Source organism: Dipteris shenzhenensis, chromosome 5, assembly GCF_047967505.1.
Source record: "Dipteris shenzhenensis isolate YYH24624 ecotype China chromosome 5, Dip_SZ_1.0, whole genome shotgun sequence".
Taxonomy (NCBI): domain Eukaryota; kingdom Viridiplantae; phylum Streptophyta; class Polypodiopsida; order Gleicheniales; family Dipteridaceae; genus Dipteris; species Dipteris shenzhenensis.
Window position 1 is genome coordinate 2,243,923 of NC_141600.1, and position 121,332 is coordinate 2,365,254.

General features: G+C 45.6%; 1 protein-coding gene across 1 annotated transcript; it reads right to left on the reverse strand.

The window, feature by feature from the left end:
* Positions 1-2,684: 2,684 nt before the first annotated feature.
* Positions 2,685-105,713, reverse strand: LOC147901486 (flavin-containing monooxygenase FMO GS-OX-like 4). Its single transcript, XM_087374340.1, has 7 exons — positions 104,930-105,713; positions 65,741-65,811; positions 52,977-53,135; positions 43,421-43,503; positions 43,182-43,317; positions 16,467-16,640; positions 2,685-3,102 (listed from the first exon to the last, which is right to left on the reverse strand). Exons 1-7 carry the CDS (start codon positions 105,630-105,632, stop codon positions 2,914-2,916), a joined length of 1,515 nt encoding a protein of 504 aa, XP_087230466.1. The 5' UTR covers positions 105,633-105,713; the 3' UTR covers positions 2,685-2,913.
* Positions 105,714-121,332: the final 15,619 nt, after the last annotated feature.

Sequence of the window (121,332 nt, forward strand, 5' to 3'; positions counted from 1 at the left end):
TCTCCTTGGAAGAGGATGCATTCTCCAACCAATTTCTATCAGCTATCTTTCTTGGCTTGAAACTTTTTTAGGAGATTGCCAATCCGATGAAGAGGCTTTTTCTCCAACTGGCATTTTGTCCCCTACTTTGGATTACATTTTACCCTTGCCTTTATAAGCCACTGAGGGGGGAGTTGCATTCCCCAAACTATGAGTGAGTGGCACTGCTGCAAGTTTTGCCATAGAAGCATCATTTGGGCAGGCAACAGCAAGAGGAGGCTTCAGTATATCCTGTGGACATTCAGATTACATATGTCCGAATTTACCACATTCAAAACAAGAACCTGCAAATTTACCCCATTTCACTTTGATGAAATCCTGCTAGGATGGCATTCCCGCCATATCAACCTGAAAAGCCACATGTGGGGGAGTGGGTCTATCAGTGTCCCACAACACACAAAAGCGATTCACATTTCCAGGAGAATGACGAGTACAAACCACCTTCTCTAATGCTTTAGCCAAATAAGGTAATCCTAATATAAAAGAAGGTCTACCACCCCTCACCCATATAGGGCATCTGTGCTGAATAAGACTTGAATAGTCCTTATTAGGCATCCATGGATAGACATGAACCAACAGATTTACAAAAAGAGAGGAAATTTTTGCAAGAGTTGTTGCTGATACTCTGCATCCGTGAAAATAACCTAGCTCTCAACAAATCATCCTTTAAGCAAAGATTTCAACCATTGTGCTACGTCTTTTGCATCAGGCGCTGAGCCCAAGCTCATAACCGATGCATACAAAACGTATCCTGGGACATAAACCCAAAATTCTGGGGCTGGTTCATCACCCCAAGCATGATTTATCTCGAAAAACCTTCCTGCAAAGTATTAGCAAATGGTTGCAGCTTGGGATTGGCACATGGCTATCGATTTTCTGCAACCAACACCCATTGATGCTTGAGGTTGCTCCTCTTTTATTGGCCTGATTCCATTTGAAGGAAAACAACAAGACCAAACCAAGCTGAGAATGGGCTGGAGAAAAGACAGTATGTAAGCAAAGAATAGGCAAAAGAAAAGCATGGCTGGAACGAGAGAGAGAAAAGACTTATAGACAGCACCCAATTGTAAGAAGATAGCGAGATCAAAAAACTGTATGGACAGAATAGGAGGTTGAAAGCAAGATAAAAGGAGAGGCTATAAACAGAGCAAACAAGAGGGAGGGTAGCTAGGAGGAAATGCAAATAAGGACAACACATAATCCAAGCAAAAAAAAGGAGAAATGCCCACAGACAACACACACAAATGACGACTCACTCACAGTCTCCACCACACACACACTTTTTTTTTGGGTGAAATCCATGTATGATTATATTACAAAAAACAGTCTCCAAAGAGGAGACATGCAATTACAATATCAGAAGATTTCATTGTAAGACAAAGTAAAGAGAGTAATCTATCTGATAAACAGCGAGGCAATCATAAAAGGATTGCCTAAGCGACATTCAAAAATAGTGAAACATGGAAAAGGTGGAATCTCCAAAGACTTTGTGACTGTCTTTCCACAGAGTCCAGAGTGCGTAATAAAGGTCTAACTCAAACCTCCACGGGTAAACGCTAAAGAGCCAAAAAAGCTTGCCAAAGTAGGGAACCGGGCTTGGAGACGCTGCAAAAAAAAAGTAGAAAGTCACGAGTCATAGGGCAAAGCCAGAAAAGATGAGGCAAAGATTCCCTTGGCGCCATATATATGTGACAGGAGCAATATGTCAATGTGCCAGGAGCTGGCCGAAGGAAATAACATGAAGCATCACTCTCCATATATAACTTGTGGACGAAGAGTAAGTTTGTAGGATCAAAGTTGCCGCAAACTTTGATGCCACTTGCGATGCATAGACCAAAATTTCATCGTTGTGAACTCCCAGGAGCAGGCTACAAAACCATGTACAAACTGGCTACGGAGACATTAGCCAGACGTAAGGGTGAGTGGAAAAACCAGGGTGGTGTAAAGTCCAATCAGTAAGACCATAATTAAGCTCCAGCTTTGGTACTGGTAAGAAACAATGAAGCATCTAAAAAAGATAGTGCCAAAGGGATCGATAGTGCATCCCCAAACCATACTGCCTGGCTGCCAAGGGAAAGGTAAATAAAGTACCATCAGCATGGAGCACATCACCTACCAACCGAATCCCCTTGGATGAAATCAAATTAGAGCGCTTGGGTTCTTGCAAGGCCAGAGGACGATCAAACACCCTGGACGAATGCAGACTCTTAGCACACAAGGAATTACACACACGCGTGCACACACACACAGGCTTGCCCAAGCATGAAGCAACCACATTTTCTAATGCTTTCATATTCTCTCACTAGACGCTAATAATTTATTTATTTATCCATGTCCTCTTCTTACTTGATTAAAAGACTTCTCTCTTCCCTCACACTTGCAAGAAGATAATCTTTTTAGAAAATCTTTTCTCTTGGGCAATATGATTTGTATAGGGAGAAATCACTCTGTATTGCACTATGCAAGGCTATGTAAAATACACTAAAAGAAGGAGCTCATGACTCCTTCATACCAATTGCTTTACTAAGGAGGACACTTCACAGTTAGAAGGTGAAGCTATTATAGCAAGATCAAGATGAAGGAGAGAAGTAGACAACACAATTAATAAAACAACATTGGATATGGTTAGATGATGCTTTCTCTGGACATTAGCTAGTAGATTCAAATTTTTTTAAAGGTTCAAATCCTTGACTAGACTTTTGGGGCTATGCTTATGCGCCTCAATTACGCACCTCAATAAGACTGGGTTTTTTTTTTTCCAAAAAATAAGACTGGTATTTTGACATCATGTATTTATTTTAATCTCACTGGATATGCTAACAGGCCAAGTAGATAGACCAGACGAGTAGTAGAACAAGAGCTGAAATCGATGTATCAGAAATTTTCCCCGAGTTGTAGCAAGTCTTTCATAGCCATCTCATGCAAATCTTGGTCTGGCCATCTATCTCTATAATTGTCCGGATCTGTACCCTTGCTCTTACTAGAGATAAAGTAGATCTCCTTCCTCCAATGCTCAAGTGGTTTACATCCACACTGGTCAGCCAACCAATTATCGTAGTCAAACTGATCTCGATAATGAAACAAAAGAAAAGAAGAATTAGCAAGTTCCTTGCTGTCATATAATAAAATCAAGTTTTATAAACTCTAACACAAGCATCACTCACCATTATATTTAAGGTAAAATGAAACCCATCCAAACAAAATCAAGGCAATCGTTGCAGCTTGTAAGTTTGTTGTTTACTCTACATAATCACCTATAACTTAAAGACAACTACCCCAAGCTCTATGTCCTTGTATAAGATCATTGCAAAGTGTAGTTGAAAGGTCCCCCAACAACATTGACACTAGCAATAGTTATTGCCGTCTCAAAACCACACCAGCACACTGCACCTCCTTGCATGTAGCATCTCAACATGGAGTCAGCAAATGGTCACCTCATTAGCATATCATTAGGTGGCACCATTTGATTTCCGATAAAACCATATCATTAGGCTCACACAACATTTGGTCCAAAATCTATCATTTGTTGTGCGGGCCAAACTTTTACCACAATAGAAAGAATTTAGGCTTCACAGTGTTGCCTAGAATCACATTTTAGTCAGTCTGAAACGTGTTTGAACTACAGCCCTAAAACCGTTTCAGTTTCAACAACTGAAACCTCTGTTTCAAACCCATAAAGTTAACTTTTGGTGGAAAAAGACTCTGAAAGTTAGAAACCTCATTTTATTACCATGCAATGAGGATTTTTTTTTAAAAGTTATGTCTAGCTATTAATGTATGGTTTTGTAGCTTGTTCTAGGTGTTAAAACGTGGATATACATGGTATAAATTTTATAAAGACTTGAATTTGACTATACTTTCAATTTATCTTCCAATGGAATTTAGTTTTTGGGCTTTTCACTGGATTCTAATTTTGTAGTCAAAGGTTATACTTTCCTGCTTTGATAAAGTTTCATATCAATGCTTCAAATGAAGTTTGTTATATAGCCACACAGTACATTACTTGAATCTTCATTACTTCTTGATAGGGTGTCTCACGTCCCCGTTTTGGTTGGCAAATCTTGAGTTTTTCCATTTCGATTCGGAACTGAAACTATTTCAGCTTAACAATACACTACGATTAGTCTCATGGTTACATTAGTGATGACTATCCCAAGTCAGCTTTTCTTTGGAAAGGTTCCACGATTCACTATTTTCAGTTCAGAACCTTGCATTTCTAAGGGCAGAATTCATGGAAAACTAAATGGCATGCTTGGGAATCCATCAAAATCCACATTAAATGCAAGAAAAAGGGGAATTCATGGCTATTGACTCTCTTTGGTTTTCCACCCTTCATAGAAAAGACCACCTAACTGAGGAAGAGCTTGCCCATGCTCATAGATTGTTTAGGTAGTCGGACTTGGGGGGGACTTGTGGGATAGAGACAAGTTTCAGTGGCAGGAATGGAGAGAGATCAAGAGAAAGTACTGGAATGCTTGCTTGTGGATTCAAGGGAAATATTACAAAGGGAGTGGGCTGCTCAGGCTCTTTGGCTAATATGGACTGCTAGAAACAAGTATATGTTTGAATCCATCAGAAAATAGTTGGAATGGCTCTGCAAGCTTTAGAAAAACTCTCAAAAGCAATCAACAGCACACAGAAGCATCTCCACGAGTTGTATGCAGGCTAGCAGAATATGTCCCATGAGTACCTTTATGCTGCACAGGATGTGTCTATGGTCTTCAAGGATTCGAGGAACAAACTGGATCATAGAGAAGGTCTCTAGATGTTCTTCCTTCTGGTATTTTTCAGCTACTTGGTTTGTGAGCTGGGCTCATTTTTCTGTAAATCCAGAGATTTTTCCACCTATATTTTTTCTGGTCCACTCCCCCTTTTGTATGTTTCCTGGGCTGGTATAAGATTCATATAAGCTTTATATAAGATGTAAGCTGTAAAAGTTATACTACATACAAATCAAGTCATTTGCTTTGGCTAAAAAAGTGAGATAAATGTGCTTAATGATAGGAGTAAGTCAAGATTCTGGGATGTCACATGTGATGGCAATAGAATCATAGATCAAGAAGTGGGTCGAAGCACTCTACCAACACAAGCATATTCTATACGGGATCCTAATACTACTTGAACCATGGTTCAATGATGAGTGTTGAGAGATGAGATCCCACCTCACACGTGAGTAGGGTTTGGGGCACCTTACGAGGATTGAGGTGCAGTGGATATCACCTTGGTTGACACGCCAGAAGAGACGAGCTTTCCTCTCACATAGGATGGATGAGGTGATCATATCTTTTCAAGGAGGGGATCCACTTTTGCTTGGGGGCTTCCCTCTGAGGGTAAGTGGCCCATTTCCATCACTGATCTAGGTGTCTAGCACACGTACATGACCTCGCTCTACAACATCCCAATACAAGCACTAGCGGATATGTCTTCCTTGCCCAAGCCCACCACATACATCTTGTTCTTTGCAAAGAATATGCGGGCTACACTACATCAGCTCCACAACCGGCACAAATGTTTAATCATGCAGTTGCCACGGCTTCCCCCCTGTTTGGAGTACCACCGCCATTGTGTGCACGATATACGTCCAGCCTATCACTGCTCTACTCAGAGGAGACCGTCCGAGTCAAGGTGTCACTCTTGATATGGCCCACCAGATACAGAGATCACGGAGACCACATCCCCCACCACAGCAAGAGACGGCTCGACAGATGCAAATACTTTGTGTCTCATCAGAGGGCCACCACGGCACCCGGATAGAGCACTAGCTTTACATGTCTGAGTTTTTGAGATTTTGAGATTATTATCTTAGTACTTAGCAAGTGCCTTAGCAAGCCCTTTGCTTCAGCCCACAATGGCTTATATGAGTTACTTTATTGATTGTACTTTGTCTCAGATGCTCGTAAGGCCTCTCGAAGAAGTTTCTCTTCTATTGGGACCCTGGGTCTTGCCCACCGGCCCCTGTCCACCTCTAGATTGTGTGTTCTGGTTCTCATTTTGGAGATTATATGCCTTTTATACATTGATGTCTTCTCCGAGGCATTTTTGCATTTTATGTCTATCCATTGGATTGATTTCCTACTTGTAAAACTGCATTACGACATAGCAAGTTTGCAATGTTTTTCTTCCACTAGATGTAAACAGTCCCATAGATCCTGAAGGGCATCAAGCGGACTTTAATACAATCATGACAGCCTACACAGCAGGACAACTCCAAATACTACATCCAATGTTCTCAACAGCCTCCAAAAGATATGTCTTGTATTGATAATAAAAATTGACATCTTGGAATCTACAAACGTGGCCCTCCTTGAGAAAGAACATCTAGACATGACACTTACTGAAGTGAAAAAATACGGAGGTAAAATGCAAGAGGAATAGAGAAAAGAAAAAGCCAAAAAGGAGGAATGGGACAAAGAAAAGGCTGACTGGATATGTGAAAAAAACAAGCTCCAGGATAGGATGCGTGCTTTGGAAATTGAAGTGCAGCAAATGAAGGACATTAAAGTGTCTCTGGAAGGGAATTGCAAAGCAATGGAAGAGCTGAAAACAGAAAATTTACTCTCAAGAAGGAGATTGCAGCCATGCAGGATACAATGCAAGGCACACACGCTGAGCTTAAACAACATATCAGCAACGGGGAAGCCAAGATGATGGAATGGAAAGATGTGGTCAAAAAGGGCACAACAGCCCCAAAGAAAGGATTCATCTCAGAAGCACTTGAGGAGGAAAAGAGAAGGACCACCAAAGGGCTAAATGTCTTGGTAAGGGGCCTACCAATGGGAGATACCAAGATATTATTCTCCAAAATGGGGGTCAATCTCACTTGCGAGACAGCCCGGAGGGTAGGCAAACCTGAGGCACTTACTAAGCCAATAGTGCCAATGTTCCGGACAGCCATGGATAGGAAGACCCTCATGAGCGTGAGAGTGACTTGATACACATGGGAGTCAGCTCACACAAGGGAGTTGAGGAGAGAGAGCAGAGTACGAGGATCCGGGGGGGTAGCCGTCCTTTTCAAGTCACACTCGAGACCACTCATATTTGTGGTTCGGAGAAAGGAACATATGTGGATACGAGTTCAGCTTCCAGATGCTCGACCTAACTTCATTGTGGTGTGCTACTTCCCTCCAGACACGTCATTGTATGCACGAGAGGTCACTACAGAAGGACACAACCCATGAGACGATCCAGAATGACATCACGGAGTTCTCCAGACAGGGAGACACCATCCTACTGGGGGATTTCAATGCACGAATAGGAAATAGGCAGGTAGGCTTGCTTGACTTCACCGGTGACAGAGATCCATATATAGCCCCAGAGCTAGCTGTAGCTGAGCTCGGGATATTGAGGCACTCTGCAGATGCCCCACATGTGACAGGATGTGGATGACATTTGCTTGAGCTAGGGGCAGTCCCACGACCTAATCATTTATAATGGTCTTCAGAGATGGCCATCATCTGGAGGACTTGCTTGCTTGGTGGGTCTAGTGCAATGGACTATCTACCCGCTAGACTTTGTCTCACGGATACACGATTTTGTCATAACCCCCCCCCCCCCCTTACTCGAAGCTGACCACTCATACTTGGCCTTCCATATCTCTGCCACTATGCTAGCCACTTGGTTCGACGACAAGTGCAGAGAGGCGAGAGCCCACCTGACATAGGAGCGGACTTTGGGTCATCAGGCGGCACCTGAGACACAGAGGATCTTTCGACGATTAACACGGCATAAGAGACGGGGCCTTCCTCACCCATACGACGGATGAGATTGTCAGATCTTTTTGAGGAGGAGACCCGACCATTGGATGGGGGTTTCTATCGAAGGGGAGCCACCTATTCCCATCACCGATCCAGATGTGTGGCACATGTATGCTTGTTCCATCTATGATGCCCAGATACAGACACCACCGGATATGTCCTCTATGCCCACGCCCACCACTTGCCACTTGTTCACCACACAGGATGTACGGGCTGCACTTCGAAGATTACACAATCGGAGAGCGCAGGACCATGAGGGCCTACGGATTGAGCACTTTACACATGGACATGAGATCCTAGTTCCGGTCCTAGCACAGATGTTCAACCGGGCTGACACGGTTTCCCACCTGCTTGGAGCACTACCACTATTGTACCGATACACAAAGCAGGAGACCCTATGGAGACTGGGAACTACCGTACCCTCATGATTGGCCATACTCTAGCCAAGATTTATGGATTAGTTTTAGAGAGGGAGCTCAGCAGTCATACAGAGGCTCCGGGGCAGCAAGCACTAGGGCAAGCAGGATTCTGGAGACAGCATTCTACCCTAGATCATATTTTCAATCTGAGGGCTATCATTGAGGAGGCGAGGTCAAGACACCAAAAGGTCTACACATGCTTTGTAGACTTTCGGAAGGCTTTTGACACTGTCCCACGGTCCCGCATCAGGAGACTACAAGAGCTACAAATTCCAGAGACATTGATATGGGGGGTGATGAGCCTATATGAGTCAGTTAGAGGCAGAGTCCGCACCCCAGGTGATCTATCGGATTGGGTCGAGAGTACAATCGAAGTGAAGCAAGGATGCCTCCTCTCATTGACCCTCTTTGGACTTTACATTGATGAGATCAGTTCCTTCATAGACCGCCTAGGAGGGGAAGGATCAGTACTGGCTGATCTCATGATATAGATATTGCTATACGCTGATGACATAGTCCTTATCTCATCCTCAGTGGAGGGACTGCAGAGAGATTTGGAGGCCCTAGAGGTATTCTGCAGAGAGAGAGACCTGACAGTCAACCTTGACAAGACCAAGGTTATGATCTTTAACACCTCACATGCAGTGCTCCATGGACTCAGCTTCACTTATCGAGATGAGCCAGTGGAGATAGTGCAGTCCTACACCTAGTTAGGAGCAGCCTTCACAGAGCGGTGCTCTAGCCCGATTGGAGAGACTGTGCTTCTACTTCTGGGAATGTGACCTACCAATAGCAGAGTGGAGGATATTTGAGCAGCTATAAGTGACTATGGGGTCTAGGATGATTCGAAGCAAGCCCTCGGCCATACGCATACGTCATACGAGTATGGAAGTATGATTGGATTATGGTTCAGCCCCTAGGGCCGAAACATACGCGTGACCCTAATTTTACTCAAAAACATTTAGAACGATATACATTGTACACATTACATTGAGATAGAGCTACAAACTTTCAAATTGAAACTTCAGACTTCAAACTTGTATTAATATTAAAGTCATGATTCATGAAATTTCAAAGAGTCTAGCCTCGGCCCTCCAAAGACCAGAGTCATCTGGAAGCTGGATTCTAATACATAGTGTCAATGATAGATCAATACACCAAACATCATGATCAAAGGTAGTAGGTAGTTAGAAACTTGGAAGTAGGTACTACACCAAAACATCAAAGGCAAAACATCATAGATGAAAAGGCTGCCATAGCCCGGAAATAAAGCTGAAAATTGAAATGCATCACGATTCACAACCGATGAGGCTCAAGCCTCAAGCTGCAGCCTGCATCCTCATCCTCATTCTCTTGCTCATCCTCATCCTCATCCTCATCATCATCTACATCAGTGCCATCCTCCTCCTCCTTGAGACCATCCTTGAGGCCAACCACAACCAAAGTCGGCCAACAGTGTACGGAGTACGGATTAGCAACGTACGGATTAGAATAGTGCTAAAAATGTATTTTCCAAGGTTTTGGCCAGGCACAAAATCGATCCCCCCTCCCAAACAAAACAACCCCCCCCACACACACACACAACAAAAAAACCAAACCACACCCAAAAAACACACCTCACAAAACAAAACCCCGCAAAACCACACCACAAAAAAAAAAAAAAAACTCTCGGAAGGCTGTACGTAAGGAAAAACCACCTGTATGCGTACGGATGCAACTATGCCCTCAGCCCCACATGAGATAGTACAAGCAGAGTTCACCATGACACCACTACACATTGATGCCATCTTCCAGACAGTGACATTCATTCACAGAGTCTGGGACTTACCCTAGTGGAGACTACCGAGGCTGGCTCTGGAGTCATCGAATCGACTAGCTGAGAGCGGGACAGACACATTGTATGCATGCATATCCACATGGTTTGCCAGACACGGGATTCAAATGGACAGCCTCCCTCCCTTTCAGTACAGTATGGATGCACCCCCTGAGTCGATCCTGCGAGATGAGATTAACCATATCATACGGTTAGACCTCCTCCAGCTCCACACATCTCGGACTTGGGGGGGGGGGAGATTAGGAGCTCCCCACCAAGACCCAATTCTACCGCGACCATTTCCTGAGATTCTCAAAGGAGGGATTCATCATCAAACCCAAGTATCTCCACGACAAAGAAGGCTCACACGCACTGAGGATCGCCATTAGGCAGATGCGGGTTTCATCCCATCAGCTGAGGATTGAGACAGGGAGACCAGCACGTATACCCAGAGAGCAACGGATCTGCATGCTATGCATACTAGAGAGATTGAACACTTAACTAGCCTATTATGAGATCCGAGGGTGATACCACTGTCTCTATCAAGATGGGAGTGGGTTTGCCCACTATCACGATTGATTCACTTCCATGACTAGGTCTGCATTCAGATCTATCTACTTGAGATGCGTCGACATAGGGAGACCCTGCTACACCAGATCACGGAGCAGCAGGAGGTGACTGGACAACAAGATATAAACTGACCAGACACAACGGCATGTCACACATTTCTATGCATTTGAGTCATCTCCAGGACAGTGGGGTGGAGGAAGCCTGATATGCGGGCAGTATGGATTGTCGAGAGAGGATTGCAGAGGCTACCTATGACACGGAGAGCGACCAGAGCACACTCGATTGAGGTCCAACCCCCTTTGGCACCACAACGTGAGACAGCCAGACAGACGCAGATCCCAGACATTTTCTCCGCTCATAGACGAGCCACCATAGTGCCGGGTTCTAGATTCTCAGTTCCAATTCCAAGTCTCAACCTACTTCAGATAGTACATGATATTATACGACATGTTTTGTACTTGATTTTGCTTGAGCTATTGAGCTCTTTATTTCAGCATAGTACTCAGTAAGGCCCTTAGCACGCCCTTTGCTCCAACCCTTTGTGGCTTGTATGAGTTTTTTCCAATTTGGTGTATTCCACACTTTGTCCCATAGGCCCGCAAGGCCTCCCACGGACCTCTCTCTCTCTCTCTCTCTCTCTCTCTCTCTCTCTCTCTCTCATCATCATCCAGACGACTAGCAGAGAGTGGAGCACACACATGGTATGCACGGATATCCACATGGTTTACCAAGCATGGTATCCAGATGGACAGGCTCCCCCCTTTTCAGTACAGCATGGACGCACCCCCTGAGTCGATCCTGCGAGATGTAGATGAACCGTATCATACGGTTAGATCTCCTTCACCTCCATATGTCTCGGACTTCGGGGTGGGGGGGAACCAAGAGCTCCCCACCAAGTCCCAGTTCCACCGCGACCACTTCCTAAGAGTATCGAAGGAGGGATTCATCATCACACCCCAGTATCTCGAGGACAGAGGAGTCTCGCATGCACTGAGGATTGCCATTGGCCACATGCATGTTTCATCTCATCAGTTGAGGATCGAGATGGGAAGAGCATCAGGCATAACCAGGGATATGTATGCTTTGCACACTAGGAGTGACGCGGAGAGCATCGCACATAACCAAGGAGCAACGGATATGTATGCTTTGCACACTAGGAGTGACTGAGACAGAGGAGCATTCCTATGTGCCTGCGTAGCCTATTATGAGATCAGGGGACGATACCAATGCCTCTACCAGAAGGGGAGCGGCTTCAGTCCACTCTCACGATTGATCCACTTCCATTGGCCTATATCTACTTGAGATGCCCCGACACAGGGAGACCCTACTACAACAGATTAGAGAGCAACAAGAGGCGATCAGACCCCAAGGAAGAGAGGCTGATAGAGCACAACGACACGTCACACACTTCTATACATTTTAGTCAGCTCGAGGACACAGCGGGATGGTGGTGGAAAAGATAGCTGACATGCCGGCAACCTGGATTACTAAGAGAGGGACGCAGAGACCACCTACAATGCGGAGAGTGACCAGAGCACACTCTATTGAGGTCCGTCCTATCACATCTTTCCTCAGGGGAGACCGCTCGAGGCGAGGGGTCACTCTGACATAGCTCAGCAGGTTCTGAGATCGAGGAGACCACGTCGCCCTCCGCCACAACAACAAACCCGACAGACACAAATCCGAGACATTTTCACCCCTCACAGACAAGCCACCAGGGTATCGGGCTTTGGCTTTTGAGCCCGAGTCTCAGCTCTCAGCATGCTACAGCTCTCAGATAGTTGCTAGTCTCTGGGTTATATCTCATTTTGATTTTGCACGAGCTATTGAGCTCTGCATAGTAATCAGTTTTTCAGTTAGCAATTTAGCAGTCTTAGCACTCAGCAACAAGGGCCTTAGCACATCCTTTGCTCCAGCCCACTTGGGTTTGTATGAGATCATCCTTTTTGGTGTACTTTGTACCTTGTCCCATAGGCCCGCGAGGCCTTCCACGGACGTTAATACATCTTTCTTTCTTTCTTTCTCTCTCTCTCTCTCTCTCTCTCTCTTTGCTTCCTCTCCAAGGCTAGAGAGGAGGGAGGGAGGGACCCAGGCAGTGTGCTCAAGTAAAGTACCAACAACAATCCATCACTGATTTTCCCTCTTGACGACGCCAAACCTCACCAAATCCAGAGCCACTGTCAGACTTGTCTATTGTCAGCCGACCGGTGGAGCTGGTGCGAAACAACATAAACATGTCTAGTCAGTCGAATGGATAGCTGATTTGTTGGCCGTCCACAGCCAACAGCTCCCCATTGTTGCCATTTACATGAGTTCTCTCTCTCACAAAGCATGATGTATGTATTTCGTGTCTCATACACCAGCATTGGGTATGGTGCTCATTTTCAGCGCCCCCACCCCTTAGCTTTCATTGTATCAGGTTTTTTGCAGTCTCATAGACTCCTCGATTGTTAAATAAGCTCTCTCTCTCTCTCTCTCTCTCTCTCTCTCTCTCTCTCTCCCGCCGCTAACCACACCCAGTTTGGGGCACTTTTTGCTTCAGGATGTCATGCGCATCACAAGCTTGGTTCAGTTCCAAGACTTAGTTAAGGCTTTCTGTACAAAGCTAGGTTGTGGGTTGGTTGATTGTTAGCAACCACTATAAGCAGCAGCCCTCATTAGAGGTCAAGTTCTAGGTCAAGTTCACAATAGTTCTCATGTCTCCAACAATTTGGCTTCAGCTCGGGTTCACAAGCACAGTAACAACAACAACTCTTGTTTCCCTGACCCCGAGCTGGGCTGAACCCCAGCTCAGCCCATGGGTTAGCCTCAGTCAAGGGGTAATGTGAGATATGGCCAATACGAAACAGCCTGGTTCCTCTTCTTAAGACTTTTAATAGACTTTCTTTCTTTCTTTCTTTCTTCAAAATCCCCCTCCTCAGCCTCTCCAATCATCAGAGTTCTCTATTCTATAGTTGCAGCTCTAACACCTTCTCCATATGCAAAGACATATCAATGGGGGGGGCTTAATCAACCATCATTGGACCTTAAGAACAGACTTTTTATGAAGGTTCTTGTCGCGACCTTCCCGCCTCCCTGCTGCTGCAGCCCCGTCGCCCACGGCCCCTCGCTGCCTGCGCGCCGCTTCACCCCCCTCCCCCCCCGTCTTCCTCCACTTCCCCTCCATCGCCCTCCTCCACCTCGCCTCGCACCCCTCTTCGATCTGATGGCAGCAACGGCTGGAGTTCAGCGGAACCTCCCTCGCCAGGGCCTCCGTAGACCTCGCTTGAGCAGCCTCGATCGTGTGAGGGTGGGTTCACCTCTAGCGGCAGAGCTGGCCAGTGGCGGGTTGGGTGGTCTGCACCCTTTGCCCTCTTGGGGCATGCTTCGTTCGCGCAGGGCTTGTAGGTGCAAGTTGCTTGCTCGTGCCACCCGTGGCTTGGGGCATTGCATCTCCTCGGAGGGGAGCATTGTTGGCTGTAGCCTGCTCCTCCGCCCCAGCGGCTTGCATCACCTGCACCCTCATCGCAGCAACAGGAACATCTTTCAGGAAGCGACGTGTGTGCTCGGGACCTTTTGTCGAGGAAAGGTTTGGTACTACCTCGAGCTCAAGGAGATAGAGATGCGAGATGCCTTCTCCCATGGTGGTCAAGAGCTCTTCTTGATGGTCAAGCTCGACAACAGAGATCCTGGCGCTTCCGATCTCGGAGCTACACCGGCTCTTGGAACCGTGCTACCTCGACGTGGCTTCACTGCTTTCCTCCCAGCAGGGGTTCTTGATCGTGGTTGGCACCTTGGTCACGGTCGGCCTCGATTGCTGGATATTGACTCAGAGGAGTCATATCAGTTGATGGTTCACTGTCTCGAAGACCTTCTTCCCACAGGGCGGCGGCTCTTGGTTCTATCCGCAGGGCTGCTGGACTTGATCCCTTCTCTTGGGGCTCTACTCTTTCTTGTTGTACCAGGAGGCTCCCCAACTGGGTTGAGGCCTGCAGATGCGTGGAGCGGGCTACTGAAGTGCGAACTCGCCCCCCGCCAGGCGGTGGTTGCTCATGCAGGCGGGTCTTTTCTTGTTGGTGCCCTCGGGCGGGCTCGATGGAGGGGAGCTCAGCGGAGGAGGGACCCTGTTTTGCTAGGGTCTCCAAGCTTCTCAAGACTCAGAGCTTTTCTCGAAGATTCTTTTTCCACAGGGCGGCGGCCCTCGACTCCTTCCTCAGGGATCCCTTCTCCTTTGGCTCTACTTCTTCTTGTCGTACCAGGAGGCTCCCCATGTGGGTTGAGACCTGCAGGTGCGTGGAGCGGGCTACTGGAGTGCGGACTCGCCCCCCGCCAGGTGGTGGTTGCTCATGCTGGCAGGTCTCTTCCTATTGGCACCCTCGGGCGGGCAAGATGGACGGGAGCTCAACGGAGGAGGGATCCATACATGCTTGGATTACGAGTATCTCCAGGATTCACTTCATCAGGGATTATTGGTCGGCCTCGATTGTTGGATGTTGACTCAGAGGAGTCATATCAGTTGATGATTCACTGCCTCGAAGACTCTCTAGTACTTCCAGGATTCACTTCATCAGGGATCCGTAGCTTTTTTGGTTTCGCGGTTTACTGGTTTTCAGAAGACCCAGACTAGGTTTTTTGTTTTGACAGCATTTTGCAACAGTTTTTGCTTGGCCCTGTGTGGCTTGTAGTTTCGCAGATGGGAGTTATCCCTGTGCTCCAGCATTTTATGCTGTTGAGTCTCTTGTATGCCTTTTCTCGAAGTAATATAATTAGCCCTTCTTTTTTCAAAAAAAAAAAGAACAGACTTTTTATTTACAGCAACAGGTGCATGAGTTAAAGTTGCAGTTGACAGCAGTGACAGCTAGACTTCAGGTTCTTGAAGGACCTGGCAGGCAAGCAGGCAGTATAGATGAGGTAATGAACACCTGCAAGGATTCACCCCAAACCCCTCAACTAGTCTCTATAGCTAAAGATCCTGTTCACACTAAATTACAAACAGTTAAGAAAGAACTGGTTGTGGGGGTTGATACAAAGGCAAGTAAATCTGATATTCAGGAAGAGATCGAGAAACATGAAGCCAGATGTGACAATGCATTGAAGATTAAAATAGGGGGGCTCCCTAAAGGCTGGTACAAAGAGGAGGACTTTTTCAGTGAGACTTTGGCACATGTCAAAGCAGCCATGCCTAGCATTGAATGGACGCTTGACCATGATGAAGATGCCAGAGCAACAAGTATCTTGCATTCTAGAGGAAATGCCATCATTACGCTTAGCTCACGAGACTTACGGATCAAGCTTCTCCAACAATCTTACAAGGCTGAGGAACTCACACAAGCTCAATTGAAAAACAAGGCAATGGAATTAGCCAAGGTCAAGGCTGCTAGGAACGATGGAAAAATGGGCAGTATACCATGAGGGAATAGCACTCATCAAGGAGAATGAAAAGACTCTCAGTCTTTAATTGGTGCATGGCTGATTATGTTTTTAATTTTCAGACTATAACGTAGGTTCTCTAAATAACCTGGAGTTTCTTTTTTTTCACTCCTTGGGAGCTGCCATGTGCCCTCCCTAAGCGGAAGTACTAGCTGGTTTTTTTGCTGTCCAATAGACCTATTGGTCTCCCATGGACATTAATAGAGTGTCTCTCTCTCTCTCTCTCCTCTCTCTCTCTCTCTCTCTCTCTCTCTCTCTCTCTCTCTCCTCTGTGTGTGTGTGTGTGTGTGTGTGTGAGAGAGAGAGAGAGAGAGAGAGAGAGAATGTGTGCGCACGTGTGTGCATGTGTTATTTGGGGGGGGGGGCTAATTGGTATGACTGCAAAGCCACATTTTCAATCTCAAATCCACTTTCTCTATCTTTAGATTCACTCAATACATGTTCTCAAGGAACAAATAGAACCTGATAAGAGCCAAGATTGTGAATATGCTCTTCGCCCAATCCTTTGGCTGTGAGACTTGCATAAAACTCCTTTATGGCTTCCATCATCTCTTTTCTTGATGGCATTTGAGCCTTTCCCGACAACATTAAAGATATCCATTTTGCCTGTAACTCCATAAGTGGGAAGGGTATAACCTGAAGAAGATGACTTCGTCAAGAAAAAGCAACAAGCTTTCGGAATTCATACTTGATGCTACTAATTTTCTTAAAATCCTCTCTTATGCTCTATCTCATGTATTCACCTTTGATATTCATGGCAAACATGCAACATTAGCTAGATAACAGACACTATGAATGGTACTTCTAAGGAAACAATTACTATTTTTATTAGACTAGCTCATGCAATGGATTGATGGCACCCTTTTTGAATACACATCACAAAAGCCAAATGATTAGTGAATAGATCTTACAAAATCCACAATATTCTACAGCTTAGATCCATCTGGATGAAGTGTGATGTGCTCTTTTGCTTCTCTCACCCCTTCTACATGTTGCACATGTATTGCATACTAGGAGTAAAAACATGTCAATACTTTGTGTGGGAAGATGCATTGAAACATGCTTGAATCACTACATCTTGACAACTAGTTCTCATAAAGCTCGACTTCAATAAAGGCATGTGCCTTGGTTAAATGTGCCTATGTTGCACTCCAATGCAAAAGTTGGTCCATCTCAGTTTCTCGCTATAACATGCAATGGTAATCTGATCGTATAATCACAGCAAGAACTTCTTTAAAGCTTTAGTGAGGAATTAGCGTTATGCACCGTAGAGAGAGAAAGAGACGCGGGTAGAGAGAGAATCGAGTCGACAACCGATTGGGTCCCTATACCCTCTGAGGGCCCCTCCTCCAATTAAGGGAAAATTTGCTTTCTACTTGGAGAACTGAAAGATACAAATAACACTCTTCGAGAGAGCACGGAAATGCACTTTTGAAGAGTACACTGTGCACACGTATTGCAGACCCAAACACCTGAGAGGCAATGCCAACCAAAACCAAGACCTTGACGCTGTCCACACTGACAATGAAGGGCACTTCTGCAAGGCAAGGAAGAGGCTTGCATGGCCTTTATCCTACAATCATTCTGAAAGGCATCTTGATGACATAATGGCTCTTCATTGCATGTTGTAGCAACCAAAGCATAAGCAACAAAACTAGCATGCTCTTTCCGGACAGCTGCTCTCGTACGGGCTGGCAGAGGAGTGTCTTGTTTGCTGTCTTTCAATGTGTCAAGGAGCCAACGAGGTACCTTTTTAGGCTCCTAAATTTTTTCTTTCTTGGTTAAGAGCCCGGTGCAAATGATCCTGATCAATGATAGCATATCAGGTTGAGTTTCTGCATGCACATGTGGCTGTAATTGACCAACACATGGAGGAGGGACAACCTCGGATGGAACATCATCCCGAGCATCGGATGGAAACAAAGGCATCAAGCTGTCAAATATGTCTGGGGCATCAACAACAGGCTGTTTTTGACAGTCCAGCAAAGGCATAGTGGAAGATTCATCAAACACAACATCCCGACTTACCAAACACTTGCCCGTGTGGGGTCGATATAGCTTATAGCCCCTACTCTTTGAACTATACCCAAGAGAAATGCAGCTTTATCATCCAACTTAGTGCGTCTCTGTGAACGCACATGAGCATAAGCTAAGCATCCAAAAGTCCTCATGTGGGAAATGCGAGGCTTACAACCCGTTCAAGCCTCATAAGGTGTGATAGTCTGCAATGCCTTCGTAGGACATCTTTTCAAGATGTAATTTGTACACATGACTACATCCAACCACAACTTATTAGGCAAATGTTTGCCTTTCAACATGCATATGGCCATTTCCATCGTTGATCTATTCTTCCACTCTGCCACGGAATTCTGTTGAGGAGTATAAGGCACCGTGCATCGATTATTAATGCCACGGGAAGCCAAAAAAACAGTTAACTCCTTCAACATGTATTCACCCCCCTTGTCTATATTAATGTGAGCAATGTTGCAGCCCACTCTCATTCTCAGCCAAGGCAATAAAGTGTTTGAAGCATGAAGAAACATTAGACTTGGATTTCAATGTGAAAATCCAAGTGTACCTGGTGAAATCATCAATAGAAGTAACAAAATAGTAGAATCCCCCAAGAGCTACACCCCTCATGGGTCCACAAACATCACTATGAACCAGATAAAGCTCACGTGAAGCACCAACTCTCCCATCCTTGGGAAAATACAGCACGGTGCTTGATGCTTATGACAGATGTTCAGATGATGATGCTGCACTTGCCGATGCACATGCCTTTGCTATTGATTCTACCATGGCAGATACTTATTTTGCTGTCCCAAAATTACAGCAAATAGAAAAGGGTATCACAATAGGCATAAACAGCCCATAATCCACAGTATACATCACATGAAGTACAAAAATACAATGCACATACGGCAGGACTGCAGATCCATCCATATGGTAGTGTATCAATTGTCTGGAGTGTCATGACCACTCATCATAGAAGTCCCACTTGCGCCACCCTCTCCCTTCCTGCGCCCCCCTTGCCCGCTACCTCGTGCTAACCCCCTGCTCCCTCTCGCTACCCCCTCCCTACACCCTACTCCCTCTCTCCCCGCCACTGCTCGGAGGCATCTTGCACCTCGCACAGCTCCTAGGAGCTGGCGCAACTGAGGCACCTGCCCCCCTAATGAGCTGTTGCTGCCTGGCGACCCCCTCCTGCTACCTCTGCTACCCCCCCCACTACCTCTGCTAACCCCCCCCGCTACCCCCTCTGCTATATATACAGCCTCCCTTGTATCATGTGTGACAACTAGAGGAAATAACATAAAACTTCATTGCTAAGCCCCCGCTACCCCCTCGCTACCTACCCCCTCTGCTACCTACCCCCCCGCTACCTACCCCTCCGCTAAACCCCCCCGCTACCTCGTTACCCCCTGCTACCCCTCTCGCTAACCCCCCCGCTACCTCGCTACCCCCCCCCCCCTCCCCGCTACCTCTCTTGCTACCCCCTCCGCTACCCCTCTCTAACCCCCGCTACCTCCTCCGCTAACCCCCCCGCTACCCCCTCGCTACCCCCCCCCCTCTCCAAAAAATAAAAAATAAAAACAGCAGCTTTGACCTCCTGCAGTCCCTTCTTTGCCCCCATAATGAAGGGAACAGGGGGATGAGGACAGGAGACTAGGCGGGAGACCCCTCAATCCAAATCTGCATACGCGTGGAGATGGGGAAGGGGAACGGTGACAAGGCGAAAACACAAAAGCAACTCAATTTGGAGGACTTCAACAAACGCAGCAACCGGAGTAGTTTGACAGTGGATAGCACCGCGGCCCAGAAGAAAGGGGCCCACCCAAAGCCCATGCCGCTCACCACATCCTCGACCTCTATGGTTACCACCACTATTTCACCACCATCATCCGCCTCATCATCTACGCCACCTCTCTCCTCCCCCTCTCCTACATCATCATCACAGGTCTCCTCTCTAGTAGCCTCACCACTGGCCCCACCAGCCACGGCTCCACAGTACTTTCCCCTCGTATCACCTCTACCTCTCAGTCAGCCACCCTTCATCACCTCGTTCGGCCTCGCTACTCCTACATATCACTCCCCCGCCCAGATCATGCTGTCCCCACCCTCAATACAACCTCAGCAGCCCACCTTCATTCCAACCCCTCTTGAGATCCAGTTCCCACCTGGACCAGGACATCTTAGGCCCCCGCCAGATGCTTGGGACTCCCTATTGGCTGAGATACATAGCATTCGAGCCCGTCAGGCAGAGCTGACACATTACACCCAGGAGCATGCCCGATACACCCAGGAGTAGGCCCGCATTATACACGAGCAGGGCACCCTTATCCAGGGACTCAAACACGATATCACACAGCTTCGAGAGGAGCTCGGGACCCTCAGAGCAACGCCTGGAGGGACCCCAGTCACAGAGATGGAGGCACAGATAGCCACGATACAGTCGGCTATAGCAGAGACGACTAGATGGGTGGACGTGGCGAAACGGGAGCCCGCAAAGGCAACCGTTTCAGCCGCCATACAGGAGCAGCAGCAGAGGGCTTCGAGGGCCCTCAACATCCGGATACAAGGGATCACACGAGACAGTACCAGCCCCACTACGATGCCCATGGAGGAGGCGATCCCCTTTGTGACCACCACCATGGGGGTCCCTGACCATGGCATAGAGGGAGCATGGCATGTTGGGAGAGATCCCAACTGAGAGCAGCCCCTAGTCATTCGCTTCAGAGATTCACATGCTCGACTAGCGACACTCCGACGCCGAGCCTCTACAAGAGCATTCCACCCTATCCATGGACGAGGATTTGACACCACTACAGATTGAGGAGCGACGAGTTCTTCTGTAACAGCGGGATGTTGCCCGTAAGAAGGGAAAATGAGCCGTGGTCCGAGATGGTAGGTTGTTGACTGGCACCCGTCGGGCTCCCACCCGTACCCCCTAGGGGGACGGGGCCTATGAGACTCAGGTTTTTGAGACCCTAGACTGCACCATTTGAAACTGTAATGGTACCTTATGGTCAGACCTAGGGAACTTCTCGGAGTCTTATACAGGACGAGACATAGTCTTTTACACAAGACACACCAAAGCCCAGAGCATCCACTACTGATAGTCAGTGGCTACACATGGGAGTCAGCCTTTAGGGATGAGACGAGGGATACACGAGGAGTCTGAGGATCAGGCGGAGTCGCAGTATTGTACAGGTCTTCCCTTGCTGGAGCCATCTCCATTGAGAGGAAGGACGCACACTCCCGATTCATGTGGATCCGGATCCGACGCACAAATACCCATGACCTTTTCATAGCAATATGCTACTTCCCGCCAAACACATCCCACTTCGCCATAGTGGCACGAGAAGAGGGTGAGACATTGCCATATGCACCCTTACATCAGGATATCCCAGACCTTTCAGCCCGCGGGGAAGTTCTCCTTGTTGGGGACTTCAACGCCAGGACGAGTACGCGACAGGCACCACTCTTGGACTTCCGAGACGACTCTATCATGCTACCAGACATGGACCTAGACGGAATAGGTATGACCAGAACCTCATCGGACCGACACGGGCATGTTACACCATATGGACACGCACTCCTTGATTTGGGCAAGATGCATGATCTCATCATCTACAACGGGCTCGACCTATGGCCCTCCTCAGGTGGTTTTACTTGCGTCCCACACGGGGGGGGCACTAGTGTAGTAGATTACATCATGGGATCCCCTATCTTCACTTCATGTATCACTGACTTCACCGTAGCACCACTCCCTCCAGGAGCTGATCACACATACCTATTCTTCACTATCGCCACCCCACGCTTAGCCACACCACACACACCACATAGGAAGCACGACACCTACCACGACATACACTTTGATCACAGTCTCTCACTGGCCTACTCTGGACGCCTAAACAGACTCCTAACCTACATCGATCACATACCACTCATAAAGGACCGTGCTACCCTGATTAGTCACACACATCACGAGGCTGCCCTCCAAATCTTTCCTCACACCACACGGTCCACTAGACCACCACCTCTTGGTTCTGTACCCTGCAACTATTGGTACGATGCGGAGTGCAAGGCTTATCGCCGACAGCTCTGACTTGAAACCAGATGTCACCTCCCGAATACACCAGACACGGTACGCAAGTACCGACGTCTCGTACGTCAAAAGAAGCAGACATTTCTTCGTCAAAATGAGGAGGAGCTGCTGCACATCTTGTACAGCAACAACTCTAGGGATTTTTGGCGGAGATTCCTTGAGCGTAGGTCCCCATCACCCCTCACCGACACGAGAGTCTGGCACACGTATGCACACCATCTATATGATGTCCCACACCAGCCCATTCCAGACCTCATACACACAACTCGTCCCACCACTTGCACGTTGTTCACCAGAGGGGGAGTCAAGGACGCGACATTGAAACTGCACAATGGCCGAGCTAAGGATCACGAGGGGCTATGCACTGAGTTTATCGCATATGGGATCGACACGTTAGCCCCGATCCTAGCAAAGCTATTCAATGACGCTCTTTGCCTTGGCTTCCCCTGCACTCGGACACTCAACACCATCACCCCCATCCACAAGGTAGGGGATCCCATGGACCCGAGTAACTACAGGACTATCATGATTGAACATGTGATGTCCAAGATCTATGCAGCTGTATTGGATGCATCGGTCAGCCTGTTTGCAGAGATGAGAGGGCTCAAAGCAGAGGGTTAGGCCGGTTTCAGGCGAGACCATGGGACTATGGATCACATACTCACACTCAAGAGTGTCATTGAGGAGGCCAGATCACGGAAGGAGAGGGTATATTGCTGCTTTGTGGATTTCCGCAAAACCTTTGACACAGTACCTCAAGCTCGTCTTATCACACACCTACAGACATTGGGATTTGATCAGGAGATCATCTGGGCAATCATGGCACTGTATGAGAGAGTCTCAAGCCGAGTTCGTACAGGCGTAGGTTGGACAGATGAGATCCTGAGTACCATAGGGGTCAAACAGGGTTGTCCCTTATCACCGACCCTGTTTGGCCTCTACATCGATGAGCTTGAGACTTTCATGGGGACGTTCAGAGGGACCGGTTGCTCACTTATCGGGATCATCATCAGGATTCTTCTTTATGCAGATGACATGGCACTCTTGTCGTCCACACCCGAGGGGCTCTAGCGACACCTGGATGCACTGCAGGCTTTTTGTTTATCCCATGATTTGGAGGTCAACCTTGGCAAGACCAAGGTCATGATTTTTAACACCTCTTGAGCAAACATGCAACGGAAGCAATTTACTTTTACTTTGGGTGGGTCACCAGTTGAGATCGTATCCTCATACACTTACTTGGGGGTCATCTTCTCCGGCGCGATCTTCACGATGAGACCAGCGATGCAGGCCAGACTGAGCAGGGGATACGCCTCACTAGCTCGGCTAGAGAGACAGTGCTTTCACTCCCACTTCCAGGACCCTCGGACCAAGGCTCTTCTCTTCGACTCCTTGGTCCGACTAGCCGGTATGTATGGCAGCCCTTGTTGGGGGCCTGACATGTCAAAGATAGAGTGGACACAGGTGGAGCACTTGCAAATTCTCATGCTCTCACGGATGATCCAGGGGCACATCACATTCAAGCCGAGTTCGGTGCTTCTTCACTCCAGCTAGATGCAGCCTTTCAGACCATCACATATCTAAACCGGGTTAGATCATATGGGGACTGCACATCAGGGAGACAGAGGTTGCCATGGTTGGCTCTCGATTCCTCCATGAGGTTGGCAGCAGAGGGAGAGGAGCGATGCTGGTATGCACGGACTCACAGATGGTTTGTGAGACTAGGGTTCCGCATCGATAGGATACCTCCTTTTCAATACAGTTTAGATGCCCCTCTGGTACTCCCACCCACCATCCCGATTAGGCCACATACCAACCCTCATTCGAGAGGATCTCCTGTAGTTACACACCTTTAGGACCTGGTTGGAGCTACACACCTTTAGGACCTGGTTGGAGCCGAGGGAGCTTCCAATGAAGCTGAGTTTCTACAGATATTACTGTCTTTGCATTTCAGAGGAGGGATTCATCACACCACCGGGGTACACTGAGCTTCATATGCCTCACTCACTACGGATCTCCATCGGACAGTTTCGGGTATCATCACACTGCCTCCGCATAGAGAGCGGCAAAGCAGAGGGGATTCCTAGGGAGCATCGCTTATGCATATTGTGCGACTATCAGGAGGTTGAGTCGGAGGAGCATTTTATTTTCAAGTGCCCAGTGTACTACAAGATCCGAGGTCGCTACCACTGCCTCTTCAGAGACGGCTCTGGGCTCCTTTCCAGATTCCTCGACTACCCAGATCAGAGATGCCTCACGGCCTTCATTCACAAGGGAGTCCGACATAGAGAGTACTTACTCAGGCAACGAGGCTTGGCCACATCATCAGACACCTCTCAGAGCAGGATCACAGAGTTCTTTCCATCGAGTGACATTGATCGTCCAGTCTCTAGCCGCAGACATGACAGAGACCCCGACCCGACGATCGCAGCACAACACACGAGACATCGAGGGGACACACAGATCACTCTGGGGGACCTCCCGTCATTGTTTAGACTATTGTTTAGACCCGGGATACGTCCCACAGGAGTCACGGTGGCTCTTGTCTTGCGTCGAGCCTCGTCCAGGAGACCGAGACACACGGCACCCCTTGACGGGCACTAGCGTCCCATCACCGGCTATGCACCAGCCAAGGCGACATGACATACAGAGGATTCCGCTCCGCTCCAATCCTTTTCTTTTCATTGTTACATCCAAATGTATTTGATTATGTATGATCAGACTTAGGATTCAACACGGGTGATGATGCTCGTTTCAATAGCTCCACCCTTACTGTGATTTGTATCAGGTTTTCTTTCAGTCTCATAGACCCATCGGTCTTCCAATACTCTAATAAAATTTCTTTGTTTCTTTTTCACGGTACAAACACTATCAGCATCAATGCCTTGGGTGGAACCACAGTGTCACCAAGCGACCTCTAGATATCCTGTGAGCCTGTCTGCACTGTGAAGCAAAGTTGCTACCTTCCCCATGAGCATCCGGTAATGCTCCAGACCTATGCTCTGCTGAACCTGAATGAGCCACTACCGAAGTAGGCTCGAGAACAAATGCCTCATGGTAGAGCTGCAAAACCTGTGGTGAATCTGCCAATTCATTCTCCTCCATCCAGATCGCATCGTTTGCAGGATAATTCTTGCACTTCACTCGATAGCGTCTAGAAACTCTACCATTAACCTTTTGATCCTTATGTGCCACAATCTGCTCAAGAATCAAGACCTCATCTTGCTCGTCAACTGGCATTCCTGTGGCACTTCTCCATGAAAAGGCTTCAACAAGCTAACATGGAAAGCATTGTGGATGGTCCACTTCTCAAGTAACTTCAGCCTGTAAGCTACCTCATTGATCTTCTCAAGAACTTGAAAGGGCCCTTAGTACCCATAAGAAAACGCAGTAATACCCAATCACCTTCCTTGAAGACCAGGTTCCTGCGATGCTTATCTGCAGCTCTTTTCTGTTTGTCCTGGCTGCGTTGAAGGGCATACTTAACCTTTTCATAAGCTGTCCGCTTCCACATACTGATCAGCCACAAATATCTTCTCTTTTGTATGCAAAATAGGAGGAACCTTTCTCCCACCTTCCACTATTTCAAATGGTTCCTTACCAATGGAAGAATGCAGTGTGTTGTTGTATGCATACTCAATCAGCGGCAAATACTATTCCCATTTTGCTTTGTGCTCAGACACATAACAATGCAGCAAATCCAATGATGTATAATTTGCCTCTTCTGACTGACCATCAAACTATGGATGAAATGAAGATGACAACAGCAGTGAGGTACCCACGTTATCTAACAAACCTCTCCAAAACATGCTGGTTATTCGTGGATCTCTATCGCTCACGATAGACTCGGGCATCCCATGGTACTTGAAAATAAACTTCAAGAAGACCTTTGCTATTTGCTCGGCTGTACTCTTCTTCCTCACTGGAATGAAGTGAGCCATCTTGCTAAATCTGCAAATTATAGTCCATATACCATCATGACTAGAAGGAGTGCGAGGGAGATTAAAAGCAAAACCCATAGTGATGGTCTGCCATGGTCTATCTGGTATAGGCAAAGGCTGAAGTAAACCGGGCTGCTTCTGCCTGTCATACTTCACCTTCTAGCAAATGATACATGTCCTGACATAAGCCTCAACATCCTTCCATAGAGAAGGCCAATAGAAGTAGTTCTCCACTGCTTTGATTGTAGCCTCAATACCCCTATGTCCTGCATACGGTGGGGCATGACTTTCAGTGATCACCTTATGCCTCAGTGGCTGCGTCACACACAGCTTTCCATGCATCATCATGAATCCCTCCTTGAGTGTATAATGATCATGCCGATTGCCCTCCATAAGCTGATCACAAATACGTGCAAAAGCATCATCTGTAGCATACTGCTCCTTCGTGGCATCTAGCTCATTGTGATAAGTAATAGTAACTGCAAATACCTGTGGTTTCTTGGACATAGCTTCCGTACGTGGCCTTCTGGAAAGTGCATCAGCCACTACATTCTTCTTTCCAACCACATGAACAATCTGAAAATGAAAAATGGAAAGGAAATTTGCCCATCTCATGTGCTTCTCTGACAACTTTCTCTAAGTGAGAAAGTACCGCAACGATTGGTGATCAATTTGCACATAAAAATCAGCACCTTAAAGATAGTGCTTCCACACAATAAGAGCATGTATTACACCTACCAATTCTTGCTCATATACACATTCATGTTGTGTTCAACATCTCAGAGCAGCCTGCTCTCGTATGCAACCACTCTACCTTCCTACATAAGTAGTCCACCAACACTGTTGCCGCTTGCATCACATTGAAGAACAAAAGGCTTTCGCAAGTTTGGCAAAATGATAACAGAATCAGAGCATAACTTTTCCTTCAGCTCATTGAATGCTGCAATTTCTTTCTTCCCCCAACGCAAAGGCACTACCTTCTTCTGTAAAGCATGCAAAGGTGAAGCTATCTCAGCAAAATGGCGTACGAAGCGCCTGTAATATGAACACAAGCCAAGAAAACTAAGGACTTCATGTAAGTTCTTCAATGGAGGCCAATTCTTGATTGCCTCTATCTTGGCAGGGTCCATCCTTACTCCATCCCGTGAGATGATATGTCCCAGGAAATGGATCTCTGGCATGAAGAACTCACTCTTTTTAGTGTTGACCAACAGCTTGTATCTCTTGAGCTCTGCAAATACAACTGTCAAGTGTTGCCTATGCTCCTCTTCATCTTTCGAGTGCATAATAATGTCATCAAAGAATGTTCCCACAAACTTTCTGTGCTCTCTGAAAATCTGGTCCATCATGTGATTGAAGGTAGCAGGAGCATGAGTCAAACCAAATGGCATAACAAGAAACTCATAAATCCCAAAAGTAGTCCTGAAGGCGTCTTGTGTACATCTTCGGGCCTGATTTGTATCTGATGGTAACCACTTTTCAAGTCAATCCGACTAAAGATGGTTGATCCATCTAATCGATCCAAAATATCATCAATGCGTGGGATGGGGAATCAATTCTTGATAGAGATCTTATTCAAAGCCATGTAGTCAATACACATTCTCCAAGATCCATCCTTCTTCTGCACTAGTAGGACGGGAGAACAATATGGAAAAGAGCTTGGCTGAATCAGCCCCTTCTTTAGCAATTCATTCACCTGGCAAATGATCTCCTCCTGTTGTGCCGCATGAACTCTATATGGTGGTCGGTTCGGTGGAGAGCTGCCAGGAATGATGTCAATGGTATGATCTTCTGGCCTTTCAAGGGGTAACTTCTCTAGAAGTTCATCTGAGAAACAATCTTGAAACTGAAATTAAAACTCAGTTTGCTGTTTTTCCAGCTTGGAGAAATTAGATTCATCCTCTACTGGTTCCTTTTCTTTTTTTTTTTAAAGAAAAAGTGATATATTCCATTCAAAACGAATCATACAACAGGTGGGAGAGAAAGTACTCTATCCCTAGCCTCAACAATGTGGCAAAAAAGCCATGGTGGTGGTCTAAAATGCCACGACATCCCAAAAGGGGTCAAATGAAAAAATAATGAGCAGTCCCATGTCCTCATGAAGAATAATAGTCTCCCACGAGCTGCCAAAGAGGTGCCTGTACACCGCTCCCACTGACTCCTGAGAGTGAAGATAATCTCCACCCAAATGGAAGCGAGAGTGTCAGCCTCCGTGCATAAATGGCCCCCAAGGACAAAAGAACATCGCGAACACCATATCCGCCATAGGGTAATGCTGGAAATCACCTCCCAGGCTGACCTTGCAGGTGAAGTAGGCATGGAATCCTGAGCTGGTACAGGTACCAAAAGTAAATCATGCGGCTCCATGATGCTGACCTCTGTGGGACCCCATCTCTGGCGACGCTACATGAAGAAACCGTGATCTCCTGGCTCTAACTCAAAGAGAGAAAAGGCTCCAGATCCTCTCCCCCAAAGGGCAGCGCCCCATGTCATTAGAAAGGACTCGGATGTAACAACCTGAAGATACCTGTCCATACCACACTAGAGCTAGGGCAGCTCCATAAACAATGCTTACTAGATTCCTCTGCAAGCTAACAACGCATACACAAGGAGGATCTACCCATCTGCTGAAGCCAAGTACCCACAGGTATACCCCTATGTATAGTGAGCCAAAGAAAGCTCTACTAATGCCCCAAAAGTGAGTCCAGTAGCTCAGCAAGAGCTCTGCAATAAGTCCCTATGCGTGCCAATGCTGTGAGGCAGATGGTAGGTGATGAGAGTCTCTCTGCTGAAGCCTGTAACCTGCCCTCGTCAAGTACTGGAAAAAGGAAAGAGGACGAATGCCTGCCACCGGAGCAGGCCATGCCCACTCACCTGGGTCCCAGTCGAGGTCCGCAAGAGGTCGACCATGAAAAATCCAAAGTCTCCATCTAGGATCCTCTGCAATGGTCAACCTGGAAGGATCTGTGGCCCATTCCTTACCCAGGCAACCAATGACCTTGACTCTCTGCCAAAGGAGCTTCTGTCGATCCAAGGGCTGAGTGGGATACAATCTGTGAGAGGAGTCCATCTCAAAATAAGTAAACGGTGCCGGTCCTAAACGAACTCCAATGCATAGCCCTGCCTCACTAAAACAACCTGACCAAGTAGAGATGGGATGACCATAGGCTGGATCTGTAAGCATATCCCTCCACTCCTGAGGAATAGCTCTCATGATCAGTAATCTAGTGGCAGCAATCTGTCCAAGTGGCCCGTGTCTATCTCTGATCTCCTCCTCTGACATCTCCACACCTCCCCTGAACCAATCTTTGACTGTCACAACCCCCTGAGCATGCCATCTGGTCAAGGGAGTACTAAGTTCTGTACCAGGGGAAGATCCCTGATACCGAACCAGGGGGTTATGATAAAGTGGTTGTCGGGAAATTTCCTCTCTAGAGGAGGGAATTGCTCTGATGAGGTGCTGTCGAAAATGATCCCAAATCTGAATAAGCCTTTTCACAAGTGGTGAGGAAGGCTGAGAATGCTGGTCTGTCAGGAAGATCCAACTGACTCTACCTGCCCACTGGCCTGCTGCTCTGGGGGTGCATTGGTGAATCCCATGCAGTAGGAACTGCTTCCACGGCTGATCTCCTGGAGTCAAACCTCTAACAAGAAGTTTGACTAAAAGGGCTTTACTCTGCATCTCAGGATAAGAACCCCAAGTCCTCCCTGCGAGGAGGGTAAAGTGATAGTATCCCATGAAACCCTGGCCCTAGTGTCCTCAGAACCGTCGCTACCACTCCATAGAAAGTTCCGAAGCAATCTCCTCACCTGACGGATCGAGTCAGCATGAAAGTACCAACATGACGCAACGTACCACATAGTCGCTAGTAGAACCTGGTTGAGTACCAACGCTCTTCCGGCCAAAGAAAGTCTAGCCGTACTCCAGTAGGCTAGCTTTCTCTAGACGCTCTCAAGAACTGGGGCAAACTGCTACGTCGGGGACACCTCAATGCCAACCTGGAAGCCTAGATATCTCGTGGAGGTGCCTCTGGGAATCCATACAAAGCCTCTGTCTCCTCCCCATGCTGGGGTATCCTGCTGAGCTCCAGTCCAAATCCTTTTGATTTGTTCCAATTGACAAGTCCCCCTGAGGCTAGGCAGAACTTGTCAATTGAATCCGCAGCAGTAGCAAGACTATATGCATCTCCTCTGACTATCAGTGCCGTGTCGTCAGCAAACTCAGTGTCCAGAAGCTCCTGCTCCTGCCGGATAGGCAAATGGAGGCCCAAAGTGCCATGATTGGTAGCCTGCATAAAGTATCCCATAGCCTCCGCTACGAAAAGGAAAAGGTAAGGTGCAAGCGGGCATCCCTGTCGTACCGATCTAGATAGCTGAAAAGCCGGTCCTTTGCCTCCACAGACCACCATCCTACTAGAAGAGTGGGAGTAAAGTGAGGAGACCCAAGAAATCCATCTATCACTGAAGCCTAGCCTCCTCATAGTGCCCTCCAAGAAACCCTAGTCCACCCTATCATAAGCCTTCTCAAAATCGAGAAGAAGAACTGCAATCTCTCGCTGACTCTCCTTCGCCCAGTGAGTGGCCTCCCAAAAAGTGAAGATGTTATCCAAGATACTCCGATCTTGGACAAATCTTGTCTGAGTAGCTCTGATGATATCTGGCAGCATAGGCTTTGGGCGAAGAGCCAAGGTCTTCGCTAGGATCTTGTAGGCTGTCCCTAGAAGTGTAATGGGTCTCCAATTATGTAGGATTGTCTTGTCTCCCCCTTTCGGGATGAGACAAATCATACCTGTGCATAATGTCTTGCCCAAAGATCCTGTATCGAGAGCCTCTGAAAAGGCAGAGAGTAGATGAGGCCCAATCGTATCCCAAAGAGCTCTAAAAAGAAGTCGCGACAAACCGTCCTCCCCCGGGCATCTGTCTCTAGGCAGCTCATGTAACGCGTCCATGATCTCCAGGAGTGATAGTGGGCTATCCAAAACATGACTCATCCTGTATGAGACCATCAGAGGGACATGGCTCCAAATCTCCTCTCTGGTTCTAATCATCTCCTCGGTGACTCGATTGGTGGTGTAAAGAGTGGAATAAGCATGGCCTGCCAGTTGAGGGCAAAAGAGGAGAAGGAAAAACTCAGAATCAGAGATCGGAACGCAAGAGCGGAGGTATCCAGACTTCAGAGATTGATTCAGAGTTTTCCTCATTCTCTTTTCATCAGAGGGCAGGCAGCTTTCGGAGGCTCAGGAGAGACTAGAGGAGATTCGGGGCAGGAGGGCCCAGTTCAGGTTTGACTCCCAGCAGGCTTTTTGGATTCAGAAGGGGGATAGATGCTCTGGAGAGTTCTTCAGGGCAGTGGGTCAGAGATACTCTTCGGACAGTCTTCGTAGACTTGTGGATGAGGCTGGGTCTCTTCAGACGGACCCTCACCGTCTTGTTGAGATCACTTCTGATTTCTAGCCAAAGCCCCCTCTACCCACATCAACCAGCCCTGATCCATAGGAGTGTCCTCTGACAAATCCGGAACTCTCACAGAGCCTGTGCTCTCCAATCGAGAGGTAGGAAGAATCTGTAATAGGTCTCGAGCATGGGCAGATAAAACATAACCCAGGTCCTCCTCTGGCCTGGCCCCATTGGCCAATGTAAAACCTGTCAAGTCTGACCAAAGAAAGAGAGCCATGGAAAACCCCGGACCAAGAGAACTGAAGACTGTCAGCCAAGTGACGAAAGTCGTCCAATTGAGCTGCATCATGAAGTCCAGCATGCCAAACAAAACTATCCCACTCCACTCTCTCCCTATCAGAAAGGCCACCCTCTGTCTGACCCGACTTGTCTTCACAGAATTCAACCATGTTGAAATCTCCTCCAACAATCCAGGTGTCTGCCTGAGGAAGGGACTCTCTGAGCTGTCTCCAAAAAGCACGTCTGTGGGCTGGATCCGTGGGAGCATACACATTGAGAACACCAACTGATGTGCTCTCAATCTGAAGAATAACATAGCATGCTCTGCTCTCCACTAGTGTACCCTCTTGGGTGATCTCTGAGGCCCACCTAGCTGAAACTGAAATGCAAACTCCTCCCCTCGTGCCATCCGCTGGGCTCCAATATGTCCGGCTCTGTCCTCTAAGTAAGGATCTGCATCTGTCAATCCTGTCCTGGGAGAGCTTATGCTCCTGGATAAGCACAATGTTTGGAGGGGACCCTGAGGAAATAAACCGAAGGGAGTCCCTAAGCAACTGCAATCTAGGAACTCCCAATCTATGACCATCTACATCTGAGGTAAATCTGCGGCCATTCAGTCCTCTCACATTCCAAGAAATGATGGACAACCTAGACATCGGATGGAAGTGAGGGGGTGCCAGTGGCAACTGCACAAAACTCTCTCTCTGACAGCACAATCCAAAGTCGGTCTCTGATCAAACTCCAAATCTGCCCCAACTCATGTAAAATGGCTCCATCCAAGGGAATAATACTCTGGTGCGAACTGAGGTGCTGAAAGTCAAACCAACCAGCACTCCTAGGCAAATCAAAGTCTCCCTGAATCTCAAAGAATAGAAACAGAAAGGCCCTGCCACCGAAGCCAGGTCGAAGAGTCCTAGGGCAAGAATGAATCTGCGAGCCGACAATACGGTGAACCGATGAAAACTGAGTCATGCTCATGAGCTGTCTAGCAATCTCGTTGTCAAGTAACTCAGCTGACCAGCTTTCGCTCCCCCGAGATCGAAAGCTACCTGCGGAGAAACGAAGAACGTGCCCCTCTCTGGAGAGAGTAACAGATCCCAAGTACTCCTCTACCTCCTCTGACCGTCGGCAAAACACCGGTAGAAGTTCCAATCGAGTGAGGGAGTCTGTGATAACCCCTCGAGCCAAAAAGGGCCAAACTCAACGGGCAGATCTCTGTCAACCATCTTGGGGTCAGGTCTAGGAGTCAGAAGAGCTAAAAAGGGCTGAGCCGTCCTGACTCTGCTCCTGGAATAGGTGAGAGGGAGAGGAAGAATCTGCGACGAGATGCATGTCCACGTGGGTGACTGATAATCTCGCTCGATCTCGTCTGCTAGGATCTCCCAATCCTCACGCCTATCTGGGTACTGAGCAAAATCTGTGACCGCACTCGCAAAAGATCTGGATAAACCAGGAGTGAAAAGCTGCGAGGACGAGGCTGTACTAGGAGGGGTGTCTAAAAGGAAGCTCCGCATAGCAACAAAGGAAGGTACTGTGCAACGAGGCTATGAAAGGGGTCTCGAGGGAACCTCGTACAGGCGCATGAGATCCTGGGACGGGCTCTGACTTTGACCTGTGTCATAAAAAACCACTCTCTCAATGGACTGCTGGGGAGAGGCATCCATCACAGTAACTGCAGCTTGAGCAGTCTCCTGCTGAATAACTGTCTCCGTAACCAATATCTAAACCTCCAGGGTAGTAGTGTCTAGAGTCATCAAATCCTGAGCTATTGTCTCCTGCACAGTGTGAAGACCTACCTGTGGATGGTCCTCCGCATCTCCCCTTTCCGAGGTCTCCTGCACATGTGTCTCGACTCCCTGAGCTACTGTCTCCTGCACAGTGTCAAGACCTCTGCCTGCGGATGGTCCTCTGCATCTCCCCTTTCCAGGGTCTCCTGCACATGTGTCTCGACTCCCTGAGCTACCGTCTCCTGCACACTGTCAAGACCTGCCTATGGATGGTCCTCTGCATCTCCCCTTTCCGGGGTCTCCTGCACATGTGTCTCAACTCTCTGCCATCTGTGAGCTCGTACCTGGGGCTGCTCGTACTGCTGGCTCTCCCTCTGTCTCCGTCTCCTCCGAGCTCTCCGTGAAAGTTGTTCCACTGAGCACCTCCAGGTCCTCTGAGTCCACTGGAGGCTCCCCCAGAGGAGTCTCCTCTCGTTCTGCTGAATGAGTCGAAGCAGGCTCAGAGCTAGATGCACCAATAACAAGGGATAGCGGGGTTCCGAAGCTAGCAGTCTAGAGCAAGGTCATGCGACAAAGAGCCCAACGGCTTTGGTCTTCGCACGCCCCCCTTTTGTTTGACGGAGAGTCCACAATGCATATTGATCGTGTCAAATCGTGTCAAATCCGTCATGTGAGCTCATAACAGAGAAGTGGAAATCCGTTGGGGCATAGAGTATTCTCTAATCGACACACAAGCGTTGTGTAGGCAGCAAGAGCATTTGGTTGTGATGCAAAAGCTCCTACAGTTGGGACTCTTCCAGGTGTGAACTAATGGAGATTAGCTGGGCCGGAAACGCTGAGCGCTGATGGAAGGATTTTCCCGTCGGACGTGAAGGCGTGACGCGTGACACCGTAAGAAAATCCGTCGCCCGTCTTCAACCCAAGGATTAACCTTAGGGTGACATGGCTTTTGTGACATGGCATACAACCACGTAGGTCCAGCTGATGTGGTAGTGGGAGCTAATGTTGGCCTGGCAATAGTGATAACATGGCAGGACACGTGGCAGCCAGGTGGCAAACCTGGGTCAGTGTAACCCCTGTCAGGATTAACCGCAATTAATCAACCATGGTTTGGTTGACCTTAGTTAAGGGTCCAATCAGCTTGACCTAACCAGACCAATCTGGTTCAGGGAACTCAATCTCACTCAGTTAGACTCTGGTTAGGGTCTAGTCTAGTGACTAGACTGGTCCAGCTAACCAGAATCTCAGTCTGGTTCAGTTAACCAAATTCCAGTCTGGTTCAGCTACTTCAGAATCTAGTTAACCTGGTCAGAGGTCCAATTACAGACTAACCAGACCAGAGCCAGTTAGTCTGGTTAGTGTAACCAGCCAGTTACTATCCCCACAAAAAAAAACCCCCAAAAAAAAAAGACAGTTGCAGAGACTGTTTCTACCATCAATTTCCACCTACCTGTCAGACTTTTTTTCCCTGTTAGAAAAAGCAGAAAAAGCAGAAAAATCAGAGATTTGCACAAGTAAAGAACATGCATGCCTTTGAGCAGTGAAAAAAGGGGAAAATAGATGCATTGTGAATGTCATTTGCAGTAGCCAGAAAAGGGGCACACAATTTTGAGTTCATGCCTTGAGTTGATAGCTTGTATTGGCACAAGTGTGAATGCAATACATCTCTTGTTGAGGTTTTTTTCTCTTTGTAAAGCAAAGGCTGAGTGCATTAGTTGGATACACAGTGTGTGTGAGAGTTTGCAGATCTCAAACAAGTTGTAGAGATGGCTTCACAGCAGCATGCCCAATCATCCCATGAGGGAATGGCAGAGTCTGACTAGGTACAACAGGCAGAGGCTATACAGATAAATAAAGAGAATGCCTACAGAGAGTTGATTACTCAGTTGGGAGAGGCAACAAGCGATCCCTTGTTTCGCAGGATGGTACAACCTCTTTTTGAGGAAAAGCTAGAGAAGCCTCCCTCTGGAGCAGATCAGGAAGAAGTGATGGTGGGCAAAAAGAGGAAAAGAGCAGGTCCTCTTCCCAAGAAGAAAAAGGCGAAGCATCATCACAGTCCATCCAATTCGTCTTCTTCTTCTAGCTCTTCCTCTTCATCCTCAGCATCAACTCCTTCTTCTGGATCTTTAGAGCCAAAGAAGAAGAAGAAGAAGAAGAAGAAGAAGTCCAGCAGGAAGGCAGAGACTAAAGAATTCAAAGACGATGGGAAGTCAGTAATATTTGCCACTTACAATGGCCAGTATGGCCAAGCTGAAAAGGCAATGCAGTTCATAAGGCAGTTTGATGCTGCCTTCAGTCTAGAAAATTTCAGTGAGTCCTCAAAGCTTCATATGGTTGGTTTGCACTTGATTGGTACAGCCAGTGCATGGTGGATAGCTAAAACAGCCAACTATGTAGCCCCTAGGAAATGGAAGGACTTCAAGAAAGCTTTCTAGAAGGACTTCAAGAAAGCTTTCTATAAACAGTTTATTCCCAAACAGTTTCGGGATCATGTCCTTCTTGGTTGGGAGAGCATTCATATGGAAGCACAAGATAAAGTTGAATCTTACAACCAGAAATTTTGGGACGCATACTTGCAGGTTTTCGCCTTTCAAGAAAATTTTTGACAAGACTCAACTTAGGAAGTACCGGGCCAGACTCACTCCAAAGATACAGGCCCAAGTGAACACTAAAGATATTAAAGAAATATCAGATCTTATGCATTTAGCAAATGTGGCTAGTCTTGTGTACATGCAGGATCCTACTAGTGTGCCTTCACTACAGGCAGGGATACCGGGGGATAAAAAGCCACCGACCCCCAAGTTTGAAACAAGAGAGTTTCCCAAGACTCAGAAGAGGGGATTCCTGCCTCAGAAGCCAAGGGGAAACCAGGTACAAAATCCCTATAAGGGAAGACCACGGTTTACCCTTGAAGAGATTGAAACTTTCAGGAAAGAGGGTAAATGCTTCAGATGCGGCAAAGAGGGACATGTGGCTGCCGAGTGCCCAGAAAAGCCTTCAACTCCAAAGGGAAAAGAGGCAAAGAAGCCACGCGGACCACACAATCTAATGGCAAGAGGAATTCCTGACATACTCGGTCATGTTTCAAACCCAGAGGAACGAGAATTGCTGCTATCATGGGGCAAAGTCAGAGACTAGCAAGCGCTGATTCTATTTGATCCAGGGGCTACCGATAACTTTATATCAGAGGATCTACCCCTGAGGCTGGGAATAAAGACGGAGTTGGGCATGGCTTTGGATGCCGACCAGATGTTCTGTGGGAACCCTGTGCCAGTTACTCCCTTGATAGGGAAGCTCCGTCTTCATGTACAGAGTTATGTGGATTAAGTTGACTTCTTCATTTCTGCATTGAAACATCATGATGTAGTCTTAGGTATGCCTTGGTTTCATCGCAAGGCAGTGAAGTTGACTCTTCCTAAAGTGTGCTGGAGTTCGTACATAGGGGCAAAGTACATCGCGTGGTTGCTAGGTATAGAGGGGAAACTATTCCCATTGTATCAAATAGTTCAGTTGGAAAAGAAATAAAGTTTACAATTTCAGCTCACATGGTTTTTGTAAAAGAGAGAGATATGGAAATGCATGCTGAAATAAGTGAGGCAGTTGCTGGCCCCGAACATGTTTGATGAGGGAGTTTATTGGAGGGCATGTGATCTAGATCGACCTATGGATGGGAGACTCCATGATCGAAATCCTGAACATTTACACCCCTGCTTGTCGACAGCAGTACCCTGCTTTCTAGAGGCAGCCTATGAAGACCCCTTTCTTGGATTGTTGCATGAGATTTATAGTTTGAGGAGGAAGGTAACTCAAATGTGTAGAAATTTGGACGTGCAACTGTGTCCAGTCCATCTCTATCTCCTATGGCAAAATCATCTCCTGCAGTCTCATCTGTCTCAGTGGGGTCTCTTTATATTGTCGTGCCTCAATCACATAGAGACCAATGCAGACCTGATCATGTAAGTGCATCAGCCAAGAGAGTGGTACAAAACCATGCCCCTCTTGAAAAAGTCAATGGTATCGTGAATATTATAATAGATTGGGCGAGTACATGAAAAATGCCCTCTATCTCCACCTCCTCCGCCTACAAATCCACTGCTCTCTAGGTGTGCCTATGGCTTTCTCTGCCTCGATCATTGGCTGGTGGGACGAGACCCGCATCTATCCAATGGCAATCCTCGATGTATGTGAAACTTGCCTATCCTCTAAGTACTAGGACCTAATGATCACTCCATCCTCTGATACTCTAAAGAAGTGATCATGATAGAATTGGATCTTGGTGGGAAACTCTTGGTTCTCTCCCCCAATCTGTGACATATAGAGTTGAGTAGCTCCAACTATATGATATGGTTGATCTCATCTCGAAGAACGGAGGAGGGTGGGGGATCCAAACTATATTGAAAGGGGGGCAGCTGATCCATCTACAAACCATCTAGATATACTTGCATACCACGCCGTCCTTACCTCTCTATCTACTAGTGATCTAACTGACTCTACTGCCAATTCTCGGTAATCTCTAGCTAGGCAAGGCCCAAACCCTATAGAGCTATGTCATTGTTTGAAAGATAGAATCAATAGGTGGTAAGATTTTATGGACGCAATTTCCCTTCTTGGCAGTTGTTTGTTTGTCTTTTGTTCATGGAGAAAGGGAACGGAGAAGAAACCTACTAACAGTGAGGAGAAAAAGCATGCATGGGAGATTAAGAATGAAAAAGCTTTAGGGCTTCTTGGACATGCCTTAGGAGTAGACTTTTTCCATCATGTCGATATTTCCAAGACGGCTTCCCAAAACTGGAATATTCTTGAAACATTGTTTGGGTAGAAGAATTCTAAAATAATATTAAAGCAAGAGTTTTTTTTTTTGCAAATGACAGAAGGAAATTGCATGCATCCTATTGAGGTGATTAGCTAAGGAATATCAATCTCAAATGGTGTCATGGCAAACTCTGCCTGTACTATCTGATGAGGGCTGAGGGCTTACTCCAAATCATTCGAGATCCCATATCCACTTGTAGCCTCTAAAATCTCCTCCAATCAGCAATTGAGTGATCATCTCTCTAAAGGGTGCTGCATACATGGCTATCAGCCTCAATGGTGTATCGAATAGCCACCTCTGCATCGATCAATCCTAGAATTGTGCCTGGAAAGATTGTCACTCTAGTTGGAGCCAAAGCCCCTTGAGCTCGTGTAAGCCATGCTCTACTGCATGAAGCTGGCCGTAGGTAAGTGTACGACTGCACGATCTCCAAATGGCTCTGATGAGATGGAATATGTTAAGCCAGGCTCTACTGCATGAAGCTGGCCGTAGGTAAGTGTACGACTGCACGATCTCCAATGGCTCTTATGAGATGGAATATGTAATTTTTGGAGATTAAGAGGAGGCTTGTGGCTTTTACTGACAAAGACAATATATATTACAATATGGAAGGGAAAAAACAGCTTCTATTGAGGATTTGAAAGGTTTCAAAAGTGATGCCTTATCCGGAGTGGATGAAGAAGGAAAAGGTTCCAATAGCGAGTTTTTATCAAGCGTGGATGCGTTCATGTATATTGACAAACTTGGTGAAAGAAGTTGTGGATGTTTTTCACCTCTTTCTGAGGAGTACCTTCTCTCATGCATTGCATGATGTATTTCTGCGTTGAGTGTGCTCTTGTGGGTTTTGTTCATACTTAATGGAAGTCTTTATTTTGAAAAAAAAAGTGTTGGTGAGACGGGGCATCCTTGCTTCACTTTGATTGCGCTCTCACTCCCATTCGGTAGACCTTCTGGGACCTTTCTCTAACTGTCTCATACAGAATTATCACACCCCATATCATGACTCTTGGGATCTACATCTCCTAAAGTCTCCTAATCATATGAGATTGCAGGCTCTACCAAAGGCCTTCCGAAGTCTACAAAGCAAGCGTAGCCTTTTCTAGGATCTCGAGCTTGCCTCGTCGATGATGGCCCATAGAGTGAAGATGTGGTCTAGAGTAGAGTGTTGTCTCCAAATTCCATCCTGTCGATGCCCCTGAGCCTCGGTGTAGGTACTGATATCTCTCTCTTAAATCTTGGGCAGTGTGTGACCAATCATAAGAGTGAGGTACTTCCTAGTGTCCATGGGGTCCCCTGCTTGTGTATCAGCACTATAGTGGTGGCACCCCAAGCAGGAGGGAAGCCATAGCATACAACATGGTTGAACATCTACCATATATCGAGGCCAAGAGCTCATGTCCATGTGCAAAGTGCTTAGTCCGCAATCCCTTGTAGTCCTCCTCCAGTAATGGAGTTGATGCAATGCAGACCGCATATTCAATGCAGTGAACAAGGTGGATGTGGTGGGCCTAGGCAGGGAGGACATATCAAGGGTGCATGGATTGGGGCATCATAGAGTGATAGTGAGTATGTGCGCTTGATAACCAGATTCATGATGGAGATAGGTGGCTTCCCCTCAGAGAGAGCCCCCCATGAAATAATAAAGTCCCCTCGGAACAAGCAGATCGCATTATCCACCCTACACAAGAGGAAAGCCCACCTATTACAGCATGTAAGATCGCATGAGATCCGTTGTGCCTCGGACATCGTCAAGTGTCCGAAAGCCTATGAGGTGAGATCTCATCTTCCCTAGGAAGTGAGTTGGGTTCTCTGAAAATAGGCTGGTTGACCACCAATTCTTTTTTCTAGCATTTTTGTCTGTGATCAACAATACACGTTTGACTGATTTGTACAGTTGGTTTTTTCAACAATCGATAGAAAGTTCTTTTCTCCGGGAAAATAAGAAGAAGAAGAAAGCTTACGACAAAGTAGATTGGGGTTTCCTAGAAAGTACGCTTATGCTTTTTGGTTCTATCATCCATGGATCAAAGGTGTGCCCTCTCTTTGCAGATCAGCCAGCCCACAGGTAGATTTTGTCAAGGGTGCCAGAGGAGAGAGATTTCAGATTATCAAATCAGTCCAACAACGATGGCTTCCTCCTCAATTATATGTAGTTTGTGGCAGAGGTTATGACTCCCTACCTTATCCACATAATCATGAAGATGAATACGAAGCAATTGGCCAAACCTCCATCGTTGGTTGTCCCAGAAAAGCATTGCTAGCATCGGTACTTTTGATTTGCTCAAATGATTACTAAATTCCATCTCTTGAAAATTAAAGTTATGTGAAGCACCCCCACCAAAGAGAAATGGGGCTGGTTTATTCCAGCCAATTCAACCCCAACACTTCATCAACATATGCTTGGGGTCTTCTTGTATCTTCTGATCATCCACCTTGCATTTCTTGTCTTTCTTCTTAGGTGAGGCTGAATCATACTTTTTCCCTTGCAGGATGGACAAGCAAAAAGCCTTCAAAATAAGTTCCTATCAGCACCCCGGGGGTGAAGGGAAGACTCAGCCTTGACAAAAGGGCACTCCTCATTCCATAAGCATATTCCTTCTAAAGTTGCAATGAAGAAGTTTTGGGATCTGAGTCTTGCATTCTTCCCAAGTGGTGGCTCCTTCATGACAATCCTACATGGAATAATAAAGATGCTCTGAAAAAGCACCTAACACCCTCAAATGGCACTAATTTTCGATGAAACAAGAAGAATCTGCAACAATGTAACATCCAAGAGTTCAATCTCAGCTAGAATCTCTGCCTCTTTGTACTCCAAAGTAGATATCAGCTTCCACTATCCTGTAGATACAAGAGTTGGGAAAACCCTCCTAGAAACCAATCCATGATCAATTTCTCAAAAATTTTAATCAGATGAGATTGGGAATAAAGTAGATCTGATAACCTAGAAAGGAAGGGATGCAAAGGAGCTAGTAAGGGTGAGAAAGTTTGGGCAAACTCTTTTCGTAGCAAGTGGTCTCCCATGATCATTGGGCTGAGGTAAACAATCCCCATCCATAGAAGGAGAATGAGACTGTATGCATCAAATGACAACGTCTTTCCAAGGTTCTTGTCCTAGCAAAAGCCCCCCAAACACTGCCTTGCAGAGCAAGCCTTGCATTGCAAGTCTAGATCCATGATATTGAGGCCTCCTTTCTGCATGGGGAGGATCAAGGTCTTCCATGCCACCCTGGCTCTGGTGTTTGACAAACCATCAAGCCCATTCAATAGAAAATTCCTTATAGGCCTTTTAAGCTGCATGATGAAATCCCTAGAATGGCACCAACAAGGGTGAACAAACCAAGCCGTGGCCAGTAGTAACTGGACCACAACCATCTTGGAAGGAATGTCGAGCTTGGATGAACTCCAAACAAGGGTTTCCTCCTAATACTCTCCAACAAAGGAGCAAAATGCTGCGAAGGAGAGATGCCCACTCTGACTTAGCAACCCAAGTATCTCACAAAAACACCCCTCTAAATCCAAGTGAAACCAAAATCAGCTCCTCAATATGGAGTGTCCTCGTCAATAATCCAAAAACCATTGGATTTATTCCAATTAATATGTGCACCTGCTACCAAAATAAATCCAAGGTTGCCATGAAAGAAGTGAGATTCCGTGAAGTGGCATTAAAAAAAACCACCGTGTCATCAACAAGCTAACTGACCAAAATCTCCTCATCCCAATAATGTATGCTTGAGAACACCAACAAGGGTGAACAAACCAAGCCGTGGCCAGTAGTAACTGGACCACAACCATCTTGGAAGGAATGTCGAGCTTGGATGAACTCCAAACAAGGGTTTCCTCCTGATGCTCTCCAACAAAGGAGCAAAATGCTGCGAAGGAGAGATGCCCACTCCGACTTAGCCACCCAAGTATCTGACAAAAAAACCCCTCTAAATCCAAGTGAAACCAAAATCAGCTCCTCAATATGGAGTGTCCTCGTCAATAATCCAAAAACCATTGGATTTATTCCAATTAATATGTGCACCTGCTACCAAAATAAATCCAAGGTTGCCATGAAAGAAGTGAAATTCCATGAAGTGGCATTAAAAAAAACCATCGTGTCATCAACAAGCTAACTGACCAAAATCTCCTCATCCCAATAATGTATGCTTGAGAACTCAAGAAGATGCTCGTCGCTTAAGCCACAAATAAATACGAGAAAGGAGCAAGAGGGCATCCCTGTCAGACTGATCTAGAGATATGAAACCCTCCCGTGTCCCCTCTAATGAACACCTACCTATGGACTGATTTGTACAAAGAAGAAACCCGTGTGATCCAAGTAGCTAAAAATACAAAGCATAGAAGGGTACCCTCCAAAAAGATCAATCTACTCTATGGTAAGATTTCCCAAAATCAAAAGATTAGAATGGCAAGCCTCTGGCCACTCTGTATAGCCCAATGTGAAGCCTCCCAAAAATGAGAAGAGCTTAAGCCCGCGTCTGAATTCTACGTAGATTTCATAGATGAAAACCAAGAAAAAGGATTTTCTCCAATAGCAATGTACAAAACATCAAAGAGCAATGATACAACAACACCAACCAAAACAGAACCTGTACTCTTGAAGGTGGAAGCACACCATACAAGAAAAATGTACATAAATATCTTTCAAGTCAATTGCCTTAAAGGCCAAGTATATACCAACACAACATGCTCTTAAATGGGCGAAAAGATGGAAAATCTTAATAAGCATTTTGATTGAATGTAAGAGGATTTCACCAAATAAAGAATAAGGCAGCATGAGGGTTTTTTCCTACATGGATGCACAAAAGAACATGCACATCAACATCAAAAAAGTTCACTAACTGGTTTAGGCCACCTAAGCATCATTGATCATTCAATGACAAAACATCAAAATGCAAAGTTCCACCATACCTTGAAAGGGAGGCCAATGAAAGAGAGGGATGGTGCCAATAATGGTGGAAATACATGCTGGTAGAGAGGTCCAACACAATTATTATTAACTTTTACTATGTCGTGTGTGTCCAAAAATGGGAAAGAGAAAGCATACCTATACAATAGACACACCATGAATGCTATTAATATGGTCTTCTTATGAGTGGTTGACATAAGTGACAAATTCTCCCAAATAAAAAAGAAAAAGAACAACTCACCCTGTGCAGTACAAAATAACATCAGCAACAACTGAAGCCCCATCTTGGAATTTGAGAGTGCCATCTTCGTGAGCCGATTCAACCTGTCATATTTTCATCAGCTTTGCATGCATTAGAAGATGCATCGTGGAGACTCTTTTAAGTTACTGAAAAGGAAGATGGAAACCATGTTTAAATACAGATGAATAAGAAAAGGACATGATGCTTAGTAAGAGAATATGAGCCTACTTTCAATTCGTATAAAGACCAACATTTAGGTATGAGCTGACAAACTTGTACCTTCCTTCACTTTTTCAAAGCCAGCCCCCTTTACAGAGACAAGCAAAAGAATTAATTAATTCATAGGACCAAAATAGAAATCGTTAAAATCTAGGGTGCCACCCAAATTTACCTAAAATAGATTGTCAATTAAGAGGATCTAATATTGAAGCATCTTTTCAAGCAAGTTTCTAGGCACCTCCCTCTAACAATCCATTTTGGTGGTCAAAAGTAGGTGCCTAAAGAGGTGTTGTTTTGTCTAGTCTTTGACTCGAGCTCTAAAGGCTCCTCCACAATCCAATATTACCTTAAAAATGCTTGTCAGCTAAGAGGATCTAATTTTGGAGCATCTTTTCAAGCATTTTCTAGCCCTCCCTCTAAGCATCCATTTTGGCAGTCAAAACTAGGTACCGAAAGAAGTGTTGTTTTGTCTATTCTTTGACTTGTACTCTAAAAACTCCTTTATGGTCCATCTTTGTTAAGAGCACCAAAACATAGAGGGTCGGTATATACCGATGCTTTATCAGTGTCGGTATATACCGATAATTTTCTTGTTGGTATATACCAAAGCACATTTTCCAACACTTATTCTAACTATTTTCTAACCTTTGCGCTTGCCAAAAAAAAAGAGTGTAATTTCCGTCGGCATTAGTGTCAGAAACGGACCAATACCTTGTAGTGATAGCTCCAGTTTGTAGAACCTTGTTTTGTTGTTTAGAGGGACTATTTGAGGATAACACTCAACAATTATAAGATAATATCACAAAGCACAGTATTGTCCTAAGGAAGTAAAAAAAGGTAGAAATTTTGATAGATATAGAAGATGCCATAAAGAAGATGAAAGCAGACCAGGTTCTCAACGGAGCAGCTGCAGCATATTTTAATATACTTGTTGGAGGTAACAAGAAGGCCTGACTTTGGTCAAGGAGACTTGGTTTAGGCCAAGAGGATTGACTAGAGTCAACCAGAGTATTTGTGCTGACTACGGTCAAAGAGATCTGATTAGGGTTAAGTATTTTGACCTCAGTCAAAATTCTTAACCACGGTCAAAGTGGGTTGACCTCGATCAACCATAGTACTTTCATTTTGGTGTGCACCGGTTTGCTTGGTGGGGACACCCACAGAGACTAGGACTAGTCTAGAATTATATTTTGCATGCAAGAGCTAACAATTAATGGGTGCCATGGTGGTGTGCTTCAGTAAATTGTTACAGGTGTCAAGAGGGGTAAAAATGCCCTATTCTCATGGAGCTAAGGAAGGGGTAAAAATGCCCTATTCTCATGGAGCTAAGGGATTGATCATGGGTGTTGGAAGGCCCCAGAGAGACCCTACCCATGGCATGAGCTTACATAGCAACTAGACAGTTGACACTTGGTACTTGCTAAGCATGGAGAGTAAAGGAACAGGAAGAAGGTGGAAAGGAGGCAAGGGAGCTAGAATGAAGGAAACATAACTTAAAATAGAAATGAAAGGAGATGGAAATGGAAAGAAACGCAAGAACCAAAGGAAATCACTTACATGACCAAAAGTTCCACTTGAGTTGATTGATGTGACAAGTGAAAGTACAACACTCATATGGAGTGGACACACACACTTAAGTACCATATGTATATGGGATAACTCCCAAGATGCCACATGGCACTCTTTCACACAAAGACTCATGAACTAGTTCCTAGTACACACTAAAACATAGTCTTTGACTATGCTCTCTCCAACATCCCCCCTTAGAGCAAAGAGTGTGAGACCCAACACGCAAGGAGTAGACTTATCCCCCCTCCACCGTAATACTGCAAAAAGGAAGTCCAACTATCCAACACCTCCCGTATGATAGTGACTTCTCAATCAGCTTGCGACCGACAGTGAGAACCATCCCTCGTCACCCCCCTTACTCTGAACTAGGTAGGAGTCTTGCATAGCCATAAGAGTAAACACCCGCTACAATCATTTTTGGGGGACTAACCAGGTCAGAGTAACCTTATTGACACCAAAGCCACAAAAGCATACATCATTTTAGAGGGACTACTCAAGGCAGAGGACCTTTATTGACTCACATAAGAGAAATCAGAATACATATGGGTTGTCATCCTCAATGAGGGTGACATGGGCAAATAGTGCTTGGTCGATGACTAGAATCTCCTCTGGGGTCTCCTCTCCTTCAACCAAGTTGGCATGAGGCTGGTCTTGTTCTTTTGCTTTCTTTGTAGAGCAATGTGCTTCAATATGGCCCTTGCGCTTACAATAACTGCACGTGATGTTCTTATGGGCTTTCCATTTGCTAGTGGAGGCAAGAGCCTCTTCAATGCCTGACGTAAAGAGCGGAGATTCTTTGTTTCGGCGATCTTTTTTGAGAAGAAGAGTCACCATATCATCAAAGGTTGTCCAAAGAGAAGGCAATGCCAAGAGGAGGCAGTGGGCAGAAGCTAACAGAAGAGGAGGCAGCAGGTAGGGAAAAGATGCAGCGCCAAGAGAGGCAACGCGGGGAGCGGGCAGGGAGATGATGCAGTGTGGGCACCAGGCAGGAAGAAGAGGCAGTGTTTTGTATAAGCAACCTCTAGCTGCTCTGTACTCAGATTTTCACTATGAAATGAAAATCCAACCAGGGGTCCAAGCCATGTTGGTTTTGCACCCTTGTACTGCGCACAGAGAGAGAGAGAGAGAGAGAGAGAGAGAGAGAGAGGGAGAGAGAGAGAAGGAGGGGGGGGGGGGGGGGGGGGGGTATATTAGCGTCCACAAGAGGCCAAAGTGGCCTATGAGACCAAAACCAATATATATGTAACTGATGGAGTCTCATCAGTGAAAGAGAACAAGACAATATTGGAATCAACTCTATTCTAATTCGGGGTAGAAATGAAATTATGAGAAAAAATCTTTAAATATAAACTATCTGAGATATTGCTCTCTCCCGCTCATCCCAATATATCCACCATGATGCTATGTAGGCCAGAGAAATCAGCACGTCTTGGCAGACGTCTCGGAAGAGAGAGAGAGACAGAGAGACAGAGATTAGCGTCCATGGGAGGCCTCATGGGCCTATGGGACAAAAAGCAAAATGTCAAAATGACTTACAACATCTGGATAGACCAGAGATTCAAGGAGTGCACATGGCATCTCATCTCCAAGTTATTATAGCAGACATCTAAAATCAGGTTCTATCATAAAATGGCCTTCATTACATCAGTTTAAGATTGAGGGCCTTGGGGTTTAGATGTGAAGGCTCTAATTAATGCCAATCCACCTCGGTAGACTGCCCATTTTCCAGCTTTGCGTGCATCCTTCACTTTAGTGAGTTCAATATTCCTTTGTTTGAGCTGAGTTGGAGTTAGCTCTTCAAATATCCATACCCTTGTATCCTTCAGCTTATTTGTATGTCAGAGAATCTTGACTCTTCCTACCCTCCTCTTGAAATAAACTTGTGCATGTGTACCTATCTGAGTGATACAACTAATATCATTTTCATCCCAATCAACTTGTGGTATCTCCTTCTTGAGACATGTGAATTTTTCCACATGTGTGTACCCCTCTTCATCTTTGAGCACTTAATGCAATCCTCTTATAGCCCTCCAATGCGTAGTATTTTCATGTTATGTGTTATGCTTCCTGTTCTTTGACTTCTACGTAAAGGTCTACTTTATTGATTTTGTTGTTGCTGACCATGATGGCCATCTCCTTCTTGCCTGAAATGACTTGGGTGGAGATCATCTCTGTGACCATACAAGTGCTGGTGCTGGTGGAGCTGTGCTACACTCTTGTAATGCTTCTGCAATGATTTCCTTTTTGCCATTATTCTCCGTGTCCTTCACCTTTCTTCCGAAGGCTGCAAGCTGGAGCCTCAGCTAACTTCCTGCTGTAGAAAATATGTTCCTGTGGGTCTGAGCCGATCCTTCGCCTATAATGCAATGTATAAGGGTTGGGTGTTGCTGCGATATCAGTGTAGGAGGGTTTACTGATAGGGTTTGAGACAAAGGTCTTCACCTTCGGAAACTCCTTCGAGGACTCCATGACGGCCTGTGCATGCATTGGAGGCCCCTTTGCTGAAGCTAACACCCCAGACTGAGCCAGGGGCTCTGAGGTTGGGTTTGACGATGTCTGTGACTCCTGTGGCCATGCTGCTCTTGGTACTGGTGCTACTGGCTAATGTGGCAGTGCTGCTGACAACAGTCAGGCTACAAGGGGCTACGAAGTGCTGAGCGATGGGCTATGTGAGGCTACGTGACGGGGAGAGAGAGGCATGGGTGGCGGATAGAGAAAAGCAGAGATGGGCGATGAGAGGCTATGCGGCGGGAGAAAGAAAGAAAGAACAAAAGATATATTAACGTCCACGGGAGGCCTCGAGGGCCTATGGCACAAAGTGCAATGTACACCACAAGGAAAAACTCATACAAGGCTCAATGGACTGAAGCCATGGGTGCACTAAGACCCTTGCTAAGTATATGCTGAAATAAAGAGCTCAATAACTCGAGCAAGTACAAAACGTATGCAATCTGAAAAAAGTTAAGAATTGGGACGCAGAAACCGAAACCTGGCACTGTGGTGGGTTGTCTGTGAGCGGTGAAATGTCTCGGATCTGCGTCTGTTGTCTCATGCTGTGGTGGCAGAGCGAAACGTGGTCTCCTCGATCTCTGAACCCGCTAAGCTATGTTGTAAGTGGCCCCTTGTCTCGGACGGTCTCCTTTGAGGAAAGTTGTGATATGCCGGACCTCAATAGAATGTGCTCTAGTCGCTCTCCATATCATGAGGCGCCTCTATGTCCCTCTCTCGGTAATCCAAACTGCCCGCATATCAAGTAACTTCTCCTCCTCCACCCCGCTGTGTCCTGGAGCTGACTCAATTGCGTAAAAATCTGTGCCACGTCACTATGTCTAGTCAACCTATGTATCCTGTGATCTGGTCACCTCTTGCTGCTCTCTGATCTGTCATAGCAGAGTCTCCCTATGTCAGCGCATCTCAAGCAAATAGAGCCCAATGCAGACCTAGTCATGGAAGTAGATTAATCATGATAGTGGGCCGAAGCTACTCCCATTCTGATAGAGACAGTGGTATTGTCCGCTGATCTCATAGTAGGCTAGGCAGGCATAGAGAAAATACTCCTCTGTCTCAATCACTCCCAGGGTGCATAACATGCAGATCTGTTGCTCTCTGGATATGCATGTTGCTCCCCCTATCTCAATCCTCAGCTGATGGGATGAAGCCCACATCTATTCAATGGCGGTCCTCAATGCATTAGAGAGAGAGAGAGAGAAAGAAAGAAAGAAAGATGTATTAACATCCGCAAAAGGCCTCGTGGGCCTCTAGGACAAGGTACAAAGTACACCAAAAAGGATGATCTCATACAAGACTCAGTGGGTTGGAGCAAAGGGCGCGCTAAGGCCCTTGTTGAGTGCTAAGATTGCTAAACTAATAAACTAATAACTCTACAGAGCTCAATAGCTCGAGCAAAATTAGATATAACCCAGAGACTAGCAACCAACTGAGAGATGAAGTATGCTGAGAGATGAGACTCGGGCTTAGAAGCCAAAGCTCGGCACCGTGGTGTCTCGTCTGTGAGTGGCAAAAATGTCTCAGATCTGCGTCTGTCGGGCTATCTCATGCTGTGATGGCGGAAGGGAGACATGGTCTCCTCAATCTTTGAACTTGCTGGGCTATGTTCAAGGGGACCCCTCATCTCGGGTGGTCTCCCCTGAGGAAAGCTGTGATAGGACGGACCTCAATAGAGTGTGCTCTGGTCACTCTTCGTGCTGCATGTGGTCTCTGCGTCCCCTCCATCCCGGTGTGTCTTGGGGCTGACTCAAATGCATAGAAGTTTGTGACGTGTCGCAATGCTCTATCAGCTCTCTGTCATGTGGTTTGATTACCTCCTACTACTCCCTGTGTCGGCGCATCTCAAGTAGGTATAGGCCAATCCTGGAAGTGGATCAATCGTGAGAGTGGGCCGAAGCCGCTACCCTAATGGTAGAGGCAATCGTATCATCCCCTGATCTGATAATAGGCTAGGCAAGCACATAGGAAATGCTACTCTGTCTTAATCACTCCTACTGTGCAAAGCATACATATCCAATGCTCTTTGGGTATGACTACTACTCTCCCCATCTCGATCTTCAACTGATGGGATGAAACGCACATCTGTCCAATGGCAATCCTCAGTGCATGCGAGACTCCTATGTCCTTGAGATACTAGGGTATGATGATGAAACCCTCCTCTGATACTCACAGGAAGTGGTCGCGGTGGTCCCCCCAAGTCCGGGACGTATGAAGCTAAAGGAGATCTAACCGTATGATACGGTTGATCACATCTTGCGTGATCGACTCGGAGGGTGCGTCCATGCTGTACTGAAAAGGGGGGAGCCTGTCCGTCTAGATATCGTGCCTGGTAAACCATGTGGATATCTGTGCATACCATGTGTCTGCTCCACTCTCTGCTAGTCGTCTGGATGACTCCAAGGCCAGTCCCGGTAATCTCCATCACGGTAAGTCTAAAAGATGACATCAATCTATAGGGGGGTCATGGCAAACTGTCTCGGTAATCTCCATCAAGGAAAGCCACTGTCTGAAAGATGACATCAATCTGTAAGGGGGTCATGGCAAACTCTGCCCATACTATCTCATGTGGAACTGAGGGCTTACTTTGAATCACCCTAGACCCCATAGTCAATTGTAGCCGCTCAAATTTACTCCACTGGGTCTTCGGTAGATCACACCCCCACAAGGGTGTTGCATACATGGCCGTCGGTTGTACCAGTGTGTTGAAGAGCCAGCTCTTTGTTGGTGGATCCTGAAAGTTTCCCTAGAAGCATTGTCTCTCTAGTCGGGCCAAGCACCCCCCCCTTGTGTGAGTCGTGCTTGGGCTGCATGGGTCATCGTGAAAAGGGGTCCTATGAAGACTACTCCCAAACATGTGTTGGACTACACTATCTCCACCACTGGCTCACCACGATAGGTGAAGCTGAGTCGACGAGTCACTGCATGTGAGGTGTTGAAGACCACAACCTTGGTTTTCCTAAGGTTGACTATCAAGTGTCTCTCTCTCTCTCCCAAACACCCTAGAGGCCTCAAGGTGTCTCTGCAGCCCTTCCGCTGAGGACGATATCAAGACTATGTCATCAGTGTATAGCAATATATGTATCATGAGGTCAGCCAATAGTGATCGCTCGCCTCCTAGGCGATCTATGAAAGATGTGATCTCATCGATGTAGAGTCCAATGAGAGTCGTTGAAAGTGGACAGCCCTGCTTCACTCCAATCGTGCTCTCGACCGAGTCTGATAGACCGCCTGGAGCACGTACTCTACCTCTGACTGACTCAAATAAGCTCACTACACCCCAAATCAGTGCCTTTGGGATCTGCATCTCCTGTAGTCTCCTGATTATGTTGGATCGCGGGATAGTGTCAAGGCCTTCCGAAAGTCTATCATACATGTGTAGACTTTCTGTTGTCTGGATCTTGCCTCATCAATGATAGCTCTCAAAGTGAATATGTGATCTAAGGTAGAATGTTGCCTCTGAAATCTTGCTTGTCCTAGTGCCCGCTGCCCCCGAGCCTCTATGTGACTACTGAGCTCCCTCTCTAGAACTGATCCATAGATCTTGGCCAGAGTATGACCACTCATGAGGGTGCGGTAGTTCCCAGTCTCCATAGGGTCACCGGCTTTGTGTATCGGTACAATAGTGGTAGTGTTCCAAGCGGGTGGGAAACCATGACAAACAGCATGGTTGAACACATGTGCTAGGACCAGAACTAAGACCTACCCATGCCCAAAGTGCTCAGACCGTAGACCCTCATGATCCTTTGCTTTCCAGTTGTGTAGTTGACGGAGTGCAGCGCACATTCTGTGTGGTAAACAAGTAACAAGTGGTGGGCTTGGGCATAGAGGACATGTCCCGTGGTGTTTGCCTTTGGACATCATAAAGGGGGAACATGCATACATGTGCCAGACATCTGGGTCAGTGATGGGGATAGGTGGCTTCCCCTCCGATAGGAACCCCCATACAGTGGTCGGGTCTCCTCCTTGGAGATGTGACAATCTCATCCATCCTCAAATGTTTGAATCCTTCCCTCCTCATGAGCATTTTCGTGCTATTGCTATTAGCTGAGATAAAAAAACACGGAGGGAATATGCAAGAGGAATGGAGAAAAGAAAATAGCAACAAAGAGGAATGGGAAAAGAAAAGGCTGAATGGATATCTGGAAAAAACAAGCTCCAGGACAAAGTACATGCCTTACCCTAATCTCCAAAATCTAGCGCACCCTAGTCTCAAATATCTCCAAATTTTTGCAAATTTCAGCACTAGGTAAAGTGTGCATCGCACGTGGAGTGTGTCTCTCTCGTCAAGCAGCATCGTGGTGGACACTCCCACAGCTAATCCATGATGCTCTCATCTCATCAAGCTCCTCTCCCTCAGCCTCACCAGAAGCTAACTCAGATGCATAGAAGTCTGTAACAAGTGTTTGTGCTCTTTTGATCTTGGTGACCTGTGGCATCAGTCCATGCTGCTCTCATAAGAGAGAGAGACAGAGACAGAGAGACAGAGAGACAAAGAATAAGGAGAGCCCAAGAAAGCTTAAAAAATACTATTACAAACATCAAATGGTTTTGATGTACAACTCGTTATATACCTCTAACATAAAGACACAACTCTAAGGTGAAAGAGGACTTTGCTGCCGTGCCCCTTTAGCTAAGCGCACCGTTGTTTGGCAGGCTGTTCTAGGAGGGTTTTGAGACTGGCAGCATTGGTGCCATATTTTTCTCTGATGTGCTTGTACACTCGGCAATGGAGAAGAGTGTGTTCTTGATTTTCTACCTCCCTTGTGGGCGGATTTTGCAAGTTCTCGCGTCCCTTGGAATTCTGGCTCATGTCCATCTACCCCTTTCCACCTCCTGAGAGATGGCCCTTATTCTCTAGATTAAACAGATGAGAGAGCATGGGGAGCCAAGGGAAGGAGGCGGCGCAGGACAAAGGGGACAAGGAAGTTTACAAGACATGTGAAATGAACCTAAAAGTAGAAAGTAAAACTAATTTGGTTGCTTACTAAGCTTATACAATCCAACTCAACAACAAAAAGGAAGAACAAGAACCTGAAGAAGAAAAAAAATCAAGAACATGTCTATATAATCGATTGCATGAGAAACCATGCAACACATCAGCGCAGCAATATGCATCCAAAGCACGTACAATTGAGGTTTTTAAAAGTATCAAGTCAGAACGAATATAGTGTGACAAACTGAACGGCACTCTAAAAGACCTCAACTATCCAAGATATAAAGTGCAATGACATATTTTCATTCTCAATAGGTTGTAAAATACCATGAGATGCAACCTTATATTATTTGAAGGACCAACATGCTTCTTCATATCAGTAGATGTATCCCACTTTCTCCCTGCCCAATGTACTTCACTTGCCACTGTTGCTATTTCTCTAGCAATGTCAACCCCACTTGACGAATTTCCAATAACCACCACCACCTGAAACCAATTAACCATACATAAGTGGACATGGGAAATAAAAATAGTGCCATATCAATTCACAACCAGTTGGACATGCTATCATTAAGTTCCACATATTCCACAGAAAAAAAAAGTTGTAGACACGGGACTTGTTTCATGCCCAAAAAATTCGCACTGAAGTTTCTACAATTGCAGAAAACTACCTTCATTTTCCAAATTTGTTTCTCTGTGACAAAAAAGGTAAGAATGCTCACCTCACAAATATAGATGGAATGTGGTTGCCATTGAGAATTCCCTGGCCCAAATTGTCTTGGTTTTGCTTTCAAAACATAGGAGAAGAGGTGACTAGATACCAATGAGCTTCAACAAAAAATTTCTTGGAAAAGGAAGCACAAACTAGAAGATGCTCTGAAGGACTAGGGGTTTGAAACATGCTCAAAGTGCTTAAAGACTATGAAAACACATGAAGCTGGAGATATTGATGTGCGTAAAGAAACTATATGGTTGGCACCATTTAAATATACTCTGAAATATGCATAGTTGCACGCTATTTTCCATATCCTCAGTCCCCAAACTATTAAAAATGGCAATGCTACTAAGGACTGGCTAGGGAGATCTAAACCAGAAACATTACACTTGTGGATATTTCGAAGCCATATAAGGCACTCATCAAGCCATCACACTAGCATGGAAAGACCCCAGAGGGATGGAGGATGACGACATGATTAGTGTCTCAAGACAAAGGAAAAATTCTAGCTAGAGATGAACATAAACACACCATTGGTGCTTTTTGTCTTCAAGAATGTGACAGTACATGACGGTAACTTCTTTCAAAAGCACAATGAATTCAAATGCCAGAGCAAAGGGACATGTGTGGTGGACACACTGACTAAAACATGCACACGAAGATACTCTCAAGAACCCAAATCAATTGATTGATTACAGGAATAAACCAGATATACAAGAAAAGGAATGGAGGGAGGAAACCCTCAATACAAGCTAGAAGTCCACTGTGAGCAGCAAACTAGTTGAATGAAGATGAGTGTATACACCAAAATAACTCATCTACTACAATAGAATCTCACTTTCTTTTTTGAACCCTTTTGCTGACGTGAGGGATCACTAATATGGGCTCATCAAGGTGGGTAGGAACCATATCTTTCTTAAAGACAAATTTTAGAAAAATAGGTGCTCATGGGACAAAAAGCTGGGGAGCCATCGCATTCTTGTTTTTTTTGTTGATCACCAAAACCAGCCAAACTTTGATAGCATATATCTTTTGATTGACAAATCCAAATGGGGTCATCTAGCATATCAAATCAAATGGCAAGACATGATTTAGATATGTATCATGTTTTTTGCACCATTTAGTAAAGTGTACGGATAATTTTCTCCAACAAGTTTAGAGCACCGTTACCAATTTAGGGTATCATTTCTCAAGTTAAATCTTGGTAGGATAGGCCGCTTAGCTGCTCCTTCTTTGCGGGGGATTTTGTTTGTTTGTTTTTGTTTTTTTTTTGTGTTTTTGTTCTTTTTTTTTTGGGGGGGGGGCTTCTGCAGGACCAAAAAAAAAAAAACACTAGTAGGAACGTCCTCACAGGTTGCCACCATCTGTCTCACCAACCCCTAAAATCTAGCAGTCAAGGTTATATGAGTAGCTAGAGATCCACCACACATTTGTGAGATCCCTCCAGTGAGGATGTAGAAAGAAAGAAAGTTTATTCAAGTCTTTGAAAGATCGAAGGGTCTATGAGATTGGAAAAACCCAATACGATGAGATGATGGGTGGAGCCACTAAACGGGAGACAAATACAAGTACAAAAACTCTTTGAAACCCATGTGTAATGTGGTATCATTGTGCTGGTCCTTTGTATGATGTTTGCAGAACCAAGCCCATAGGGTGACTAAGAATGGATAAGAGGGTCTTGGCAGAGAGAGGCTCCAACGGTGGCTGGGGTGGCGGGTGACATGAAACTCATGATAGAGTGCTCACGGTGGTCAATCTGTGTGGTCCGCTATGGCCTCCTAGCTGTGGTCTACATCAAACAAGTGCCACAGTCACACCTGCTGACTGTGCCTCTGGTCTAGCAAACATGGAGGGAAGATCCCCAAGCTTGATCTATGTAGCAACAAGTTTGTCATATCTCTTGCTCCAAGACTCGGCTATCCCATCTCCCTCAGGACTATTGGTCTATGCCATCCCTTTGGGTGGAATATGGCTGAGCATCCTCATCTTGTATATGTGCCTTGAGCAACTAGTCTTTGCATTGTATGGCCTCGTTAATGAAGGCCACCAAACGTCTCTGATCCGGGTGAACCAAGAGGTTGGAGAGGGATTCGATTCCATCTCTAAAGGGATAGTGGTGACGACCTTGGATCTCATAGTACACAAGGCATCTGAAAGCCAAGTGCTCCTCTAACTCAAACTCATGAAGATCGCATAGGGTGCATATGCAGCCCTCTCTAGGAATGCCCTCAACCGATGCATAGTCGATGTGAGGAAACACAGAACTGGGCCAATCGAATCCTCAAAAAGTGGGGGAGGTGGATCCAGGCATAGCCTAGCGGATCAATGAAGCCCTCCTATGACATCCATAAGCAATGATCTCTGTAGAAGTTGAGCTTGCTAGGGCCTAACCAAGTTCTGTATGTGAGTAGTTGTATGAGATCCTCCCGATAACCTAATTAGCCTCGTGACAAAGCGAGCAGAATAGAGGGGGCAAAAAGGGGAGCAATCTGTCCATGTGGAGTCCCATGCTCTCAAACCATCTGCATGTATGGGCATACCATCACCTTTGTGGCCAAGTAACTTGCAACAATCTGAGGTCAAGGGGCCATAATTCCTAACTCAATGAAGGGATGTGATTACCTAGAATGTTGCTGGAGTGGGGAAACACCATACTTAGCCAAATGATCTTGTGTGGAACTGACGCTTGACTGGGATCATTTATGACAATAAGAGAACTTGGAGCCTCTCCACTCGAGCCCAGTCTACCTTTGATAGACCAAGCCCTCGGCAAGGACTGCCATACATGCTCGTTGGGCAGATCAAGCAGTCAAAGAGAAGAGACTTGGTCTAGGAATCCTGGAAATGAGAGTGAAAAAACTGGCACTCAAGCCTAGCAAGTGCACCGCATCCCCTACTCAATTGGCCCTGCATCACTCGTCTCATCGTGAAAATTGGGCCACACAAAAAAACTCCCAGAGTTTGTTGCTGGCTGAATCCGAGATATTGTCCTGTCCATATCCCACACCCCCTTATTGCATCGCGCATGGATGAAACCATCACCCATGTCTTGATAGTGTGGTGATTGCACAAGATCATGTAGCGTGGACAGCTCAGGAAGAAGGTGAACCATAGTCAAAGGTGATCTGAGGGTATGGTTAGTCTGGGACGCAGGCAACTGCTGGAGAAGGCTATTGCAAGCAGGGACAACAAGAAATTCGGAATTTTGTGAAGGAGTCATTGTAGCAGCCTCTTCTCTCTTCCTACATTCCCATCTAACCTCCCTTCTCTTCTTTCCCTGCCCACCCTCCCTATCCCTTCTTCTTTTCCACTCCACCCTCCCTTGCAGAAGAGCCGTTCATACAACTTCAGCACAAGTGTGTCACTGCTGGAGTAGATCCATGGCACCCTCATGTATAAACAAAGAGAACAAACTCGACAGATCAAATTATGCTCATTGGAAGCTATACATGCAGATTTGGTTCATCCACAACGGTCTGTGGGAAATCATTCAGGGCCATGAGAAGAAGCTCGAACATCCTATGAGCACGCAGCGGTGGACCAATGATCATGAGGAAGCTTTCCTTGAGGAATAGCAGGATTAGGAGGACCGTGATTCTAGTGCAAACCATTATGAAAGGGTCTCCCCAATGGTGCAAACATTAAACAATGCTTTCACGTGACCTGAGGGCAGATCTTGCTCAGGAAAACCAGCTCATACAATCTTTCTAGCACTAAGGTATAAGTCTGGCCGTGTGCTACAGCTAGAGAGGGCTTGTGGGCTGGTATAAAACTGAAATCTAGCAGGTAAGGTAAGCTTTGGAGAAAAATCTATGAGCTAGATGTGTTCCAAGTTCATTGCTTGGTGTCGCAGAGACTATGCACAGGATGTGTTCTTTGTTCATTGTTCGGGGTTCCTGGACGTGATGTGTTCACAGATCATCACTCTTTACTTGGAATTCACTGCACACTAGTATGGGAAATGAAATCCAAGCAAATCTCTTTATTGTTCATGGTGGCATTGTGTTTTGAAAAACCAAGTTGTCAGGTGATCTCTTCCAAGTGATTCTCTGTGCTGGAGGGTCCATGGTTGCATCTTCATCAGCTTTCTTCTTCACACTTTCACACTCTGAGTTGCAGAGAGGGTGATAGAATTTAGATCATCTCATCTGTGGAGAGTGAGGGCTTCTATGTTAGAATTTAGAGCATCTCACGTCCATCCCTCTCACACCATAACCAGTATTTGTACTGATAGCATACATACTCTAATGGCCAGTTGAGAAACCCTGAAGGGTTCCTCCCAGGTAGCCTCTACCAAGAGGGATGTTTTCCTTGGTGAATGGAGGGGCTCTCCCTTCTTCTTGGAGCCTATAGCAGAATTGAGGTGGCATTTTCAGCCTCTTGGTTTCTTTCCAGTTTGTATTGAGATTTTTATGTTGATCCGTTTTGGGTGGTCTTTTTGTTCATGCCATGCATGCTGTACTTCCGCTTCGAGCTTCCTCTTGCAGGTTTTTTACATACTTAATAAAAGTCTTTTTCTTGGAAAAAGAGAGAGAGAGAGAGAGAGGGCTTCTGTGTAGGTGTGCCCACCTTGGAAAGGAGTTTACTCAGTTAGTTTGGGGGCTGTTGACCAGGGAATTTAGCCAGTGTTGGGGGCACATTAGAGGGCTGCTTAAGGGCCTGTTTCAAGCTGGTCTTGTGGCAGCTGGCTGGGCCTAACCAAGTAAGCCATTGTGGCTGACCAAGGTTGGGTCAATCGACCGGGTCAGCCAACCTGACCCGGGGTCACCGACTTGGGTTGGGTCAAGTAGACCCACCACCCAACTGGATCGGCTGTCTGCAGTCCCTGTTCCATTTCATTCTCACACACACCTTTGGTTGGCACTGCATTTCCATAATATTAAGAAGGTCTCTCTCTCTCTCTCTCTCTCTCTCTCTCTTTTCGATACGCTGGTGAGACCTGCAGTCATGTATGCTAGCCCCTTTTGGGCAGGAGATCTCAGGGTTGCAGATTGGAGACGAGTAGAGAGGTTACAGATCATCATGTTCTCCAGATTGATCAGAGCGAAGCCCACGGTACCGCATCAGATTACGTTCGCAGAGTTCGGAGCTACACCCCTAGCGCTAGATGCAGCATTTCAGTCAGTTACGTACTTGCATAGGATCAGGGCGCTCGGAGACTCAGCAGCAGGCAGAGCACGATTACCGTGGCTAGCACTGACATCCTCGCAGATGTTAGCGGAGAGAGGTCATACTTTTTGTTGGTACCACACACTCTCCACATGGCTCACCTCGCTGGGCTTGGATATGGATAGGCTGCCACCATTTCGATACAGCATAGATGCCCCTCGCCTCCCTCTCACTCGACATGAGCTCAGCCAGGTTATCAGGGCAGATTTGTTGCAGCTACACACGTTTCGCACTTGGGTTCATCCCACGGAGCTTCCTACGAAGATGGCCACATATCGTGACCATTTTCTCAGGATTTCAGAGGATGGCTTCATCATATCCCCAGGATATATCGGCGTTCATATGTCGCACTCACTCAGGATTGCCTTGGGCCAGCTCAGGGTATCTTCCCACAGATTAGACGTTGAGGCCGGCAGGATGCGTCGTACAGCTACCGGACATAGACCCAGGCGAGAGACTAGGATATGCCCTTGTTGCACTATGGGGGAGGTGGAGACTGAGGAGCACTTTGTTTGCAGATGCCCTTTATATTATGAGATCCGTGGCAGATTTCACTGTTTATTTGGGCACGGATTTGGACCTCTCTCTCGGATTATGGAGTATGAGGATCAGTATTGCTTAGCGTTGTTCATCAGGGAGATCACCAGATATAGAGAGAGATTCCTCAGAGAGCACCGTCGCATCCCTGCCAGAGACCTGGTTATTCATGAGGAGCAGGACGAGGCGCAGGACCATGAGCACAGAGATAGCCCATCTTGCCAGAGAGCACCGATGGTTCCACCCCGAGGATGTACATATGACATGATCCGGCAGCACCGCAGGATGATCTTACACAGAGGCCGTACCCGTCGCTTTATTTCTAGACGACGGAGGATGATGGCAGATTTTCGGAGGAGATTGCTCCATGGAGACTTGGCACCGCCAGCAGCCCATTTGACACTTGCCCAGATCTTCACACTCATGGCAGGAGGCATGGTCGATGGCCATGACTTCCATCATTTCTTTGGATCACAGACCCCTTAGGGAAGACGATGTTCCTCATATTTCATATTTTACATTTTGTATCTAGGCAATTTTGGTACTCTATTTCATTTCATTTTGTATCTAGGATTTTTGTAGCCATTTTTGGCATCTTAGCGGTATTACGATGAGGCCACCTAGTTGGCGCATCGTTGATGATGTATTTTCCTTTCGGATGATTTTGTGTCCCATAGGCCATGTATGGCCTTCCGTGGACCTTTAATAAAATTTCTTTCTTTCTTTCTTTCTCTCTCTCTCTCTCTCTCTCTCTCTCTCTCTCTCTCTCTCTCGTCCACTATGCCCAGGCCGACTACTTGTCATCTATTCACTACGCAGATTGTGCGGGCTGCACTTCACCGGCTCCACAACCGGAAAGCAAAGGATCACGAAGGCCTTCGGACAGAGCACTTCGCACATGGGCAGGAGGTCCTAGCACCGATCCTTGCACATATGTTTAATCTTGCAGTTTGTCACGGCTTCCCACCAGCATGGAGCACCACTACTATCGTACTGATACACAAAGCAGGAGACCTCATGGACACCGGGAACTATCGCACCCTCATGATTGGCCACACATTGGCCAAAATCTATGGATCGGTACTAGAGAGAGAGATCAGCAGTCATACAGAGGCACGGGGGCAACGAGCACTAGGGCAAGCAGGATTCAAGAGGCAGCACTCTACTCTAGACCACATTTTCACTTTGAGGGCTATCATTGAGGAGGCGAGGTCCAGACATCAGAGAGTCTACACATGCTTCGTAGACTTTCGAAAGGCCTTCGACACTGTTCCACGATCCCGCATGATCAAGAGACTACAAGAGATGCAAATCCCAGAGATGCTGATTTTGGGTGTGATGAGCTTATATGAGTCAGTCAGAGGCAGGGTCCCCGTGCCCCAGGCGGTCTATCGGATTGGGTCGAGAGCACCATTGGGGTGAAGCGGGGCTGCCCTCTCTCACCGACTCTTTTTGGACTCTACATTGATGAGATCACATCTTTCATAGATCGCCTAGGTAGCGAGGGCTCATTACTAGGGGATCTCCTCACACAGGTACTGTTATATGCTGATGATATAGTTCTTATATCCTCTTCAACGGAGGGGCTGCAGAGAGATCTGGAGGCTTTAGAGGCGTTTTGCAGAGAGAGAGATTTGACGGTCAACCTTGGGAAAACTAAGGTTATGATCTTCAACACCTCACAAGGAGTGACTAACCGACTCACTTTCACCTATCGTGGTGAACCAATGGAGATAGTGCAGTCATACACATATTTGGGAGCAGTCTTCACAGGACCCATCTTCACGATGAAACATGCAGCCTAGGCACGACTCACACAAGGGTGTAGTGCTTTGGCTAGACTAGAGTGCCACTGTTTCCAAGCGCACTTCTAGGATCCACCGATGAAGGGTTGGCTTTTCGACACACTATTGCGGCCGACTGTCATGTATGCAGCACCTTTCTGAGGGTGCGATCTTCCGAGGACAGACTGGAGGAGCTTCGAGCGGCTACAGGTGACGATGGGATCCAGGATGGTCTGATGTAAGCCCTCAGTTCCACATGAGATAGTACAAGCAAGAGTTCACCATCCATGACACCTCTCCAGGTTGATGCCATCTTTCAGACAATGACTTTCATCCACAGAGTCTAGGACTTTCCCCATTGGAGACTTCCGAGGTTGGCCCTAGAGTCATCCAGACGACTCCCAGAGAGCGGGACAGACACATGGTATGCACGCATATCTACATGGCTTGCCAGGCACGGTATCCAGATGGATAGGCTTCCCCCCTTTCAGTACAGCATGGATGCACCTCATGAGTCGATCCCGCGAGATGAGATCAACCGTATCATACGGTTAGACCTCCTCCAGCTTCACACATCCCGGACTTGGGGGAGGACTGGGAGCTCCCCACCAAGACCCACTTTTATCGCGACCACTTCTTGAGAGTATCAGAGGAGGGATTCATTATCAGACCCCAGTATCTCGAGGATAGAGGAGTATCTCATGCACTGAGGAATGCCATTGGTCAGATGCGGGTTTCATCCCATCAACTAAGGATTGAGGCAAGGAGAGCAGCGGGTATACCAGGAGAGCAGCGGGTCTGTACGCTATGTATGCTAGGGGCAGTTGAGACAGAGGAGCATTTTTTTTGTGTTTGCCCAGCCTACTACGAGATTCGGGGATGCTATCACTGTCTCAACCTAGAGGGGAGTGGCTTCGGTCCTTTGTCATGACAGATCCATTTCCATGACCAGGTCTGTATCGGGCTTTATCTGATGGAGATGCGGCAACAAAGGGAGGCGCTTCTACGACAGATCAGAGAGCAACAGGGGATGGTCAGACCACTACAGACATAGAGGGTGACCGGGCACAGCGGCACGTCACAAACTTCTATACATTTGAGTCAGCCCCCGGACACAGTGGAGTGGAGGAAGAGGAGCTAGCCGATATGAGAGCAGTCTAGATGAGCAGCCGGCACCGTACCACTAAGAGGGGCACAGAGGCCACATGTGCGACAGAGAGCCGCCAGAGTACACTCCATTGAGGTCCGACCTATCATAGCTTTCCTCAAGGGACACCAACAGAGACGAGGGGTCACTCTAGACATAGCCCAGAGAGTCCAGAGAGCGAGGAGACCGCGCCCCCCACCGCAACGCGAGACAGCTTCATAGACGCAGATATGAGACATTTTCGCAGCCCACCAGAGAGCCATCACTATACCAGGCTTCGGTTTCATCCCAACGCCTAGATAGATTGATTGACTTGATTATGATTATGATTATGACTCTGTTAGCATAGACTATTACTCAGCAAGGGTCCTAGCGTACCCTTTGCTTCAGCCCACTAAGGCTTGTATGAGTTCGCTTTTCTGTGCACTTTGTCCCATAGGCCCGCAAGGTAACCTGTGAACGTTAATCTCTCTCTCTCTCTCTCTCTCTCTCTCTCTCTCTCTCTCTCTCTCTCTCTCTCTCTCTCCATCCTCTCAGATCCGAAGGAAGTGGTCACGATATGTGGCCATCTTCGTCGGAAGCTGCGTGGGATAAATCCAAGTGCGATACGTATGAAGCTGCAGCAAGTCTGCTCTCGTGACCTGGCTAAGCTCGTGGCGAGTCAACTCGAGATGAGGGGCATCTATGCTGTATCGGAAGGGAGGCAGTCTATCCATGTCTAGTCCAAGAGATGTGAGCCACCTAGTAAGTCTGAAGTACCAGCAGTATCGGGCCCCAGATCGTGCCAACTCCATAGAAGATGCAAGTGCTAACCATGGCAACCGAGCTCTGCCTGCTGCTGAGTGAGTGGGACATGTGGATACCTGTATAGCCTGGTGGAATGACAAATCCATCCTCTGAGATCCGAAGGAAGTGGTCACGATATGTGGCCATCTTCGTCGGAAGCTGCGTGGGATAAATCCAAGTGCGATACGTATGAAGCTGCAGCAAGTTTGCTCTCGTGACCTGGCTAAGCTCGTGGCGAGTCAACTCGAGATGAGGGGCATCTATGCTGTATCGGAAGGGAGGCAGTCTATCCATGTCTAGTCCAAGAGATGTGAGCCACCTAGTGAGTCTGAAGTACCAGCAGTATCGGGCCCCAGATCGTGCCAACTCCATAGAAGATGCAAGTGCTAACCATGGCAACCGAGCTCTGCCTGCTGCTGAGTCTCCAAACTCCCTAACCCTGTGCAAATACATGACCGACTGAAACGCTGCATCCAATGCAAGGGGAGTAGCTCCAAACTCTGCTAGTATGATCTCATGCGGAACTGTAGCCTTGGCCCTAATGAGCCGAGAGAACATGATGATCTGTAACCTCTCTACTCGTCTCCGATCTGCAGCGCCGAGGTCTCCTGCCCAGAAAGGAGCTGCATACATCGCAGCTGGTCTCACCAATGTATCAAAAAGCAAGGATTTCGTATCGGGATGCTGAAAGTGGGACTGAAAACACTGACGCTCAAGATGAGCCAACGAAGCATACCCTTTACTAATCCTATCTCGTGCTGCATATGTCATGGTGAAGACCGGTCCCCTGAAAACTGCCCCCAAATAAGTGTACTCTCTAACAAGCTCAATGGGCTGTCCGTCATAAGTGAAGCAAAACTCATCCGTGCTGTAAATACGATCAGAGGTGTTGAAAACCATAACCTTGGTCTTGCCAAGGTTTACGGTCAACCCCCTGTCCTGGCAAAACCTATGGAGTGCCTCAATATGTGCCTGGAGGCCCTGAGCAGTAGAGGAAATGAGAACCACATCGTCCGCATACAGGAGGATAGGAATGGAGGATCCTGAGAGAGTAGAGCCCACACCACCTGTCATTTGTATAAACATCTCTAGCTCATCAATATATAATCCAAAGAGAGTAGGAGAGAGCGGGCAACCTTGCTTCACCCCAATCGTGCTGCATACCTCCTCTGAGAGCCCCTCACGTGTCCGAACCCGACCAGTGACCCTCTCATACAAAGCCATGATAGCCCACTGTATCTCTCCACTGAAGCCCATCTGACCAATCCTCTGAAACAATCTGAATCGCGGAACTGTGTCAAATGCCTTCCTGAAGTCCACGAAGCAACAATAAAGCCGTTGCCTTCGTGACTTCGCCTCCTCTACCAGTGCCCTGAGTGTGAGGATGTGGTCAAGTGTCGAATGATCCCTGCGAAATCCAACCTGCCCTCTGGCTCTGAGTCCTGTCGTCTCGGCATGGTCATTTATACGGCTTTCCAAAACTGATGCATAGATCTTGGCCATGTATACAGGTATCCACATGTCGAATTACAGGACCATCATGATTGGCCACGTTATGGCCAAGATCTATGCATCAGTTTTGGAAAGCCGTATAAATGACCATGCCGAGACGACAGGACTCAGAGCCAGAGGGCAGGCTGGATTTCGCAGGGATCATTCGACACTTGACCACATCCTCACACTCAGGGCACTGGTAGAGGAGGCGAAGTCACGAAGGCAACGGCTTTATTGTTGCTTCGTGGACTTCAGGAAGGCATTTGACACAGTTCAGCGATTCAGATTGTTTCAGAGGATTCGTCAGATGGGCTTCAGTGGAGAGATACAGTGGGCTATCATGGCTTTGTATGAGAGGGTCACTGGTCGGGTTCGGACACGTGAGGGGCTCTCAGAGGAGGTATGCAGCACGATTGGGGTGAAGCAGGGTTGCCCGCTCTCTCCTACTCTCTTTGGATTATATATTGATGAGCTAGAGATGTTTGTACAGATGACAGGCGGTGTGGGCTCTACTCTCTCAGGATCCTCCATTCCTATCCTCCTGTATGCGGACGATGTGGTTCTCATTTCCTCTACTGCTCAGGGCCTCCAGGCACATATTGAGGCACTCCATAGGTTTTGCCAGGACAGGGGGTTGACCGTAAACCTTGGCAAGACCAAGGTTATGGTTTTCAACACCTCTGATCGTATTTACAGCACGGATGAGTTTTGCTTCACTTATGACGGACAGCCCATTGAGCTTGTTAGAGAGTACACTTATTTGGGGGTAGTTTTCAGGGGACCGGTCTTCACCATGACATATGCAGCACGAGATAGGATTAGTAAAGGGTATGCTTCGTTGGCTCATCTTGAGCGTCAGTGTTTTCAGTCCCACTTTCAGCATCCCGATACGAAATCCTTGCTTTTTGATACATTGGTGAGACCAGCTGCGATGTATGCAGCTCCTTTCTGGGCAGGAGACCTCGGCGTTGCAGATCGGAGACGAGTAGAGAGGTTACAGATCATCATGTTCTCTCGGCTCATTAGGGCCAAGGCTACAGTTCCGCATGAGATCATACTAGCAGAGTTTGGAGCTACTCCCCTTGCATTGGATGCAGCGTTTCAGTCGGTCATGTATTTGCACAGGGTTAGGGAGTTTGGAGACTCAGCAGCAGGCAGAGCTCGGTTGCCATGGTTAGCACTTGCATCTTCTATGGAGTTGGCACGATCTGGGGCCCGATACTGCTGGTACTTCAGACTCACTAGGTGGCTCACATCTCTTGGACTAGACATGGAGCAATCTGAGTCAAACCAGAGATCCCAACCTTTTGCAATGGCATCCTTCATTAGTTATAAATATTATAAGAAATTATATGAATTGGTGTTCCTCATATGTAGATGCTTTTGCTTCTTTGTAGCTTTCAGCATAAGATATTTTTTCATCCATTTTTGAGACAGACAATAGTTAGATTTGAAAAACCTTATCTGTAAAAGGGTGTGGTGCACGGTAGTTGTGACTATGTGATTGCGTTCCCGGCCATTTATCAATACCTACAGCATGAAGATATCAAATTTCAATTGTTATAACCAAACGCAATAGGCACCTACCTTGTAGAGCCTCATTAGAACTCAAAGGAGAAAAAGGATCCTAATTTACTTCAATGCAAAAAATACACTTTACCTTGAACATTTGAAAGTTAAAAGTATCCAGATAAATAGCTTTATGACAAAGGCATAGGAATTTTTAGCCAAACTAATTAGAAAATACATCATTGAACTGCAACTCCCCGTCGCTCCTTGCTCCCCTCAGCCTCTCCCTTCTCTCTCTCTGCCCGCCTCTCCCTCTCCCTCCCTCAAATCAGCCTCTCTCTCCCTCCCACTCTACTCTCTCCTTCACCTTCTTCAGTTAGGCTGATCTCCAAAAATGAAATTCAGCTCCAAGGTTTGGCTGCTCCAAAAAACAAATTTCAGCTCCAGGTTTTGGCTGCTACGAAAAACAAATTTGATCTACGAAGTGCTGCTGCTCCAAAACCAAATTCAGCTCCAAGATTTGGCTGCTCCAAAACCGAATTTCATGTCCAAGCCTTGGCTGCTCCAAAAAACGATTTTGATCCAAGCTTTGGCTGCTCCAAAAAAAATTAATTTCAGCTCCAGGATTTGGCTTCTCCAAAAAACAATTTTGATCCAAGCTTTGGCTGCTCCAAAAAATGAATTTCAGCTCCACGCTTTGGCTGATCCACAAAATGCTTTTGTTACAGGAAGTGTTGCTGCTCCAAAACGAATCTCAGCCTCCCCTTCTCCTACCCTACCCTTGCCCTGCCTCAGCCTCTTCTTTTTCCAGCCCCTCCTATAGCAAGGAGTGTCGGATAGAGCTTCACCGTGTTCGAATCGGCCTCCTCACCTTGATTGATGAATGGATACACATTCAGTCAATCCTCGTTCGCTTCCATCGGCTGAGAAAACAAAAGACGAGTTTGCAGCAACTCAAAAAGGATGTGGGGATAGAAAGTTCTACCTCACTCTTCCCACGCATCTGTGGGTCCCATCCTTCCAGATCGCAAGCCAGGGACTAGATGCTTGTGGCTGTGCTGGAAGACCTCACTCCTCACCTATCAGATGTACGCTTACTTGGTCAAGGCTTCTTCCAAGTGGTTTTCGATTCTCCTAAGGCCACGGCTTCGGTGCTCGAGGCTAATCCCTTGGTGCTAGCCTCCAGGAGGATCTTTCTATCACCTTCACTCTAGGTTTTGATCCTGTTGAGGAGGATAGTCAGGTCACATCTCTTTTTATCCGACTATCCAGCCTTCCTCATGTGTACCATTGACACAATGCCACTATTGGAGGCCGATGGGGTGCCTAGAGTTAGGGTCATTGTCTCTCACCTTAACATCACGGATGACCACATCATGCTCCAGCAACCAGATGGATACTTTTTCCGCCAGAGATAGAGGTTGTGGGCAAACAGGATCAGTGCAAAAATATGCATGACCCATGGGCACCTTGCTAGAGACTGCCCAAGAAGGAAAAAAAGACCCAAGAAGTCTTCAAGTGCGGCTCCTCCTCGTACCGCTCTCTCAGCACCCCCTATTCATCCTGCAGCGCGTGCTACCAGACAACCAGCTCCTTCAGCACGTCCAAGACCCCTCGTGTCCTCCACCTATCGTCCCCCGTTGGGTTGTGGTTAGGGTTGTCACTCCACCAGCACAGGAGGGCACCTCTCATGACCTCCCACTCCTTTAGTTACAGATCAGGAGAGGCCTTCTGATCCCATAGCTCCTACCAAAAACATCTTAGCTTTAGCTTAGGTTAGGACAAGTGATGGCACTTATGTAGATACGCGGACTCTTGGAGCAGCCACCTGCCTCTATTGCACTTCGGACTTCTTCCATTGATAAAATGTGACATTATCAGACGGGAGATTGGAGTTCACCCGCAGATTGGAGTTCGTCGGCAGTTGGCAGCCCTGCAAAGGGCAAAGCAGAAGAGGCCTACAGATGCTTGGATTCAAGAAGAGCGCCTTACTACAACAAGGGCTCATCAGCAGACACTACTAGATCAGAGAGCAGAGTATGCCTTTCATGCACGAGAGTCTTTTTGAACTCAGATGGGAGGTAGAGTCAATAAGCACTTCTTCTCTAGACAGAGCAGGAAATGTGTTTCATAACTTATTGACTTAGACGGGATTTTACAGACATTAATCCTGATGCCATCATGCACACAGCTATAGATTTTTATGCCTCTCTTTTGATAGCAGATCCTGACATACAGGCCAGAGATGATGCCAGATATGTGGTATGGCATTGTATTCCTATGTTGGTGAAACCAAATATGCATGCCTCACTAGATGCACCTTTCACCAACATAGAGTTCAGGACTGCACTTCTTCATTGTAGGCCATCATCTCCCGGTCATATTGATGGCCTCTAGGCCCTGGTATGTGCCATGTAGCTTAGTTATTGGCACTTAGGTCACCTAGTACTTTTAGTGTCTTATGACACTTAGTACTAGTGGTATCACTAGGACACTGTCCTAGGGTTCCCCTTTATTTTGTACTTTGTACTTTCATTTGTTAGTAGTTGATGTGACAGCTTTCAGCTCTTGCTCCATTCTTGTGCATCCTTCCGCTTCCTTGAGCCTACAGTCGTATCAAAGCACGTTCATTACTCTAGGCACCTCCTCCCCTTACTTTGCCTTGACCGGCAACCGTTTTTTGCTTGGCAGTTCATGTATCTGTTGGCTCAGCAAGAAGCAACCAACAGTTGCCACATCCAGCTGTGAGGCTGAGTACATGGCATCCTTCACCGCTACAGTAGAGTGTGTCTGGCTTCGACAGTTACTTGCAGATCTTGGTATCCGCCAAGGGATATAGCCACCTATGAATGTACAAGGTAGCCAAATCATGTAACAAAGGGAACCAAGTGTAAAGCCTGTCGAAAGACTTCAAACTTGGGACGAGGAAGTGCCTTTGTAAACAGATCTGCTATGTTGTCCTCTGTGGGAAGGTAGGACAACTCTATGTCTCGTGTTGACAACCGCTCTCGAACATAATGATGTCCTCCTTTGTGGGAAGGTAGGACAACTCTATGTCTCTTGTGGACAACCACTCATGAACATAATGATAGTGAACCTCAATGTGCTTGGTACGCACATGAAACACTGGATTACACGCAATAGCCAAAGCACTCTGGCTGTCAGTGTAGACCATAGTGGAGGATGTCTATGAACATGTGCCACCATGACCAGAAAATACTAGGTATTCTGAGACGTTTCCAGAATACTTCAGCCCATACCATGGAGGGGGGTTTGTAGGCCATCATCTCTCGGTCGTATTGATGGCCTCTGGGCCCTGGTATGTGCCATGTAGCTTTAGTTATTGGCACTTAGGTCACCTAGTACATTTAGTGTCTTATGACACCTAGTACTAGTGGTACCACTAGGACACTGTCCTAGGGTTCCCCTTTATTTTGTACTTTGCACTTTCATTTGTTAGTAGTTGATGTGACGGCTTTCAGCTCTTACTCCATTCTTGTGCATCCTTCCGCTTCCTTGAGCCCATATTGCCCTCCATATGGAAGGAAAGTGCTCGAGTTCAGATGGGCTTACCCACTCTTTTATCATTGCTTTTTGGGATATGATTGGGGATCACATTACCTTAGCCCTGCAGGGCATTTGGGCCTCTGGTAGATGCCGGAATCAATTAAAGATGGTCTCATCATCTTATTGCAAAAGGGGGCAGCAGGAACTTAGTGTCTTAATGGAGACCGATTACTCTTTTGGGCACTTGCTACAAAATCTTGGCGAAAGCGATCAGCCTAACACTTGTAGCCCATGCTTCTAGATCTTATACATGATACTCAGACAGGCTTCATTCATGGCAGGAGCATCTTTAATAATATTTTCTCATTTTGGGAGGCTTCTGAGTGGGCTATGCAGACCAGCCAAAGATTGGCCATTCTACTCTTGGATTTTGAGAAAGCTTATGCTAGGGTAGATTGGGGCTTTTTGGAGGCACCCTTCTTCACTTTGGATTTTCACATGCATGGATTCGAGGGGTAGGGTAGATTGGGGCTTTTTGGAGGCACCCTTCTTCAATTTGGATTTTCACATGCATGGATTTGAGGGGTATCCTCCTTATATAGATCAGCCCATAGCCAAGCTCTTATTGGTGGGGTAAGGGGAGAGACGTTTCAGATTTCTAGATCACTCCGCCAGGGATGCTCTCTAGCTCCGTTCCTCTTTTTATTTGCGGCTGAAGTGATGATCATCTAGATTAGATCTCAAGCTGATATCTTTGGGCTGAGACTTCGCCTCAGACGGGATGAAGAACTTCTGAACAATGAGCTCGTAGATCATACTGCTGTTTTTCTTGATGCCACGACACATATGCTCACTTCTCTCAGAACAGCCTCCGATATATTTTGCACTGCTGCAGGGACACGCATCAATTAGGATAAATCCAATGGCTTTTGGATTAGTGATGAGGACACCCCTGCGAGGACACCCCTGATTGGGGAATGACATTGGTTTCACTTGGGTTCAGAGGGGTGTTCCTATCAAGTATTTGGGGTGCCAAGTCCATATGGGTATCTCTCCATCACAACAGTTTGCGGTAGTGTTGGAGAGTATACGAAGCAAACTCCTGTTTTGGAGTTCATCCAAGCTTCATCTTGCATCCAGGGTTGTGGTGGTCAATCAGGTTTTGTTGGCCACTGCTTGGTTTATTTGTTCTTGCCAGTGCCGTTTTAGTCCAGTGTGGCATATTTGGAGAGCCAGATGCATAGAGGCTTTGGATGAATCCCAGGTCCACCCTTCTTATACCTTGCTAGTATATGGACCGACACTATACATACAATGATGACCATCTAAGTCACCATGCAGGGGTCCTCATGTGCAGCCTCTGCTTGGAGAGCTATATTTTTCAGAGAATGGGGGGGCTCCCCTTTCTTCTCTGAGACTACTACAAGGTTGAGATGGCATTTTCAACCTCAACCTTGGTTGTTTTCACGTCCTTTTGAGGGGAGTTTTCTCATGCACCGCATGATGTATTGCCACCTTTGAGTTTTTGCTCTCACAGATTTTGTTCATACTTAATAGAAGTCTCTTTTATGGAAAAAAAAAACATCATTGGGGTACAGTTTTATAAGATTAAGCACATAAGATAAAATGCAAGGATGAGCATGACATATCTCCATAGTCAAGCTAGTTGAATGTAAATTGTCAAAATATTTAATATCTACATCAAGAGAAGATTTGAAGCACATTCTTTTGCAAGTAACAAACAAAGATTAGGGGCGGTGGGCATGACTTGAAACCACAAGCAGTGGCAATTTGTAAAGGTGACATGTGCAAAGCAGCAGGTCTATGTGACAAGAAAGCAATCCACGAAGAGCCTTAAGCAGCAGCGAACAGACCCAAGGCTTACAGGCTGAAACAGTGGAGCAACAAATCCCAACAAGGGTGCAAGGCATCAAGAACCCCTACCTTGTGGATAACGACCTAACCTGTAGGCAACAAACCGTTTTTCTGTCAGGCCTTCTGCGGATGTTTTCACATGGGCTTTAATGCGGTGATACTATGCTGCCTTTGTGCCAGGTTTGTATTGAATGGGTTGTACTGAATCGTATGCTTCTCAACTACATTCTTCCTTACAAGGTCAGTTCGGTACGATTGACAGCTTTCTGAATCTGTCTCCAGGTCTTTTGCTTTGAGATGGGATCATGATGCTTCACAACTGTGGCTGGAACAGTAGCTTTTGGTGCGGATCCTTTGACACTACCTTGGCAGTGGCCTGCGCAGCAAGTGGACCTTCAGACATACGTTATCCCAGTGGTGCCAAGATCCTCTCAATGTTCAGTAGAGAGTACAATAAGTAAAGCCAGCAAATAGCATAGGCATAGGCATATGCTTGTGAGAAGAAGTTAAAAAGAGGGAAAAAGAAGAGAGGGAAAAGGAAGAGGGGAAAAGAGGAGAAGGAAGAGGGGAAAAAGAGGAGAGGAAAAGAGCATAAGCATAAGAGAAGAAAGAGGAAAAAAGAGCATAAGCATAAGAGAAAAAGAAAGAAATCATATGCTTATGCTTATGCATGAGCATATGAGCATAAAAGAAAAAGAGAGAAATCATAAGCTTGAGCTTATGCATGAGCATATGGGAATGCATAAGCATAAGCATAGGCAAATACATATGCTTATGAAAAGAAGAGAAAAAGAGAGAAAGATTATGCTTATGCTTATGCATGAGCATATGAGGGAAAGAGGGGGGGAAAGAGAGAGGAAAAGAGGAAAAGAGGGGAAGAGAGATTGAAAGAGGGGAAAAAGAAGAGGGGAAAAGAAGAGAAGGAAGAGGGGAAAAGAGATTGAAAGAGGGGACAAAGAAGAGGGCAAATGAGCATAAGCATAAGAGAAGAAAGAGGGGAAAAAGAAGAGAAGGAAATGAGGGAAAAAGAGATTGAAAGAGGGGAAAAAAGAAGAGGGGAACAGAGATTGAAAGAGGGGAAAAAGAAGAGAAGGAAGAAGGGAAAAGAGATTGAAAGAGGGGAAAAAGAAGAGGGAAAAAGAGCATAAGCATAAGAGAAGGGAGAGGGAAAAAGAGATTGAAAGAGGGGGAAAAGAAGAGAAGGAAAGGAGGGGGAAAAGAGATTGAAAGAGGGGAATTTGCAAGCAAACTATGGGTGGTCGGATACAAGTGTCTTGGCCTTAATGAGGTTAGCTCACGCATTAATTTGACTCATTATTTGGATATTGTTTGTTTTGAGAATCATCATGTATGTTTGAGAATCATCATTATTCGAAGAGTGCATAGGATATGGAGAGTGCACAGATACGTGGTTGTGTCTTTACATGCATAATATAGGATCATGCTCTTATGACTCTCTTTTGCACGCATGTCTTATACTAACACATTCATGCATGCGTGCAAGACTTGTTACAACTAGGTACCATGCTTGTCCTATTTGTCGACTGGGTTTGAAATCACTTGCACGATACTCCAAACATATGAGGAAAAATGTTTATGAAGGTCATGCTCGATACCTTCTGCTAGACCATCTCGCACGTGAAGGTTAGCTTGATCCACCACCACCATATTTGATGACAAGTGACTGGATTCAGGCTTGGAGGGCAAATGGAGAGGAACCTCCTCGTGGTATGAAGAGGCTATCGATCTTTCACGAGCTTCTTATTGGGGTCAGTTACAAATCAATCATCTCTTGGATCCCATGCATATCTTCAAGAATGTGGGGGCTACTATTTGGGCACACTTGGTTGGTTCCAAAGACTCGAGAGGAGTGCGAGAAGACTTGCGTGCTATGAATAGGATGTCTTGTTTGTGGCCCCAAGTACGTGCTTTGGGAAAAGTTATCCTCTCGAAAGTAACATGGATCCTCTCCACGAGAGAGGAGGCAGTAGTCAAGCCGGACATTGCCTCTTTTTAAACACCCACAAGGTACATGCATTGCTTGAAAGGAGCATTTTCAAAGGACAATAAGCTTAGTGGGCTCAAGTCCCATGATTGGCACAAGGTCTTACAGGTATTCTAAGCTGTAGGATTAGTGTACCAATAATCGTGATGCGTTAGTGTAGTTATGATTATGTTATATTATTGACATGACTTCTTTGTTGCTTTGATAGTTCATCCTCCCAATTACAATAAAAGGGTGCTTACAAGAAGATGTTAGAAATGCTATATTCAAGATCAGTGGTATTGTGAGGTATGCTTACTATCAAATCACATTGATTGCATTTTCTTCAATTTAATCTGACTAATCTATAGAATGATTATGAATATAATTTACATGGGCATGTGAAAAAGGTGGATATCTCAAAAAGAGATCTCCATATCGAGCATCGAGAAGGCTAGGGTGAAATGATCCATTGAAGCCATATGCTTGCTTGAGAAGCACTTTCCCTCAAGCATTATGACAACTCAAGTGCACTTGCTTGTGCACATAGTTGATGAGGTGGCCATTGCAGGTACCATTCATAGTCGGTGGATGTTTTTTCTCGAGCAGTTTATGAAAACTTTGAAGGGATTTGTAAGACAAAGAGCAAGACCAGAAGCAAGCATGGCAGAGGGGTGGCTTGTGCAAGAGTCATTAGTATATATATATCACGGAGTTTCTTGTATCCACATATCTCGATGTGCCGGAAGCTTGGCATAACAAGGATGATGATCGCATCGTTGGCGAGGTTTTCCAAGGAAAAGGGATTGAAAGAAAGATGAGCGAAGAGCAAATGGAGAAATTCAATAAGTTATGTATCCTAAATAGCAAGGAGATGCAAAAGTGGATTGAGAGATATGAAGCAGCCAAAGCAGAAAGAATAAATGCAAGGACGAGATTCAGAGTAATATACAGGTGATCGCAACCATATCCATGGGATCTGAGTGCGAGCAAGAGTTATCATCTAGATGTATGATGCATGTAAGTTTCTTACCTCTTGACGTAATTAAGTGATTATTTGTTGACAATATATGCTATAAAATAGATGCATCTTCATTGTTTTAATGATCTTTTGCAGTACAAAAAGTATAGTGCATTATGGTCATATGGACAACATTTTCGCGTGGAACGCATCGATTCAAAGAGATTCACGTATGATTGTGGAGTCATGGCTAACTTCACACAAGATAGTCGAGCAAGTGCTTTGGATACCAATTTTCTCTCCTCACAATTGGATTATTGTGGAACCATACATGAAATCTATGAAATTGATTTGAGACAATTTAGTATTTTCATTTTTGATGTAAAATGGTTTAGAACTATTTACAATGGTCCCCATGTGACAGTGAGAAAAGTTAGTAGCGGTTTCTTTGCAATAGACTCCACCAAACTTTGAACCGATGAAAGTGATACTTTTGTTCTTCCTGAGCATTGTGAGTAGGTGCATACTAATGATTTAATTAATCAAAGCTTTGGTTTTTAAAAATCCATTGATACATGTAGTTAAGCATAATTTCATATATTTAATTGATGGCATTTGGCACCCATCTTCAATATAGGTGGTTTTTCATCGAGATCGTTCTGATCCAAGATGGTGGTACGTGATCCAAGTTGCACCACAAAGAAAGCAAATTTTTGAAGATAGAGATGTGGATATGGAGATGCCACTACCAAAGCCGAATCCAATTGATCCAGATGGATCTAGAAGAAGATGAAGATCATAATATGAGCCAAGAGGAAGACGCGCATAATGACATCGTACGGGTGGAAGATGGAGATCAAGATATTAAGGAAGAAGATGACGATCATCAAGAATCACCACACTTTATTGAAGAAGATGATCAAGTACTCTTAGGTGAACGTATGATGCTAAAGTACGATGATGATATAGGAGATTAACTTGGTATAGAGTTAGAGATAGACTTGTTTGGCACGTTAGACTTGGCTCAGGATGAAGCCATTGATGTAAATGCTCTTCATTGACTTTTTTCATCTCATTGATTTTTTTCATCTCAAACTTGGACATGAATATATGAGCTTCAAAGGCTTGATATACATGCTCTTGTACTTTTATTCTCTCAAAGGATCAAACATGTATGAAAAAGAAAAAAAAATTATCATTGGGAAAAACTATCTTTTAAGGTCGGTATGAGAAAAAACACTCTGTAAAACGTCACTATAGGAAACTGTCTCAGTGTCGCTATATAGCGACCATTCACAAGTCTTATAAGTGTCGCGATATAGAGACCATTTACAAGTCTAATAAAGGTCGCTATATAGCGACGTTCTTTATGTTAGAAAAATACCCAACAGAGGGTACACATAATGGAGTGGCTTCGTGAGAGATTGCCTTGTCCTTGCATGCATTGCAAGTGAGAGGTTTGTCATCAACGTTGTATTGTCATGCACCACTTGTAGATGTATGGAGAGGCGCCACCAGGGGGGTCCTAAGCTACATGTATACTAACGGAAGCTATAGGAAAGAGCTAACATTTGGCATCGCTGTCGCATCCTCAGAAGAGGGCTTGTGAAGAGTGCAGGTGTTATATGCATATCTACCTCGTCATGGAGAGCTCCCTGATTATAATCTCACACCCTTGACATCCTCTCGAATTGAGAGAAAGGGCCAAGATATCCTCTCACATTCAAAGAAGATACGTTCCTAGGGGCGATTGGGTTTGAGGGGGAGCATCATCATCACCTAAAGACTTTGCGAGGAGGAATCAGAAAGCTTGTACTTGAGAATCAAGTCGACCTCTCCACCCTCATCAGCCAAATGACTTCAGCTGATCCTATTTCACTTCCAATGGCTAGGAGAATCATATAAGACAAGCTCAAGGTCCTCAAGGAGGACATCATTGCAGATCGATACACCTTGATAGGAGAGTCTTCGGTTCTCATCCCTCAACAAGCCAGATTCATGATTGGTAGCTCACAACGCTTTCTTCAGACTAGGATCCCCATCTCACAAACATCAGGTTCCTTGGTAGGGGTTTCTTTGTAGCAGGAGATAGACTATCCTCACTCTCTATTCTGCTCAATACTAACTGCAACTGCAAGATGATGCACTCAATACACAAAGTGATGCTGTGGATGTGAGTGAGAGAATCAGAGGGAGAGAATGTAGTGGACCTCCGAAGAGGAAATAGATACAACTGAATAATGAATGCCCAAAGGGCTGAATACAACAATATGAAGGGGCTGAAACCCTCACTGTAAAACTAGAAGACTAGACTACCTAGAGAGGTGAATCCTCACTAGATCCTTGAAGAGGCTAAGGCTACCCTGCTGGTCGCTACGGGGAGGCCTGGGCTCTGCTGCTCAGAAGGCTTGAAGGCCTGAGGAGTGGATGAAGAATGAGGGCCAAAGGCGGCCTTTTTATAGTCGACTTGGTGAACATCGACCGTTGACCTTGGTTGGCTGGTCAACGACGACCGTTGACCAAAAGTCAACGCTGTATTTTTTGACTTACAATGATGTGGCATTGACTGTCTGTTGTGTGCTGATTGTTGACTGCATAGGGCTTCCTGCATGGCTGTATGGATGCCTGCATGGCCATTGACCTGGCTGCCTACGCTGGCACCAACTAGCATGGCCACGGGCTTGTGGATGCCTGTGACATTCTTCCAGCTAGATTTTGACTCCCCAAAGGTTGCCACTGCAGCACTTCAATCCAATACTCGAGGATATGAAGTACATCATTCTCACCATTTGCTTTCCTAGCCTTCCTAGAGTGTACTTCAAGTTTCTACACACCATTGGAGAGGCATTTAGACAAGTCCTCAAGGTCCCTTTGCGAGTGTCTCCCCCCTCTGTAGGACCCAAGAGAGTGTACAAAGGACCCAAGATTGGCACAAAAAGCAAGTCCCAGAAGGCTCTAAAGCAAGGACAAGGGGGCGCCTCTTTAAAAAGAGGGCCCACAAGACTAAAAAGGCACCTAAAGCCTCCAATTTAGGAAGAAAAGCCTAAAAGCTTGGCTTTTATGTAAAAGTAGCTTTTAGAAAGCAGGCCCTAGCTTTTTGCTAGGCCAAGTCTATTAAAGAAAGGCCCAAGGCCTCCCAGATGTATTCAGAGTTTTGTACTCAGTTTCATGCTCTCTCAAGAGCCAGTTGTACAAAGATTATTCTATTGCAATAAAGACCTTGGGGGGGGTCCAGCCCTTATTTCTAGGCCCTTGAGTGGTGGATTTGTCTTCTCTCCCTCACTCCCCGAAGTTCTATCTATTGCTGCGAATCAACTATCTCTTCAGGCTGAATTGTGATTTACTCTAGCTCCATGATCTTGTATCATCTGAACATGTGTGTGCCATACGAGAGAAAGAACCTGCTGCAATTTCTGTTTCGGCCATCTGTACTTGCTGTGATTAGGTTTTCCAGCCCTACCTGGTGCCTAGAGATGTTGCGAATTTACTCCAGGGCACCCAAACCTGCTGTGAATTGATTCCAGGGAGCTTAAAGAGAAGAAGAAAGAATTTGGTATGGCGTTGCAGGCTCTTCAGCCACAAATGCACGAAAGGATGATGCCTCAACATGTCTTGTTGGGTCTTCTTCAAATGCAATTATGATGTCTCTTGGGATTCACACACATTCAGTGTCAATGAAACTACAAATACCTGGTATTTTGATAAAGGTGTATCTACACACATCACGTCCAAAAAAGACTTATTTGATATAATATGATGTGCTCCTATTGGCAAGGATGTACCTTGTGCCAACAACTCTACTTATCCAATTAGAGGAATTGGTGAGATTTTTCTTATAGCCATTGATGGCTCTAATAACCGCCTCCATGATGCTTTGTATGCCTTGGGGATAAAGAGGAATTTACTTTCAGTTTCCTCATTCACTAGAAGAGGATTTCAGGTCATCTTTGAGGATGCAAGTGTACAGTTTGCATGCAAGATGTAGAGTTGTGGCATGCCGGGTTTGGGCCTGTAAACTTTAGTAGTCTTATACTTTTGCAGAACTTTTAAATAGTAGATGCCTTGCCTCATTCGGAATCTCCTCCTAAGCATATATGTGAGGGAGTATTCTTGAACAAATGCATAGGTTCTCATTCCCTAAGGACGGTGCAATTAGGTAAACAAAGAAAATTGCAGCTAGTTCACAGTGATGTTTGCGGTCCTATGAGGACATAGTCTCTTGGAGGTCACTTCTATTTTGTTACTTTATAGATGACTTGGGTCACTTCTATTTTGTTACTTTTATAGATGACTTCTCAAGATGCACTTGGGTCTTTGCACTCGGAAAAAAATAAGAAGTGTTCACTCACTCATTTCGAAATTCGGTGGAGAATCAATTTGGTTGTAGGGTACAGACCCTACATTCAGACAGAGGGAGGGAGTACATGTCCAAGGATTTAGCAAACTTCTTGGTGAGAAAGGCATCATACATCACGGTTTTCTATACTCCTCAGCATAATGGAGTGGCTGAGTGAAAGAACAGGTAACTAATAGATGCATGATTAAGGCCAAAGGACTGCCTCACAAGTTTTGGATGGATAGCATCTGAGGCCATATGCCCTCCACCTATGCCAGTGTGTGCCTCTTCAAAAATGGATTGTGTCTCATGGGGAAGCACACACCGTCTCAAGATCTGGTCCTTCTCGAGCTTGTACAATTGACCTGCAATCAACTTAAAAGGATCAGCTTGAAGGATCCGCTTGCGTTTCTCTGTTGGAGTCAAACCTGGAGGAAAGCCACCTGTAGATAAGAGGTGTACTATGTTGGCATACCATGGTGAGAAGCAGTCCACCGCAAACAGGCATTCATCAGGTAGTGCCGTCACCCCGAAAAGGCCCGCATCGGGTAATTCATCTGTGATACCACTGGGTGGTTCCCCGGAATGTAACCTGGGCAAGTGGTCTGCAGGTTGATGCAGTCTGCCAACCCTCACCACAATGTCGAATTCAAATTCTTGAAAAAGAAGAATCCATCTGCTTAACCGGCCACCAAGAGTAGGCTTATTCAATAAATACTTTAGAGCTTGATGATCAGAAATGATCACAAACTTGTTGCCCAAGAGGTAGTGACAATACCTGGTCATGGCATAAACCATGCTGAGACCCTACCTTTTTGTGGTACTGTAATTGCGTTCTGCTACATTGAGTTGTTGGTTGGCGAAGTAGATGGGCAAATAAATCTTGGTAAATTACATTCTGCTCCATTGAGTTGTCGGCTGGCGAAGTAGATGGGCAAATCAATCTTGGTATCCTGGCTAGGTTGAGCCAGTATAGCACCTATTGCCCACCCACTAGCATCCACATGGACATGAAAAATGACATCCCAAACTGGCTGCTTGAGGATGGGGGCCTTCACGAGGCGATGCTTCAGATCATCAAAGGCCAATTGTTGCGGGGTGACCCAAACAAAAGATCTGTCTTGATGTAGGAGTTCCGTCAATGCAACAGCAATGTCGGCATAGAAACATATCAACCTTCGGTAATATCCTACATGCCCTAAGAAGGACTTCACCTCTTTGGGTGTACGAGGGATAGGCAATGAGATGATCACCTCTACCTTGGCGGGGTCAGTAGTCATGCCCTCAGCAAAAACAATATGACTAAGGAGAACACCTCAGAGTGCGAGAAAGAAACATTTGTCAGGGTTCAAACACAAGCACACTTCTCTGCACTTATCAAAGACTCATCTCAACTTATGTAGATGATCATTTTGTATGGCCAAATCAAGATGGGAGGCAATTTTGCCATTAAAAACAGTGTAGTTATCTAGAAATACCTCAAGAAACTTGCCGATATTCTCCTGAAAGAGTTTGGTTACAAGTCATTGAAATGTTGCTAGGGCATTACATAATTCAAAGGGCATCATTCGGAAGGCGTATGTTCCCCATTGAGTGACAAAGGTAGTCTTGGGCTGATCCTATTCTTTCTCTCAAACTTGGTTGTACCTGCTATATCCATCCATGAATGAGTATAAAGCATGTCCTGCCACTGTCTCCAACACTCTATCTATGGAGGGAAGGGGAACCTATCACGTCGTGTTGCAGCATTCAAACTCCGATAGTCAACACATATTCTGAGAGTCTCTTTTGGGTACAATGACAATTCCGCTAACCCAATCAGAGTAATCCACTGGGTAGATTAATCCTGCTTGCTACATTTTTTGTATATCTATTTGGGCTGCCTTGCCATAATTGAGATTAATGCGGTATGGACCTTTAATCACAAGGTCTGCATCGGGATATAAGTCGATGCGATGCTCCATGAAATCAGTGTCTGAGATGTTGTATGCCTTCGACGCCTTGGTGCTTGTTTCAGCATGCCCCAGTAAGCCTTCCACCTCATAAGTGGTTTCAGGAAGGTCTTCAACTGAGGGGTGGTCGGCTTCTGATAAGTAAAGGTCAAGCAAAGTGAGATCAGCCATGTCCTCATCTCCGTATCCGGTAAGCACCCTGGGTCCCCCAAACACCTCAAGCTGTTGGTGGTGATTCTCCTCAAGTTTAGCAATGTCTGTGTCACTTTCTTCTAAATCACCATCACCATCAGTTTCTTCTTCACTAGTGCTACTGTCTTCTGTATGACCATCATTGTACTTAGCAGTACCATGGTTGTACACCGTAGTACCATCATTGTACACTGGAGTACCATTGGTGGGTTGTGCAATACCGGCCTCGTATGCAGTAGATCCACCATTGTATGCTATAGTACCATCAGCATCATTTTGACCAATGTCCTCCATGTCGGCTACTGGATGACCATCAATATTCACTGCAGTACCATCATTGTCCTCAGTACAATCAGTGATGTCCACTGTAGTACCCCTAGTGACCATTCTCTTATACATGTGTGGACTATTGCAAAGACCAAAGGGCATGTTTTCGTAAACTAGTTCAGCTAGACCCTGTGCATATAGTTCTAGGTGGACTTCTGATACTGCAAGTAGGTGTTCTTCGGGATCTTCTTGTTGGCATAGTTCCACCATGTTGACGGCTAAGGAGCCCAAGGCTCCCATCCAATCCAAAATGACAGCTTCCTCGTCTTCTTGATCAGCCCTATCTAACAAGTAGGTCAAACTTTCGAATCCTTCCAAGGTTGTCGCCTCATTGTTATCTTGGTCACCACCCATGGGCCAGTCCCCACAAGCCCAATGCTCCTCTTCGGCTCCGGCTTGTTCTTCAAAATCCTCCTCTCCCAGTTCTATTGGTATGTGCCTTGCCTGTCCTATGACCATATCTATTTCGAGGGATGTGGATCCCAAGGGCAACCGAACTTCATCAGTTGACCAATCCTAAATGGCCTTTGCGGATGGCCTTTGCGGACCACAACCATGGCCTACCTAGAAGTAGAGGATAAGTTTGTTCATTTTCAGTCATATCAAGGACAACAAAATTGGAGAGAAAAGTTACTCCACCAATCTTCATGTGGACACCTTTGACTGCGCCCATTGGTTTTACTCTGAGTTGATCAGCCATGCGTACTTGAAAGTGAACATCACTTGTCAACTTCAACTCCAGTTTTTCGAGTGTACCTTTCGGCATGATGTTCATGGCCGCCCCACCATCAAGGAAGACGTCCTTCAGCTCTACTCCATGAATCTCCATGGTAAGCTTGGGACTCTGTTCACAAGTGAAGGCAACGTAGGTAGAGAAGTGGTCTGGTGTAGACCCATGCTGAGCTAGTAATGTCTTTGGTGTTGGCTCACTCAGAGTAGATCTCTTATGTCGACCTCCTGGGAGGCGGTTGAGAAATCTAATGGTCAGATGCTTGATTTGGGGAGACAACAGGCAAAGTTGTTGTAGAGTGATGTTGGGCTTGAAACTCATAAGATCTTCAAACAAGGAGTAGTGCTGGACACCAGTATTAGCCTTGTGCGACCTCATCCTCCTAGCCTCTAGTCGAGGGTCGAAGCTTACACGAGGATGCGGATATACGTCTGAACTATGAGTCATTGTCTCCTGTTGTATCGCTTCCATCACCCCTTTCTCTTTTGCCTGGGCAGGACTAGGTCCTTTCCCCATCGCCCCTTCTCTGTTGAGTGCGGTTGGGGAAAAAGTGGAAGGACCTACTTGTGCCCCATTCTCCCTGTGCTGTCCGAGGGTTGTCACTTCTGTTGCAAACCTCACAATTCTGGACTTGCGAGACGGAAGCTGAGGTGTGCTACCTTCATCTTCAGAACTGGATTGAAGATCTCTCGTGACACTCTTTACCACCTCCTCATACCTCAAAGGCATAGAGTGATCACCCAAGGATGAGGCACTTCGAAGTTAGTGGTTGACCTTAATGGTTGTGTGCCCTTCGAGTTTGTTTCTAAATCACTATCAGGAGCAAGCAAGGGTGGTCTATGCCTTGGCGTACTGTGTACCTTGGAGGGGGAGAATGACCTTGGTGGGGAAACACTTGTCGAACTAATTGGTGATGAGGTCTCTGGTGCTGACTCTGAGTCGTCCTTACATTTGTCACCTTTTGTTTGTGACCGTGTCACAGCGCCCAACACTGCGCCAATCAAATGGGGGTTGTTGCCCTCCCCGCCACTACTACATCAACCATATTAACTTGGGATGCGGATTCCACTCTTCCATTGGGTGTAGTGGTCGTTTGTGTTGCACTGTGTACAAGAGGGTCCCCCGAACGGTTGTGTACAATCATCTTGGTAGTGGTCATACTCGCCATATCTGTAACACATGATGGGTCTTCTAAAGTTGGTATCTCAGTACTGCATATGTTGCAGGCGCTACCGTTGTGAAAGTAGATGGTGAAGACATGGGGAATGTGGGGGTCGATAGGGATGCGGAGGCAATTGGGAAGGAGAAGGAAGGGGTCGAAGCCATGTAGGATGGATAAGAAGGAGGAGGGAAGGGTAGAGATAATGGCAACGGTAGGGACATCAGAGCAAAAGGTGAGCCCACGGGTGTCACAGACGTAGAAACTAGACTCGAAGGACCAGGGTTATGCATGGTAGATGTCAAGTCCGGCGCTGAAGTGGGCACTGCTCCCATTGAAGTGGCTGCAGTGGCTGCTGATGAAGACATCGTTGCAACAGGAGCTAAGGAGTTGTCTTGACCTTGTTGACCTTGATGCACATCTGAGGAGCCCTTGTCCTTAGTACTTTCTTCTTTCACATGTTCCCCGCTTTGTACTTCTTCTCTGGAGTCAGGATCTGACCACCACCAATCTTGTTGGTCCAAATCGATGAGAGTCTCGATGAAGTTACTTGCTCTAGCTACAGCTCCAATAGGTTCGCTTTGTGCTCTTCCTGAGGACTTTGCGAACTTCCATCTCACGTAATGCTTTTTGTATCTAGTTTGGTCAGCCGGAAGTCTCCTCTCCACTCTCCTTAAGTACCTCCTAGTTCTCTCACTCACTCGGGTATCAGAACTACTCGGCATGAGAACTCTCTCCTCTAGGACCCTAGAACTCCATTTCCCTCTTGCTACTCAACACCAGCAGTGTCCCATCGTGATCGCCATAAACTGTCTGAGGGGAGGGGTTCCTATCCTTTCGGAGGTGTTACCAGAGGCCAAAGGCCGCTGGCGTGAGAAGCAAGAGTGTTGCAATGATCTAATGCAACGGATCGCGCGGAGTACACCGTGCAGTGGTGTGCGGATGTCGTAGGTTGTACTGCAGTGAACGACGACGTACGAGTGCACCATGATAAATGACAATCACATGAGAACTCCACAACATAAGCATAAGAAGAAACATGGTCATACAATAGTGAACAATCCCCATATCGGAAAGAGACAGAATAAGAAAGTGATCCCCATAGTAGAACACACAGATCTATCCCCACAGTAGACAGAAGGGTACACACAGGTCTCTCCACACTCCCTCCTTGGCGAGCTCGTAGCTCCAGCCTCTATCTCTCCTCACACTCTCCTCCTGCTCCAATGCCGAACGCCGAATGCTCAATGCTGACTGTCTCCTCCCCTCTCCACCTTCTCCTTCATCCTCATCCCCCGCCTTGGAGGGTCCCTTCTTCGCTAAGAATCTCCCCCTTTCTCCCCATTGGTCATCCTCCTATCTCCTTAGCTGTTGAGAATAGCCGTTGCGCCGCTGGCTCTCTTGATGGCTACGACGACTTCCTGACTCCCTCACTCACCAGCCTCTTCTAGTCAGGATGGTGTAAATACTCCATGTGCAGGTGAGCTGGATCACCGCACCACTGAACCACTATGTAACTGTAAATACTCCTACCTGCTCCATGTGTGTAGCTCTCGATGAGATCGCCTTGGGCATGGTACTCTTGGTTGACCTGTGGTTGACATGTGACGAGCTGTGGTTGACATGTGTTGACCTATGGTTAACATGGGTCGACCTATGGTTGACATGTGTCGACGCATGGTCGCCTCAGATAGTACTCCTGGATGAACTGGTGTGGTCAACCCCTTGTGTCATGTGGCTGACCTGTGTTGACACATGGTCAACATGTGGTCAACGCCTGTCAACATGTGGTCAACGCCTGTCGACCTGTGGTCAGGGGTGTCTCTATTGTAACACCCCCAAAAGGTGTTGTCCTACTACCTCTGTTGCACTTCTAGATCCTTGAGTCCACGTGCTCCTTGCCAAGCTTCAGTAGACTTTAGTCACCGTGTGCCTGATCCCTTATACCTTGCTGCCCTATCTGTCAGCCTATGTGTGCAGGGACTTGTGGAAGCCCTTCTAGCTGGCCTTCTTCTGCTCCAGTATTCTGTTGAACTACTGCTCCAAGTGACGATGAATGAGGCCCCAAGTGCCTCCTTTTATAGGGGCTGTAGCCCCCCCTAAACTGGCCGACCAGCAGCCTTATAAGCGGACCCAGTAGTCTGAGGTAAATCCCACTGGAGGCAGCCCTTTCTAGGGCCTTTGCAGGCCCCACCTGAACCCGACCTGTTTCAGGCCTATTGCTGGCCCAAAACCCTCTCCAGAGAGGTGCAATCTTGTCCTACATATCCACCTCCGTTCCAGCCAGGTTCCAGCCTCTTGATCCTCTCCAACAGCTCCGTACCACTTGCTGTGTGCATCCATACTGCTTCTAAAGGCCTCCATACTGTTGCTGATGCCGTTGCACCTGTCAACACCTTGTTTCCAGCCTGCTTCTCTTGTGCAATAAAGCTCAAGCCAACTTCTGACAGACACATGGCCCATACTAGATCTGTCCACCATGGTGGCTCCAACTTGCCAGTTATGCTTTTGGACTTGTTGCCCACATCACAGCCCATGTGCTGCCCATGTGGCAGCCCCATCCTTTGTTGTTTGCTGTGAGCATGCTGTTCCGCAGGGCAGTCAAAGTGCTGCCCTTGTGGTAGCCATGTCATCCTGTGGTTCAACCCCCCCCCCGCCCCATGTTCTCGTGTGGGAACTTACAGATGGGGAGGTGACCAGATCACTTCCAACAACATTGTACCTCAGGAATTGAAAGGAAAGATTGATGACAAAGCTGAGACGTTGGGCTACAGCATTGAAAGTAAGGGTTACAGACTCTACAATCAGCCTATGGCTGGTCCTGTCACATGGTAAGAAGTTAAGGATGCTGAGGCACAAGAAAGTTTAACAATGCAAGAAGCAAGGACAATGGCTGCTCCATACTCTCCAAGAGAGCGAACTCTCTCCACCACTTCTAGCCGCACACATCATGACACTAGAGACGCTGAGGATGTCAACTGTTTTGATTCAGCTTGGGCAAGTAGTTTGCTGGAAATGGATGAAACCGATTGCTTTGATGATGCACATGATAATGTGCATTTGGATGTAGGGTATGAAAGTGGAGATTGATTCCATAAAGAAAAACCACACTTGGAATTTGGACTTGCCTGTGGGCAAGAAAGCAATAGTTCGGAGGAGACTACTGTTCAGGAGCCTTGTTCGACTCCACCCTTGGATTAGGCTATACCTTCCTCAGCAGCACAGGTTGTTGGCACCTCGTCTGCACCACTTTTTGATCAGGATCCAATACAGGTGCCTCCCTCTTTAGACAGAGGAAAGGGGGTTTTACATTCTCTTCCTACTTTGGTAGGAATCCTTCGTACCCCCTCCCCAGGAGTGGCTCAGCGGAACTCATTTTCCGCTTTGGAGGACCTCTCTAGCCTCCCAGATGATGATTTTGTACCCTCTACTTTTGGAGAGCCAGTTATCGGCATCTCTATTGAGAGATCCTTCTCTCTCTCACCTGTGGACTTTCCTCCCCTCGGACCTCGTGTGTATGGCAGGAGGTCTGCTCCGGTAGAGGCTTATGTTTCCGCCACTATGTCAGGTAAGGTATTCCAACCCACTTCCTCCCGCCGATGAGGATAGCCAGTTGGAATATACAGGGATTGGGCGGCATCCCTCATCGCCGTCGCAGACAGCTCATCAGGAATCAGCTCCATCCAGGTGTTTCAGGTGGTTCCCTAGACATTCTTTTTCTTCAGGAACACAAACTGGATATCAGAGATTGCTCCAAGTCAGGTAAGTTGCTCTCAGGCCGGACTTTTTGGCTTCCTGCCTTGGGAACCAGAGGAGGTACATGCATTTCAGTTTCAGACTCTATTCTCTCTCTGGTCATTGGACACGGTACCATAATCCCCTCCAGGGCCCAGTGGGTTTTACTTCTAATTGACGGACGTAAGGTTGGTTTCCTCAACCTTTATGCTCCGAACAACAGAGGGGACCGTGTTTTGTTTTGGAAAGAGTTGCTCTCGTGGGCTGACATTGCGGATTCGTGGATTATTGGAGGTGACTTCAACATGGTTGAAGCACCTTCTGATAAGAAAGGGGGCAGAGAAGGTGGTATCCACTCCCTTGAGAGAGCAACCTCGGATGCCTTCTTGGTCAGGTTCAGTGGCAGAGATGTTTGGTCAGATGATGCATTTCTTGTTCAGTCTCAGTCACTTTTTTTTTATTGGTCGAACCATAGGGTGCAGATGCCTATCCATGCTCGGATTGACAGATTCTATGTGGGTGACTGGGCTCTTGATAGAGGGGGGACAGTTTGCATTGCACCCGGTGTTTCCACTTCAAACCATTTTCTGGTAATTTTGTCCATTTCAGAGCCTCATCTGAGAGGACGGTCTCACAGTATCAGGATCCCAGACACCTTATACACGGATGAGACTCTCACAGAGGCAGTGTTGGAGATCTGGGTTTCTCATATGCAGGGGGGGTGGGCCGGTCCTTCACATGTAGCCACAGCACTTGCCAGTATCAGCGACTTCTATCACTCTGTTGCTAGTGCTTGGCGAGGTGAGGTACTCAGGCGAGAGATCGGTATCCGCTGGCAGTTGGCAGCCCTTCAGAGGGAGGAGCAGAAACGACCATCAGATGCTTGGATACATGAGCGCCTTGCTGCGGCAAGGGCTCATTTGCAGACCTTGCTTGATCAGAGAGCAGAGTATGCCTTCCATGCACGGGAGTCCTTTTGGATACAGATGGGAGGGAGAGTCAATAAACACTTTTTCTCTACACTTGGCCCCAGACATAGTAGAGAGAGTGTCAGGCAGCTTATTGACTCTGACGGCGTTTTGCACTCCCATCTGGAAACCGTCATGCATTTAGCGACAGATTTTTATACCTCCCTTCTTTTCACAAATCCGAACTCACAGGCCAGAGAGGTGGCTAGAGATGAAGTTTGGCAGAGTTAACCTGTGTTGGTCACCCCATAGATGTTATGCTCACTTGATGCACGCTTTACCGACACAGAATTCAAGACTGCTCTCTCTGCCCTTCATAAGGGCAAATGCCCTGGTTTCGATGGTCTTACTCCTTTTTTTATAGCCTTTTGGGATATGATAGGTGATCATATTACTTCAGCCCTGCAGGGCATTTGGGACTCAAGTGAGATGCTTGACTCATTGACCGAGGGGCTCATTCACCTTATCCCGAAAGGTGGCAACAAGAATTTTGTATCCCATTGGAGACCCATCACTCTCTTGGGCACTCTTTACAAAATCCTTGCCAAGGCGATCAGCATCCGACTACAGCCCCTTCTTCCAGACCTCATCCATGATACTCAGACAGGCTTTGTGCATGGCAGGAGCATTTTTGATAATATCTTTTCCTTTTGGGAAGCCACAGAGTGGGCTATGCAGAGTGGGCAGAGGCTAGCAGTTTTACTCTTGGACTTCGAGAAAGCCTATGACAGAGTAGATTGGGGTTTTCTTGAGGGCACTCTTCTATGGTTTGGATTTTCAGATGCTTGGATCATAGGGGTGGCCTCCCTTTACAGATCAGCCCATAGCCAGGTTTTGATTGGAGGGGTGAGGGGTGACAGGTTTCAGATTTCCAGATCAGTTCGTCAAGGATGTCCTTTAGCCCCCTTCCTCTTTCTTTTTGTGGCAAAAGCTATGAGTATCTTCCTTAGATCTCAGGCTGAGCTTTTTCGGCTGAGACTACCCTTGAGACAGGAGCAGGAGCTTTTGGACTGTGAGTTGGCTCATGACACTACTATTTTTATTCAGGCCTCCTTGCAGTCACTTGATTTTTTCCGGACAGCCTTGGATATTTTTTGCTTAGCTGCAAGGGCACACATTAACTGGCATAAATCCTTTGGCTTTTGGATCAGTGATGAGGACACTCCAGGCTGGGGAGTTGACATTGGTTTTTCCTGGATTCAAAGGGGTGTTCCTATCAAGGATTTGGGATGCCAGGTAGGATTGGACATCTCTGCAGCACAGCAGTTTGCCCCAGTACTAGAAAGTATAAGGAAAAAGCTCCTATTCTGGAGCTCTGTCAAACTCGACCTTGCATCTAGAGTTGTGGTAGTGAACCAGGTTCTCTTGGCCACCTCCTGGTTCGTGTATTCTTGCTGGTGCGCATCACTCAGCTCATCAGACCAGTCAGAATTTTTTATGGAGTGGACTTGATGGCACAGCAGATGTTGCAGCAAGGGTGGCCTAGGAGACTATTATTCTCCCTACATGTGAAGGGGGCCTTAATGTCATTGACCCGGAGGCCTTAATGTCATTGACCCGGACTTGCAGTGCAGGGCATTGCTTTGTAAGGTGGTGGTGAGGGGACTCATACCTGGGCAGGAACCTTGGAAGGATTTCTTTTTTGGACGCATTCAGGCTTGCACACCAACCTTGGGAGATGATTGGGTGGACAGCCCTCGCTGGATTTTCACATCAGCCCCTCTCACATCTCCTGCCTCTCCTCTCATGACTGCCATCCTAAAAGCTTGGGGGAGCTTCAGGAACACTCTTCGAAGGATTCCACCTTCTACCGTCGAAGAGATTGATAGGCAGCCGATCATTTGGAATGATAGTATTCTTGACGAGCATGCCAGACCACTGGGCACTTCCCATTACATGCAGTCGTCTAAATGGGAGAGAGGTCCTGCCTACATAGTAGGCACTTGGAAATCTTTTATCAGGCTACCTGAGGATCAGAGACTGCAGTCCGTGAGTCACCTCAGAGGGGTAGCACGCAGGATTCAGCAAATAGATGCAGCCATCCCGGTGGAATGGACAGTTGAGCTGCCTATTACTTCCACCACTTGGATGGGGGCTTTTTTGAGGACATCAGTTCCTTTACAGGTGATCGCTCTCCGAGGTCTCGGGGAAGACGCACTAGTCTTTGATGTTGGGGATGGAGGTTTACTTTCTACATCCAAGGATGGCATTCTTCTTGAGGTTGCCTTTCAGCCTGTCAGGATTGCTGATTTTGTGGACCATGGAACGGGCTTGCAGTGGTACTTAGACCCCGACCCTCTGCTCTTGGCCTTGGGATCCTGGAGGTTGTGGTTATATGGAGGTGCACCTATCAGGTGCTTGTAGTGGGACCCAGGAGAGTGGGAATGGATAGATCATGGGCACCGAGAGAGGGGGATTCCCTTTTTTCGTTTCACGATTGGTAATGCCAGGAGGTCTCAGCTGAACAGTAGGGGTTGGATTCCCTCCAGAGCCCCCTATTGGGAAAGCTTCTTCATCACTGCAGATTTGCGTAGAAATTTCTGGAGGAGGCTCTGGAAATCCCTCAGAAATAGAAAGATCACTCTTTTCTTTTGGCTTACTATTCATGGAGGGATTGCAGCGAACCTATGGAGATCACGATTTGGGGCTGATCCCACTTGTCCTCGATGTCTTTCTACAGAGGAGTCAGCGCAACATTGCCTTTGGGACTGCAGTCAGGCGAGGGCTGTTTGGAAAGGGGTTGCTCGGATACTCAGCATCTTTCACACTTCTCCTTTCTTCATGACTTGGGGCTCGGTCGCATGGTTCTCTCTTACCGGGCCCCAGGTGTTTTATGAGGGTGAGCCTTCTTCTTGGGCAATCTCGGTCAGCCGGCAGGTGATAGAGCCCTGCTCTCTGCAGGATGTACCACTTACTCCCTTCAGAGCTTCTCATGTTTCAGTGGACACCTCTTGGGAGATTTTGGCTAGCATTTCCTCTTGGCACATTTGGAGAGCCAGATGTACTGAGGCCTTGGATGGCACCCAGATACACCCATTACAGGTGTTCACGGGTATTTGGACTGACACGGTTCACACTTTGATAGCCATATGGGCTAGCATACAGGGCCCTTCACGGGTAGCCTCTTCTAGAAGGACTATATTTCTTCGAGTTTGGAGGGGTTCTCCCTTTTTCTCAAAGGTTTCTACCGGATTGAGATAGCACTATCAGCCTCAATCCTTTCTTTTTGGCTCTTGAGCTTTTCGTGCATTGCATGATGTATCCCATATGGAGCTTGCTCTAACGGTTTTTCTTGAATACTAAGTCTCTTTTTGCAAAAAAAAAGAAAAAGAAAGCAATAGGTACAATAAGCTGAAATGCAGATCAGATGGGACATCTTGTTACAAAGGGCTATGCTTAGAAAAAGGCCATAGGTTATGATGAGACCTTTGCTCCCACTTCTCACATGTTTACCATTAGGTGTGTGATGGCCCAGGCTGCATTTTATAGATAGCATACCATCAGTTGGATATCAAGACTGTATCTTTTAATGGGGATCTCTTGGAAAGGTTTGTGTGTCTCAACCCAGTGGTTTTGTTGTTCTAGCCAGGAAGAAAGCATTGTATGGCTTGAAACAAGCTCCTAGAACCTGGTATGCAAAGATAGACGCCTTTTGACAACAGTCCAAATAAATGCGTCCTTTATGTCAAGAAAGAAGGGGGTGATTTGCTCATCATCATCTTGTATGTTATTGATCTGCTGCTCACATGTACTAATGCTGCAAAAATTACAGATTTTAAGGCTGAATTGTAGAAGACATTTGAGATGTCTGACTTGGGGCTGCTACACTATTACTTGGGCATTCAATTTGTACCAGATGAAGAGTGCATTGGTTTGTTGCAGTTCAAGTACATGGGAAACTGCTTGAACAGTTCAAATACCGCCCAGATTTGTAATTCCCATTCTCCCTGACTCGGTATAGATACGTGATGACCTGAAATGAAGCATCTAGTTGTAATGGGGAAGACCCAAACTCAGCTTGAATGATCTAGTGAGGAACGGATGGCTTACCGTGAATCATTCGTGATAGCATGAGAATCTGTAGCCGCTCCACACGAGCCCACTCTATATCCGACAAGTCTGGCCCCCAGCAAGGGCAGCCATACATCCCCGCTACACAGACCAAGGAGTCAAAAAGTAGCCCCTTGGTCCGTGGATCCTGAAAGTGCGAACGGAAGCACTGCCTCTCTAGTTTGGTCAATGAAGCGTATCCCCTGCCCAAGCGGGCCTGCATCGCAAGTCTCATAGTGAAGATGGGTCCGGAAAAGACAACCCCAAGATATGTGTATGATGAAACTACCTCAACACGTGACCCCTCAAACATGAACTGCTCCTGGTGCATGACAGCTCCAGATCTATTAAATCATAACCAAAAAAACTGTAGTGTGTAAAGGTGTCTCTAGAGCCCCTCTGCAAAGGAAGACAAAAGTGTTGCGTCATCTGCATACAGCAATATCCGGATCAACGTGCCAGCAAGAGAGCATCTATCTCCCCCCGTGTCTGCATCACTGTCTTGAGCTCGTCAATGTAGAGGCCAAATAGGGTAGGTGATAAAGAACACCCTTGTTTGATCCCAATAGTGCTCATGATCTCGTTTGTCCATCCAGATTCTGCTCGGACTCTGCATGAGACTCTCTCGTAAAGTGACACGACAACCCACATGATCTCTCAATCATAACCCAAATTCTATTGGTGCTGGAGGAGGCGGGCTCTCGGAACCGTATCAAATGCTTTGCGAAAATCCACAAAGCAACAGTAAACCCTCTGCTTCTGTGCCCTCGCCTCCTGACGATACACCTGAGCCTAAGAATGTGATCCATGGTTCCATGATCACGTCGTCGAAATCTAGCCCGTCCTGCTGCTCTAAGTCCTCGACACTCTACAAATCGACTCACCTCAGAATCAAGCACTGATGCATAAATCTTGGACATGTCCAATCATAATGGTCCTATAATTCTCCGGGCTCATGGGATCCCCTGCCTTGTGGATGGGTGAAATAGTGTTAATGGTCCACGTGTGTGGAAACCCCAAACAAACAACTTCATTAAAGAGCTTTGCTAAGATCGGGGCTAGGAGGTGCATAGCCCCTCATGATCCTTCGCTCGGCCATTATGAAGTTTCATTACGGCATCCTTCACTCCTCCCCTGTGTCGAGTGTGCACGATGTGGGACGTGGCATATGTGAGAGGTCAGGCACTGGCTGATTTGGGATATCACATAGCATGCGTGCATAGTTATACTAGACCTGAGTGTCAATTAGTGGTGAGGGGGATTGTCCCTCTAGAAATGTCCGCCAAAAGTCTTGTTACTAAACAAAATGTTCAGTAGTTCCTCCTCGTTCCAGCGAACAAAATCTAGATTCTTTCTACGTACCAGTCGACGATACGTCTGTCGTTCGTTCGAAAGATTGATTCTGGTTTCGAATCTGAGCTGACGGCGTAAAGCCTTATGCTCATCATTGTACCAACTATTACAAGGTACGGTCCCAGGTGGTGGTGGGCAGGTGGAGTGAGTGGTGTGAGGGAAAGCGTGAAGGGAAGCCTCGTGTAGTGAGCGGGTGACTAGGGCAGCGCAGTCCTCTAATAGGGGTATGAAGTCAATATAAGTGAGAAGTATGTACAGACGGCCTAAGTAAATAGATGAGAGATCGTGGTCGAAGCGTATGTCATGATAAAGAAAGAAATAAATAAATTTTATTAGAGTCTTCGGAAGACCGATGGGTCTATGAGACTAAAAGAAAACCTGATACAAATCACTGTAAGGGTGGAGCTACAAAAACGAGCATCATCACCCGTGCTAAATCCTAAGTCTCTGATCATACATAATCAAATACATCTGGGTGTGACAATGAAAAGAAAAAGACTGGAGCCCTGGCTGGTGCATAGCCGGTGATGGGATGCTAGCGTCCGTCAAGGGGTGCCGTGCATCTTGGTCTCCTGGAGGAGGCTCGACACAAGACCAAAGCAACCGTGACTCCCGTGGGACGTATCCCGGGTCTAAACTATGACGGGAGGTCCCCCAGAGTGATCTGTGTGTCCCCTCGATGTCTCGTGTGTCGTGCTACAGTCCTCGGGTCGGGGTCTATGTCACGTCTGCGGCTAGAGACTAGATGATCAATGTCACTCGATGGGAAGAACTCTATGATCCTACTCTGAGAGGTGTCTAATGGTGTGGCCAAGCCCCATTGCCTAAGTAAGTACTCTCTGTGTCGGACCCCCTCCTGAATGAAGGCCGCGAGGCATCTCTGATCTGGGTAGGTGAGGAATCTGGAAAGGAGCCCGGAGCCGTCTCTAAAGAGACAGTGGTAGCGACCTTGGATCTCATAGTACACTGGGCACCTGAAAATAAAATGCTTCTCCGACTCAACCTCTTGACAGTCGCACAATATGCATATGCGATGCTCCCTAGGGATCCCCTCTGCTCTGCTGCTCTCTATGCAGAGGCGGTGTGATGATACCCGAAACTATTTGATGGAGATCCGTAGTGAGTGAGGCATATGAAGCTCAGTGTACCCCGGTGGTGTGATGAATCCCTCCTCCAAAATACGAAGACAATAATCTCTGTAGAAACTCAACTTCACTGGAAGCTCCCTCGACTCCAACCACGTCCTAAAGCTGTGTAGCTGTAGGAGATCCTCTCGAATGACTTGGTTGGTGTGTGGCCCGATCGGGATGGTGGGTGGGAGTACCGGAGGGGCATCTAAACTGTACTGAAAAGGAGGTATCCTATCGACGTGTAACCCTAGTCTCACAAACCATCTATGAGTCCGTGCATACCAGCATCGCTCGTCTCCCTCTGCTGCCAACTTTATGGAGGAATCGAGAGCCAACCATGGCAACCTCTGTCTCCCTGATGTGCAGTCCCCATATGATCTAACCCGGTGTAGATATGTGATGGTCTGAAAGGATGCATCTAGCTAGAGTGGAGAAGTACCAAACTCCGCCTGAATGATGTGATGTGGTACATATGGTTTCCCCCGGATCATCCGTCAGAGCATGAGGATCTACAAGCGCTCCACCCGTGTCCACTCTATCTCTGACATGTCAGGTCCCCAACAAGGGCTGCCATACATACCGGCTGGTCGGACTAAGGAGTCGAAGAAAAGAGCCTTGGTCCGAGGGTCCTGGAAGTGGAAGTGGAAGTGGAAGTGGAAGTGGAAGTGAAAGTGGAAGCACTATCTCTCTAGCCGAGCCAGTGAGGCGTATCCCCTACTCAGTTTGGCCTGCATCGCTGGTCTCATCGTGAAGATCGGGCCAAAGAAGTTGACCCCCAAGTAAGTGTATAAGGATACGATCTCAACTGGTGACCCACCGAAAGTGAATTGCTTCCATTGCATGTTTGCTCGAGAGGTGTTAAAGATCATGACCTTGGTCTTACCAAGGTTGACCTCCAAATCATGGGATAAACAAAAATCCCGCAGTGCATCCAGGTGCCGTTGGAGCCCCTCGGGTGTGGATGACAAGAGTGCCACATCATCTGCATAAAGAAGAATCTTGATGATGATCCCGGCAAGTGAGCAACTGGTCCCTCCGGAAGCCCCCATGAAAGTCTCAAGCTCATCGATGTAGAGGCCAAACAGGGTTGGTGGCAAGGGACAACCCTGTTTGACCCCTATGGTACTCAAGATCTCATCTGTCCAACTTGCGCCTGTCCGAACTCGGCCTGAGACTCTCTCATAAAGTGCCATGACTGCCCAGATGATCTCCTGATCAAATCCCAGTGCCTGTAGGCGTGTGATGAGACAAGCTCGAGGTACCGTGTCAAAGGCTTTGCGGAAATCCACAAAGCAGCAATATACCTTCTCCTTCCGTGATTTGGCCTCCTCAATGACACTCCTGAGTGTGAGTATGTGATCCATAGTCCCATGATCTCGCTTGAAATAGGCCTGACCCTCTGCTCTGAGCCCTCTCATCTATGCGAACAAGCTGACCAATGCATCCAATACTACTGCATAGATCTTGGACATCACATGTCCAATCATGATAGTCCTGTAGTTACTCGGGTCCATGGGATCCCCTGCCTTTTGGATGGGGGTGATGGTGTTGAGTGTCCAAGTGCGGGGAAAGCCAAGGCAAACAGCGTCATTGAATAGCTTTGCTAGGATCGGGGCTAACGATCCCATATGCGATAAACTCAGTGCATAGGCGGAGTAAGGAATCTATATGGGGTGGAAGGTGAGAAAGAAAGAAAGAAAGAAAGAAAGAAAGTTTATTAAAGTCTTCGGAAGACCGATGGGTCTATGAGACCATGAAAAACCTAATACAATGAGCTCTGGTAGTGGAGCTTCTAAACGAGCATCCACACCAATGCAAAATGCAAAAAATGCAAAATGGCAGTACTAAGTCCTAAGTACAACATAGTCATTTCGATAGTTGACTGTATATCAATCTCAGTATCATCATTGACATCATCATCATCATCATCAGCAGCAGCAGCACGACATCAAGATGGATGAGGCAGTGGAGGCATGAGGTTGGCAATAGAGTGTTGTCGGTCCCTCAAAGGTGCAATCCTGGTACATCTCCTGGTCATAGCTCTGCGTCTAACCAAAGCCACTGTGACCCCCGTCGGTCGGGTTCTGACTCTAAACAAGGAGGGGATGTCCCCAAGTATGATCTGTGTGTCAAACCTCTGTCTGAGTTGTCGGGTCACAAGCTCCGGGTCATGGTCATGTCGAGGTCTCGTCTTGTGGGGGTCTATGTGATCTGGCTGAAAGAACTCCGTGATAGAGCTCTAAGAGGGATCAGTCGAGGAAGAAGTCTGCTCCGTGCTCGGAGTATCCTCTCGTAGTGTCTAAGCACCTCATGAATGAAACCTACCAAACACCGCTAGTCTGGGTAGGAGAGGAAACGGGCCAAAATCCCATAACTATCTCTGAAGAGGCAGTAGAAACGCCCTCAGATCTCATAGTAAACAAGACACCTGAAGATGAAATGCTCCTCTGTCTCAACCTCCTGCATGTCACACAGTGTGCATATGTGCCTCTCCCTGGGTAACCGCTCTGCTCTGCTCTCGATACAAAGTCTGTGTGAAGAGACCCGGAACTGCCCAAGAGAGACCCCCAGCGAGTGGGGTAGGTGAATCTGCATGTATCTTGGTGGATCAATGAAACCCTCCGCTGTGATATGTAAGAAGTGATCTCTGTAGAAGCCCAACTTCAATGGAAGATCACTCGGGCCCAACCACGTCCGAAATGTGTGAGAGAGAGACACGGTGAGAGAGAAAGAGAGAGAGAGATTATTATGTTGCAAGCGAATGTCACGGTGGTTGAAATAATAAACCACCAGCATGCTGGTTGAAGCCATAGTGCTTTGGCCACAACTCCCTCATCTTTTCTAGTTCTCTCAGACCTCTTATGCTCACTTTCAATCTCTCCTATCAATCAATGGATCCCACATTCTTGAAGATATGCATAGGGTCTAAGAGGTGATTGATATGTAAGTGAACCCAATCACATAGCTCATGGAAAAACGAAAGTCTCTTCATCATTCTAGATGGGGGATGCTGTCCATTATCTCTCCATGCATGTAGCCAATCACTTGCCTTTAAGTGGAGACTCATACTTGCCTTTAAGTGGGAACTCATACTGGACATGTACATGTTGGTCATGCCACAAAAGATTTCATCCATCATCATTGTCCTTCATCCCCTTATCTCTGACATAGTTAAACTGAGCCCCTTAAAACAGACCCTTTTCTTGTCCAACTGTCATTTTTTCTTGTCCAACTGTCATCAGGATTCTCAACCATGTTAAAATCCCCTAGCAATATCACATCTTCATCAAAATCTGGCATTGTGTCCCACACTAGTTTTCTGCTTTGCACACCTGTGGAAGCATAAGCCGATATGACTGCAAAACAAACTCCTTTCATCCTACATTCCTGTCCAAATTTAACTAAGTGTCTTTAAACACTTTGGTGATCCCTTCTTGGAAATGGGAAAGGCTGCCAATGGCTGCACCCCCCCTACCCTCTTTATGCTCATTGAAAAACAAATTCTTCTTCCGTCAATTGACCTCAATATTTGTTCCAAAATCTCTGGTAAAAGGAGTTGGTCCGCAACCATCCACCTAATTCTAACCCTCTATTGGGGTCAGTTAACCCACACACATTAAGCGAGACCATAGAGATGGACTTACTTCCCATTTTTATTTTTCCCTTTTAGCCTTGGGGCAGGGATTTTAGGGGCTGGGATATCTCCTTTCACTTGGGAAAGTCTTCTCTTGTTCTAAGTTGTTGTTGTGAGGGCTTTGGCCTTCAACACAATGTCCTTCTCTGTTACATCAGGATGGGGGAGTTCTTCTTCAGATTCTCCCTCCTCCTGTATGTCTGTCATCATTGCATCTTTCTAATTTAGCTCAACTTCAAACTCTTGAGACCAACCAGGTCTGACTGCATCACCCTCAGCATCCTCAACACTTTCAGCTATCCTTTCTGTTGGAATGGTCACTTCCCCATCTGTAAGCCCCCATATGAGGAGAGCATGGAGAAGGGAGACCTAGGGCAGTACCCCACAGTAAAAGAGAGAAAGGGGCTGCCACATGGACAGCATCATGGCTGTCATGTGGGCAGCACATCTAGAGAAGACCCGGGACAAGTGGCGCAACTGTACGGAGCAGTACGGAGGGTGTGCAGACCCGGGACAGGTGGCGTGCAACTGTACGGAGCAGTACGGGGCTGGAGAATGGGCACCCAGGAGGTCAGGAGTAGCAGCAAATAGGGCTGCAAGGGACTGACCCTGGGAGGGCATATTTATAGCCCATATAAGACAGCCAGACAGGCCTGCATAGGGGCTGGGACCCTACCTTGAAGTGAGGGCCAAAGCCCTAGTTTTGTGGGCCAGAGGCCCTAGTTATGAGGGCCCTTTTAGGGCAGTTTTATAGCAGCCTGGTCAGCTGGGTCGGCCAGTTTGAGGCTGCTTATCGGGTTTTTGACAGGCCCTTGAGGCCCTATAAAAGGAGGTCCTTGTGGCCTCATTTATCATCACTTGGAGCAGCAGTTCAGGGAGCAGAAGGAGCAGCAGATCAGCCACTTGTGGGCTTCTATCCAGAAGGAGACAAGAGAGCTGTAGAGCTGCAGACCCTACCTTGAAGTGAGGGCCAAAGCCCTAGTTTTGTGGGCCAGAGGCCCTAGTTATGAGGGCCCTTTTAGGGCAGTTTTATAGCAGCCTGGTCGGCCTGTTTGGGTCGGCCAGTTTGAGGCTGCTGGTCGGTTTTTTGACAGGCCCTTGGGGCCCTATAAAAGGAGGTCCTTGTGGCCTCATTTATCATCACTTGGAGCAGCAGTTCAGGGAGCAGAAGGAGCAGCAGATCAGCCACTTGTGGGCCTCTATCCAGAAGGAGACAAGAGAGCTGTAGAGCTGCAGACCTAGCTCAGAGTGCTGCCCACCTAGGCTGGTGCAAAGACAGCAAGGTGGAAGGCATCTGGACGGAAAGTCTACAGAAGCTCGAGGTGGAGCACGCGGACTCGAGTCTAGAGATAACTGGCAGATAGGAGAAGGACCTTGTGGGAAGATCAGAGGACCACACCATTGGTGGGACTCTCGATCTATATCTTTTGTATTGTGTCCATAGTTTTGGACGGAAATATATATTTTGGTGGTTTCTCTATCTGGTTGGTTCATTGTCTATTGATAAGTCTGCAAATCTGTGACGCACATTAAGTAAAGAAGTTTGTGATTCCACACCCACATGCACACTATGTGAGCTCTTGGGCATTACTATAAGTCTTCCGCTGTGCGTACCCTCTGTTTGGGTCATTTCTAACACTTTCCTCAGTCTCTTTGTCATGACGTGATTTTGTAGTCTAGATTGTATTTGGCTAGCATGATCAAATGTATTAATTAGAAGGTAGGCTAGGTAGGTTTAAATGGCTAAATGCCATATGGATAATGTATTGGATATATTAATTGATATGGAATAAATGGTGCACTCACACATGTAGGTCCTAGGATAGGAATGGGTAGGAATGCATGAGTGCATTAATAAATGGTAGGCATAAAAGAGTCATAGGCTAAGGGTAGAATAATGGGGTATGCCCAAGGGATGGATCCCAAGAGGCATGAGAGGTTGTGACCTCTCGTATGCATGGAGTGTATATATGAGGTATTATGCATTTATATGTGGTATGGGGGATTGCATGAGCATTCTAGATTGGTCAATAGCAAAAGTACACTCACGTGGGCACTCCTTCCATCCCATTTAAGGCCAATGCTTCTCAATATATGTATCAATCTACACACATGTGCATCTCTGCATTGAAGAGCGTGACAAGTGGTATCAGAGCCAAGATCCTTTGACTGTGAGAGCCTACCATGTGGAAGTGCAACAGTCGCTGACATCGGCGTGAAGTCATTGAAGAGAATCAAGATTCACCCATCAACAAATCACCAAGGGGCTTCCTTTTCCCTCTCTGAAAGTCGCTTTCTTCTTGGGATAGGAATTTCTTTGGTAAGGTCGATAGGCAAAATAAATAAATAAATTTGTGGGGAACCAACCCCGCGCCGCCAATCGTGGGCCTTCAGGGCCCTTGTGCAGTCTGCGCGCCTCCTTAAATACCCCGTCGGTGCAGTCCTCGACATTTTAGGCCTTGTGTGTGCTTCCTAAGGCACACGCCGTGTGGTACGTGGCATCAGTGTCGAGCACCGCCTTGCAGCCCTTGTAGGCGTGCCAGCCCTTGGGAGTTGCCTAACTCGCCTCTTCTGGCACTGTGTCGCGCTTGGAGTCCCATGCACCGCCACGTGTCACCTACCGCCAGCACGCAACCTCTACTGCCAACTAGTTCTGCAACCCTGTGCGCCGTGAATCGCATCCTAAATCACATCGTAAAACGCACTAACAACCACGTCAGCTGCCAGCTACCATCGTCAACCAGCTGTCTTTGCAACAACCGCCTTTGTCCTCTTTCGCCTCCTATAGTCGCCAGCCCCCCTCCTCTATCATTACCTCTTTTCCCCTCTCCTTAGTCCCCTCCCCCTCGTATTTCTCCAAAATTCTTAATTAATTTTTTAAAAAAAAAGAAGATAAAGATAAAGATAAAAATTTTAAAAATTGGAGAAAATAAGAGAAAAAAAATAGAATAAAAAGAAGTTTTAAAAAAATAAAGCTCAAAAGAAAAACGAAAAATTCAAAAAAAAAATTTTAAGAATATAAAGAATAGAATCTAAGCTATAGAGAAATTAATTTAAGAATAGAGATTTAAAGAAAAGGTTAGAAAATAAAAAAGGGGGGGGTCAGAAAATAAAATAAAAGACAACATTTTTTTAAAATAAAGAGATTATTGAGAAAATAAAGGGATTGTGAAAAAAAAAAAAAGAAGAGAAGATATTAGAGAGAAGGGCATGGTAGTTAAAAATTTGAAAATCGAAGCATTTTGAATGAAGCGTGGTCGCTTCACAATTAGCAAGGAGGGGACTACTACAAAACACTATTTAAAAAAAAAGTGAAGGCTACAAAAGTGGAGGAAACACGAATGAAGGCTACAAAAGTGACTCGTCATCTAGAAAAGAATGGAATACACAATTGCATGGTGATGACAAGGGTCAAAAGATTGATCTACTTAAACTCAAGATGAGCATTTAGGACAAAGAATGAATTAATAATGCATTTGCATGTAGGATAATGAAGTAATAAATGCATTTGCATGTAGGATCATACACTGGAAATAGGAAAAAACTCAAGAATTGAGCACATGCACAATTGTTACCTTGGAAATGTACACAATGGTATTGTACAGAGACGTTGGGCAAGCTAGTATTTGGAAGGCATCCATGGTACCAAGTGTCTTGAAGTTGGAATACTAGAGATGGTGAAATCATTCTCTTATGTTGGGTTGATGAGCCAAGGTAGTACTTGGGCTCTTCCCAAGCAATAGGGTGATATACATGGCCATAGGTTTGGTAACCTTAAATTAGACTAGATTAGTTGAGTTGAAATCTTAAGAAGTCAAGACATTTAAAAGAATGATTCATTTGGAATCATCACTGAAAGGGTCCATAGTCCTACCTAGGTGTTGGGCTAGGTGGTGGATATGTAAGCGCTTAGTAAGGTCTGGTGACCTTAGAGAGATCTCAAGTAATTGGTAAGTCATGGACGCATGACTATTGGTGGATCCACAATTAGACCTGGTGGTCTAGAATGAGTACTCAAGCAATATCTAGTGATCTTGATCTTGTAAGTTAGGCCTATTTTGTAAGTTTTGGGTCTGATCAACCTAAAACTAATGGTTCCAAACTGGTCACTTGGAACTTGGACCAATGCATGCATATGAGAGAGAGAGATTAGGAATTGGTATCCTATTGGAAAGGAAAAGTAGAACGGAAATGGATTCCTACTAACCCTAATAGATAAAATTGAATTAGTCTTTGTAGGAATGTCCAAAGCAAAGGAGTATATGGACGACACAATGTGAAAGATAAGTACTATGTCTTTCTTATTGATTTATTTGAAAATTGGCTTTAAAGGAACTTACTAATGTTGGATTTGTTTGGCAGGAGTACCAAATATGAAGATGAAAGATTGAAGTTGTTCTATGGAAGTTTATATAGGAACCTAATGAGTGCTAAAGACCATGAAGACAAAGAAGAATACCTAGTAGATGAGGACATCTATGTCCCAAGCAAGAGGGCATGTCACGACGCGATTTTGTAGTCTAGATTGTATTAGGCTAGCATGATCAAATGTATTAATTAGAAGGTAGGCTAGGTAGGTTTAAATGGCTAAATGCAATTGATATGGAATAACTAGTGCACTCACACATGTAGGTCCTAGGACCTATGGGTAGGAATGCATGGGTGCATTAATAAATGGTAGGCATAAAAGAGTCATAAAGGTAGAATAATGGGGTATGCCCAAGGGATGGATCCAAAGAGGCATGAGAGGTTGTGACCTCTCATATGCATGGAGTGTATATATGAGGTATTATGCATTCATATGTGGTATGGGGGATTGCAACGTGGACACTCCTTCCACCCCATTTGGAGGGCCAATGCTTCTCAATTTATGCATCAATCTACACACATGTGCATCTCTGCATTGAAGAGCGTGACACTCTTGATCTACTAGAGCATCAAAGACATTCTTTGTCATGATTGGGGGTGCTTATTGAGACTTAGGCTAGGGGGGGGACTGTTTCCATTTGCATGTCTTGGACATTTTGGGGTTCCAAGCTAAGATCCTCCTGAGGTTGGGCACTCTTTTGGATCCATTTTGTCTTGGGAGGTGGAGGCGGCACCTATTGCTCTATAGCCTTCATGGCCCTACCTTTCTTCTGGGGGCAATTTTTAATTGTGTGGGAGGAGAGTCCACACAAAAAACAAGAATTTGGGAGATTCTTGCAAACCAGGAGTTGAGCTTTGAACATCTCTCCATTTCTACGTAGGATAACGAGTGTTTCAAGAAGTTCTTCAACAATATCTAGCTGGACAAATACCTGTGGGTTGCCTCTGGGGTTAATAAATTGTTCCTTTTCAACCCCCATCACTCTTACCAATACTACTGCAGAGCTTTGCAGCTGGGATTATAGTAGACCTTAGTTTGTCCACCACTCAAGGTAGTGGAGGGTCTATAGGCTTGCATGGAGAGCCTTGAAGGCTATCTCTTCTTTTTCAAAAAGAAAGAGGTAGGAACCCTTCCTGAGAAAGTGCATGCTTGTAACGATCAATCCTTTTCTTATCCAATGTGTGCATATCCAGCTTTCAATGTAGACTTTAGGATTTGGGCATCGAATACAAAATGTTATCTACTAGCTCTACACTGACAGCAAAGCTGCGTGCAATTTATCGCGAGATGTTTCTCATCACTGGACTTTATCTCGATTAGTGAGGGAGGGATGCCCTCTCAATGCTTTGCTTTATGCAATAGCTACTCATCCGATGCTTTGCTATATTGATCATCTTGTGACTACAGCATCGTCTGCAAATACATGGCAGAAAGCCCATGATTGCGCAAGCTTATGCTGATGACTCATTTTTCACTCCTATGAACACCAAAAGTGATCTTGTGCAACTCATGAAAGCTTTAACCTTGTGTGGACTAGCTGTTGGTTTGCAGGTAAACTTTCAAAAGTCCAAACTTCTACCTTTGCATGCTAAGAACTAGCATAGTTCTTTGTGGCTGGGGTAAATTGTTTTGCCCAACCAGCTTGTTCATCATCTCGGACATCCTTTGGAATGGAGCTTCACTCATCGTCAAAAAATAGATTGGGTACTTGCCAAGCTCAGAGAGAAACTGGAATATTGGAAGTTCGCCACTTGGCCTCTTCATGTTTTGACTCCGAATTCTGCAGTCCATTTTGGTGGCTTATATTCAGTTGTTCTTGCCATTGATGATGTTTGGGAAAAAGGATCTCTCTTCTTTCATGTCCACCCTTATGGAGACTTCTGGTGCTCCAAGCATGGCCATAAGAGTATCAGGTTACTCTCTATGGAGCATTTGTGTTCCCCAAAGGAATCACAGAGTCTTTCAAAGGTCTGCTCCTTCCCTTTCCGGATGTCGCTCAGGCAATCCTTTCACAATTGTCTGTCGGTTTGTCAGATAGATCACAGTCTCTACTTGTCTTATAATGAGATTTTCTGATCTTGTACTTGCTGATCTCTGCTTTGGGGACGGCATCTTTGTAATATAAAGACACATGGATCACCCCAAAAAAAAATTGTGTGGGGCAAAATATAAACAGGGACAAGGCGCTGGAAACCAGGGAAAAATATATCTAAAGATGTATACATATATGTACACACATATATGTGCCTCTTACAACTATTGTTTTCTATTATAAGCACAATTTTAACAGCTATAGGGAAGCTGCTAAAGAAGGAGCCCTGAAATCATATCCTCGAAGAGACCCTCGAATGGATGTACACAATAAAGTTTGGAAAGAAACTTGAGCCCCCCTTTGTAGGTACCACCTTCAAATTGGGGGATTCGACCAATCAATTGAACAAAGGGGCAATGGAAATATGAATTTTGAACAAGAATCTTGGAGACCAAAAATTGCTCTTCCCTTAAAGTCCCTTATTGTGCACCCCATATTAATTCACGGAAACTGACTCCTTGAATGTGTGCAGGCCATCGTGAAAATAAAGATAGGCCAAGCCAAGGACGTAGAAAGACCTGCGGGATTGCCTATTTGATTCGCCTCCCACTGCTAAAGCCTTTTGCATGGCGTGTCTCCACCTCAAATATGTATAAACAGGATTATATCAACATAAAATTCACAAACGATGATCTTGATTGCAATATACAGCTTTCCAGGTGGCAGGTCATAAACAGAGCCAGATAGTCTCCCAAACAACGAAATACATTACTTATTTCTTCTCGTAACCTCAGACCTTTCTGCGCTAAAAAGGCACATTCGATCTAATGTGACGTAGCTAATACCTGGAATGACAGGGACCTTGGGTTGGAAGAAATGGCCGCTGCACACAACTACAGCATTAAAGACTTCTTCCTCGACTGAATTGATCCCCGGGCTCTCTCCCTCAACCTCGGACGACACACGCCACTGTATTTCCAAGGGATGATTTCCTTCCATGGCAAGATCGTCTGACGTTATGTCAGAGCAGCTGACTTCTCCCCTTATTGATTCCAGGTTCCTGTGTATGGATTTAGGGACGTTTCCATCAGATAAAGTACTATCCCCATGTTGCACGACAAACTTCTCGAGCCCGACAGAATTCACCTTCCTTCCAAACCGAATGCGGGGCAGCAGTTGAAAATGTTCCGCAAAGTCTTGAAGATACAACAGAACCTCCTCATGCCCGGGATAGCGACGCTCATCGCGTCCTTCCTTGGGTAAAAATGGAAAATCGAGAAAGCCCATGATTTCCCGAGGCAAGTTAGTGCGGAGAGACTGGTACATACTACTGTGAACGGGCTTACGATCGGGCTGCAAGCTGAGGGGATCAGTGTCGACCTGAGGAGAGTACAACCAGACGCCCCCCAAGCGATGGCTCTGCTCGTAGACAACGACGGAGTGACCTTGACGTTGAATCTCTCGGGCAGAGACGAGGCCGGCAGCGCCAGCGCCGATGACGGCAACACGGAGGGGAGGATTGGTAGGGGGTGATGGAGAAGCCATCATGGATGCTGTGAAGCAAGGCCAGTTGGGAGGGTGGAAGAAGCGTACGCAGCATTGAGTCGCCAGCTTCTTGTGAGCTCTTGCGAGATTCTCTACAGGGAGGTTGAGGAAAAGATTCCTTCTAGGAATCTCTCCGAGGGGATCTAAGAGGCCGGGGGATCTCCTAAGATGATTTGGGGGTCTTACGTAAATGCAGTTGCTGTTCACAAAAACATTTTTCTCAACAAATCACAACACTTGAGGTTTCAAATTTGAAGGTTTTTCCTAAGAATTTACCAAATTTTTAGCTAAAATATAACTAGATTGCCTGGAATTTTGTAGATCTTACAAAATTGAGGAAATATTTTTATGTTGTAGGTTTACTGAATGTAGTTTGTTGGTTTTCTATGAACACTGCACTGCCTAATGTTGAAGCCTGACACCACCATGCACTCTGTGACCTCTCAGTCGGCAGAGAAATTAAAATTCAAAAATGTATTTATTACTGGAAAAATGAGGCCCATGTTAGAGCACCCGCATACCGTTAGATGCTTGGAGCTGCTCCCTACGAAACATGAAAATCAGTCATGTAAACGCTTCCTTCTACATGTGAGAACACGATGACAGGGGTCTGAGAAGGAGATGACTAGCCGTGGTGATGACGGCATTGCCATGTGCCACTAGGGATATTGACATATCATTGCCCTAAATCCTAATGGAGACCTGGTGGTTATCCCGAAGCACCTTAGACCATCGTCGTGAAGTGCCATGTGAAGAAGCCGCATGGTGTTTACTATGGGGACAGTCCCATTCAAGTTCACCCCACTTCGAAAGCTAGTCTTGGGGGGTTATGGGGCTGGCTTCTAAAGAGAAGTGATTCATGAGAAAGTCCCTTTATTTATGAGGGAAGGAGCACCCTCTCTTCTACACTCTCTTTCACACACCCTATCTAGAGTGCATAATGGATGTTTGAGTTCTAACCATCCTTTGCATGAAGTTTTGAAGCTAATCCTTTGACATCTAGAGTGCATATTGGATGTCTTGGAGTTCTAGTCCATCCTTTGCATCTGGAAAAAGGTCATCAAACTGAGAAAAATTGACCTTTTTCTCTCATTTCCGAGTCTGAGGGTGTTGGTCACCTACAATTATGTTCTCGCTCGTTGTAGCATAGGTGTTCACAAACGTAGCATAGGTCCTCAGGTCATATTCCAATGAGAGGTGTAGACCAAACCATAGAAAGTGGTTCTAGTGCGGAAAAGAAGGGTTGATCACAGGGAGTGATGGAGGTTCTCACTTCCATGGGAGTTCATAAAAGGACTTTGTTGTGCTTATCACATCTGCTTCTCTTACTTCTTTAGCTTTAGCCCACTTGGTGAAGTAGTCCGACCATAGTGATGTAGCATCCCTATGCTCCCTTTGCAACTTAATGTATGGGTCCCACAAATCAATCCCCCATTTTTTAAAAGTTCTTTGTACAATAACTATTGTTTAAGGGGTTGAAATCCTTGTGTTGAGGTTTAATTATTATTTGGCATACATCACATCTCTTTACATAGTCGCAGGCATCCGCCCAAAGTGTTGGCTACAAATATCATGCCAAGAGGATTTTATTGATGTTGCTTCATTGGCAAATTTACCTCCTACTATGCCTTCATGGACTTCTCTAATGATTGGCATGACTTCATGGGGCATAACACGTCTTCTTAGAATTTGATCTCTACCCATCTAGTATAGTTGGCTTGCTATCAATTGATAGGGGTAGCTTTTAGGATCAACTTTCTAGCATCCACAGGTCTCAATTCATGGGGTGGTCTTCCTATCATCAAATAGTCTGCATACAAGTCGAGGATAACTTCTATTTAAAGCATGTGGCAAAACATCTTCTACTCCATTTGTCTCTTCTCCTGTCATCAATCATGACATGTGATATGCAATGTAGTGCTAATCTCCCTTTTGCACCACTATTTCAAAGTCAAATTCTTGTAGTAGTAGAAGCCATCTAGGTATCCAGCCTATGGTACATGGTTAATTAATGAGATACAGCAAGGCTTAATGATCAATGTAAAATGCAAAGCCAATGGCCAATAGATAAAGTCAAAATTTATTCACACTATAGACCATTTCTAGGGCTTCTCTTTGGTGATGTAATTCATATCTGCATCATTCAATTGCCTACTTGAAAAGTGTATTGGGTACCCTTGGTGTATTTGCCAAGTTGACAGAGTGTACTCTCTTAGCATGGTTGGAACTGTCAGTATGTACATGGAATTCAATGTCCCAGTTTGGGGCAATTATATTTCCCGATTTGGAGTGATTAGCATGGGAGATATGATCAATCTCCACGAGTGTTTCAAATGTGTGCTCGCATTCTTCTATCTAGATGAACTTTACTAGTGGCTTTTATAGGGGTCTTGCATACCTATCCTGCATGGACCATGAGTGCTTGGACACCCTTGGCATTTTGTGGGGATAGAATTCCGTGATTATCTTTATTTTATCCATGTCGGTAGCAATCCCATCCCTAGAGACTATGTGTGGGCTATGTGTCCCAAGACTACTCTTTGTGACCAAGAATTGGCACTTTAGAGGGTTCAAAGAGATGCCTCTCTATAGATTTCTTCAATACATCTTAAAGGCATTTCAAGCTTGATCCTTTTTATCAGAATGTATGCACAAGTCATCGAGGAAGAGTTGTAGAGTATTTTGAGGAATGCTTTGAGGGCAGTGTATATGACCCTTTGAAAAGTGGTTTAGGGAATTGCATAATCCAAATGGGATGACTTTGTATGTGAATATTCCACATTATGTGGAAAAGGCTATCTTTGATTGATCTTCGAGAGCAATTTGTACTTGGTTGTATATAGTTCTGACCCAGTTACCTGTTCCAAAATTGTTTTAGTCAATGGTAGGGGGTACTGATCTCTAATTGTGGTTGCATTGGTGCTTTTGAGATTCACACATATTATGAGCTTAGTGTTCTTCTTTGTCACAACCACAATTAGTGATACCCAATGGTATGCTCAATTTCATAAATGAAAACAACATCTAGTAATTTTCATAGTTCGTCATTAACATGGGCGCCATACTTTGGATTTGTCCTATAGAGTCCATATACCTTAGGTTTGGATTGCAACTTGGGGGGTAATCTCTTTCATTTCCTTGTAGGACCAAGTCATACAATCCATGTACTCCATCTGTAGCGCTTTCAATTATTTTTCTTCCTCTTGTGTGAGTTGTCCACTGAAGTAAATAGGTTTTTCTTCTTCTCTGTCCAAAGCAAGGTTCAATTTTCTTGTCTTGGCTGGTCCCTCATAAACTAGAGTTTCCCTTAGGTTTTGTTTCCTTGAGTTTTGACTCTCTTACTAGGCTGGTCTGGGCATTGCTATTACTATATCTCCCCCTATATAGTTTTTGAAATGGTTAGGAACTTCTATGAGGCCCTCATTGCACTATGAGGTACTTGCATGACTACTATTGCTACTGATTGTTGTGGAAGATGATTGATCCATTGCTTTAATGTTCACTTGCTTTTCTCTTTTATTTTGTATTCTTCATTCAGTCTTCATTTTTACATCGGGCTTAATTTTCCAAAGCTTCTTACTCTTTGAGATTCGTGAATAGATTTTCAAAGGGCATTTGATTCACACATATTGGTTCTTTGGTCATGCATGCGCCTTGAAGTCCCATTGGATGCCATTGGAAATTTGGTGGCTCACATGCTTGTGTGGCCTTTATCAAGTACAATTCCACCATTCTAGCTTGCATCCTTTCATATTCATTGAAGTACTCCACCTTATCTTTCTAGCTTGCACACCCTTTCCTTTTTCCTTGACCTACTAGTGCAGAAGGGTCTACCTTGGGGTACTCCAATGGCATTAATGCTTGAAGGATTGCCAAATGGTTATCAAAGACTCTATCTTCTAATGTGGCATTACCAACAGGTCCCTAGTAAAAGTCTACACCATAGCTTTTAATTATGGCCTCTTCTAGACAACTATCCCATTCAACACGTACCATGAAGATTGGTACTCCCATCACTTCTAATTCTTCGTCCCAAATTGGTGGTTCCATCTGCATCATCTGTGCATCCACATATGGCAACATTAGATGTGTTGTCTTGTAGTTATCAATTGTGGCCAATACTTGTATCAGATTCTTGATGCTCTTTGGCTACCACCTCTTGTGGGCTCGAGCTCTTTTAATGCTAAAAGTGACGTGTGACTGGTGGCTATGGTGGAAGAAGTGTCACCAATAGTTTTGGGTATAGTGGGTTTGATTTCTCATGTTTCAATGCTAAAAGTGACGTGTGACCGGTGGCTATGGTGGAAGAAGTGTCACCAATAGTTTTGGGTATAGTGGGTTTGATTCCTCATGTTTCTATACTTATTTTGATAGTGCTCTCTCTACTTTGGATTGTGATCCTATCTATTCCCAAATCATAGGGCACCAAAGCTTCTCAAAGCAATGGCCTTCCCAACAATATTTGGTATACTATCAAGCCTTTGGGAAGATCTAGTATGGTGGATTGTATTGTGAGCCTGACGCCAAGAAATTTAGTTGGCACATTATCAACCATTCCTAGTGGCTTCCTCTTACTGTGATTGGCTAGGTGTATGTTGAATGTGATCTTCCTCATTGGTGGTAGTCCCCATTCTTCTCATAGAGCTCCTTTGCTAGGATGTTTACTCCTACCCCACCATCCACTATTGCAAGGGCTTTATGCTCTAGAGGGATACTACATTTTGTATGACATCCTATCACTGAATTAGATAGAGATATCCTTATCTTCTTCTTTGAGTGACGAGGGACTTTGTGTAGATTCAATCCAACCCTTGAATCTCTTCCGCGTTGTAGGGGAATTTATAAGTAACCAATTGGGATTGTGATGGGGTAACTAATCAAGCTTAATTATGTGCCATAGTCCAATTGGGGCTGAGGTGCATGTGGATCCATTGTTTTTTCTTTTGGTTGTGGTGGCAATAGATGCCTCTACAAAGGGCACAGTGCTCTAGGGTTTGCAATGGCACCGTGCGACACAGTGCCCGGGGTGCGGTGACCAAGGCATGAAGGGCTTACGAGGGGAATGGGGGTACGAAGGTGGTTAGTGTGGTGCAAATGTCAAGCACAAAGCCCATGATGGTTCTTTTGAGAGCGACAAGTGTGAAGGGCAAGGTGGGAGGGTAGATCTTCGAGGGCAGCTGGGTGTGAAGGACGAGGTGGTGGAGCAAAGATGCTCGGCAATGATAACTGATACAACGCAATGAAAAGGGCGTAGGCATGAAATGGTGCCTAGGGCATTATGCAAGGAGGTTCCATGGGCGCATGCAAGTTTTGGAGCACAAGCCACATGAAGCTAGAGGCACGCATGGTGCAACAGGCATAGCAATCAAAGTGAAGGGACTAGCAACTGTGGGGTGCCTGAGGCGATGCCTGTCTGGATGGATCTAGATGTGCATGCCGGCGACTAACAAAGCATAGATTTTAAGGGTGGGGAGGCAGTCTGAAATCTCATATTCAAGCAGTAATCCAGGCAGAGAAGGCCTTTGAAGAACATATGAGCAAGAGTGCTAGGGTGAAAGAAGATGAGCTTTAACACATGAATCTTGGTGACAAGGAAGACCCAGAGATGGTTTGTGTTAGCACTGAATTGAAGGAACCTTCCAAAGGAAAATTGAGGGGCCTATTATTGGAGTTCGAGGATGCAGTTCTAATTGTTCATCAAAGATATAGAATGAATCCTTATCATGCTAAGCAAGTTAAAGAGGAGTTGGATAAACTTTTGAAAGTTGGGTTTATATATCCTTTGGATAGAATCACTTGGTTGTCACCTATTGTTATAGTTCCAAAAAAGAATGGCAAGTTAAGAATATGTGTGGATTATAGGAAGTTGAATGCAACAACTATTACTGATCCATTCCCTTTACCTTTTTGTGATACCATGTTGGATGTTGTGGCTGGCCATGAGTTTTATAGCTTTTTGGATGGATTCAATGGTTACAATCAAATAAGAATGGCTCAAGAGGACAAAGGCAGTGCGACACTATAGTTGAGGCGGAGACGTGTAGATTTTGAGGCGATGGCAAAGTGAAGAGGTGAGCGTTGAGTTGAGGCATGCCATAGGCAAGGTGCACTGACAATGACATGGAAAGGAGGTGCCAAGGTATCAAAATGGAGGTTCTCAAGGTGGTGCATGCATGGGGTGGTTTTAGCAGTGCTACCATTGCGATACCATGATGAGAGCATTGACCTTGGCAGGTGGGTAGGTGGGCACCTATCTTGGTGGGCAGTGCAATCCTCCCAAGCCAGGGACTCAAGAGAGAGAAAGTGTTTGGGCTATTGTGGTGGCACAATGCCCAAGTTGCAAACAATGACCATGTTGAGGTGATGATTGCAAGATGGTTGCGCCATGGGCATCACGAGCTTTGGTACGAGGGGCAACTGCGACATACTGGCTGGAGGCATCGCCTTCAAGGCAAGCAATGGAGTTCGAGGCCGCATGATACTTAGGGAGGGCATGCAACGGAGTGGTAATGCTGCTCGAGGACGGGGGTTTTGGGGTTAGTGAGAGGCGGAGGGGGAGGAAACATGGGTAGAGAGAGAGAGAGAGGGGTAGAGAGAGAGAGGGACAAAGGAAACAGGGGTAGAGAGAGAGAGAGGGACAAAGGACTCGCCCTCCCCCCCTTCGAATCCTTCCCCTCGCCCCCCCTCCTTACTCTCCTCCACCCCTCCGGATCCTTACTGCAAACCCCCCTTCTTACTCCTTCCCCTCTCCTCCACCCACCCCCTTGATGTTATCACTCTTGTCACTTCCCCCCGACATCCCCTTGCCTCCCCTCCCCTCCCCCGCCCAACAGGGTTACCCACATCTCCCTCCTCTCATGCTTCCTTTGGGCCTAGCCTTGACCCCCGCACAAGGGCAAGGCCTGCCCTCGCCCCAGACTCTTCCTCACTTCAGTAACCCAACTCCCCCCCTTTGCAGGACATGACCTCTTTGTTAGTGCCAAGGGGAGGAGGGTTGCCCTCAACTTCCAGCTCCGAGACTATGTAGTGAACTCCCTCTGCCAAGGGATTTTTGGAGGCTAGGGCCGTGGAACTACCTTGAGATCTTGAAATCATACCCTATGCCTCTAGAGTTGATAGTATTGATCTTGCAACCTTAAAAAGGGATTTGATTAGTGTGGTTGCCTCCCGTACGCATCCTTTTTAGGGTATTTAATTTTCTCCACGAGTGTGGAGAAGTGAATACTGGCAGCAATGTTCAATGCCTTGACAAAGGATCAAGTCTATCGCATGATGGACAAGTGGATGTGCCTGCATGGGATGTATTTGTGGCTCACCTATGGTGCTTCATCTCATTTTCAATTGTTTAACTTCGGAGAGGCATGGCTCATGTTTGGTAGTAGGAGTGTTCCACCTACCACCTAAGGTAGTGCTTACTCACCCACATTACTGGATGCTTACTTACCCACATTATCGGACACTTTCGCAGTGTTCAAGTTTGGCAGTAGGAGTGTTCCGCCTGCCACGTGAGGTAGTGCTCACTCACCCACATTACCGGAAGCTTCAGCAATGAGTTGAGTTGTTTGGGGTAGATATCTCCTTCATGTTGCAGTAGGCATGGAATGTAGGTATTGAGCCAGTCGTCATGACAATTGTACACTGGTGCAAAATATAGATTACTCTCCCTCTAAACCCCCCTCAAAGTCACAGAGATCTAGATTCAAGGAGTGGGCTTCCACTCATAGTCAAACCTTGTTTTCTACCACACCCTCCCCATGAGCTGGACCATGATGAGTTGGAACGCGCATGAGCTCCATGACCATGCATGTCATTAGCCATAGTATTTGATACTTTGGCAAGCTTTGCAAAGACCGGTGGTAAGATAGGTAGTAGATTTTCTCTTGATTCGGGAGCACATGTTTTTAGTATAGCAATGGATATTGGACTTTGCCACCACCTCCTCCTTGCGAGGAGGTGCCCGGAGGTTTGGTCCCTAGTAGTAGGCCAAAGTGGAAGGGTCTACATCTCCATTTCCTAGGTAGTGGCCCAAAGGTCTTTGATCAAGGTGAGCTCATCGCAAGTCATGTAGTCTAGATGGGTCTCCATGCAGGTGAGTCTAGGATTGGGATTCTAAATATGTATGTATCCACTTGCAAATAGCATCACCCTAATTTCTGGAGGTGATTGCCAGAGTGCCTCCCAAATATTGGGCTCCTCCTTGGAGGTTACTTCAATAATCTAGAGTTTGCGAAGGACAAACAGGGATGATCCTCTTTTGCTAAGATGCCAGCAACGGAGAGGAGCACTTGAGAGTGGTTCATCTTTACGATTAGTGGTAGCACCTTTAGAGAGAGGCAAAGTCTTCTAGGCTCTCCGGCAGCCTCCCCTTTTCTTTTAGACAAGTGAGGCATGACAGAGTGTTGGAGCACCTTAATAGATTTTATGTTGGGAATTGGGCCCTGCACATGGGAGGATCCATAATCATTTTAGTGGGCACTATGCTTCAAGCAACCCCACCTTGGACTACCTCAAAAAGGGATCCACATGGGGACACTTCCAAAAGGAGAATATCTAAGGTCAAACGGGCTTTCTACATCAGACTAAAGAGGGAAGGTGGTCCGGGAGTTGGTGACATTCAATAGGGTGCTTACAAATTGTCAGCATCTTGGGTCATCAAAGTAATTGTCAACCCTAACTTGGATTGTTCTCAGCTCTTACTAAGGAATTTCTCTCAATCAAACCATATAGGACTGCGAAGTGGAAAGAATATCCTATAATTTTTGCAATTTCTAGCCTTGAACCTTGTTTCACTAAGGGTAGTCATCTCTGGAGATCTATTTGGAAAGGTTTTAAAGCCATTGAAGCTCAACTCATATTTACTGGCAAGGGATAATTCATGAACCTTGACTCTATTTGGGTCTCATTCATATTTAAAAATGACTCCTTAAGTGTAGTCATCCGTGGAGATCTATTTGGAAAGCTTAAGTGTACCTGTTTCACTAAGGGTAGGCATATGTGGAGATCTATTTGAAAAGCTTAAGTGTACTTGTTTCAGTAAGGGTAGTGATATGTGGAGATCTATTTGGAAAGATTTTGAAGCCTTTAAAGCTCAAGTCAAATTTATTGGCAAGGGATATTTCATGAACCTTGACTCTACCTGGGTCTTATTCATATTTTAAAATGACTCCTTAAGTGACATGGACTTTATAAGAGCTAGCCAGCTTTTAAAAAAGGGACTTCAGTGTTGGGGACGCTTTGGAAGAGTGGTGAATACAGGTGGAAAACTTGGTTCGAAATTAGAAGAGAATTCAGACTCTCTAATCAAGATCAAAGTCTTATCATGGAGAGAATTGAGTTATGGAATGGTAACACTCAATGGAAAGGAGGATCTTCATTGAGGATATTCAGTTGACTAGAGTCCTCTCATTTCTTTCCTATTCTCACACCTTCCAATGGTATTGATGCTATCTAGGATAAGAAGATTCCAAAAAACACGTCCACACCGATGTGGTTAATCCTACACAAAGTTGTATGGATAGACTACAAGGGACATGTTATAGGCAAAGGAGATGGGACATGCAAAAGATGTCGTGGACACAAAGAAGACATTTTTCATCTCTTTATTGCTTGCCCAAATGCCAGAAGGGTGTGGAAAGAAATGCAAATGCTTGTAGGGGAACCTACTAAATGGAAGGCAATTCTTTTGGGAAATGCAAGAAAGGTCAAACATGACAGTTGGGTACTACGTAGAGCACATGTACTATAGTTCGTTTGGATTACTATAAATAATTTTGGTTCAACACATTGTCCCATGATGCTTTCTTGGACTGGTTTAGTAGGAACAACTCGTCTTTCACTGATGGATGTATGATTTGAGTCTTGCTGAGCAAAGGATGTACTTTTTCTCTCTTTTTAGGCACAAAGAAACCTTGAATTGGAAATATGTAGTTCCTATGCAGTTTCAATGATGCAAATGAATAGCTCCTTAAGGAAATGGAAGACCATGACAAGTTGTTTGGTACCTGCAACAATGTTAGAAAGGTACTGCAAGCCCACTACCGTCTGGGTTGCTTATACGTTAAGGATGATGAGAAGTGAAGGTGAATAATCATTTCAAAGCTTTTGGTTATTTTGCTACTCCAACTTGGGGAATCAGCTATGTATTGAAGTTATTGTAAAATCTTTATGGTTAATACAAATTAAACTCTTTTTTGTCCAAATTAAACTCTTTTAATCTTCATGTTTAATACAAATTCAACTCTTTTATGCCCAAAAATAATAATTGTAAAAGTCCCCTAACAAAAGGGGTTTAAAGTATCCCTTGTACCTTTTATGTATGTATCTTTTCTATAAACCCATGAGAAAACTATACCCCTTTTTTGAATCATGTGCTTTCTTACATATTCCTTGGTGAAATCCCTGAGGATACGTTAGAACAAAAACCTTTTATTGTGGGATTGGAGGCTTTGATGCAAATCTCCATTTGTTATATTGATGTCACAATATCAAATGCCATTACAATGTAGATCATTAACCATTGTCAAGAGGTACTTCATTGAGTTAGCTTAGTGTTTGAGTCAATAGCCTTTAAATGTTCAATTAAAGCTCTCTTATGGTGATAGCATAAGCATCCCATTGAGCCTCAATTTTTGAATAACTTCACAAAGGCAATAGATACAAGAGATACCCCATCAATCCTTGCTTTGAGAAAGTGGGGATATTGAGGTTCCCACATCATAGAAAAAGTTGTATGCCTTTGTCGAAAGTAACTAGTTGAACCAACCCCTACTTATACATATGTTGCCCCGCTAGCAACTTGTTATAAGGACCTTCATGCTAGCATCACTTATGCTAGTAAAGGGATCAAGGAAGGTAAGGATATCAATAAATCCAAAATCATGGTCCTTTTTAATAGTATTATTGTGTAAAGAATAGGAAAGTGGAGATAGAAATCAACATCAACACTCGCCAGGTATAGCCATGTAAATGAAGGAAAGAGCTCATAATAAACATATCTCCCTTATCATGGAAGGATTTGTAGCTTATTGTAACCCATAGTCATCACAAGTATACCTCATTGAGGCCTCATCTTTTTTAGAAAAAAATCACAATGGAAATGGGGCTCAAAGAATCTTAAGGAGAGTCCCAAAAATTGCTTGAGTCTTATTCACAATAGAAGTGCTCATAGGTTTCCTTGTTATCTTGTATCCTAGTTTTTTAGTTTGTCAAGGTTGGTGCATACTTGTCCTTAAATAGCCCCTAATCCAGTGGTCATTAGTGGTCCTTGTATTAATATGCTTAAGTTCTCTTATTGCATGGCTCCAATATAAACTGTCGTTTGCAAATGTAATTTCAATGTTTTTTCACGTGGAGGCCTAGGTGTCTAAAATTATAAGTCCCTACTAATTTTCTCTCCATGTAGCCTATGTTCAAAGTTGATATAACTAGTTCTATTTCTCTCAATTGAATAGACTTAGTTAGCTTTGAAATTATAGGTCAGAGCTACTAATTAAAATTGTGTAAATCACATGGGTTTTTAGATTAGTGCACGGCCATATGATAGCAAGTGACCAACCATTACTTGGGTAAATTCCTCATGATATTGTGATGTGAAGGTTATCTCGATCATACAGAGTGCATAGATAGTTGAGCCGCTTAATGGACGATTGAGTCTATTGATTAATGGCTCAAGCTTATTTGAGGCTCAATTAGGTAATAATTGAGTAGTCATAGGCCTTTCTATGATCCTCCTAGGGCCCTAGGTTCAGGTAATAATTGAGTAGCCCTAAGGTTAAAAATATAATATCACATGGTAGGTATTTGTAGAATAGTGAGCAAAGACAATTCGAGAGTTTAAAGATAAGTGGTTTGGAATCTCAACGTATGGTATACAAGTTGATTCTTTTATTAGTCAAGGTTGAGTTACACATGGTCAGTTGCTTCGAATAAATTGCGGTTAGAACTTAGTAGTTTAGGCTTCAAACAAGAAATAATCAATCAAAATCGAGGACAAACACTCAGAACTGAGCAACATATTATCAAGTCCAGGGAACATATGGTTGAATTATATTACTTCATGGTAGCTACCACTGAAACTCAAGACAAATTCTCAATTAAAAAAATTCAAAGCATGGAGCAATTTGGACTTGATTAATTATGATCATTCATGGTCAAAACTAATTAGCTTGACCTGACATCAATCAATTTGAACTGAGTAGTAGTAGGCTAAAGTCTAGCAATATAGTGTCTCACCAATAAATATAAGCTCCAAATTTAGCAACATATGGTAGATACCCCTAAAACCTAGGCTAGATTATTTCCTTGCTATTGAGAGTAACCTTTTACAAAAAATCTTGCTTTACATCTTTCTAGCATACCATGTACATCAAGTTAGATTGTGGTACACCTATGTGTCACCAACAACATTTTACTTGGACAAGTTCCCATGACTTGTTCTTCATGATGCCTTCGTAATCTTCCTCCATTGCTTGAACCCACTATTTTCCAAGAGATAATAATGACCTTGATGTCTTGGCTTCTTGCCATTGATTATACTTTTTTTCTTCATTCACCAATCTATATCTCAGGTTTTGATGTTGATTCAAGTGGATCAACCTTTTTTGGGTAAGGAGCATTTGATGTTCCCTAAAGTAACTCTAACGTTTTAGGTTGTTCCCAACTTAGAAATACATCCAAACTTATTTACTCTTCATGGATCTCCTTCATTTCCTCTCCTACTCATAGAATTGCATGTTGGGGAGTAGACTAAGGATGATCATACACAATCCGCATGGCGAGTAGAAGAGATCAAAGACAAGTTGTTATTCATTCCATTCCATGTGTGCCTATTAATAGGCAAGTCTGCATCATCCAAGACACTCTTCTAGAGGCTTCCATCCAATCATTGCTTCTCACAATCCATTGCATCCAATCATATTTTCCCCCCAATCCATACCCCTCTTATACCACTCTGCTATCACTCACTATTACCCATACAATGTGTCTCTAGCAAGACAAACTCAACACACTATTGTGCCTTTAGCATCACCTTCTCAATACCCCCCCTTGATGCTAACTTGGCCTATTACCCAAATTATGTCATCAAGATGTAGGGAGCCCTACCTTAATGCCTGCCTACCCTCTAGCCTAGGCAATGTCATAGGCTGTAGGCTTGTACATACCCTCTAGGCAACACACACAACTCAATACATTATTTTTAGGCTAATTCCAAGGCAGAGAACCTAAACACATATCTAAAAGAGATGTCCATTAGAGCCCTTAGGCTCATTATTTGTATCTTCTTTTTCTACAAAGTTTGCCTCATCACTCCAATAATTTCTCTCTCTATGTCGGAACTTCTTGCACTTTGGTTTCCTTTGTTCTAGTAGTTCTTTTCTTCACGACCCATCTTACCACATATTGTATATTTGGTTCTTTTGGTGTAGAAAAACCTCTCTGATGCTCTTGTATGCTCAAGTTCTTTCTTTTCCTTCACCTTACCCTCTTGTTCCAATAATGCTGCTTAATCTTATGTACTTTCATCTTAGGAACATTTTTTAAGGTAATTACTACGTGCTCATAGTATAATCACAATTGTTGTGCCCTCTCTTCACTGCTTGGAGTCCGATGTACAAGCCAAGGATAAAAACGTCGCTCAATTCTCAGCTGTTTGCTAGCATCATTTTTATGTGTGTGCTTCAAGTGCTGATTGTTTTTGTAACAATAGACCTCTCGCTCCAATGAAAACATAGATGCATAACTTTTTAGTGCTACAAGTGAAATGTTGTAGCAGACAATAAATAGATAAATAGAACCTCAAGGTTCAGTCGGTGATGCACAATTGGGGAGTAGACTAATGAGGATCATACACAATCCACATGGCGAGAAGAAGGGAACAAAGGCAAGCTGTTATTCATTCCATTCCATGTGTGCCTCTTAATAGGCAAGTCTACTTTATCCAAGCCACTCTTCTAGAGGTGTCCATCATATGCAAGTACAATCATATCATCCAATCATTGCTTTTCACAATCCATCACATCCAATCATTTTTTTTCCCCACTTCATGCCCCTTTAGGACCACTCTATTATCACGTGCTATTACCCATATAGTGTGCCTCTTACACAAACTCAACACGCTTTTGTGCCTTTAGCATCACCCTGTCATCGTATTCTCTAGCTATTGTAGATTTTTATTCGGTTTGGATTATCCTTTAAATGCATTTCATTTATTGGATCATGTTTGTAACATGCAATCTTTTGCTGCTTCAAAATTTACATCTCGACTAAAAAATATATTCTTTGCTTGTTGCTAGATTGTACAATAATTATGCTTTCTTCTCATTTGTATGTCCAACGAATATGCATTTCTCACTCTTTGCTACACTTGCCCATTTGACTGTGTTCCATAGTGTCATACCTTTGATTGCACGTGTGAATGAGCAATTTTGGGTATGCACAAGAAAAATACTTCAAACATCCTATCTATAAATAACAAGCTTCATATATGCAAAGAATGCATTAGATACAAACTCACAACAACACATCTACTTGCACACGCAAAAAGGCACCCTTAATTGGAAAATACCAAAAACTAAGGGTAAGCAAAACATAAAGAATATGGTAATTCTTATGCTCTTATAGATACTTGATAATCATTGATTTTGGAGAGTAGCTATACCCACAACACCCCTAAGCCTCACTTGTAGTCTTTGCCAATTGAATTTTTGGCAGAACCAAAGCTTTAATCATCCTGATAATCATTGCATGTGCCTTAGCATCTCTAATAATATAGTATTTGACCTCACCTTTAGTAGTGCTATTGGACATGAATATTAAATTCTTTGCTCGTATGGATTCATGTATCACCTGACATATGTTTCTCTGTGATCCCATCAATCCGAGCAATGCCTTCAATCAATAATTAAATGTCATTTCTCGCATGGATAGTGAATTTTTAGACATGTAATACATTCTTTGGTGAAGAATACATATATATTTTGGGGCTTCTTGCATGGCTTGATGGTTTTAAAACAATACTTTCTAAATCTCACGTCCATAGGTGCTCCTAAATTAATATACCAAATGTTGATTTAGTCTATTTGGTAGCTAAGCATACTAATAGCGATTTTTGAGATGTGCAATACGTACTTTGGTAAAGATCAACATCTTCAAATGCTCTAACGTCCTCTAGAACATTTGATACTAAATCATTTGCATGAGTTACCTCCTTAAGCAACTCATTTTGAGTTGGGGACCATTGTACACACTCACTGGTGAAAATATCTATGCACTAACTTGTCAATTTCTATTGCTAAATTGATAATTGTCCTCTGTGTTTGTGACATATGCATATTGTTTGCATGTTTGAAGCTTTAAACAATCTAGTCCATGGTTTAGCTAAGATCAATAAGTGTAAATTATGTAAAGGATGTATGAATGGCAAGCAACATAGGGAACCATTTCTACCCAAAGAGGGACTAAGGCATATGGTCCAAGGACCAATTAAGGAAAAAACTAAAATTCTTGAGAAGTGACTATGGCAGAGACTACACATGAGTTTATAGAGTACTATAAGAGTGATGGCATCTTAAGACAAAATACTATGGTAGACACTTCAAAACAAAAATAGTGTTGCTAAAAGAAAAATAGGTAATTTATGAAAATGCTCAATGCATGTTCCAAAAAAAGAGTTTGAATGGGTGGAAGTAGCAAACACCCTAAGAAG

Excerpts from the sequence above, each read along its gene's own strand:
- LOC147901486 (XM_087374340.1), bottom strand. The coding sequence starts at position 105,632 with ATGATGGCTTCTCCATCACCCCCTACCAATCCTCCCCTCCGTGTTGCC. Across the intron at positions 53,136-65,740 it reads CACACCCTTTTACAGATAAG|GTGGTGGTGGTTATTGGAAA; the intron begins GTTTTTCAAATC and ends AATTGGTTTCAG. Across the intron at positions 43,318-43,420 it reads GTTATTTTGTACTGCACAGG|GTATGCTTTCTCTTTCCCAT; the intron begins GTGAGTTGTTCT and ends TCTATTGTATAG.